This window comes from Sceloporus occidentalis, unplaced genomic scaffold, assembly GCF_023333645.1.
Source record: "Sceloporus occidentalis isolate IW3139 unplaced genomic scaffold, rSceOcc1.0.p SCAF_2, whole genome shotgun sequence".
NCBI classification, from domain to species: domain Eukaryota; kingdom Metazoa; phylum Chordata; class Lepidosauria; order Squamata; family Phrynosomatidae; genus Sceloporus; species Sceloporus occidentalis.
The window spans coordinates 10,761,197-10,872,257 of NW_028316982.1; the positions used below are offsets into that span (position 1 = coordinate 10,761,197).

At 41.5% G+C, this 111,061-nt stretch overlaps 4 protein-coding genes across 4 annotated transcripts; all 4 read left to right on the top strand.

The window, feature by feature from the left end:
- The first annotated feature begins 10,739 nt into the window (after positions 1 to 10,739).
- AHSG (alpha 2-HS glycoprotein) lies at positions 10,740 to 28,460 on the top strand. Its single transcript, XM_089508731.1, has 7 exons — positions 10,740 to 10,986; positions 13,282 to 13,392; positions 16,078 to 16,162; positions 19,244 to 19,410; positions 23,874 to 23,984; positions 25,769 to 25,876; positions 27,474 to 28,460. Exons 1-7 carry the CDS (start codon positions 10,771 to 10,773, stop codon positions 27,729 to 27,731), a joined length of 1,056 nt encoding a protein of 351 aa, XP_089364857.1. The 5' UTR covers positions 10,740 to 10,770; the 3' UTR covers positions 27,732 to 28,460.
- Positions 28,461 to 32,820: 4,360 nt separating this feature from the next.
- Positions 32,821 to 49,406, top strand: FETUB (fetuin B). The gene is made up of 7 exons (XM_089508732.1): positions 32,821 to 33,043; positions 36,826 to 36,936; positions 37,196 to 37,283; positions 41,038 to 41,204; positions 43,304 to 43,417; positions 44,878 to 44,967; positions 46,413 to 49,406. The coding sequence occupies exons 1-7, from the start codon at positions 32,825 to 32,827 to the stop codon at positions 47,061 to 47,063; spliced, it is 1,440 nt and encodes a 479-aa protein (XP_089364858.1). The 5' UTR covers positions 32,821 to 32,824; the 3' UTR covers positions 47,064 to 49,406.
- Positions 49,407 to 57,681: 8,275 nt separating this feature from the next.
- Positions 57,682 to 75,655, top strand: HRG (histidine rich glycoprotein). Its single transcript, XM_089508733.1, has 7 exons — positions 57,682 to 57,900; positions 60,101 to 60,211; positions 64,038 to 64,125; positions 66,924 to 67,090; positions 67,476 to 67,589; positions 71,757 to 71,846; positions 74,681 to 75,655. Exons 1-7 carry the CDS (start codon positions 57,697 to 57,699, stop codon positions 75,530 to 75,532), a joined length of 1,626 nt encoding a protein of 541 aa, XP_089364859.1. The 5' UTR covers positions 57,682 to 57,696; the 3' UTR covers positions 75,533 to 75,655.
- A 2,476-nt stretch (positions 75,656 to 78,131) lies between these two features.
- Positions 78,132 to 98,949, top strand: KNG1 (kininogen 1). The gene is made up of 10 exons (XM_089507532.1): positions 78,132 to 78,418; positions 81,179 to 81,289; positions 82,544 to 82,628; positions 84,736 to 84,908; positions 85,562 to 85,669; positions 88,361 to 88,442; positions 90,128 to 90,285; positions 92,711 to 92,818; positions 93,875 to 93,973; positions 97,661 to 98,949. The coding sequence occupies exons 1-10, from the start codon at positions 78,230 to 78,232 to the stop codon at positions 98,210 to 98,212; spliced, it is 1,665 nt and encodes a 554-aa protein (XP_089363658.1). The 5' UTR covers positions 78,132 to 78,229; the 3' UTR covers positions 98,213 to 98,949.
- The last annotated feature ends 12,112 nt before the right edge of the window (positions 98,950 to 111,061 follow it).

Here is a 111,061-nt window from a genome sequence, read left to right on the forward strand (position 1 = left end):
ACAAGCAAATAATTCCTGACAAGTTCCTGAAGAAAGAGGGCTACAAAACACTCAGCTGGTTTTTCTTCTCTAATTCTTGCAATCAGTGATGTGAAACATAAACCTCCATTGGCAGTGTCTAACAAGGAAAGATGGCCTATGCTTATCTTTACAATGGATTTCGCCTCCCCTCCCCTCCCCTAAATTGCTCCATTGCTTCTGGGTAGGACTGCTGGTGGGACTTCTGGTGGTGGGGTCACATGGGTGACACCACTGGTTGATGGTACCAAAAGCCACTGAGAGGGACACATTCCCCTGAGGTCTGAAGCCAAACTGAAATGGATCTAGATATTCCATTTCATCCAGGAACCCCTGGAGCTGAGAGGCTATCACATGTTCCAGAACTGTGTTCTGGATATTGGAGACAGGACAATAATTCTCTAGGATGGTAGGCTTCAGGGAGGATTTTTCAGTAAAAGCTTCAACGCAGCCTCGTTTATGACTTGTTGCAGAGAGGTACTGACCCTTACCCACCCAGGCGTTCCCTTTCTGGGTGCTTGTATAGGTACGGAAGGACACAGGTCCAGCATTCATGTGGAGGCCCTCATCTTTCCAAGAATCTTATCCACTTATCTGGTTGCACAAACTGGAATGTATCCAATAATAGGAACAATCAGGAGCCAAGATTACACCCACTGGACTTGTATTAACTACAGCATGCATGTGAGACTGGACCTGAGCAATTTTGCCTGCAGTTTTGTGCAAATTCTTCAGACTGTTGAGTGGTCTCCATTCTGTACTTGTAGGGCAGAATGTAGAAGGAGCCTAACTACTAACTAAATACATCTCTGCGAAACAACTCTGTGCAGATGCAAGGGTGGCTGAGAAGTAACCATTCATTGCTGCTGCTATCAACTTCCAAGTGTGTGTGTGTGTGTGTGTGTGTGTGTGTGTGTGTGTTCCATTCCAGCCTCCTGTCCAGGAGGGATTCCAAAACATGCTCCATTTGGTGCAGAATTAAGCAGTATGGATGTATATCTATGGCCCCATACAGACAGGCCAAAATAAAGTTGCTTTGGGTCACTTTGGAGGTATGCTGTTTAAATGATGCATGCATCCTAAGAGTCCGGAAGCCGTGCCAAAGCCACGATCCAGTCCTAGGGACTGGAGCGCAGCTTTGGTGCAGCTTCGGGACTCTTAGGATGCATGTATCATTTAAACAGCATACCTCCAAAGTGACCCGAAACAGCTTTATTTTGGCCTGTCTGTATGGGGCCATCATTAGTGTTTTTAGCTCAGGGTGACCAGACTTGATGCTCCTCTCTTTCAAGACTTATCCTCCATTTCAACCTCCAGTCCAGGAGGGATTCCAAAAGGTCCTCCATTTTGAGCAGGGCTGAGAAGGAAGGGTTTAATATTTATATGAGTGACTTTTGTTTTGTTTTTGTTTTGAGTTTTCATTTAGTCAGGTCCTCCATTTTTCCTTGCATGTTTTTCCCTTGGAATCCCCCCCTTCAGATGTCCTGCCCCCCAAAAATCCTGTTCACCCCCAGAGGTCCCCCCCAGCACTGGGTCACACCAATATGGGGACACCACTGAATGTGGGCACTCGGTCTCTAAAAAGTTTGACATCACTGTCCTATATCATTGCTGTTTTTCTGTTTACTGCCCTTACACTGAGGGTATACCTAACCTATAGAAATAATGAAGTTTGACACCACTTTAAGTGCTGTACCTCTATCCTTCAGAATTGTGGGATTTGTAGTTTTGTAAGGAACCAGCACTCTTTGGCAAAGAAAGTTCAATAGCTTGTAAAACTACAAATCCCTGGATTCCACAGAATGGAGCTACAGCATTTAAAGTGGGCCCAAACTGCTTTATTTCTGCACTGTAGATGCACCCTGAATGGCAGCATTTTCAGCCCAGTAGGGTCTGTTGCCTTGATTTACAGGCTATTAGGACACTTTGGGGATTAAGCATCATTCTGTGCCTCTCCTCTCTCTCATTGGATTATAACCCAGAATCATTCCAGAATTAATCTGTATCCAACAAAACACATACAGCAGAGGCAGACAACCTCCAGCTCTTAGTCCTTTACCTCATTTTTGTGGCTCTTGACCTAATTTCAAAAGTGCTCTGCAAATTATTATTTTAGGCCTCTGGCAAGAGTTGTCTGTCTCTTGGTAGAGGACAAAGTGTGGAGGAAGTGGAAGAAGCAAGAGGGAAAGAGAGAAGAGAGTTGCAAAAAGAAAAACAGAGCAAAAGAGGGCATCAGGGAGAGAAGGGGTGGAAGAGAAAGAGAGAGAAAGAGCAAAAAGGGATGATGGAAAGAGAAACGGTGGCAGAATGAAAGAAAGAGGTAGCAGAAAGAGAGAGAAAAGTGGAATGGGATCAAAAGAGGGGTGGCCAAATGAGAGTGAAAAGGATTAATGGGAAAATGAGAGGAGGGGTGCATCTACACATCAAAAGTAAAGCAGCTTGACACAACTTTAACTGCCATGTTGCCATCTTACAAAATCCTGGGGTTTGTAGTTTGGTCATGTACCAGCACTCTTTGGTAGAGAAGGCTAAAAGCCTTGCAAAATGACCAATCCAAGGATTCCGTTGGATGGAGCTACAGTTCTTAAACCTGTGTCAAACTACATTATTTCTACATCATAGATGTACCCAAAAAGAGTGAGACAGAAAGAAGTAGCATGGAAAGAGAAAAGGTTGCAAAAAGTGGGAGATGGGGGTGGAAGACAGAGGACTGGCAGAAAGAATAGGAGAAAAGTGCTGGCAGGAAGAAAGGTGGCAAAGAGAGAGAGAGAAGGGAAAGTCCTGCACGGTTTTGGTTCTGGCTTTATCCAAAGCTGTCTTTGGCTTTACCCTTTGATGGCACAGGCCCCAGACACTTTACTGGGGATGTTGAAATACAATATTTTCTTGACAAAAAAGACTGTTTAAGCACATTGAGACACCCCATCATGAGAAGTGTCAACTGCTATGAGATTTTTCAGTTTCAGGACTTCTGTGAACTCTTGACCCGTGTCAAAAAAACTCTCAGTTTTTCTTCAATGAAAGCCCCCTCTTTTTTTCCCTACAAAAATGAAAGAGTTTCTCACAAACTATGTTTTCTGAGAAATAATCCTGAAATACAATAAAAATATCAAAAAGTGTGCAAAAGCTCTTACAAGCTCACCCACTAGGGAGGAAACCTTTGCAATTATATAGTACTGTGTGGAAGGATGACAAAAGCAAATCCCTGCAGATTTTCTCCAGAGGGAATGCAGTCATCAACAGAATTTTAAAGGATTTTGCTGACAGAAAGAATTTGCTAACTGATGTAGCCGTTGAGGTGGACTGTGCATGATAGTGAAGGGAATGGCTTGTTCCATAGTTTTGTTCTCAGAAAATAAAGCTATTGACTATGCCATATCTATGGGTTAAATCACAGTCCATGGTCAATTGATGTAGATGCATCCCCCAGTGGAAAAATTTGAGCCCCTTTTCAGTCTTGTGCAGAACTATGTGAAATCCACCTACACTCTAAGTTAAACTGTCACCCAAAGTAATGAGATAAGATAACGACAGGGGGAAAAAACATCATTCATTTATTCACAGAAGTTCAGTGGGTTACTTCTAGGCCGGGCCTTCTATTGTGCAACTGTCATGGAATTTTACAGTGGGTGCAAACACTGTTGCCTTCTATGTTGTTGTTGTTGTTATCCCAAATTGGGACTCAAGGTGGCTTACAACATAAAAGAAAATGATGCAGCAAAAACATACAAAAACCTAACAGTAAAATGTGAGACTATATATTAAAATTTTTCAAAATTACACCGAGCCCATTCACACTATGGAAATAACCTGGTGAGAAACCGGGTTATTTCTGTGACGTTCACACAGGCCCTGAATGCACCCAGCATGGTTTGCAGGGGGAGGGGGATGAAAAACCCACTTGCACTGGGTAAATAACTACATCTTTTTTTTAGGGCTGGTGCAATCCCTGTCTTTAGTAGTGCGAATATGCTATGGAATCAGTCAGGATCTCTGGAATCGTTCCTGGCTATGAGGCACCACCATACTGATGCAAAGCAGTACCAGCATGAATGCCAAACCAAGTTAAAATGGCTTGGAGAGATTCGATCATGGTAAACGTAGCAGGAACATCAATTCGATATCGCATCACCACAGAGATCTGCATCTCCTCGGTTAAAAAAGTAAGTGTGAATGCCCCCTTAAAAAGAGAAAATAGCAATAACAAGTGCATTTCTATACCACTTATCAGTGCACTTAGTCTTAAGCACTCCCTAAGCAGTTTACAAAGTATAAGACAATTGCCCCCAACAATCTGGGTACTCATTTTGGCATTGGAAGGATGCAAGCCTGAGTCGAGCTCTAGCCCTTTTGCTGGTAATGAACTCACAACCTTATGGTTTTTGAGTGAATGGCTGCAGTACAGGCTTTTAACCACTGCACCATCAGGGTGCAGTGCAATTAAAAGACAAAAAGGTTTCTACTGCATTTAAAATTCTTCTCAGTGTTCCAACCACTTTTCCCCCCTCTTCTTTTACTTCAAAAAAATCCCCTGAGACAAAAATAGCTGCTCAGTTGTATGTGGGTTTTCTCCATCTGGAATCATCCATAATGGGGCCTCTTCATTAGACATGTGAAAATCTCTGCCATTCTTATTTTGGTTCCATTTCTCTGGACCCCTTAGAGGCGGTCTGTACAGCCCCTTAGTGCTGAGGATAAACCTGCCTTATACATCTAACCCAATACTGTCAACTCTGAATGGCAGCTGTGACTTTTCAGGATTTCCTTTTTTAGCAGGATTGTTTCCTAGTCCTACCTGGAGATCACTGGCATTTTCAGGTGATCTTCTTCCTAAATACTAATCTGGCCTGACCCAGTATAGCTTTCAAAATCAGACAAGACAAGACAAAGTGCATTCAGGGTGCTATAGTGGTAACATAGGAGGGCCTCTACAGTTGGGAAGGTAAACCTGCAAAACCTGCACAAGGGAGAAAAGATCTGCACCATGTATATATATATAATCTGCATCTGTCTGGCCATGAACTTGTAATGGATGACATACAGTGCCATTGGTTTTGGCCATTTTTCAAAGAACTGAGCTGGTTCTGTTGACTTAAACCTTGTTCATTAACCCTCATCTAACAATGAGCCTTTGATTTTGAGGTTGTTTGATGCCCTTGATGATTAGGGGAGCCCTCTCTTCTCTTGGTGTTACATAAAACATGGTCAATAATCTCATATTTTACTAGAGTTAATAACAAATGTCCTTGCTTAGTCATCAGAAAATAAGACAGCTCTATTTGAACAGGACAAAACACCACCAAGACCACTATATCCAAGAAGATGTTACTGTGAGTTAAATATATGGTAAAATTTCAAGACTGGCCATTCACATCCAAAACTGGTCCTTCTCTCCATATTTTAACCTTGGAAGTACCAAATGGGTACTGAAAGAGACTGAGTGAAGCTGCTGCCACACTGCAAAATTAATGTAGTTTGAAACCACTTTAATTGTAATGGCTCCATCGTATGGTATCCTGAGATCTGTAGTTTATTGTGGCACCAGAGCTCTCTGACAGTGAAGGCCAAATAGCTCAAAAACTACAAATCCCCAAATCCCTTAGCTTTGAGCCATGGCAGTTAAACTGACATCAAACTGCATTGTAGAATGCAGTGTAGAAGCAGCCAGAAACTCTGATTAAAATAAAAGTAAAGTAAAGTAAATAGATAATACTATACATTACTATAACATTGAAATGGACTGTCAGAGGGAGTATGCAATGAAGTGCTGAAATATATCTAAATACAATACAATGGCCAGAATAACTTTGGTGATTTAACCAGCATAATCCTGGTTAATGCCAGTGTAGGTACTTTTTTGGTCCTAGCACACAGAGATATTTACTATCTTGTCTGGGAAAGTGCTGATCATTCTTCTCCAGCTGCACAAAGATAGCCAGATGCCACCAAGACACATTCCTGGGAGTGTCTGGCAGTAGAACTGTGTAGTAGCCATCTGGCTGCTCTTGCACAACTGGGAAAGATGGAGGAAACTCCTCCCTTCTCAAAACCAGAAATACACTGGCAGGGAATTACACTAACCCAGTAGGACCTTGGCTAATGAAATCAATATGCCATCAGAGTACAGCTTACCAATGTCTCTCTTAAAATCTAACTAGTTTTGTATGATTCTATCCACTTCCTGCCAAATGTGTGATAGTGTAGTAGAGATGGTGCACAGAAAGCAGCCTGTTAAAGCAGAAATCTTAAAGCTGGCTAGCATGTGAGGTGAAGATGATGTTGCAAGAGCTTCTAATAAGGCCCACACCATTGTGAAAAACTAAAAGTTTTCAAAAAGACAAGGTTGATGCATTTAGATCCAGCATGGAGGATGATAAAATGGCAGGCTACAGGAAAAGAGGGAAGGAGAGAGCAGAGGAGCTTAATAGTACCAGAGAACAGTGAGACAGAAAAGGCTAAGGTTTGAGTAAAAGTCTGAGGAGGGAGGAAAAGGTGGTGTTATTGTTGTTATCGTTGTGTGCCTTCAAGTTGTTTCTGACTTATGGTAACCCTAAGATGAACAGTTGTGTTCCTTCAAGTCTTTTGTGACTTGCAGGGATCCTAAGGCAAACTTATCATGGAGGTTTCTTGGCAAGATTTGTTCAGAAGAGGATTTGTCTGAGGCTAAGAGATTGTGACTTGTCTAAGATCGGCCAGTGGGTTTCCATGGCTGAACAGGGATTCAAACCCTGGTCTCTAAAGTCATAATCCAATGCTCAAATCACCACACCCTATTGGTTTTGAACAGAGTTTAAGTCCCTGCTTGGGCATGGAAACCCATTGGGTGACCTCAAAGGAAGGCATGGGCAACCCCATTTGAACAAATCTTGCCCTGGCTGAGTGGGGATATATACCCTGATCTCCCAGAGTCCTAGTCCAAAATTCAAACCTCTACACCATGCTAGTTCTCACAAATGTATGGGAAAGGGGAAAGCTTTAAGTTGGAAGGAGGAACTATGGCTGAACCAAATGGAAACAAAAAGATGGAAGGGGCCAGAGGTCCACTTTAACTTAGAAAAATTGACTCCTTGACCCCCAATGAAACAGTGCAGCTGGGCACTACCCATCTAAAAGGTGAATTGGCATGCCTGGAGGTTTCATGTTCAGGGTTCATATTTAGCCTTTAAGATCTGTAGCTTGTACGCACTGATAGATTTTTCTCGCAGTGAATGAATCCAATTTCCCTTTAAAGCTACATTAAGTCTCTGGCTATCACTACATCTTGTGACCATGAACTCCATAAATTAATTACAAATTCTGTGAAAAGGATCTTCCATTTTCCAGTCCTAAGCTGACTACAGTTCAATATTATAGAATGACTCCAAGCCCAACTTGTTAGAGAGAGAAAAGCTTCTCTTTATTAATTTTTCTGTATCAGTATCAGACACTATTTTATATACCTCAGTTACAGCCTTCCTCAACCTGGTACCCTGCATATATGTAACCAGTTTTGGTTCTTTTATCCTAAAACAAGGACTAGAATCGGAAAGGGTTTTATTTTTGGACTACAACTCTTATGTTAGCTAGGGGAGCTGTACTCAACGAAGTAAATATTCAAGGTGGTGGGAAATATAATCCAAAAAAGGAAAATTCCAAGAAAAATATAATGAGGATGATTTATTCATTTATATCCCACATTTCCCCTTAAACTTGAAGAACTGTCCAAAAAAGGTAAATTTCCCAAAGTCTCCTGTTGTCATTCTTTATTATCCCACATTTTCCATGAAGCCTAGGAGAAACCACCATGTTCCCATCAGACATGTTTGTGAAGATGGTTGGACCAAAACAGAAAAGAACTCTCTTGAAGATTTGAGAACCTGAACAGTTTTTTGTTTTGACTTTGTTTCTTCCTATTTCTTCCAAAATTGCTCTAAATCTATCCATGTTGTCCCCACAAATCCCCACTACCACCCCTCAACACTCTTCTAGGGCCTTCCCTATGTTTTTTTCTGTAATGATGTCTCATTTGCCAAATCCATCTTTCTCTTTTAGTTCTATCAGAAATTGTCTGTCTTTCAAATGTTTTAAACTACAATAATCCCTGATAATTGGCCATGCAGCTGAGGATTCTGGAAGTTGAAAACCAAATCATCTGGAAATGCAATATTTCTCCCCTTTGCTGGGGTGGGGAGGGGCTGGTATAGTAATCAAAACTCCATTCCCCCCTTCAACATTTGTGGCAAAATAAAGCAGTGTTGGTTTTCCTTGAAATCTTTGTCAGTAATCTAATGTCCAAGTTTCATCATGCCATAAATCCAATTGCCAATCCTGCCAAGAGTGGACCTGTTGAATCAAAAGGAATTATGTAAGAGTTGATTTACCATTCAGCAATTGATTCAATGAGCTGAACCCATTGCTCTTGGATTTTGGACTCTTGGACCTGCTCTTGGATTTTGGACAATATGTGCAAACCAAATCTCTGCCACAGCACCCTTAGCATTCTAGATTATCTGCTACACCACCCCTAAATTCATTCAAAATTCTTTGGTGAGGGACTTTGTTAAAAGCAGGACCTGCACTACCATTAGACTTTGAAGCAGTTCCCTCAGAGACTGTAGGCATGGAGGTGGACAGTAGTAAAGGACTGCATGAACGTAGAAGCTTAAGGGCTGTGCACACCAGCCATAAAAGCCAGCCTGGGGACAGAGTCGGGACATGGCATCCACATGACGCATGCCCTGACTCTGCCCCCAGGGTGGTGTAATGCCATGCAGTGCTCCACATGGTGTGCAGCATCACAACGCTTCTCTGGTGCTGTGTTCACATGACACAGTGCCAAGGGAGCACCTTAAAGCCACAGTGTCATGGCTGTCACACCCTTTGCAAGGCGCAAAAAGGAGCCGCTTTTTGTGTCTCCTTTTTGCACCCTGGAAAGGCCGATTGGGACCACTGTGTGCAATTGCAGTAGCCCTGATCTGGCACAGCTGAATGTGGTCCGCACAGCCTCTTAGAATCATGAAGCTGGAAGAGACCCCAGGGGCCATGTAATCCAACCCCCTGCCATGCAAAAATACACAGCTAAAACACTCCTGAAAGAGGGTCTTCAACCCCATTTAAAGACCTCCAGAGTCCACCACCCTCTGAGGCAGTCCATTCCACTGTCAAAACAGCTATTGCAGTTCTTCCTAATGTTTAGGTGGAATCTCTTTTCTTGTCATTTGAATCCATTGATTTGTGTCCTAGTCTCTGGAGTAACAGAAAACAAGTTCACTCCCTCTTCTACATGAGGTCCCTTCAGATATTTAAAAATGGCTGTCATTCCGGAAGTCTTCTCTTCTGCAAGCTAAACATCTACAGCTCCTTAAAATATTCCCCATGGGCCTTAGTTCCCAGAACTTTTACCCTTTTGGTCACCCTCCTCTGGAGTTGCACATGCCAGCCAGGCTTTTCCTGTGGTCTTCAAAATGTCCTGCTGCCCCCAGTGCAGTGGAGGATGCCATCACACTACCAGTGTTGGCATACCCTCCAACATTTCACAGATGAAACCTGGGACACATGTGGCCAAGCAACATCAAAGTATGGCTAAGATGGCAAAAGTTATTAATGAGGCACAAGCTAGGGGAGGCTGCACCAGTTTGCTTTTGCCCAAGCCTACAGAGAAGGGCAAAATTTGAATCGAAGTCTTCCAAGTTTACAGCTCAAAATGTCTTTCTATAATGGAATGAAAGAATATTTTTCCCAGGTTGAAAAACAAGCAGGAAACCTCATCAGGAAGAGTAATAGACCAATGAGAATTTTTTGCAATTTTCTCTTAATATTCAAATGTCCCAAAGTATTGCAGAAAAAAATCCCACATATTTCTTAATGTAAAAAACCCTCTGAGTTTTTTGTACAGAAAATGGGGTTCATGCATAGAAAAATGTTTCATGCCTAGCAACCTCTTTTTTTGCACCAAAAACAAGGGTTTTTACACAAGGGACATTCTTTTTCCTGCAGAATAATTCCTGTGTAACACTTTAGGATGTTTAAATATAGAGAGAATATTGCGGCAGTATATTCATTTTCTCCAACAGCAGTGAGGAAATTACTGTAATAGTTCAACCTTACATGTAAATATGAAATAGTTGAGGATTAAGATCTCGACTTTGAATATAACCATTGAAGGACAGGACTAGGGAATAATTTTCCACAATTCCTTTTGGGGTTCAGCCATATACATCTGAGGGATTTTTTTTTATGGTGGTTGTTGGTTTCCTTACCAATGAAGTTGTCAACCTGTGGTTTAGCCTGAACTTTCAAGGACCATTTCAAGGTGCTGATACATATTGCCAAAAATGGGTTCAACACTTTGGATAACTATTTTAAAGTTCAAACTGAAACACAGAGTGGATTCATGCCATCCTTGACATAGAAGCCATTAGCTGACATGTAGTAATTTTCATGTAGAAACAGGACAGAAGGTTGGTGGGTTGTTGTCTTTTAAAGTATGGTTTTGTGTCTTTTGCTCTTGTCATCTTTATTTTAGCAGACTTGGCAGTTTCCCCCCTCTTATCTAGTAAAACTTTGACTCAGTGTGTCCACGTATTTACTTTTCTCTTTCTCTTGTTTGCCATCCTTCTTCAGACCCAGGACAAAGATTGCAAACTTTTGTGTTTGCACATGGTGGGGTTTGTGGTGGAATTGTCTATAAATGGGAGCCCTGCTCTGGCTCTTTCTAACTTTCCCTCCTCCCAAAAGAACATTTCTTTTCTAGATCTTCTGCACACGTGAGCCATGAAATCCCTGGTGGCTTTGGTCCTTCTGGGCCAAATCCTAGGATCCATCACAACCTCCCCTCCTTTTCCTCCATTGAACACCCGGCTTCCTGCTTGCGATGATCCAGAAGTGGAACATGCAGCGGCCATTGCTGTGCATCACATCAACACCCACACTCTTCATGGATATAAGACTGTCCTTAACAGAATTGAGAGTGTCAAGGTTTTGCCAAGGGTAAGTGCGGCATAAATAAAATGTCAGGGTAAACTGGGAACCAAGCAGACTTTTCAATCTCACTTTACTGGTCAGGTTTGGACCAGTTCTCTCCTTTTCTTTTTCTTTTTCTTTTTGGACCACAACCCCCAGAATCCCCACACCAGAACAGCCAGGCAACTTGTCCAAGCTCTTATTTTATTATACAGTTGGCCCATGATATCATCTGAGGTTTGGTCCCAGGATCTCCCATGGATACCAAAATCTATGGATGCTAAAGTCCCATTAAATATCATGGCATAGTAAAATGGTGTCCTTAAAGCTGGACAGTAAAGAAATCAGGTAGAAAGAAAATCAACCCATTTGAGATGTGCTGCTGGAGAAGAGTGCTGAGGATACTGTGGACAGCCCAAAAGACACGGAAATGGGTCTTAGAGCAGCTCAAGCTCAAACTCTCCCTGGAATCCAGGATGATTAAATTTAGATCACCATACTTTGGACACATCATGGGGAAAAACACTCATTAGAAAATGATGCTAGGCAAAGTGGAAGGCAGCTGAAAGAGAGGAAGATAGCATGCTAGATGGCTAGACTCAATTAGGGAGGTCATGAGCCTGAGCCTACAGGGCCTGAGAAGAGAGACAGAGGACTGGAGATCTTGGAAATGTCTCATCCTCAGGTTTGCCATGAGTCAAGGGCAGCTAACAGCAACAAAAACATCAAATATAAAATGGCAAAATCAAGGTTTTCTTTTTTGGAATTATTATTAGTTTTTCATATTTTCAAGCCATGGGTGATTGAATTGTGGGTGCAGAATCCATGGATATGGAAGGCCAAACGTTTAAGTAGATAGCAAAGAGCAGTGGTCACATTCAGTCATTTTTAGACTTAGGATCGCTTTAGATAGTGAAAATGCATTTCTTTACTTACTGCAAAATGGAGGGCCAACCCTATGATTAGGTAGAATGAAATAACCATTTCAAGCAGCTAATGTTCAAGGGCAGTGCCAGCCGCCTGTCCTCACATTCAATGGCAGCTGATACTTTACAACTCAATAGAGCAGTAAATCTGATCCAGGTTTTATTCACACAAGCTGTCCAAGGTACTGAATTTTTGGGGGGGCTGGAATTTAGAATCCTGGATGGATCTTTTACAGTTTGGATTAAAACCCAGAATGGATTCACTCCTCAGTTGACATGATAGCCATCAGCCACCATTATCTCTGGGCCATTTCTGTTCAACTCCTGGGCATTCCTTTCCCTTTGAGAGGCTAGGTTTGCAGCCCCCAAACTAGTCCACTGACCTCAGCTTTGCTAGACAATACTCCATCACCGGTTGTGAAAAGAGATTCAGCTGCCAATACTGTCAGTTTCTGTATGTGGGATTGAGATGGCACCGTTTTGTGCTTTTTTTCCCCAGTGACAAAATAACTTGGGTAGCCTCTACTACTCATATTGCTAGATGGGATTAGTTCCAATATCAGTGTCATACAGTTTCAGTCTGATAATCTCCTTTAGTAACAAAAATGTCGCTGTGAGATAGATGTTGCCACTCTTCCTATAAGAAAGCTATTCCATTGTATGTTAATATAGATGACAAGACATATAGAATTTGTTGTTCTGTGTTGAAGTTTTATTAACAAATCAGTTCTAGCAACACTCATCTTGGCCAAGGGTAGATCATTTGTACCATCAATGGGTCTTGATTGCACACTGAAGTCCAAACTATCCTCAAATACTTTGGCCAGAACTCTATAGATGTCTTACCCATGTTCAAATCATACTCAGACTTGGAAGAGATCACAAGAGCCATCCAGTCCAACCCCATTCTGCCATGCAGGAAGACACAATCAAAGCACTCCTGACAGATGACCATGCAGCCTCTGTTTAAAGACCTCCAAAGGAGGAGACTCAACCATCCTCCAAGGGAGTGTGTTCCACTGTCTAACAGCTCTTACTGTCAGACATTCCTCCTAATGTTGAGGTGGAATCTCTTTTCCTGTAGTTTACACCAATTATTCTGTGTCTTGATCTCTGAAGCAGCAGAAAACAAGCTTGCTCCAGCCTCCATATGACATCCCTTCAAATATGTAAACAGGGCTATCACCTCTTAACCTTCTCTTCTCCAAGCTAAACATACCCAGCTCCCTAAGTCTCTCCTCACAGGGCATGGTTTTATGTTGTATTTTAATACATGGGCTTTAAGTTGTATATTCATACATTCATTCCCTAAGCCATAACCAAATTGTATTCATGAGAGACAAAAAAACAACAACTACAATAGTTCTAATCATCTTCTCTCTCCTTTTCTTCCCAGCGGCCAATGGGAGAGATATACATCCTTGAGATGGACTTATTAGAGACCACATGCCATGTGTTGGACCCACTGCCTGCTGCCAATTGCACAGTAAGGTCAAAGATGGAGCATGTGAGTATCTGCACTCTTTGGCATACTGGGGCTAATGGGACAATGAGTGGGTCACTGCCTTAAAGCCAAGGAATTCTGAGATTCAGATCCAGCTACTTGTGATTTGCTAGACCATCTCTGCAAGATCTACAGTACATTCACTTTGTATCTCTGCTGGTTGGAAGGAGTGTTGAGAATTAATTTAGCCCACCCACATTACCCAATTATAGTGCTATTATTTCACTTTAATTGTTATGGTTGTGCCCTATGGAATGCTGGGTCTTTTAGTCTGACGAGGGACCAGACTACTCTGGCTGAGAATTCTGAATGTTACTCCCTGGTTCTGGAAACTCCAGGATTCGATAGGATGGAACCATGGCAGTTAAAGTGAGATAATAGTGCTGTAATCATGTAGTGTGAATGGGCTGTAAGTAAGTCTATCCCTGAACAAAAGCGGATAGCATGTGACCCTCCTGCTATGGGTCCAGCAAAGCTCCCCCCCCCCCCCCCATCCCAAGACTAGGACTGTAGCTTTGTGGAATATTTAGCCTTTTCTGTCAGAGAGATCTGGTGCTTCAACAAATTACAAATCACAGGATTCCATAGGATGGAGCCATAGCAACTAAAGCGGTGTCAAACTGCATTAATACTGCAGTGTGGGAGCAACATTGGCTTTCCCCCCATCACTGATGTTCTCCTGTGAATAACACACACATTCTTTTTAAGATAGGTATGCGCATATGTATAATTCCTGATGGGTGTTTTAGCCTGGGGGTGGGAATCATGCAGCTTTCCAGATATTGCTGGACAGCAGTAAAATGGTGTTCCATATATATATATGGCAAAAATCAAGTTTTGCTTTTTGGAATTTTTGTGTGTGTGTGAATATTTTCAGAGCATGGATAGTTGAATGTGTGGATACTGAGGGGCCAACTGTACTTGCTGGAGGAGAGCCACATACTTTCCTCATCCATTATCACTGAATGAAGACCCTTACAAGTGCAGTGTGTACGGAGCAATGCCCTCCATGTGTTCAGTGTAGTATCATAGGTTGGAAGGGACCACAAGGGTCATTTAGTCTAACCCCTGCTATGCAGGACAGAGGCATCAAAGTATCTTGAGAGACAGTCATTCAACCTCTGTTTAAAGACCTCCAAAGAAGGTGTAGCTTACTCTCAACTAAGAGTGCATAGGACAGATTGCAGTTCATCTTTGTTATTCCAAGAAAGGCTCAATTAGAACTTAATATTTCTGGGGGCTTAGTCATTTAGTACACTTCTGATTAATCGTTCTTGAGGATGGCTCAACCACAGAGGGGTGTTAGCAATCCAATTTTGCCATATCATTTTGGGAGAACTCAGACTTTCACCCTAGATTATATTGGCATTGTAGAAATAATGCAATTTGACTCTGCTTTGACTGCCATGGCTCAATGCTATGGAATCCTAGGATTTGTAATTTCTTGTGACATCAAGGTGTTATGATAGAGAAGGCTAATATCTCAGTGTTACCCAAAATGCCAGGGCTCCAAGGGAGCACCCAAAATCAATATTTAATAGGATAATTATTAGTTCAAGTAAACCTGCTGAGAGAGCTTTGGACAACTAAAAGCAGGGATCGAGCCTATGTATAGTGGTTTCAAGAAACAGAACTCCAGAGTGCAAAGTCCAAATGTAGTTTTATCCATAGATGAAAGGGAATCACGACTCATGCAAAGACATTCACTCTCACACAATACAAGAACAAATGATATAAAAGTGGTAGCAGATAGTGACTTTCAGGATTGCAGAGGGTGATCCTGGTTCCAGAAGCAGAGGTTCCAACTGAAGGGGAGGTTCTGTGATGGGAAAGTGGCTCAGCATGCTGCCTGTGGATCTGAGTTGGCCAACAGTTGCTGAGGTGTGTGGTGAGAGATTGACAGAGTGTGTCTGAATCTCCAGTGAGACCAAAGTGAAGGTGTCTTGGCAGGTATATGTATAGGGCAAAACATATCCTGGGGCAGATTTTGGGATTAAGTTGAAGTTTCCAGGAGGGAAGAACAGAACTGGAAGTCTGTAAATGGCTGGACAATCACTGTGAATGTCCCTGGACAAAGGAGTCTCACTCCCAGAGGGAGGTAATATTGGACTTGCTGTTCATGTATAAGCACTAGGTCTATCACCCACCACCACTCCTATCAGTGAAGGGATTATGCAGATTCCAGTCTTGATTGATCTATCCTTGACTAAGTGCCCCATGCTGAGCCAGTCAGATCTCCTCATATGGCCATGGAATTCCTTATATGATATGGCTAATTTCCCACACTTGAAGTGCCTTCTCAGCTACTTGCCTAAAACATTCCTTTTGATATCAATTTGATATCAGAAAAAAGGAGGTGTGCAGTGACCCAAATCTTGGAATAACATCATAAAACTACAAATCCCATAATTCCATAGCATTGAGCAACGGCAGTTAAAGAGGTATCAAACTGCATTAATCCTGCAGTGTAGATGCAGCCCAACGTTCTTTCAGTTTACAAAAACAACCCAAGCTTCTCATCAGGGACAATTTCACCATTATGGGTGAGCTTGTGTATGGTTGTCTGCTTCCCTGTGTGTGTGCAACTATGTGTCCCCACAAAAGTAGTTGTGGATGATTAGCGAAATGCTGCAGAATTACTTATTTCACCACTTTCTTCTCTATAACTTCTATATTTTGAACGTCTAGGCTGTTGAAGCAGACTGTGATGTCAAACTACTCAGTCTGGATGGGAACTTTAAAGTGCTCTCCACCAAATGTCACTCATCTCCAGGTAACCAATATTATTGCTCTGGGGCTCATAGCTGGGGCAAAAACTATAATTTTTTTGGTAGGAATGAATGTGGCCCTCCAAGGTCCCCTAGCCTTCCACAGTTCCCTACCCCTACTTTAGAGTCCCATTCCCTGTTTAAATTCTCTCTAACCAGCATACCTGAATGCCCAATTATACATTACATTAAATGCGTTTTTGTTATTGTTGGGTCCCTTCATGTCATTTTTGAATTATGGTGTCAGTGTAATAGTTTGAGTGTTTGACTACAACTCTGGAAAACAGATTTGGAATCCCAGCTCAGCCATGTAAAAACCCACAGGGTGAAACGCCACAATAGATTCATCTTTGTTGTTGTCATGTACTTTCAATTCCTGACTTCTGGAAACCCTAAGAGAACCTATTGTGGGATTTTCTTGGCAAGTTTCTTCAGAGGGGGCATGCTATTGCCTTCCTCTGGGCCTGAGAGAGTGTGACTTGCCCAAGGTCACCCAGTTGATTTTACATGTCTGAGCCAGGATTTGAACCCTAGTCTCCCGCATCCTAGTACAATGCTCAACCTACTACACCATGCTTGTTTTAACATCACCATAAGTCAGAAACAACTTGAAGGCACACAACAACATCACAGGGCTTTCGTGGCAAGATTTGTGCAGAGTGGTACCCTTGCCTTCCCCTGAGGCTGAGACAATATGATTTGCCCAAGATCACCTGGGCTTTGTTTCCATGGCTGGGTAGGGATTCAAAACCTGGTAATCCAACACTGAAGCCATGACACCATGCTGGTTCAGCCCATGAGCGGTGTAATCACATTACAATTGTGGTGTGAGTTTTTTTAACAACGGCTGCAAGGTAGGTGATCAGGATAGGGTAAAACAGATCCTGTCTGATCTGAAAAGCTAAATAGAGTAAGCCCTGGGTAGTACATGGATGAAAGACCACCAAACAAATACCAGGTGCAATTGGTGGCTCAGTGGTTAAATGCCAGTCCTGCAGCCACAGTGTTGTAAGTTCAATTCTAGAGGAAGGCTCCAAAGTCCACTCAGCCTTCCATCCTTTACTAGGTCAGTAAAATGAGTACCTAGCTTGTTGGAGACATTTGGCTTACATATTGTAAACCACTTTGGGAATGCTAATTCACTGATAAGTGGCATAAAATGTACTTGCTGTTCATATTGCTATAGGTTATATTTCAGAGGAAGGAACTGGCAAACCTGTGTATTCCTTGGCTAAGTAAACCTGATGAAATTCCTAGGGTTGCCATATGTCAACAGGCAACTTGAAGTCATAAACACACGTACAAGGTCATTGAAGTCCTGTTTGAATTTTGTAATATTTGTGTTTATTTGTTTATAAATATACAGGTCAGGCATGTATATATAATATAGAAGCCACCATGGCATAATGGTTTGAGCACCGGACTACGACTCTGGAGACCAGAGTTTGATTCCGAACTCAGCCATGAAACCCACAAGGTGACCGTGGACAAGTTACACTCTCTCAGCCTTGTGGAAGCCAATGGCAAACTCCTCTGAACAGGTTTTGCTAAGAAAACCTCATGATAGGGTCAATCTTACATTTGCCATAAGTCAGAGACATCTTGAAGGCACACAACAACATGTATATATAATACCCTAAGAAACCCTTTCCAAAAAACCAAGTCACTATTGCATGACTTGCAATTAGGCTTTTGCAATTTTTGATTAACTTCAGTAAGTTGTAGTGAAGAGAAAGCTGGACTTAGATGGAGAGGACTGCAGTTCATACCTCACACAGCCATAATAATAATAATAATAATAATAATAATAATAATAATAATAGCAACAACAACAACAACAACAATTTTATTTTTATCCTGCTTTTTGCCAAGCAATCAAAGAGGCATACAACAGCCTAAAATATATCCATATATACATAGTACCCCCCTTAAAACAGGATTAAACAGTATAAGACTAAAACTAACATTTTAAAATCCAAACAATAACCATGGGCAGAGTTCAATAAATGGGGAAGTTTTTTGTTGGTTTTTCGGGCTATGTGGCCATGTTCTAGGAGAGTTTCTTCCTGACATTTTACCAGCATTTGTGTCTGGCATGTTCAAAGAATGCTTGCCTGGAAAGGACTTGGGTATATATATTGTGTGACCTGGAAAGGCAGGAGTGATTTGCATGTGTATTGTTCTGTTGCTAATGGCAGGCCTAATGGGGAAGTCTTTTTCGTGGCCGAGTGTTTTATTCTGGGAGGGCCTGCCTAAAAAGAGATCCATCTTAATGTCTTTTTTGAAGCTCTTTAGATTGGTAATTTGACGGATCTTGTCCGGCAGGCCATTCCATAAATTGGGAAGCCACTAGTCAACCTTGAGTTACTTCATCCATCTTTGATCTCTTGCACACTATAAACTTATAATATTTTTAAACTGCATCTCATGGAATCTTGGGATTTGTAGCTTGGAGAGACACTAGGACTCTCTGGCAAGGAATTCTAAATACTTTATGAAGCTAGGATTCCCAAGATTACACTGGATAGAACTATGGCAATTACAAATGGTATCACTCCAGTTTATCTCACAGAGTTATCATGAAGATAACATTGCCTCATAACTATCTATAGCACTCTGAGTTCCTTGGAGGAAGGTTAGAATGAAAGTGTAATAAATAAAATACTCTGCTCTTTGTTTTCCCCACCACAGACAATAACTGAAAGTACAGTGAGCCCTTGGTATCCACTGGGGTTTGGTTCCAGGACCACCACCACCACCACCCCTGTGGATACCAAAATCCGCGGATGTTCAAGTCCCATTAAATATAGTGGCATAGGAAAATGGCATCCAATATATAAAATGGCAAAATCAAAGTTTGCGTTTTGTAAGTGATATATATATATATATATATATATATATATATATATATATATATTTCCAAGCTGTGGATGCATGAATCTGTGGATACAGAGAAAAGACTAACCAGCTATCATAAATGCTCCGGAGATGCTGGCTGCAAATGTTACCAGCTTTTTTAAAAAAATGAATAAAATACGGGTTGGTCTCTCTCTCTCTCTCTCTCTCTCTTTCTTTTTCTTTCTTAGACTCAGCGGAAGATCTTAGAAAGATTTGCCCTGACTGTACACCTATATCGATGCTGAATGATATTGGTGTGGTGAATGCAGTCGATGTTGCTCTCTCTGAGTTCAATGCTAGAAATGACACAAACCATTACTACAAGCTCCTTGAGATCTCAAGAGGGAAGCACACTGTGAGTATCAAAGACCCTTTCTAGACAAGAAAAAAGGTCTCTGACAGTCCCAGGTTTTGCTCCTGTACAACCAACTATATTTTAGAGATCTACATGGTATTTTCTTCATCCTGAAGTATTCCCAGGGAACTCACAGCATCATCAAGGACTTTTTATTCCTACTTCCCAAGTCAGTTTAAAATAACCCACTATTTTCTGAAATGAAATGTACCTCTCTAAGACAGGCTGTGTGTCTGTATTATCCTGGAACCAGCAAAGATGGCCTTAGCCCAGAAATAGCAGAGAACTCTACTTCTATTTCTTCTGTTTCTGAGGAGTAAGGTAATAGGACCTAACACTGTCAACACAAAAAGCTCCTGAACTCACTCTATTATTATTATTTTTATTAAACTTTATTTCTAAAGCGCTGTAATTATACACAGTGCTGTACAAAGTCGGTAAAATTAAATAGTATATAAAAGCCTGCCCAAGGCATACATTCTAAGATAGTAACAATTAAAAAGAGGAATAGATAAAATTACCATATAGAAAAGAAAAAACAAATTAAAAACATCAAATATAAAACAAATCACATCACATCAAATATTATCAGACAGCCAGATGACAATCACAAATTCCCTGAGAAAACTTCCCTAAACAATATGGTTTTCAGCTCAGCCTTAAAGCCGGTTAGGGAAGTGATGAGCCGTGCATGCAGAGGAAGAAGGTTCCAGGAATGAGAGGCAGCAAGAGAGAAGGGACAGATCCGGGATGGGGCAGAGGAGATCCTGGGTTGAGAGAGGAGACTTTGGCTACCAGAGCGGAGAGTGCGAGTAGGGATGTAGGGAGAGAGAAGATCAGTTAAATAAAGAGGGGCCAGCCCATGCAGGGCTTTAAAGGTGAGTAGCAAAAGTTTGTACCTGATGCGGAAAGGAAGAAGGAGCCAGTGAAGGGAGGACAACAGAGGGGAGACATGATCATAGCGGTGAGCGAGTGAAATAATGCGTGCAGCTGAATGCTGAACAGAAATTAATGGGTGGAGATGAGAGAGAGGAAGCCCTGCCAGGAGGAGGTTACAGTAGTCTAGTCGTGAGACCACTAGGGCATGGACCAGTGTTTTTGCGGTAGAAGCTGAGAGATATGGATGGATTTTGGCAATATTATAGAGAAAAAAATCTACAGACCTTGGCTGTAGTCTGGATCTGGGGGATAAATGACAAAGAGGAGTAAAAAATGAAACCAAGACTGCGGGCTTCCTGGACTGGCTGGACAGAGATGTTATTGACAGAAACAGAAAAGGAGTAGTGAACGGTGGGCTTAGGTGGGAAAACAAGAAGCTTGGTCTTGGACATATTGAGCTTCAGACGCCGATGGTGCATCCAGTGGGAGACAGCTGTTAAACAGGATGACACTTGCTGCTCTAGCTCTGGTGAAAGATTAGGGGTGGAAAGGTACAGCTGGGTATCATTGGTGTATAAATGGTAGGAGAAACCAAACGAACTAATAAGTTTGCCAAGGGAGAGTGTGTATAAAGAGAACAAAAAGGGACCCAAAACAGAGCCCTGAGGAACTCCAACAGATAAGGGGACAGAGGACGAGGTCTGACCACCCAATACCACTGTAAAAGATCTTTCTGACAGGTAAGATGTGAACCAGTCGAGAACAAGGCCCGAGAAACCAAGATCAGGGAATATGTCTATTAGGAGACAGTGGTCCACGGTGTCGAAGGCCGCAGACAGATTGAGAAGGACAAGGATAGAATAGAGGCCATTTGCCTTGGCCCGCAAAAGATCATTCAAGATCTTAGTGAGGGCCGTCTCTGTGGAGTGCCGTGGGCGAAAACCAGGGATCCAGAATGGAGTTGGTTTCAAGAAACTCAAGACAGCATGAATAGACAACTCGTTCCAACACCTTAGAAAGAAAAGGAAGAAGAGAGATTGGACAATAGCTAGCCAAGGAAGACGGGTCAAGAGAGGGTTTTTTCAGAATAGGGGAAACTAAGGCATGTTTGAAGACCAAGGGGAAGGAACCCGAAGAGAAGGAGAGATTAAAGATATAGAGGAGGGAGGGTAGCAAAGAAGGGGCTATAGAGATTAGAAGACGAGAAGGAATTGGATCAAGAGAACAGGTGGTAGGTTTGGATGAGTTCAGCAGCGAAGAGAGTTCTTCCAAAGAAACAGGAGGAAACACAGAGAGTTTATTAATAGGAGGGGGAAGGAGATTAACGGTTGGAGCCAAATCAGGGAGAGTTAACTCAGAATGAATAGTAGTGATCTTTGTAATGAAATAATTAGCGAAGTCGGAAGGAGAAAATAATGGAGAGACGGAGGGAGGAGAGGGTTTTAACAGCGTGTTGAAACAGGAGACAAACGCTGCGGGCGCCTCTCGTTGCACAGATCAATGATTTAAAGTAGTCTTGTTTTGCCATCGACAAGGCGCGTGAAAAAGATAAAAGAATAAATTTATAGTGAATAAAGTTGGCCCACTCCCTGGACTTTTTCCAGAGACGTTTGGCTGCTCGAGAGCAGGACCAGAGAAACCTAACAATAGGAGTGATCCAGGGCTGAGGCCTAGTTGTAGAGGAAGAGGAGGACACGCGCATAGATACTGGGGCAAGGCTGTCAAGAGTTGAGGAAAGGGTGGAATTCAATAAAGACATAGCTGAGTCAGGAGAGTCCCCAAGATTGAGAGAAGCGAAGGATGAGTCCAAAGACTGAGTGAGATGGTGAAGAGAATGAAGATTGCGGAACTGGCGGAGGACAGTACGACAGGGAGGTGGGATATAGGTAAGAGTAAAGGAGAGTAAGTGATGGTCAGATAGTGGAAAATCAGAAGCGATGATGAACCTCCCCTGAAGAAACTTGCCAGAAAAATCCTGTGTTCAGTTTATCTTAGGGTCACCATAAGTCCGAAATGATTAGAAGGCACACAACAACAACAATATTGCTAAATCCCTTTAATATTTTGACTGAATAATAATTTAGAAGACCTCAATGGAAATTGGAGAAAGTCAGTTTCTAAAATATTGCCTGAGGCTAGGGCTGCACCTACACTGCAAAATGAATGCAGATTGTCACCGCTTTAGCTGCCATGGTTCAATGCTATGGAATTCTGGGATTTGTAGCTTTGTGGGATAGTTTGCCTTTGCTGTCAGAGAGCTCTGATGCCTCAGCAAATTACAAATATCAGGATTCCATGGAATGGAGCCATGGCAGTTACTGGGATGCCAAACTGCATTAATCTTGCAGTGTGGAAGCAGCCTTCATGTAACATGTGAATAGTGGGAGGCAAGGGGAACAAAAAGGAGGGCAGAGTGAAGGCAACTGTTGTTGTTGTTGTTGTGTGCCTTCGAGTCATTTTCAACTTATAGCAATCCTAAGGTGAACCTATCATGGTTCTTGGCAGGATTTGTTGGCAAATCTTGTCAGGATTTGTCCAGAGGTTTGCCATTGCCTTCCCCTGAGGCTGACTTGCCCAAGGTTACCCAGTGGGTTTCATGGCCAAGCTGAGATTTGAACCCTGTTCTCCACTCATCGTCTGATGCCCAAACTACTACACAATGCCAGAGTGAGGGGAACCCAGGATATTTCAAGAAATCCCCTCTGAATAAATCTTGCCAAGAAAACTCTGTGATAAGTTCACCTTAGGGTCACCGTAAGTTGGAAATGACTTGAAGGCACACAACAACAACACCAATAGTTCATTTTCAGTCCTCTTCGTCTCTACTTAAAATAGGTTTTGGGGAGACTAATGGAAAAAAAAATCTCTGCCCAAAAAATCTCAGTCCAAAAAGTAGGTGATGCCTACAGTTGCCAGGTCAGGACTATCCCAGGCCCTGAGGTTTCATAGCCAAAAACTAAGGCCAGGGGACTTGTAATGTCACAGGAGCAGGGACGTAGCCAAGGGGGGGGGGTCCTTGGGGTCCGGACCCCCCCCCTTCCATTAGATAAAATGAATGGTGCGTGCTGCTGCGCCGCTGTACCCAAGCCCCATTATAATGGTGGCACTTAGTCTGGACCCCCCCTTCCCAAAATCCTGGCTATGTCCCTGACAGGAGACCGATGTTACAAAGAGCAGCATGATACATGAAGCATCAATCACAGTTGCTCAGAGTATGCCATTCAAATAAAAAACACCATGTATGACAAAATGAGAAAAATACATTCACACATGCTTTTTAACGCAGTTATCTTGCTCTGAGATTCCTCCCCCTTGCCTGAGGTCTGGCAAAGTGGGACCAGACCCTGAGATGTGGAAACCCAAGTAATACAAACTTGACAGACCCACATTCTGACTCAGTATAAGGCTGCCTCATAAGCAGATTGGGGATGCAGAGCGAACCAAAGTGCCAAAGCTATGTGTGGCCACTCCATTCTGCACACTGCTGTTCATATTATTCCATCATTTGACTGTTTCTCTGTTCAGTTTTGGACTGGCTCCTAATCCAGGGACAGCTAAAATATGATCTGCTCTCTTCTCCCCAGCATTTGCCTCCTGCTTCTCATGTGGAGTTTGCAATTGTTGCCACTAACTGCACAGCCCAAGAAGCTAAGGACCACATAGAAGACTGTCACCTGGGAACAGGCAAACATGTGGTAAGTGCAAATGATACAGTTTTGTTCCTATTAAACTGAATGCAGAATCATCTGGGGTCAAAAAACACTTGCTCTCTCTTTTTTTGACAAGCAAGCTTCCTGAGTCTTTTACTGGACTAGAGTACTGGGGTGCTAGACAGAGCTTAGAAAAATCACTGTGGACTACAGCTTGCAGAATCCCCATCTTGCATGGCTGGTGGCCATGTTGGTTAAGAGTACTGGGAACTGTAGTCCAAAAAAGTAACTTCCCCATTCCTTGGAAGCTCAAGGAACAGAGCATGTTGCTTTCTTCAATGAATCACCAAGGTAGACCAAGATTGGGATATGGTCAGTCTTGAAATGGCCAGTAGTCGCTTTTTTTTTGGTACTTTGTTTTGTTTTGTTTTAGTTTTTTAAAAAATCTTTATTAATGTTATAACCTACATACAATAATATAAGAAAAATTTTACATAATATTCCACATATATATGGTATATCACATATTTTTACGAACTTATCTAAATCTAATTCATATCAAACCATTTAATTTTAATTAGACCAGTAATTTAACAAAAACACATCAAACTGTTATTAATATCTTCATTCTTCTTGCTGTCTTATTTTCACCATATACTTTTCATAATTACACAAAGGTATAAAACTATTAATTATATCACTAATTCATTTTTTTTCTACCAGTGGTAGATTATAGTGATTTATAAACCACAATCCCTATGGTCCACTCACATGTTATAAATTTATGATGAAAAAGCATAAAGAGTTAAAATATAGCCTGACATCCATACAGTGATGTACTCAGGCTTGGGTTGCTGTAAGCACGCAAGGTGACTTTTTTGGTGGACAATGCACAGCAGTTTCATCAAGCTGATAATGGCATACGTTGAATTGTGCGAGTGGGACTGTTGTGCATGAAGCAGCACATTAAAGTACAGAGAGTAATATGTGAATGTGCACTGCTTCTATGCACTGCCTTTGGACATTGTGCTTTACAGTTGCATAATAATGGATTGTTAGCCATGCACACTGCGCATTGATCCACATATGCTGCTATGCAGTATAGGGGTTGCGTAACATACAGTACAGTAACTGTTTTGGTGGGCAGTTACCCTGCCTACACTGAAGCAATGTAGTATTTGGGCCATAATGAGTGTGTTGTCTATATGTAGAGAGACCTTGTAGCACCTTTGAGACTGAAAGAAAGAAATTGGCACTATGAGCTTTTGCAGACTAAAGTCTACAAAAGCTCATGCTGACAACTTCTTTCTTTCAATTAGTCTCAAAAGTGCTACAAGATCTCACTACATACTGATTCTACAGACTAACATGGCTATATCTTTTAATTCTATGTGTTATCTATAGAATGTGTAGCATTGCATTATTTGACATTTTTAATTTGTTGCCTGCTTTACTTTATTGTATCCTTTCCTGTATTGCTGTGAATTATTTATATGTATTATGCTATTATTTCTTAGATTGTACGCCATGGGCAGGTTTATTTTATCTATTTTATTGTTTGTATGTACAGCGCTGTGTAAATCTACAGCACTATATAAAGCGTAATAATAATAATAATTTGTTATTGGCAAAAGCCATTGTAGTCCCACAATGTGAAGATATAGATTTTGCCCAGATGATTTCCCTATTTGCTGTGTTTTTCTTTTTCTCTTTCTTTTTTTCCCCTATGGAGTGGATGGTAATGTGAGATTTCCCTAAACACTGTGGGATGGCTAAGAAACTGTATATTCATCCTAACATCTTAATTATACTATAACTTCTTCCTCTAGCACTTTGGGTTCTGCAAAGCCACCATTTTCGATAGGACTGTCGCTGGTCCTGCTGATGCCAAATTTCCGCCTGGAGATGCTGTGGACTGTACCATCTTTGACCATCAGGTACAAATTCTAAACATTATTTTCAGGAATTCTTCCACCTGTTTTTTTTTTAAAAAAAAACATAGGAAATTGCTGCCCTGTTGTAAATTGAGAAGGTCTGATGATATGTGGATCAAAAAAACCCTACTGCAGGCACCACATGGTTGGCAGTTTAATACATGAGGCAAAATTTCCAGTCCTCTTGCACTAGCTTGGGGTAGGGGAGGAACTACTAATCCCCAAATGCAACCATTACTAGTGCATTCTTGGAATTGTATTCCAAAATATATTTCTCCTTCCAAGTTCTGCACCAATTCCTATCGCTGTCAGGTTTCAGCAGTTTGTGATTATTTAATCATTCTACCTTGTTAGGACCCAACTTAATTTCTTTTACTTCTTTTCCCACCCATATTTCCACAGCAGTATCCCCTAGTTCAGAGCTTGGGGACATTTTTTATTATTATTATTACAACTCTCTGAATTTGCCTGCCAGTATACATGTGCTAAGGAAATTGTGGATGCTATAGAATGGGATCCAGTTGATGATAAGTCAGACTTCACCTTTACTTTTTTGGTCATTGCTGAGGTCAGAATTCTCTACCCGGTTACTAAAATTCCCTTCCTCACATAAATCCATTTTCTCTCAGGCTGCTTAATCTAAGGCCAGTCTGGAGCATTCTGCCCTGGACTTGACCCCAGACCAACCATGATGGTGACCACACGCCTGTGGTTGAATCCAATGTAACACCACATCATGGTGCACATGCGCCAACAGGGCCAACACTACATCAGCCCCACTGGCCTGTTCTTGGTGCCAGCACAATTGTTACAACTTTGCATGCCTTCCTGTGAGAGCAAGGCTGTAGCCATTGCTTCTGCTGAGAGTTCTGGTGCCACAACAAACTGCAAACCCCAGGAGTCCCTAGGATGGAGCCACAACAGTTAAAGTAGTGTCAGACTGCATTAATTCTGCAGTGTGGTGGCACTCTTAGAAAAGGTGGTTTTGAGGAGTTGGGTGGGAAACTGTCATAGCTGTATCTCACATTTATGTCTCCTCATGCTGGACTGTAACTTTTTTCAGTCTTTGAATTGAAGCAACAGGTATAAGCACTTGGCTACACAGGACATTTATGCCTCACTAAATGTTTAGAAACAAAAACCAAAAAGGATGTTGTATGGGGACATGATGCAGCCTTGCTGTGATACTGTCTCCCATCATCTGCCCCTACTGTCTCTTCGGATTTGTTTGGATGGGGGAGGTTGTGAAAGCCTTGATGTGCACCCCAAAATCCATCTTAAGCAATTCTTAAGTTTGTATGCAAACCCAGTCCTCTAAGCAGAAAAATCTGAATTAAGATTGCATTCTGGGGTCTCGCTCACATTACGCTATACTATAGTTTCATGCCACTTTTAACAGCTATGGCTCCATCCTATTGAATTCTGGAATTTGTAGTTTTCTGCAATAGATTGAAAGTCCCCCACCAAGCTACAGGTCCCATGATTCCTTAAGATGGAGCCATATCAGTTAAAGTGTCATTCAAGTGCTCTCATTGAACATTGCGAAAAAGATCCAAGTCAATGGTGCAGGCGGACTAGTCATGATGGTTTTCTTTTCCAGGCTGGACTTTCCCACACCCACCTGACTGAGCATCATTTAGGGAAGAAAATTCCTTCCCCTGGAGTTGGCCACACTGTGCTTGACCTCATACATTCTCATAATGACACACATGCATCACACGAGTCCCACTCTGCTGAAGTTGCTGTGGCTGAAGTTGCAAGTCCCGTGGTCAAAAGGGCAGTGGATCCTGTACCAGTGGCACCAATACTACCCGTTCTTCAACAGTGTCCAGGAAAATACCACCATTTTAAAATTTAATCATGGAAGAGCCTGTAAGATAGCCCACAGATGGGGGTATACAAAAGAAGTCATGGAACCATCTAGTTAATGAAATGTCTTTTATGTTCCTCTATGTCTGAACTCAAAAAAGACTTTACCTGATAGATCACAGCTATAATTGGCAAACATTTACTCCCTCTTCTTTGAAGGGCTGTATGCGTGATATGCCCATTTCCTTTCTACTTATGAATATTATGGTGCTTCACACAGATTTAGTATCTCCTGCCTGCGCTGTTGTTTTTATTTTATTTTTAAAGTTTCTAGTCCTTGTGATCACCAAGTGAAAAGCATGGAAATAGTATAAGTGATATCATATGAGCTGAAGAAGGAGATATAAACAAAAATTATGGTATTCCAGGGATGGAAATTCTATCTGGTGCATAGTTTGCTAACCCTTCCTTTCAGTAGCAGAAAAAGAAGAAAGTGTACAAATGATATAATATCATAATTTGTATACTTTACAGTTCAGGTAACAAACATATGAAACTTTGGTCCAGAATCTGTTGTGGTGGTTGGTGGGGATTGTTTGGAAGGAAGAATGTACACAGTGCTGGACAGAACTGGCCACAAAACCTTTACCAGGTTTCTTGTCTGTATGGGATTTTTTTATTATTTCCACTGTCCAAAAAAGCAAAGTTGAGAAATCTATATTCAGAGTGTAAGAAAACCAAACAATGGTGCTTCTAAAATAAAACATTAAATGCAAAAGCCTCCTTGCCTTTTTGCCTCCCCATTCACCTCTGGATGTGTGGAAGGATATCATAAACCCTAACCAGGGAACTGGGCAGAAATTGCATCCAACAGATTGGCAGATGAAGCAGAATGGAGGCACTGATAGAGAATCCTACAAGTTCCAGAGTGAATGAAAAAAGAAAGACAGCACAAGAGAATGAGCAGAAATGGAAGGAACATGGAAGCCATGCCCCATATAGAGCATCTTAGGGAGCTGGGTATGTTTAGCCTGGAGAAGAGAAGGTTAAGAGGTGACATGATAGCCATATTTAAATATTTGAAGGGATGGAACAAGCTTGTTTTCTGCTGCTCCAGAGCTGAGGACACGAAGCAATGGACACAAGCTACAGGAAAAGAGATTCCACCTCGACATTAGGAAGTACATCCTGATGGTAGCAGCTGTTCAATCATGCAACATGCTCCCTTGGAATGTAGTGGAGTCTCCTTCTTTGGAGATTTTTAAAGAGACTGGATGGCCTTCTGTCAGGATTTTTGATTGTGCATTTCTGCATGGCAGAGGGTTGGACTGGATGGCCCTTGAGATCTCTTCCAGTTCTATCATTCTATAATTCTATAAGCACCTCAGTCGCTAGCTGTGTATATAGTATAACATGGGCTGGACACAGGTACACTTCTCTCAGCCTCTGTTTTATCAGACAGAGGAGACCTGGCAAAACTAGAGAAGAGCTGTTCAAAAATAGGGTGGTCTTGTTAAAAAGAGAGAGAGAGAGAGAGAGGAAGCCTAACCATAATAATTTGCACAGTTTCACTCTCAAGAAGAGGCCAAAGATGCGAGAAACCATGTTGATCTATAGCTATACATGAGTGTGTCAATACAAACAGAGAGAGGAGAGAAGGAGGGAGAAATCAATACAAACTTATTTATTAGGATCAGCGGACAGTTGCAGAATAGTGAACTGGCAGATAGTATTCATTTCATTTATATGCTGCCTTTCTCTCAATATGGGGCCCACAGTGGTTTACAGGATAAACTGTAGTTTGTTGTTGGTGGTGGTGGTGGTGTGTGTGTCTTCAAGTCATTTCCAACGTATGTCATCCCTAAGGCGAACCTATATTGGGGTTTTCTTGGCAGCTTTCTTCAGAGAGGGCTTGCCATTGCCATCCTCTGAGGCTGAGAGAGTATGACTTGCCCAAGGTCACCCAGCAGGTTTACGTGGACGCGCTGAGACTCAAACCCTCTCCAGAGTTGTACTCCAATGCTCAAACCACTACACCACACTGGCTCTCTTATAAACTGCAGTAGTAAATACCAAAATTAGAAAAACAAGAAAACTATATACAGAGGTTGTATCCTCCATCTGTATCCAAATACATCCTCGCCGCCAGGTTTAGCTCTGATCTGGGGATTTTAAACTCTGGCTGCTTCCCTTTCTCCATCTTGCTTAAATTCTATATGTCCATTTCAGCAAAATTTCCTTTTGCCATACTACTTTGATCTACAGTGCCTAGAAGATCTAAATAAATAAACACCTGTGCATTTTATACATGTAGACTTTAAGGGGGACATATCTTTTAATGGAAGATGCAAGGAACTGTACCGGGGTGACTTCATTTTTAAAAAATGCATTCATACTTTTGCTTGGGAACCTCATGCACAGAAGAAGATGAGGACATACATATTTCTGAGTTGGTCTGGTTATTAAATTTTAGAAAAGCAGGATCAATCAACAGACTAGAGAACTTAAAGGAGATAATGCTTCCCCCCAAATGTTTTATACTTTTCCTAATAGCAGAGAGAAAAAGTGTCTGTTGCAGAGAAGTATAAATGTGAAGGGTACTTCACAGGAGGACACCAGACTAAGGACTTTATCGCACCGCCTCTGGTGCCCGACTTACCTCTTCCAAATTTCATACAAATTCAGAAGTTACACTGATTTTATCGCACACTTTCCCCTCAAAACGGCTTCCCGTTGCCTCCAGTGTTGAATTCAGGCCCCGTAAGTTGCTTTGGTGGCCATTTTTTCTAATTCCAGAACTTCCAATTGGAAAAAAAATGGCCACCAAAGCGACTTAGGGGGCCCAAATACAACACTGGAGGCTCAAATTCGGAAGAGGTAAGTTGTGCACCGGAGGCGGTGCAATTAAGTCCTTAGAGTGCACCTACACTGTAGAAATAATGCACTTTGACACCACTTTAAGTGCTATTACTTGGTGCTATGAAATGCTGGGATTTGTAGTTTTACAAGGTCATTAGCCTTCTCTGCCAAAGGGTACTGGTACTTCACAAAGCTACAAATCCCAGGAATCCCAGGTGTGGTAGATATATAGATAGATAGAACATGGCTAGCTGCTTGTTCACTTTCCCTTCTATTTGCTAGCTTCCAGCAAAGGGGAAATGTTGCAAATGGGCTAGACTTTTTTTCCTTTGCAAATCAATCCCACAATTCGAATGTTACATTTGTTGCTCTTGTCAATTAGGCAATTGGCAAAATGATACATGTTTTTGTTACTGTCTCTTCAGGGCTAGCCCTGAATTGCTTTTAAAAGCAAAAAAGAATGCATGACAATCGCATTCTTTTCTGGCATTTCCGAGGTGAGGAAATTATTATTATTGTTATTATTATTATTACATGTGGGGTGGCAAGGAGTGGGGGATACAGGATGCATTAATTTGCATTTTAGGGTTGAAAACAGGGCCAAGGGCAGATCATACCCTGCACTCACCCAAATGCCCCCCCCCCCCAAACACACACACACACACACAAAAGAGATTTTAAATTTTGACAAAATGTGTGCACTTTGGGGCATTATGTGCATGGCTCTTTAAAAAAAAGGAGGGGGAACCACACTTCCGATGCCCCTGCAAACGTCACCTATGATGATCGCTTGATTGACAGCAGGCGCCTTCAAGTTAAACCTGATAAGGCATTCGGGTTAAAATGCCCCTCAAATCTAGTGGGCACTTCCTAACAGAGAGATTTGAGGGAAGGGCATCTGGATCTACCCAATTCCACCCACATTAAATGGGCCAGTGGGAATGGGGCCAAGGACTACCAATATGTAGTCGATAATCCTCATCTTTAGGATAGTTGATTTAGGTAAGAAATCTTCCTGCTTTATTGTACTGAGAATATAGGAAAATGCTCTCTGGTTCCTCCAAGTGGCCAGTTTCAATAGTGCAGTAGGGTAAAGCCTGTTTCTTCTCTACATCGGTTCCCAGAAAATGAATGCAATAACATCCCAAATCCACAAAACAGTGATAACTATCGGACCAACTAAAATGCACAATTTACATCTTGCAAGCTTTTGAAGCTCCACTGGCTTCTTCAGCAGACAAAGGTGTTAAAAATCATATAGGAAGGAGGAAAAAATGAAGATATTAGTCGTGGGTCTGCATTTTGTCAAGATGTAGTTGTTGCTCTTCTCAGTTCAGATGGTATGGAGGGTTTTTCATGGACACAGGCCGCTCCTCCTTCTTGCCATATGGGTACTGGAAGATTCTCAAAGTCTAGGAAATAAACTTTAAATTCCATTTGCAAGACAAAAAGATACTTCCTTTGAAAATGAGTGGGAAGCATTCAACCATCACCTTCAGGTAGGGACGCAGAAGCAAAAACTCTCCTTAGGAAGAAGGGATATGAGAACCAGCTCTAAATCTTTAGAAGCCAATATCCTAAAGTCTGTTTTATGCAAGTCTATATGTGTGCCTTAACTGAAAACTCCTGAAAGATCAGGGAAAGATCAGGTAAGCACACATTAATTGCTTGAGAGTAAGCCCAATTTTGAATAAATATACAGAAGACTGAGATGTACGTACCTTCCACCCTCCATGTCCATGATGAAGGTTTATTAAAAAATTTCATGAGTGACTAGCAATAATTTCCCAAATTCACACACACTACAACAAACCATCTACACTACAGTGCAAATAGAGAAATGTACATTGGTTAACTAATATGTGTTCATTGCCATTTTGCAATCACACTTGCCCAAAGTGGTATTTAGAAGACATATTTCTCAATACATCTGCTAAGGATTTCACTGTCTACCTGGGTTGTTTTTTTCCTTTTTGTCCAGCATTAACAATAGGAGGTGATTTTTTAATATATAGTTATTATAAATGCTTATTAAAATGCCATTATTCCAAGCAGTGTTCCTCTGGTTTAAAACCAAGGGCATGGATTCATGGTCATGACACTAGTCTGTGTCAGTCTGTGAATATGTAATCTAATGGTTGAGTCATTGTTTGTGGTCTACATGTCCAGGTTTAAAGGTGAGGGCCAATGTGCAGCAGAAGAACAAATATTAGCGACCCATTTCCAAATATATAAAGAAACTGAAATCCATTTCTAAAGTACACTCTTCGCAGGAATTTCCAAATGGGCCTTCTAATTCCTTTTGTGCTTGCGTTACAGCTGTTTTATTCCTTGGCTGTTCCAGTGCAGCCACCACCCTTTATTCAGTTAAGTTCGCCGCCATGTAATTCTTCTGCAGTGAAAGCTGTTGCAGAAGCGGCCCTCAACAAGCTCAATGCACATCGAAGGACAGGCTACGTGTTTGGTCTCCAGAGGATCTTTGATGTCCGCGAACTTCCACAGGTAAGCTTTTGGTGCTAGCTTTTTTCTCTTTGCTCCACTCAGAGGCATCTCTCTTCAAAGATGCTGCATGAATGCTGGGAGAAAGGAAAGAGAGAAAGGGGGTCCATTGCTGTTCAACTGCCCTGAGCAGAAGCTTGTGCTCCTCAGAAGGTGGTGCCACAGAGAGCGCCAAGTCCTTCCCACGGATCACCCACAAGGTATTATGGGTGCTTCCCAAGTGAAGACTCCTAGCTCTGTCCACTGGAAAGCGCTCTGTAGCTATTCTGTCTTTCCCTTTAGGATGCACACTTCTATAAAGTCTATGAGCTTCTCTACATGAACAAATTACCCTGAATTCCCCTTGGGCTCACTGTGTCCATGATGCAGGAACAAACCCCCAAATTGGGTGTGGATTGAATTGGGTGTGGACTTCACAACACTCACACCCATTTGGGAGTTTTCTCCCCCTAACCTGCGTTTAAATAACTCCACTTTTGCTGCAGGTTTTTGGCTTTCTTTACAGTGACAAGGGCAGCTGCCTTCACACACAGGCCCATGTGAGGTGACCAATTACTCTGAAGTATAAATGAGGCGTTCAGTCCTGGGCGCCTCGTTCTGAGCTCAGTAGTGGCTTTGGATGATGAACAGGGGAAAACCCAGAAGAAAGAGAGAAAGTGGGGGGAATCTGAGGCCAGAATACTCCAGGGACAGCATAGGCTCTCTCCATTTCATATCTGGTTCTTGTCAACTTCGGAGTTTTCGAGGTTTACACATTACTCACACACATTTCCCTTCACTGACTAAAGTGCATTTATGCTGTGTTTTTTGCAAAGTGCTTTTTTTCTCTCTGCCTGCTTTTTCAAATGTGCATAGCTCACATGACACACTCACAGCCACCTGACAACATGCAGAGTCAGAAACATGAAGGGCATCCCCACATTAAAGGTCAAGTTGATCAAATTCCTCACACATCCCTACTTCCTTTTTTAGTGATTTTTGGCAGTGGCAGCTGGTGGCTTCCAATTCAGTAAGAGAATCTGCTTTGGGCCGGAGTCTGAATGTTAAAGGAGCTATCCAAGGCGCTGAACTATTGTGCAGCTAGCAGTTGGCATCTTGGATATTTTAGTAAAGTTTTAACTAAAAGCCAGAACAGATACACTATAGCCCAGGGGAAGTAGACTTAAGCCCACGAAAGCTCATGCTGCCAATTTCTTTATTTCAGTTTAGTCTCAAAAGTGCGACAAGATCTCTCTACCCCAGAAAGATTCATCAGCCAGCATTGATTATTTTAGAGAAAGCAAAAAGACAAAACAAGACAAAAATCAGAAGTTTTAGAAAAGGAAGATAAATTTATCTCTTCCACCATTAAAATTCTGTAGATGGGGCAGGGCAATTGCACCACCAAAATTCTTGTCTGGAAGTAATCTCTGTATGTTATCATAGCAGTAAGGGCAACAGCCATAAAATTTCAGGCAATCATAGTCAAGATAACAGAGGTGAGAAAGTTTACTCTTTTGGTCTACAGCTCTCAGACGCCTCCAGCTGGAATGCTTGCCATGCTGTTTGAGGAATTCTAGGAGTTATCATCAAGAAAGTAACTTTTCCTAGTCTGGCCAAATATGAGCATGAATGAAAACATCTTAAGTCTTCAAGCAATTTTGTACTGGAGTAAGGTCCAAAACGCACTGCAGAAATCATCCAGTTTGAGGCCACTTTAACTAATCTGGCTCAATGCTAGAGAATTCTGGGAACCATAGTTTTGTGAGACATTAGTCAAGGTCTGCTGTCTCAGCCCAGGGTTTCCTCTGCCCCATCCCAGATTCGCCCCTTTTCACTTGCTGCCCCTCACTCCTGGAACCTTCTTCCCCCACAAGCAAGAGCCATCACTTCTTTAACCAGCTTCAAAACGGAGTTGAAAACCATCCTGTTCAGAGAAGCCTTCCCAGGCATTGCATAATTGTTGATTACTATTTGATGTTCTTTTGGTGCCTGTTTATCAAACCATTTCCTGTATTGCTATGTACTGTATATGCATTATCCTACTTGAGAGTATGTATTTTCCCTGGAAGAAGATTAACTATCCATTATGAAGCCAAGCCCTCCCTCCAGTCCATCTGCCTTGGTCCAGGCCTCGGAGGTAGAGAGGAACTGCTGGACCTCTTACTCTTTCCCTCCACCACTCTCTTCTCCTTTTGTGTCATGTCATTTTAGATTGTAAGCCCGAGGGCAGGGAACCGTCTAATTAAAAAGATTGTTTGTACATCGCTGTGTAAATCTACAGCGCTTCATAAATAAAGGATAATGATGATGATAATAATAATAATAATAATAATAATAATAATAATTAGCCTTCTCTAGTCAGAGAGAGATCTGATGCCACAAGAAAGTACATTTCCCAGGATTCCCTACCAGTGAGCCAGGGCAGTTAAAGTTGTGTCAAACTGGATGATTTCTGCAGTGTGTTTTGGAGCAAAGTCTTTTGGGGCAGTCTTGGAATTCCCCTCTAATAGGTTTTGAAGAAACAGTTATCAAAGCATCTATTGGGATCATTTAGGGTACAGATTCATTCTAGGATTCTGTAATTCTAAAGTTATGATGAAAATGTACATAAATGAATGTTGGTGGGCATCAGCGCAAACTGACTTGTGTCCACATTTCAAGGAAATAAACAAAAGGCCAGGTGTAGACTTTTTTGTCTTTCTCTAAAAGGACATTGGCACATTTATCAAGTCCACATCCCCATAATTTGTCCTTACCCCACTGCCACATCTAATCCCTGCTAGGGTTTTCAGGTCTTTGGCTCTGAGCCTCCAACTTTTATGGGTCATCTCTAGGCAGGTGTTGGTGTTGGGTGCCTTCAAGTCATTTCTAACTTATGATGACAGAAAGGTGAATCTATCACAGGGCTTTCCTGGCAAGATTTGTTCAGAGGAGTTTGCCTTTGCCTTCCTCTGGGGCTAAGAGAAAGCATGACTTGCCCAAGGTCAGTTAGTGGAGTTTGATGGCTCAGTGCAGATTCAGATTCTGGTTTTGTGGAATCCTAGACCAACACTCAAACCACTACACTATGCTGGTTTTCTGTCAGGCAGGAGACAAAGGTGCATATTCTCCAGCAACTCCAACCAAGAGGAAAGGGTTGTGTGCAAATCTCCAGCTCAGCTAGTAAAGCATCTGCTTCCCACAAAATGCAAGGCAGAACTGATTTGTTGCTCCAGCTTGAAAAGACTCTCCAAGAGGGTCCTATGAATTTACTTGGTTAGCTTCTCCCTTTGCTCCCAGTGATGCCAGGGCTCACCAGCCACTCTGCTCTGAATAGTCTGGCTAGTAGGCTAAATTAAAGATTCCTTATCTCATTTCCCTATGTCACTTAGAAGGAACAATCTATTTATTTTACTTTGATCTAGGAAGAACTACTTTTCAGTTTCAGATTTAATTTCCAAACCTGAAAATATTTACTCTGTTTCTCTGTGTGTGTTTGAATGGCAAGCTGTGACCAACTGTAGTTGGTACACAATGTTTAACACTTAACGATATCACTGGAGCTGTCCCTAGGAACCTTATCACATGGGAGGCATGAAGTCCAATGTCTCAGCTTTTGGCCCAGAAACCATAGCCCTTGGGATGATCCTGAACAGGCAATCCTAATCCATGACCCTTTCCAGGTTTTCAAGAAGTACACTTCACTTGCATGCACTCCTTTCCTCCTATGGCTAAAATATGCTGGTATTCTGGGGTTTTTTACTTTGGCTTTTCAAGCTCTCCTAAATTATGCGCTGTAAAGTATTTTGTATTTCCATCTGTAGGGACCTAGTGACTCTCTCTTCTATCTCACTTTGGATGTTCTGGAAACTAACTGCCATGTCCTGAGCAGGAGATTGTGGAAAAATTGCACCTTCCGGCCTCCACATGAGACCGTAAGTATTTGATCTGGCTGAGAAAATAACTGTGCAGCTTTATTAATGTCCTAAGACAGTGATGGCAAATCTTTTTGGGGCCATGTGCCCGAAATAATTTTTTTTCTAGCACCGGGTGGTACTGGTAGTACCTGGTGCTGGGAGCAGGGCTTCTGGGTCAGGACTACCTCCCGCCCATTCCCTGGCCTCCAGTTGTCTCTGAGAAAATGAAGAAAATTACATTGTGCTATAAATATCATTTACCATTCCATTTTTCTAGGTCTATGGGCAGTGTAAAACTACAGTTCAAGTCGACAAGAATAAAGAATTCAGCTTTCTCTACAACTATGACTGTGTTTTACGCCCACGTATGTATTTCTATATATTTGCTTGACTAGAACACTCCATACTTCCATTTCCACTGCAGTTTACAAAATGTTAACTGTGTTAATCTGTGGCAGGAAAAAAAATCCCCAAGTGTCCTATGGCATCTTAAACACAAACACATTTATAAATGTTTTATAAATACAGTGGACCCTTGTTATACGCTGGGGTTTGATTCCAAGATCCCCCGTGTATAACAAATTCCGTGTAGGCTCAAGTCCCATTAAATATAATGACATAGCAAAATGGTATCCCTTATAAAAAATGAGGAAATCAAGGTTTGATATTTGAAATTTATACTTTTTTGGAACATTTTCAAACCGTGTATAAAAAATCCGTGTACACTCTTACCTCGGGTTACGAAATTAATCCGTTCCGCCGCCATTTTCGTAACCCGGAAGTCTTCGTAAGCCGAGAAAGCCATAGGCGCTAATGGAGAGAAGCCGCGATTTGGTGCGAAATAGCGCCGAAAAGCACCAAAAGGTTATTCGTAACCCGGAATAACCTTCGTAACCCGGAAATATTTTTTATTTTATTTTTTTTCGTAACCCGAAAATTTCGTATCCCGGCGCATTCGTATCCCGAGGTAAGAGTGTATAAGAAGAGCCGACTGTACAATAAATGTATATTAAAAGGTAGAATAACACATTTGTAAATTTATTTTAAAATATTCCCAGTACAGTTCTACCATGGCAATGTAAGTGTAGCTGCATTATGGACTGCTGGACAACAAGCTTCACTTTCATATGCCAAAAAAATAAAAACAAAAATCCATCTTGTTCTGATTCTTGAACTATAGCCAAGTAGCTGGTATCAATGTTTCATGTGAATCAAGCAGTTTGAGAACCAACATATATTGTGGTTTCAATCCTGGAGTAGGATGCCAGAAGACTAGGTTGCAAATTCTGTTCAACGATTTATTTATTCATTTACTGCAGGAGAGGACTTTCTCTTGGTTTCACACTTTCACAGGTACAGTTGGTCAGTACACAGGAAGGAGCCCTTCCTATAATTGCTCCCAACTGGTGGAACCTCCATGTAGGGTTGCCATAAGTCAGGGCCTCCAAACTGGGACAAATGTAGGACAACATTTTCAAATGTAGGACACATTTTAGTAAAATGGAGGACACGTGAAAAAATTGGATGATTTTTTTAAAATGTTAATATAAATGCATGTTTCTGAGGCATCATCAAAATGGAGGACATTTTGGCATTATTTCTAGACAGATGGCAGAAATGTACTTCCCTTTCTGGCCAAACCACCCCAAACCTCCATTCCAAAACACACACAACAGCACATTTGGGCATTGAACATGGCTTTATTTAACATGGCCTCTTGCATATTTCAGAAGCTTATTGCATAACCAAACTCTTTGGGTTTAACATTTAACATGGTTATATATTTAACATAGCTTCTTACATATTTCAGTTGCTTATTCCATAGCCAAACCCTTTGGGCTTAACACTTAACATGGTTTAACATGGCTATGCATATTTAACATATCAAGGTGGTTTCACAAGTAGTGGAAGTGGACTGGCTCTCAGTTTCAGGTTTAGCAAAAAAGAAGGAAAGGCCTCTGCCTACATGGCTATCCCTCTGTCTCTACCATCTACACTAAGAACAACTAACAATATCTTCACATAGTATAGGCCTATGATTCCAACACCATCATTTCTTTCTTTCTCCTGTTGGATTTTTAACACTTTTGCCTGATGAAGAAGTCAGTGGAGCTTTGAAAGCTTGCATCATATGTTTTGTGCATTTTGGTTGGTGCTATAAAGGTATCACTGTTTAAAGCAACATTCCCTGCCCCTGGCAAACTCCATTTCCCACATCCCAGCAACCATGAGCATTTAAAGCAACAGTCCCTGCCCCTGGCAAACTCCATTTCCCACATTGCCACAGCTTGATTTAGTCTGAGCAGAGGCTTAGAAAGCCTAAAATGGTGGTGTTCCTCAGCTGAATGGGCCCCTCCCTCACCCTCAACAGAGGCTGACAAGTGGCAGCAAGACCCAGGGCCAACCACCCCTCAGCCCAGGCCACCTTCTTCTGCCTCCTCTGCTCTGGGCTCTCCTTCTTCCTTCTCTGTCTCCTCCTCTCTCTGGTCCTTCTTCCTTCTGTCTCCTCTCTGCTCTCCATCTTTTTTTTTTCTTCTGACCTCTCCGCTCTCCTTCTTATCTTCTCCAAGACTCCACTCCTTCTTTCCTCTCTCCTCCGACTGCGTTTGGGCCCTTCTTTCTTCTGCCTGCTCTTCTCTTGCCTCCACTCCGCTCCTTCTGTCTCCTCTGCTGCTGCTCTGCTCGTCTCTCCTTCCTTCTTCTGTGTCTCTCACTCCCCGCTCCTCCTCTCTCTTCAGTTTAAATCATGCGCGCCTGCTGCATGGGGCTGAATAGAGTGCTGCAGGCTGCAGCTCCTCCCCCTTATTGTGAATCTGGCCAATGGGGACAGAGGAGCTGAACAGTCCACCCCCTCCCAGCACTCAAGAGAGGAAGGTGGGGCCTGAGGGGAGCCCAAATCGGGACCTTGAATGGGGGCGGGGCTAGGCAGGACGGAACCGTGCAGAAGCCTCAAAAACCGGGTTTGTCCCGCCTACACCCATGAAATGGCAACCCTACCTCAATGGGAAGTCTGGTTAATCCCTTCCTTCCTTTCTCTCCACCAGCAGGTGAAAAACTTTTGTTCAAGCAGCCCTTTGAAAATTGAAATTGAAATTTAATAATGCAGCAGTTCAGATATCTGAAATTCCAAATCCCAAAATATTCCAAAAACCAAAAAAAAAAAAATGTTCATGGGTGCTGAGATAAGGACACCTTTTATTTCTGATGGTTCAAAGTTACACAAATTTTAGGGTTTTTGTGGGATTTTCAGGCTATGTAGCCATGTTCTAGAAGAGTTTGTGCCTGACATTTCACCAGCATCTGTGGCTGGCATCTTCAGAGATGCCAGCCAAAGATGCTGGTGAAACATCTTCACATAATATAGGCCTATGATTCCAACACCATCATTTCTTTCTTGAAAAACCCACACAAAACTATGGATGCCAGCCATGAAAGCCTTCGACTTTACACAAACTTTGTTTCATGCACAAATGTATTTTAAAATATTGTATAAAATTACCTTCAGGCTATGCGTATAAAGTGCACATGAAACATAAACTAATTTTGCATTTAGACTTGGCTCCCATCTCCAAGATATCTCATAATGTGAGGTTGAAGGCTTTCACAGCCAGCATCCATAATTTTTGTGGGTTTTTCAGGACATGTGGCTGTGTTCTAGAAGAGTTTATTCCTGATGTTTCGCCAGCATCTTTGGCTGGCATTTTCTCTGATGCTGGTGAAACATCAGGAATAAACTTTTCTAGAACACAGACACATAGCCTGAAAAAATTACAAAAAAACTATATCTCATTATGTATGTATATGTAAATGCAGGCATTCCAAAATCCAAAACAGTTCTGGTTCCAAGCATTTTGGATAAAGGAGACTCAACCTGTAATATGTTGTGAAGTGATGTGCTGTATTTGTAACTGTTCTTAACCATGTTTTTTTTAAATGATGTTGGCCAGAGTCCTGTTGTAAATGGCTTTGTAAATGGATTAACATCTGCAGGAATTAGATTTGTGCAATTCAGTAATGCCCATATCCAGTAAACGACTGCAGCAGGAAGAAAATTGCTGAAATCACTCATTGCACAGTGAAGAATTGCATTCCTGGTTTGCTTTTTTTCCCCCTAAATAGTTCCCGCTGCAACTATTGTAAAACTATGCCCCGACTGCCCATTAGCTGGTGACCCAACAGAAGCCAAGTTTCAAGAAGCAGCTGCTGAGAGCCTTGCCAAATTCAATACAGAAAGTAATCAAATTCATTACTTTGCCCTCCTCAATGTAACCAGAGCCACTTCACAGGTAAGACTGGGATTAGATATTATTTTAAAAATGTATTTGATATAATATTTGTATTACTTTTCTGCAGGCGTGGGTAAACTACAGCCCTTCAGATATTAAAGTATCCATTAGCACCTTTGAGAATAACTAAGAAGACATTTCTAGCATATGCTTTCATGGACTTGGTGTCCTTCATCAGAGGCTTGGAGTATGTTTGCGCCTTTCTGCGAGAAAGTGAAAACTCCCTGTTATGTCAGGCTTTGGGGAACTGATTGTGCAATGCTGTGCTGCTTTGTCAATTTTTATAGCCTATCTTTTAATTAATTTTGAATGGTTTCATAGCATCATACATTTGGAAGAGAACACAAGGGCCATCTAATCCAACCTCCTGCCATGCAGGAACACAGAATCAAAGCACCCTATATAGTTTCAACACTATTTGTTGTTAACTGCCCTCAGGTTGATCTCGACTCATGGTGACCCTATGGATGAGACATCTCCAAAAAAAACCTCTGTCCTCCACTGTTTTGCTTAATTCCTGCAACCCCATACCCGTGACCTCCTTAATAGAGTCCATCCATCTAGCATGTGGCCCTCCTCTCTTCCTACTTTCCTCCACCTTTCCCAGCATTACTGTCTTTTCCAATGAGATGTGTCCAATTTTACAGCCTCAGTTTGGTCCTCTTGGCTTCCAGGGAGGTTTCTGGCTTGATCTGCTCTAGGACCCATTTGTTTGTCTTTTTGGATGTCCATGATATCCTCCACACTCTTCTCCAGCACCACATCTCAAATGAATTAATTTTCTTCCTATCATCTTTCTTAACTGTCCAGCTCTCACATCCATACATGGTAATAGGGAATACAATGGCTTGGATGATTCTGTGTTCAGCTGTATATCTTTACACTTTAGAATTTTTGTCTTGTTCTGTCCAATAGCTGTCCATTGCAATGACAAAATACAGTGGACGCTTGTTATCTGCTGGGGTTTGGTTCCAAGATCCCTCGTGAATAACAAAATCCATGTATGCTCAATTCCCATTAAATACAATGGCATAGCAAAATGGTGTCCCTTATATAAAATGGATACTTGAAATGTATTTTTTTTAATATTTCATTATTATTATTATTATTAACCTTTATTTATATAGCGCTGTAAATTTACACAGCGCTGTACATACAATCTTTTAGTTGGACGGTTCCCTGCCCTCAGGCTTACAATCTAAGAAGACACAACACAAAAGGAGAAGGGAGTGGTGGTGGAGAATGCCATGGATGCTTGAATCTGTGTATAAAAAATCTGTGGATAAGGAGGACCAACTTTGTGTGTGTGTGTGTATACACACATATACATATATATGTCTTCAACTTGTTTCTGACTTATGTTCACATGAAGGCAAACACATGTCATGCAGTTTTCTTGGCAAGATTTGTTCAGAGGAGGTTTACCATTTTCTTCCCCTGAGACTGAGAGCATGTGACTTGTGAAGACTTCCAGAGGACTCTGGGGAATCTCATGGAGGAGGCAATCACTTCACATCTGGCTATTGGGGACATAGGAGCCCTGGTGGCGCAGTGGTTAAATGCCTGTACTGCAGCCATTCACTCAAAACCACAAGGCTGCGAGTTCAAGACCAGCAAAAGGGCCCAAGCTCGACTCAGGCTTGCATCCTTCTGAGGTCGCTAAAATGAGTACTCAGACTGTTGGGGGCAAATTAGCTTACTTGCTGTTCACCACTATGATCTTTGGAATAGTGGTATATAAATAAAACAAATTATTATTATTATTATTATTATTATTATTATTATTATTATTATTATTGCCAGACATTTGTATGACCCACACCCTCCTCCAGGTACAAATGACTATGACTCTCTACAGTAGATCCAATCAGCATAGTGAAGAACTCCTACACTACACTGAGCCATGTAGGATTGCAACTACTGACATCCAGTTGGATTAAAATCTGTTCTTTTGCTTTCTGAAAATGCCTCCCTGCCTTCAATGCATAGGTCAGACTGTTTTCTATCTGATACCAGGAATTAGGATATTGAGTTGCATGCGTGGTAGGTTTTCCAGACAATGCAAACTCTCTAACACATTGTGTGTGAACTTTTCACAGTGGGTTGTTGGTCCTTCAAACTTTGTGGAATTCGTCATCCAGGAGACATCCTGCCCCAAAAGTGGACCTGTACCTGATCTCTCCAAGTGCCCCCTCCTCCCTGCTGAAACTGCAGTAAGTACTGATTCTCCAGGCATTGCCTCACATTGAAATTTCCCTTTGCAGAAACTTGCCATTTTCGGAACCATTTTCATTATATTCTTCAAGGATGTATTCTTCTGGCTGATATGATACACTAAAGCTGCCCTTGGCTACTCCCTGATCCCCATTCATGTCCTGGTTTTCATGTCCAGGTCTTCCATCAGAATGGCTACAGCAGAGGTAATCTTGTACAAAGGGTTGCCAGAGCAAGAATATCTTTCAAGTCTTAGGGGCTGTACAGACAGCCCTTCAGCTAACCCTTTTACAGCCAGATTGGGGCCATGGCAACTCAACACCACAGCCCCGATCTGGCCTTTCCAGGCTGCAAAAAGGAACTGCTCTGGAAAGGGCGTGATAGCTGCAGCACCATGGTTTTATGGTGTTCCTTTGGCGCTGCATCATGCAAATGCAGCATCAGAGGAGCACCATGACACCATGCACTGTGTGGTGCAGCACATAGCATCATGCCACCCTGGGGGCTGAGGCAGGGCATGAATCAGGTAGACGCTACACCCCAGGTTCCCCCCCCCCCCAACCCAGCCCAAACTGCCAGTCTGCACAGCCCCTTAGTTTCTCTCCTTCTCTGCCTCTGGAGAAAAAAATAAGTGAGAGATAGACAATAGGATTCCTGTATCTACAGAAGATATGTTCCCAGACTTACAATAGAAATTCAAAACTGCAAATAATAGCAAACCCTATTGAAATGAATGAATTCCAATGGATGTTGACCATAAAGCCATACTGGAGGGCCTAGAGATTTATGGAAAGAACACCTTTCTGGGCATTTCTAGATCTTCCAGCACAACTTTATGGTCAACCTGCCAGAATTCCATAGTGCTGAGCCCTGGCAATTAAAGCTGTGTCAAACGGCATCATTTCTGCAGTGCAGATGCAACCCAAGGGATCAGAAAGAAAGCAAGGGCAAAGGTCCTCAAGGTGGTTCACAACAGAGCTGCTGTGGGGGATGAAGTCACTGACAGCAATATTCAGGAGCAGAGATGGAAGACAAATCAAAAGATTTATGCTACAAAAAAGACAGGAGAAATATTCTAGGTCACAACCTCATATACGCAAACCTATGCATAGAAACATATCTACATTTCAAAAATATTTTGATTGTACAATATTCCAATTCAAGTATGTTGCTTTCTCCAAAGAATCCCAGAGATGGTGAAAAGGTATTTGGCCTTGGTTTCTACAGAACTACACTCCCCAGAGTTACTAGGGGACAGCAAACATGTTGAACTAGTTTAAGTCACTTGTAGTGTGGATGAGCCCGGAGATGTTACATCAGCATTGCTGCAGCATCAAGCTCCTTTATATAAATCCTATTTTGTTGAAGCATGGTTGTAGCTATTAAAAATCAAAATCTGATATGAAGTTGTTTCTGGTTCAAATGATATGCTGACAAAAGATATATTTTGCTCCCCTAGGAGACAGGTCTATGCAAAGGCTCTGTGGTAAACAGCCAGATCGAACATCGGAAATTTATTACTATAAAGTGTGACTTCTTCCCACCACAGGTATGTGGCTCAATTACACATCATTTGCAAAAAAATAATAATAATACATCATATATAAATATGAGCAGGAAGAATTCCCCCTTCCTGAACTATAACTGCCAGTCCTCTAACTAGCAAGCATGCTAGCTGAAGGTTTCTGAGAATTCTTGTCCCAAAAAGATAACTTTGACAAGGTGCAAGCATGATTTATTTTTTATTATTACAGTCAGCTCCCCACATTCACAGGGGTTGGGACTTGGGACACTACTATCTCCCTGCAAAAGTGAAGAGAACATTAATATGAATAAATATAGATAATAATCACAAATGCTTTTTTTTAACCTGAGAGAACACTTCTCTTCTAGTGGAAGTTCTGGTGGAAGCTGACCATAGAGTCACTTTGGAGGACCTAGAAATTCCTAAAGAGAATGTATTAATCAAATCCATGAAAGGGAAACCTGTGAATGTGGGGGGCTGACATCATCATCATTATTGTCATTATTATTATTATTATTATTATTATTATTATTATTACTACTACTACTATTAACCCCCTTCACACTCTCTTTCCACTGGCAAGTGAAGATATTTTATTTAAGGCGGAATTTGGTGAGAGCAGATATAGCTTTAAGTGGTGAGAGGGTGTTTATGTTCTTTATTTCATCATGTTTTAAATGTCTTTTAATGTTGTTTTAACTTGTGTTTTTAACTTTTTTAAAATTAGTTAGTTTAATTGTATTTTAACTTTTATCTTAAGAGATTTTAATTGCATTGTGGTTTTAAAATATTGTGCGCCACCTTGGATCTCACAATGGGAGAAAGGTGGGATATAAATTAAACAAATAAAACATCAGGGGCACCATAAGTTGGAAAGAACTTGAAGACACACAACAACAACAATGTATGAACAGAAATAGAAATTCAAAACCCATAGTTACAGAGAAGAACTGACAAGCTCAGTTTTAACTATGGTTATTGGGAGATACATCAGGAGTAATAGGCAATATCACTATGGTCATGGCAAAAAGCAAGCCATATATGGTCCTATAAATTTCAGTCAACCCTACTATCTGGGAGAACTGATAGGAAACACAAAAAGACTAAATCCATGGGCTACATTAAGTGCAACCAAATTATACAGAAATGGTCTCTCTTGCTTGTTTGCCTATCAGTTAACCATGTTCTTGGCATGTATTTATTATTAAGTCTGGTCTCTTTGTGAATGAACAGATGTTTTGAAAGTTTAAAAGTTATTATTTCTGAGCCATTAGAAGCAAGTTGTCATGGTACAAGCAGCACACAGTTTCTACAAGCCTTGGGTAGACTTCCACATAAACAAAGATGCCTGCCTTTGTCCCACTCCATCCCATCTTTCACCAGACAGAGAACAGTCGAGTACCTTCATCCTTGCACATCCTACTGGTAACACCCACTAAGCAGATCTTCCTTGTATTTCATGCTCTTAGGCACAAGAAGGTGGTGAACCACAATCTGGAGCACAACCTGGGAGAGATGAACACCATGCTGATCATGAAAGCCATGAAGATGACCATCATCATCACCAAGAAGGGAAAGGACATGGTCACCACCATCACAATGGTGGCCACTCTCACCGCCGTCGTGGTGGCCACTCCCGCCACCATGATGATGGTCCTCCCAAACATAAAAAACATCATAGAGATCACTCACGAGAGGACCAAGAGCCACAGCATCAACATCCCTCTTCTGACAGGGACCAAGTAAAAACAGTAGGGCAGGTGATAATACTTCCCCCTTCAAACGAACACGTGTCTCTCCACACCTTGCCAGAAATTGGAGCAGAACCACTGGATGGGAAACCTGTCCCTCCACAACTGCAGGAGCCAGAACCAATCCCCAAGTCCAAACTTCTTGGTAGTCCCAGTGATCCTGAGAAAAGCAGTCATCCAATGCAGATACCAACAGGGCAGCCAGGCTTGACCAAGCCTTCTAGCTCAAACATTCCTCCCTACCCTGCTGGGTTTTCAGAATCGGATACATGTCCAGGAGAGAGCACAGTAAACATGCTTGGCTTTCAGTTGCCTCAAAGGCCCATAATAAAAACACCCCCAGGAGGTACACAATCCCAAACTGAGTGATGTAGAACACTAAGGGGCTTGGCACCATGAGACACAATATCCTCTCTGCGTGTGAGAAGCAATTAGAAGAAGGAAGTACAGAATAGTTTGCTGGATTTCTCAATGCAAAAAGCAATACTCTCCCATTTGATTTTGAATTGTATGAACTCATGCAAGGGTACCAGATAAACCCCTGATGTACAAATGTTAACAACAATTTGCACAAGTGACAGCATTTTAGTAAGACTGCTGCCACCCTGCACAATTAATGCAGTTTGACACCACTTTAATGATCATGGCTCCATCCTATGGAATCCTGGGATTTGCAATTTGTTGTGGCCCCTGAGCTCTCTGACAGAGAAGGCTATATTTCTCACCAAACTACAAATTCAAGAATTTTATAGCATTGAGCCTGGCAGATAAGTGTCAAACTGCATCAATTCTGCAGTGTAGATGCAACCCAAGTTAGGTGTTTCTTGCACTTTTTGTCTCCTATTTAGCTCAACCTATACACGAGTCAGCCAACTATCATCATCATCAGAGGTGGTGCATAGTCCAAACTATAAAGGAGCTATCCAAGGTGCTAAATGTGTCTTGGGCACAGAATTCAAGCCCTTGGATAGCTCCTTTATAGTTTGAACTACAACCCAGAGCATAATCATCATCCCACTGACATGGAAACAACCGCCGACTGCTGGTTTTTATCCATTTGTCAGCTTTCTTAGTGTATAAAGCTTGGAGTCGAGTCATAAGGAGTTTTGCTTTTAAGTAATACCTGGATTGGGAGAAAAGTGTCTAATACTACAGAGCATGGGACAGTAGGGTGGAAAGACCATCCTGCTCCCCTCATGATTGAATATTTTTGACTGTAAAGACGACTTCCCACCCTATGCTTTATCTAAGAGGAGAGAAGATATCTGAACAAGCAAATGTACCTGTCCCAAATTCCCTCTAGTGTGCTTACTTCAAACCCTGAGAGTCCTCTCCATTAGATTTCACTTTCTAATTTTCATGTAAATTAAAGAATGGAAGAGATCTCAAAATGAGTGTTCCCCTGCTTTTGTCAGCCCCAGAAGACTACCCCAGAGACCAACATAAATGGGCCTAATGCTCTGCTCCCTCTGTTACCCTGCCCTGGTTTCCCCACATTTTCTCACTGCAAACCCCATGCAAGACATCTCTGCATTATTTGCACCATTATTACCCAAAGAGAACATGTCCAAGGATTTCATCTGATGATGGCTTCCTCTCCCCAAAAGTAAGGCTTTGTTGAAGTGGTTGGGGAAGAGGAGAATGGCAGTGGGGATGAGCAGTGAAGATGGACAGACAAGTCTATCAATTTCATCTTCTTCCATGGTGATAGAGTTCAAAGATGTAGGACCTTATCACACTAGACGAATCCCAGGAAGAAACAAGATTTAAAAGTAGAAAAAACCTGCAAATGAGGGATGTTTTTCAGACGACATTTCTTACAAAGAGCAATAGAGCGAAAATGAAGCAAAAAGAAAGTTGAAAAAAATGACACCTTTTTACTTTCAGGAACTTCCAAAAGTAAAAAAGGGTGTCATTTTTGTCAACTTTCCATTTGCTTTATTTTCACATTATTGCTCTTTGGTGCAAACGCGTCTGAAAAACATCCTGCATTTGTGGGTTTTTCTACTTTTAAAATCCTGTTTCTATGTGGGATTCGTCTAGTGTGATAAGGTCCATAGCCCTGTTAGTCTGAAAAATCAGTATGCAAAAGGATCTTGTAGCACCTTTGAGACTAACTGAAAGAAAGAAGTTGGCAGCATGAGCTTTTGTAGACTTGAGCCTACTTTCTCAGATGCTTGTTTTGGAGTGGCGAGTCTATAGACAAACCTATACAAGTCGTTTGTTTGTAAGAATATCAATTCACATTCAAAACTTAGTGGGTATGGAGATGTGGTCCCCCAACAACCTCAAGTTAAAACTGTTTTAACTTGATAATAATCTAGTTTGACACCACTTTAACTGCAATGTCTCAATGCTATGGAATTCTGGGAATTGCAGTTTGATGTGGCACCAGAGCTTTGCTTTACAACAAATTGCAATTCCCAGAATCCCATAGCATTGAGCCATGGTTAAAGTTAAAGTGCTGTCAAACTGGATTATTTCTGTAGTGTGGATGCAGCCTATGTGTGACATAAGATCCATGGGAGGGAGGATTGAGAGAAATCAGGTTATTTCAAGAAAGAATTTGGATGCAAAACCATGGTTATATCGGTGAAATCTAAACAAAAAGAACTGAAAGCTGTTGCCTCTTCCAGGGACTGTCTCCCTGTCTGGAGAAACTTTCCTAACTTTAATGGAATCCTTGCAATAAAGCTTTACTTTATTTCTTTAGCCATGGGTATCTTTGCTCCTTAGTCAGAATTGCCGGCCACTGTACATGTTCATTCTCCGTCAATAATCTCAATACATTGGCTGTACATAGTTGAACACGAAGAAAAGGACCTTCAAATCAAACCTCACCAGTGGGAAGGGATGTTGGATAGCCAGTACAGGACTGAGCATGGTAAGACTGTTGCTTTTTTTGCCATCTTGCTCATACAAATCTATCTGAAGATGAAAGGCCCCAGATCCTCATGTTGGGAAAAACTGCAAAAATGCCAAAAAGAAAAGCATGATGTTTTATGTTCATAGTACCTGCAGCAGGAAAAATTTAGCTTCTGTTCAAATTAGGGGGCTAAACTACACATTGCATTAAGTACATGATTCAGGAGCTCTTTTTAATGAGCCCAATACAGGTTTGAGACCACCACATATGGGCAGTAGAAGGTTAAACCTCATACATTGGGGGCCCCACTTTTGCAGCAGTTCTCCCAAAATTTATCTCCCTAGCTGAGGGCTGATGAGTTGCCAGCATCCTGTTCCCTGAGATTACCATTTCAAAGGCTGAGATATAGGGCAGGGTCTTTGGAACTAAACTGACGCAGGCCCTTATAAAGTCCTCATGGGAGTTTATCAAACGGGATGGGAGGCTCTCAATTTTGAAAGAGAAGATAGCAAGGTCAATTAGAAAATACACACAATTATGTGATTACTTATCACACCTTAAATTTGCTGTAATGGCCTCTCCAAATGCGACCCAGATTCTGTGTGAAGTAAGCCATCACATTGGTGGGTTCTTAATTGCGAATTGGCACCCTTGCACATGCTCAGTGAGACTCCAGATGACTGGAGCATAACATATTTAGGCGAGTGAGAGAAAGGAACCAAGGAACCCCACAATTTACAAAAGAGGTTGGAGGGGGGGCAGGAAGAATGGTTGAAAGAACATGCGCTATTCACGTTAAAATGAGCATATATTCACTCTTGTCATGTTAACACGTGAATAGAATGGTTATCCAATAGCTCCAGGTCCATGCCTCTTAATTAGCAGGCAGCAGCCCCCCCCCCCCCCCGCCTCAGCAATGCTGAAGGACAAGCAGAAGCAAAATTGAATCAGAATTGCAGCATGGCTTCATGGGAAACCCCCCTTCCAGATTGGGGAGGGGGAACTAGGACCAAAGGAGACATGTACATCACACCAATCAACAGCGCACTGAGTGCGAAGTTGCCTAGGAACAGGGTTTGTGACTTCACTAGTTCACCAAATTTACTTAAATGTGGATTGATGCATGATTGCGTTCGGAGTGCAGCAATCGCATGTGGTAACCTTTCACACAATAATGTGAATACACATGATTCCGTTCACGATGACTCTAGATTACACTTCCAATTTCAGTCGTGTGATATCATCCTTGGTGTTGCCGAGGCAAGGCACACCAGAAAATGCAGATCCACATATAAGAGGAGCTCAGGACTGCTTCTGGGCCATCTGATAGAGGAAAGTAGCATGAGGGAAATCTTGGCAAATGGGACTGGAATCAAAGTAAAACTTGGCTAAGGTAAACCAAAGTGAAAGGGAAATTTGATGACCAGAAATGTGTCAAAATTCATGCCTGTCTCCTATAAGTGAGCATCCAGGAGGATAGCTCTCTGCATACCCCCACACATGGGAATCAGCTTTAAGGATACCTCTACTAAGTACAGATATTTTTTTCTATGGACTATTTACTCTCCTATATATTAGATGGAGCCAGCATGGTGTTGAGTATTGGACTAGGACTGTGGGTTCGAATCCCAGCTTGGCCATGGAAGTCACACTCTCTCAGCCTTAGAGGATGGCAATGGCAAACCCCTCTCTGAAGAAACTTGCCATGAAAACCCCATGATAGGAAGTAGAAGTACTTCCTAAAGTAGGGAGTACACAGGGATCATAAATATGAACCAGTCCCAAATGAGTAACAAGTGAACCAGTCGTGAATGGGCTACGCATTTTTAATTGCCCTAGTGAATTCCAGCCCAAATCTTCTGGGGTCTACAGATTCCAAGCATGCATTATATGGGGGGAATTTTTCTAGGCCAGCTGCCACAGGTGGCCCACAGAGGTTTTTCCCCTAACACCTACACCGCTTCCATCAGAGCCTGTACAACAAGACTCAGAAGTTACAACACTGGCAGTCCCCTCCCTGCCTTGCTCCGAATTCCACAATGAGGCCATGTGCATGCATATATCAGATCTCTGCTTTCCCCTCACTCCAGTTTTTTTGTTGTTCTGAAGTTGTTGTTATTGTTGTTGTTTATATCCCACCTCAAAGGACTCAAGGCAGCTAACAAAATTTAAAACAATCCAAGTTAAAACAGTACAAAGTATTAAAAATACAAAGTTAAAAAAACAAACAGTTTCAAACAAGTTAAAAACATTACATATTCAAATTTAAAATTTAAAAACTCTTCATAAAACCCTTGCAAAACTTACCAAAAAACACGCAGAGGTAGCTGTGTTGGCCATTTAGTAAATTCAGATAAAAATCCCACAAACAAACACCAAACACTGACACCTTTACTGGGCCAACAGAAATGTGCAATATACTTGTTGCAAGCTTTTGAAGCACCACTGGCTTCTTCATCAGTCAAGATGTTACAGACCAAACAGGAGAAAAATTGGAGGTGTTAGTAAGATGCCTGCATTTTGTTGTTTTCTGTATTTAGTTAAGATGACATGAGGAGGGTATCTTTAGCAGGCTGGCTAAAACTCTAACAAGTTGTGCAAATCAGAAATTGTGGAAAGAAGTTGTGCAAATACAATGCACATACAAAAAAAACCCCACCTCCTCTTTGTATTAATGCCACCTCAGACACAAAAAATCAATTTTTCTTTTCCTCTTCCAGCACTGCTCACCTCAGATTTGTCCCCTCAAACTGGAGACTTGGGGAATCACAGCCAAGAGTCTTGAGATTCAGCAACCCTACTCTCCCCCAAATGGAAGCTAAAGGCAAGGAAAGAGTCTTTTTACAGTTACCTGTGCCTCCTTCAGCCCAGTCTGCTCCTATTTGCTATCTGGCTCATGAAATTCTAAGAGATTATCTGAAGAGAAGCCATGGATAGAACAACTTTCTTTTGCGGGCCAAGGCGAATGGCCTTTATTCTATCCTTGTCCTTCTCGATCTGCCTGCGGCCTTCGACACCGTGGACCACTGTCTCCTAATAGATGTACTCTCTGACCTTGGTTTCTCGGGCCTTGTTCTCGACTGGTTCACATCTTACTTGTCAGATCAATCTTTTTCAGTGGTCTCGGGTGGTCAGACCTGTCTTCTGTCCCCTTATCTGTTGGAGTTCCTCAGGGCTCTGTTTTGGGTCCCTTTTTGTTCTCTTTATACACACTCTCCCTTGGCAAACTTATCAGTTCTTTTGGTTTCTCCTACCATCTGTACGGCGATGATACCCAACTGTACCTTTCCACCCCTAATCTTTCGCCAGAGCTAGAGCAGCAAGTGTCATCCTGTTTAACAGCTGTCTCCCACTGGATGCACCATCGGCGTCTGAAGCTCAATATGTCCAAGACCGAGCTTCTTGTTTTCCCTCCTAAGCCCACCCTTCACTACTCCTTTTCTATTTCTGTCAATAACGTCTCTATCCAGCCGGTTCAGGAAGCCCGCAGTCTTGGTTTCATTTTTTACTCCTCTTTGTCATTTATCCCCCAGATCCAGACTACAGCCAAGGTCTGTAGATTTTTTTCTCTATAATATTGCCAAAATCCATCCATATCTCTCAGCTTCTACCGCAAAAACACTGGTCCATGCCCTAGTGGTCTCACGACTAGACTACTGTAACCTCCTCCTGGCAGGGCTTCCTCTCTCTCATCTCCACCCATTAATTTCTGTTCAGCATTCAGCTGCACGCATTATTTCACTCGCTCACCGCTATGATCATGCCTCCCCTCTGTTGTCTTCCCTTCACTGGCTCCCTCTTCCTTTCCGCATCAGGTACAAACTTTTGCTACTCACCTTTAAAGCCCTGCATGGGCTGGCCCCTCTTTATTTAACTGATCTTCTCTCTCCCTACATCCCTACTCGCACTCTCCGCTCTGGTAGCCAAAGTCTCCTCTCTCAACCCAGGATCTCCTCTGCCCCATCCCGGATCTGTCCCTTCTCTCTTGCTGCCTCTCATTCCTGGAACCTTCTTCCTCTGCATGCATGGCTCATCACTTCCCTAACCGGCTTTAAGGCTGAGCTGAAAACCATATTGTTTAGGGAAGTTTTCTCAGGGAATTTGTGATTGTCATCTGGCTGTCTGATAATATTTGATGTGATGTGATTTGTTTTTATATTTGATGTTTTTAATTTGTTTTTTCTTTTCTATATGGTAATTTTATCTATTCCTCTTTTAATTGTTATTATCTTAGAATGTACGCCTTGGGCAGGCTTTTATATACTCTTTAATTTTACCGACTTTGTACAGCGCTGTGTATAATTACAGCGCTTTAGAAATAAAGTCTAATAATAATAATAATAATAATAATAATAATAGAGTGAGTTCAGGAGCTTTTTGTGTTGACAGTGTTAGGTCCTATTACCTTACTCCTCAGAAACAGAAGAAATAGAAGTAGAGTTCTCTGGCAGGAGACCAAGTTCTCCTCCAGCTGAGGATCTTCTCATCTTTTTTTTTCTCTTGAAGTTGCCTCAGAAGAATCAAGTTTTTCTCCCTGAGCTAAGAAACTACTGCTATCCTCTCCCAGGCTTTGAAGAGCCAAGGAAGATATTCCAGTGGCAAGAGAAAAAGAGACAGTTTTTCTAAATTTTCACAGCTTGAAAATAAGGAAAATTGAGAAACATTGTACAGTCGGCCCTCTGTATTCATGGACTCTGCTTCTACAAATTCAACCATCTGTGGCTTGACAATATGTGTTTTGTTTTGTTTTTAATTCCAAAAAGCAAACCTTGATTTTGCTATTTTTATAAGGGATATCATTTTACTACACCACTGTATATAATGAGGCTTGTGCATCCACTGATTTTGGTATCCATGTGGATACACCTTGGATACCACAGCGAATACCAAGGGCCCACTATACTGGAGAAAATTATGAATTTAGCACAGATTTGTGAGATATTCATTGAGGGATACAAGTCCTTGTAAATGAATACCTCATAAATACCCTTTCCCCACCACCAATAAATATCTCATGAATCCATGAGAAGTTTCCCCTGCTGTTACTTGCTGCCACTGCAAGTCCAAGCAGGGAAAAGAAATCAAGGAGAGAGGGCAGTGCCAAGGGCTTCTCAAGAGCCTTTTCTCAGCACTCATCAACAGAAGAAATCCAGTGGGTACATGTCACACCACGTCATGTGAGATGCTCCTGGCCCATGGTGGAAAGGTACTGCCAATGGCACTGAGTGCAGTGCCCGTTCTCATCCTTGTACAGGGCTAAAAGCATTGCTTATTTTGGAGTACTTCCCATGCTTAGGGCTTTACCCATGCCAAATTAACCAACATTTTGCAACTCCTCTTTCCCCTGTAATATTTTCTCAGTTCTCAGTCTGAATACATGTGTAGCACAGCATGTAGCAGTCCTGGAGAGGCTGAAGGCACCTGTTGCCCATCTGGAGAGGTTACTACAGGAATGGATGAGCCAGCAATGGCCTTCTTCAGGGGCCATTTGAAATGTAACTTCAGAAATTTCTGGAGCTGAAACTCACACACCATTTACTGAATAAAAAAATAGCAGTAACACAAGGACTGTTCTCAAGCATACAAGGCAATACTGTCTTATGCTGAGCAGTGTTCATCTTCAGAATTTATTCTCTTTACTTTGTTCTTCTTCTGAACAGCTTTTCTTGTCAAATTGATTTCTGTAACTACGATTTTATCAATTCCACCTTCAGTGTTGGTCCTTTTGTACCCAGCTGTGAAAGACTCACTGGCCTCAAAGGTTTGATAGAAGAAGTGGTCTTCAAATATTGGAGAGGCTATGGGGGAGAAGTCTTCTTCTTTATTGCTGCAGAGGATCATAGAATCATAGAGTTGGAAGAAACCAGAAGGGCTTTCCGGTCCAACCCCCTGCCATGCAGGAAAACACAATCAAAGCACTCCTGAGAGATGGCCATCCATCCTCTGTTTAAAAACCTAAAATGAAGGAGACTCCACCACTCTCCGAGGCAGCATATTCCACTGTCAAGCTGCTCTAACTTGCAGTTGTACATAATGTTTAGTCCTGGTGCTATTACTTCCGACAGTCTGCATACTATACTCCTATTAATGCAGCCTAGAATTGCATTGGCGTTCTTAACTGCTGTATCACACTGCAGACCCGTGTTCAGCCTGTGGCCCACCAAGACTCCTACATCCCTTTCATATGTACTGATGACAAGCCAGGTATTAGCCATCCTACATTTGGACATTACTTTTTACTGCTCAAGTGTAGTATCCTACATGACTTACAGATGAAATTCAGTTTTGTTAGTTTTGGCCCAGCTTTCTGATATTTTATGGTCATTTTGAATTCTGATCCTGTCCTCTGAGGTATTAGCAACTTTCCTAATATAGTGTCATCTGCAAATTTGATAAGCATGCCTCTATTCCATCATCCAAGTCATGGATAAAGATGTTGAATAGCACTGGACCCAGGACAGAAGCCAGTGGCATCCCACCAGTCATTTCTCTTCAGGATGAGAAGGAGCCATTGGGTTTGGCCAGTCAACCAATTACAAATCCACTAATTGACTAATAAGAAGGGAGAACTTCCTGGTGGTTACAGCCATTCAACATTAGGATGGGCTGCCCTGGAGAATAGTCAGAATTGTATGGCCATAGATCAGGCTGTGTTAGCTGTGGATTTTGTGTTAGCGATAAGTTGGGCTAGATAAACTTTGAATACCCCTCCCCAACTCTACAATTCTGTGATTCTGTAAAATGGACTGCTCATGCTATAGACACATACCTTCCAACTTTCCCAATTCAGATTAATCCTCAGTGTCACAATTTTTCAGCTGCTGCTTTTAAAATATGCCAGTATCTTGCTCCTCCTTCATTTTCCCCCTTTATCCCCAACTCATTTCAGTTGCTGCAGATCCATTTCAAAGTGCAGAAGTAGTTTACACCCAATTAACTAAGCAGGGAAGAGAAGGAAGGTGGGGTGGAAGCTTGCCTTTCCCAGTAGACACAGGCAAATACAAACTGCCACCACCTCTCCTAGCTTGTGTGCCTTTCCTCATTAATAATGTTTGCCATCTTGACCACATTCTGATGATGTTTGACCACCAGTGTTCCAGTTTTCATCTGTGAAATGCAGAGATGATTCAGAAATGGAAATGCCACTTACTTTCCTAGTTTGTTTGCCTTTGGGACCTTAGCTTTGAGCAGGCCTGGCATGCTAGACCAAGGGTGGCCAAAATGCAGTGACTGCTCAACATGTGGCCTCTTGGGGACCTGCACATCCTCTCCTCAACACTGGTCCTCACACAGAATGGAATATCATGCTTACCATGTTCTTCTAGTTAGGATCCGCACAAAACTAGACCTTAAAGGGTCCTACATTTTTGTAAGCTCTAATCTCACCATGGTAAAAAGAACTGCTACAGATATATACCCTGGGTAAATTACTGATTGGATGTGCCTCTGAACATGTGTGATGGAAAGCATGGGAAATTTTCATTTTTAAACCAAAATTACCAGACTCCCCCTTGTCAGTGACCTTGCTGATTGCAGGATTCTAGGAGTTATGGTCCCAAAAAGGAAATTTTCCATGTTTTTTGTTACTTAGGTTGAATCGCCTCTATTTTCAGAGCCTGGGTTGGTATGATCTGCTTTGCCCACACATCTGCAGTTTTCCTCACAAAAATGAGGACTAGAAAATGATATATATATATGAGAATTTTGATGGAATTATTACTTTGTGCAGTGCAACCTAGCTAATTACATTATTTCTGTGCAGAACAGCAAAGTACACCAAAGCCCACATCTCTCTCTCTTTTTTTCCAGTGGACCTATGCACCAACATGTCTACCTTTTCTAACACTTGGGCCACCCCCGTTATTTCAGCCTGTTGGATGTTGTTCCATTTCTTTCTTTTTTGAACTCCTTTGGGCTCCCAGTCTCCACTGCTTGCTTCATAAATCATTCATTTTTTGTTTGCTATTCTCAACCAAAGATCAAGGCAAAGAGCTTTAATTTCATTGATGCTATTCTCTGTTTAAAAAACCATTGCCCTCTGGAGCATCAGCCTGTGCCTTTCTGGATGGGCTTTTCTTACATTGACTCAGCAGAGAGGAGAGAAGGTCAGGAAGCCAGTCTACGGTGGAGAGTCCAATGGAGCTGCTAGCAGTGGCTGTGTTTATTACGGGGCTGCTCTGCTCTAAAGCTGAAAGCCCACATGCCTTAGCTCCTGCTGACTGTAATGATGCCCAAATACAAAAAGATGCAGGGGTGGCTCTTGACTTGATCAACAAACATCGCAGAGATGGCTATATTTTAAGTCTGTTGCGGGTTGCTGATGCCTATGCACAACATTCGGTAAGTAGTATTGCTGTGACTGGCTTACTGGATGAGTGTATCTTCAGATTTCAGAAACTGAACCACTGGCTTAAATAAGGTCCAAAACACACTGCAGAAATAATGTCGTTTGAGACCACTTTAACTGCTCTGGCCCAATCCTAGGGAATTGTGGGAGCTGTAGTTTTGTGAGACATTTAGCCTTCTCTGTCAGAGAGTTCTTGTGCCACAATAAACTACAATCCCCAGGATTCCCTAGCACTGAGCCAGGGCAGTTAAAGGGGTCTCAAACTGAATTATTTCTGCAGTGTGTTTTGGACCAAACACTCCTCATTGGACCATTTCCATAGAGTTTATCTTGTTTATTCTACACAAGGATTTCCTCTAAATTGCCAAAACTTTTACATAATATTTATATCATATATCATTTATATTCTACATCAAGAGATCATGCAACTCCCTTGTTATAACCTACAAAGCCTTCTATGATTCAGGGTCAAGTTATCTGAACAACTGTATTCTCCCATATGAATCTGCCCCTGTCCTGAGCTTTTATGAAAGCCCTTCTCTTGGTCCCACCACCCTCACAAGCACCTCTGGTGGAAACATGGTGGCTGCTCCCAAGCTCCAGAGCTCCCTTCCTAGAAAGGTTAAGCTGCCCTCCTCCTTCCTATCCTTTCATAGGCAGGTGAAGATCTTTTTGTTTCAGCAGGCCTTTGATGGTTGATTTGAAGTTGAAGGCTTTCATGGCCAGCATCCATAGATTCTTGTGTTTTTTTCAGGCTATATGGCCATGTTCTAGAAGAGTTTATTCCTGACATTTCACCAGCATCTGTGGCTGCAGGTGCCATCCATAGATGCTAATGAAACATCAGGCATAAGCTCTTCCAGAACACGGCCACATAGTTTGAAAAATCTATGCCTTTCATATGCCATATTGCTCATATTTGTTGTTCTTTTAAATTGTTTGTTTTTAACTTTTTAATTTTATCAATAGTTTAATTCTATTTTTAACTTTTGTATGATGTACAAATATCCATGGGACATCCATTCCTGGATTTTCCATTTATACATGAAGTTATAGATAATAGTGAACTGCCATAGAATACCACAAAATTGCACTGAGGACCTAGAAACTGCCTAGAAAGCACAACTCTATGGTCAACTTCCACAAGACATTGACCATGGAGTCAGGCTGGAGGACCTCCAGATACCTAGAAAGAGACTCCCCCAATGCCTAGAGACACATTTCCACCTCACCAACCATGGTTAAATGAAACTGCCCCATGGATATGGGAGGCAAACTGTACATTTTTTAAACTGTATCCTTTTAAACATTTGTAAGCCTTCCTTCCCAGACTGGGGAAAAGGTGGACTGTAAATAGTCATTTATAAAATAAATAAAATAAAATAATTATCATCATCATATAAGGCAAAGGTGGTGAACCTGTAGTGTTCTAGATGTTGTTAGATTACATAAAGTCTGCCATAAAGTCTGACAATGTCACATGCTGTTCAGGACTGATGGTTACTGAAGTCCAACAGCATTTGAAAGCTCGCAGATTCACCACTCTTGACAGAGGAGTCTTACCTTGACGAAAACTAATACGTTTGCTTAAAACAAATAGCCAATTGCTAGGCCATAGGCTTCCTTTGCAATTTACTGTGTTTAGAGTACCCTTTGAGATTTCATATTAAGATGACTTGCGAAGGAATAATGTTAATCATTGGCTTGCTAAGCTTGTGATTTCAGGGCCTATGATGATCCTGTCCTGACAATCTTCATTGGTGTGGATATTTTCATGTGCTCATTTTGTCCCACGAATACATAAAGGAAACTCTACCTTCACAAATGTCTATGAGCTCCTCCAGATGGGTTTCTTTTGAATTTCAAAACTTATCAGAACTAGATAATATCCTTCTCTTCTCCCTTCCTCCTTTTCTTTAGTTACAGTGCATCACTGCATCACTGCAATTGCACCTTTGCACCACAGATTATAACTCTAGGGAAGATTAAATGCCCTAAAAGTGCCAGATCCCGTCTGATTTTTATTTATTATTTTTTAATTTGTTTCATTTTTATGCCAAAATGGGACCCAAGGCAGCTCACAAGATAAAAACACTTTAAAAACAATTTTTACAAAACAAATAACCTAGTTAAAACAATATAAAATTAAGATTAAAAACTTGTATTTTGTTTTCTTCTCTTCATCTCTTTCAGGAAAATACATCTGTTGTGTACTTAACTCTTGATGTGGTGGATACAGAATGTCATATATTATCTGCAAAACACTGGTCATCTTGTGGAGACAGGCCGTTCTACCGCAACACGGCAAGTAACAGCATCTCTGAGGCTAACCAGTCACAGAAATGATTGACATTCTCTTAATGGCTTTCACAGCTAAGGGGCGGGTTATACTGGGATGCCAAAAGATCCTTTGCACCAGTGGTGCCCAAAAGAAATGCCCATTTTAAAAATGGGATCTTTCTCAGGCTGCTACTTAAAAGAGGCTAGTAAAATACTAAGTTAAACTATATTAAAGTATCACACTGGGTTGTGTAAAGGATATACAGTGCACCCACGCATACAAAGTGTTTATGCTGAAGTTGTGGCTGGAAGAAAATAATGGTGTGCACACCATGCTGTGCCACATGCACGAACCCCATTGTTTTTACCCAGCATACATGTTTTTTTCCATTACACAGTGGGGTCCAGAATGGATCCCCGCGTAAGGAAAAGGCCCACTGTACTGTGATAAATATCTGAAAGCAATCATTATATATATGAAGATAAACTATAAATGTATGATATTCAACAAAGTAAGCACAGGTATATCTGATTGTTAATTACAGTGGGACTTCAGTATCAACTGGAGTTTGGTTCCAGGACCCATTCACCCCATGAATACCAAAATCCATTGATGCTCAAGTCCCATTATATACAATAGCATAGTAATATGGTGTCCCTTATATGAAACAGGAAAATCATGGTTTGCTTTTATTGGGGTGGGGGGGGGGTTGTGTGTGAATATTTTAGACCACAGTTGGTTGAATCTGTGGATGCAGAATCCATGAATATGGAGGGCAGACTGTATAAACAAGCTGTATTCCAGCATGCTTTAAACAAAAATAGAAATGGATAAATAGAAATGCCATACAAGTACATGAACGATCAGCTGATCCACAAGCAGTAGAGATGCAATGGAAATGTTTTATATCTATAGTGGGCCTCCCACATTCGCTGGAGTTGAGGAAGCAGGACCCCATAAAATGGGTTGGAAAATGGGGAAAAAACACAAATTAAAGAAGGCTTTTTTTAATGAGGGAAAATACCTCTCTAGGAATCTCTAGGTCCTTAAACACAACTCTGTGATTAACCAGAAGCTGACCATAGAATTGTACTGGAGGACCTACAAATGCCTAGAGAAGTGTTTTCTCTAGAAATCTAGGTCCTCCAGCATGACTTTATGGTCAAATTCCAGCAGAGTCATGCTGGAGGATCTAGAGAGAGCGTATTAATCAAATTCATGAATAATCAAAACTGCAAAAGTTAAAGCCTCAAATGTGGATGGTTGATTGTACATCACAATCCAAATTTTCATGAATCAATTTAACCAAATTTGAATTTTTCAGAAAAAAATGCTGTAAAGAATCACCACAAAATATGACTTCCAATAATTTTTTAATAGAAGAAAGTCCCATAAGAAGTCATCACAATATATATCATGATACAGCAGAGAAGAAAGGCTTAGATTTCTCCCTCCACAACTCCATGGATCCCATTAACTCTAAGGGGCTTGACAGACCACCCTTAAAGGGTGGCCTGTAGCCACCCCTTTTGGTACCAGATCGGGGCTGCAGCAACTACAATGTTGTGGCTCCAATCTCTTCTTTCTGCTTTGCAAAAAGGAGTCACAAAAAGCAGCTCCTTTTGGGGATTCAACAGACTGGCCATTAAGGCTGGCCAGGGGGCAGAGTCGGGACATGGTGTCCACATGACACACTTGCCCCAACTCTGCCCCCAGGCCGGTGTGACGCCACGCACCGCTCCACATGGTGCGTGACATCATGGTGCTTTTCTGGCACTGCATCTACATGATGTAGTGGCAAAAAAGGTCTGTAAAACCATGCATTGTGCCATACAACAACAGAGATCTGTTGATGTAGCTATACGTATCTGCCAATACAGGATCTTAGCCATATTGTACTAGCAGTAGGGATCGCTAGTGATAGAAGGACAATTTTCTATCCCAGAGATTCTCTGGGATCTGCATGGATTACCAAATATGCTGAAAAAGAAAAGAAAAGCCTGGGCACCAATCCCCTCAAATTGGCCAGATGTCTATTTCTGGTTTAGAAAGAGAGGTATTATTCAATAACTAACAACCTTTTGGCACAGTGGTGCCAGACTAAGAGCAAAGTCCCAGCTATTCTGTAATCTGAGATCAGTGAAAGCCAGCCTCATAGTGGAGGAATGATTTGTTAATTTGATGAGAGGGTGAGCATTGTTCAATAAGGAAATTACCTTCACTTTTACTGTTGATCACATAAACAAAAAATCAGAAAATTACTTAGCAGCTTGGACCATCTTTGCTATGATTTCAAACTTGTATGCAAACGTACTAGATAATTCTAACTAAGTGGGCTGTTTTCGAAAAGAGCTTAAGCTCCACTTGTATAAAACTCATTGTAGAGTGTGGAGTTGGGGTTCCCCCCCCCCCCCCAGATAACTGGCAGGCTTCTAAATTATCAGATCCCCTGGGGGGCACTATTGAGCTAAGTCAGAATACAGTCCTTTCTCACACCTTTGCAACTTGCCAAAGAACTGAAGGCATAAAAGGAGCCTCAACTGCTTTCATTTCACACAATCCAAATGCAGAGGGTGACTTACATGTGTGCTGCCAATGAAGTTCTCAGTTCACCTGCTGCTTAGTGAATCACGCCTACCTTTTAGAAATTCCATGAGCACACCATGGGGGGAATGAGGAAAAATGAATTCAGATGTACGAGATTGAATTTCAAAGTCCTGAAATATTTTGGACTAATCAAATGTTGGTTGGCAAACTGTTGGGAAGTTACATTGTCATAAACCAACATATGATCATGTTAAGTTGAATTAAGCCATTCTACAACATTCATATTCTCATGAGAGCAAACAGAAACATAGGAGCTGATCGCACGGGGCTTGGGGAACACAAATGGAATGGAACGGAAGGGAGCAGGAAAGGAATGGAACAGGGAAATCACCCATATTACCACACAGGGGAATGCTGCTGATGCCGTCGGAAGTCCCAATCCATTCCTCATCCATCCCACAGGAGGCGATTTTCAAGAACTGTCGCCCTTGAAAATTTTACACTGTGCCCTGCTATCCATCATTCCAATTCATTAGCATCAATGTATATTGTGTCAACAGTGTAGCTCCACGCTAAACTATAAATAATAACAACAACAATTTTTTAATATACAGTAACCACATTTTAATAATTCTGAAAAGCAATAAATACACATCCAAAGTGCTAAAGAGAACAGTGTATCCCAAACTAAGTCCAAGTATTTCCTAACAACCTCTGCTGCAGTGAAAATGTTTCTATAAAGAATTCCTTTAGATTTGATATTTATTTTTTTCCCCTCCAAATCAAGGGAGTAGCTATGGGCAGCTGAGCTGCCCCTAGTATAGCCAATTTATATATGGTTTATTTAGAGTCCACTTACAAACCGCATTAATTCTGCAGTGCAGAAGTAACATTTGATCCATGGAGTGCGGGGAGAACACAAGTGGTGGGATAAGGAACCTGGATATTTCAGGAAAGAGTTTGGATGCTAACTGGGAAATATGCAGGTAAAATCAAAACAAAAAGAACTGGAAAGTCTCAATACTTTCAGAGACATTTTTCCTTTCTAGTAAAGCCCTGAACAAACTGTTTCCAAACTCTGGGTAAAGTGTTTCCACTCTGAGAATTCTCACCAGTTGGAGAACTGGGATGTGAGTACATAATAGCATCTTACTTTGAACAAATAAATCTCTGGAGGGATTGTAAATCATGTGCTAAATATTTAAAAAAAAAAAAAAAAAACCAAAACCACTTCCCTGACTTTGTATAGTTTTTGAAGTACAGATTTTAACAGGCAGGTTCGTCCTCTTTTGTCTTCTGCAGGAGTTTGGACGATGTAAAGCTGTCGTGTATATAAACCAATTTTCCAAGCAAGAAAAACTGTATGGATACAACTGCACCATGAGCCCAGGTACAGGCATTGCGTAAATGCCCTGGCACTCAGGAGGAGTACAAACATACTTTAGAATCATTACCCTCTAGAAAAGAAGTGGGAATCACATGTCCCTCCAGATGCCATTAGACTGGAGTTCCCAGCATCCTCCATCATTGCCTGGGCTGAGCTAGAATGCTGGGAATTGTAACCCAACAGCCTCTGAAGGAGAGTATGATTCCCATCTTTGTTCTAAAAGCTCAGCCCTCATTGTCAGCATATGTACAACCTTCTCCTCTTGGCTGATCTCAAGGGCATCCAGTTCAGCCATATACAGTGGACCCTTGTTATACACTGGGGTTTCGTTCCAAGATCCCCCATATATAACAAAATCCGTGTATGCTCAAGTCCCATTAAATATAATGACATAGCAAAATAGTTTCCCTTATAAAAAATGGAAAAAAATCAAGGTTTGATATTTGAAATTTATACTTTTCTGAACATTTTCAAACTGTGTATGCTTAAATCCATGTATAAAAAATCCATGTATAAGAAGGGCCGGCTGTATATTTTTTCAAATGTAGATGCTGGTTGTAAACAAATCTTCCAAAACCTGGTGGTTTTCAGATGCTTTGGACTACACATCTCACTGTCCCCAGATAGCAGGACACATCTCACTATTCCCATCTGCATTATCACAAGCCAACAACCTAGAGCTATCAGTCAATTACTTCAATCTTTTTAGACCCATTCTTTAAACTCATCACCTTTGCAGAAATGCTTGGTGAAGACTTGAGACAGAGCCTTCTCAGTGGTTGCTCCCAGATTGTAAAATGTCCCCTTACAGAAGGTTCAGTTGGCTCCCACTCTACTTTCCTTTCACTAACAGGCAAAGACATTTTAATTCAGGCAAGACTTTGACTTATAATTAATGAATCAGATAGGGCTTTTCAAGCCATTGCGTCATGTTCTACATTGTGTTTTGTGTTGTTTTAACATTGTTTAATTTTTTAAAAATTGTGCAAATAATATTTTAGCTGTACCCAGTTTTCAATTGCTTCTAAGGATCCTTGGATCCTGCACAAGAGGAAAGGCAGGATATAAATTAAATAGGTAGATGATAGATAGATAGATAGATAGATAGATAGATAGATGATAGATAGATAGATAGAACCCCAGCCTGTAGATTGGGATCCAGCTTTCAGTTCTATGCCCACATTATTTATCTAGCTAATTTTCTTCTCTCTGCCCTTCTTTTCCAAAGAAGGTCCTATCACTGCAAGTGGTGTCATTAGGGTTGACGTCACCCAGTGCAATAACTCATAGTGTTACTTTTTCCATTGACCTCCTCCCATACCATACCATTACAGAATCCTCAGTAGAGTTTCTCATCCTAATGTTACTCCTAAATCATACATCCCATACATGCAGTGGTAATAGTTGTGACATGAACAATTGGCAAAATTCCAAATTCTACCTTTAAATTACAATATCATGCACACAGCCTAAATGTATTTACATATGCATTATTTCATGTGGTTAAAGTTAAATTTGGTAAGATGTGGTTTTTTAAAGGAAATTTTTAAAGAATTTTAAATTGTATTTTTTAAAAAATAATAATAATAAAGGGCCTCTCCTTTCTCTTCCTGCTGAGCTTTATCCCACTCACCCCATCTATTCAGCATTTTAAAGGGATCCAGATGAATCCCACAACTCATTCCTGACAAAAGACAGGTGTTTGGGAAGCACTGGTGTCACCTCCATTAGGGTGTCACCTGATGTGTCCGGCACCCCGACACAGCCCTATTGATGCCCCTGATCATTGCTGTTATAATCAACACTGGGCGAGGTTATTTATATATTTATATAGTACTATTGGTATGTATGGCACTTGGGTCCAGTGTCAGAAATCTGCACATCTGGATACCTTTCAGGAACCTGACTCCTCAGCTGGACCAACGATCTACCTTTCAGCACAATATTCCACACAGTGTTCACAGTTAAGAGGAAGGTAGAGAGGGAAAGTGAACAACCATAGTGACATGGATGGGTTTGGTGGTATAAATCTTTCCCATGTAGACAGTGGGGGCTTCTGTGTCAGCTCTGAGTTTTGTTCCAAATGTGAAAAGGAGTTCTCCATAGTGTTGAGACTATTTTGAACCAAGTGGATCAACCACATCCCTGACATGGAAGCCATGGCATAATTGGTACCTATTCCATAAGAAGAGAAGGCAGCCTAACTGCAGACAGTTTCATTTGCACATCATATTAAGCCATGCAGGGATAGGTAACTTCCATAAGGCTGGGGGCTACAACCCTCAGGACTTCAAATGGCCACCTCTCTCTCTCTCTCTCTCTCTCTCTCTCTCTCTCACACACACACACACACACACACACACACACACACCATTTTGACTCCAAAAATGGTACATGACAACCCCAGATTCCTCCAAGGGCCATTTGATGTTCCAGCCAAATTGGGAGGGTGGGAATGGATCTGTTTCAGGAAGTGACCCATGGAGCCTTTCTTTTAAAGACTGAAAGGGATCCTAAAGCCCAGTGGCCATTTTCACAGTCCCCGGTTCCCAATGGGACTTGGGAACCGGGAGCTTAAAAAATGACCTTGGGGCCTACATGTGACACCCCTTTGTTTGGGCGCAACATGGGAAAAAGGGGCCTCACTCTGCTTGGGAGAGCCAAATGGAGACTCCTGACAGCTTGAGCTTTCACTTTTATTAAAACTAATTTCATCCAATTCTGGGGAACGTAAACAGTAAGCTTTTGTACCTAAGGAAGTCAGTAGTGTTAAAATATTCATAACTGTACACTTTCCACAGTTCCACCACAATTATATGAATGCAAAGACTGTCCAGTGAGAATGGCAGTCTTGGAAGATGTGGAAAAATACAAGGAAGAAGCCAAAAAGATATTGCAGAAATACAATCAGGAGAGCAATCAAACACGCTATTTCAAGCTGGAGAAAGTCCAGAAGATTTTTACTGCAGTAAGTATCAATGCACCATCCAACTTAACCTGTGGGATACTCACTGCAATTTTATACATGGATTCAGAGGCCAGAACATCATTCCACTGTTGCTCAGTGATGGAAGGCTTCAGTATGTTATTCTATTAATTAATATTACATGGAACCTTCTACACTCTACAAAAGAACATACCCTTCCCACCATCACCGCCATCTATTCATCAAATAGATGTTAGAGGCGCAGCATAATTAACAAGTACGTTCCTATATGTTGTCAGTAGCCATGCCAATGGAGCTGCTTACATTTGCCACTTAGCCATAGTCTGGTACAATTAACAAGATGACTCTTGGTATTTCAGTTAGTTTTGCTAATGCTCTATATCTGCCTGTTATCTGTCTTATGCAGATAGCTAGTCGTACAGCATATGTCGTTGAATTTACCATAAAAGAAACCAGCTGCCTTCGAACCACAGTTGCAACAGATGTATCGGAATGTGAATCTCTACATGGCCAAGATGCGGTAAGTAGAGAGCTAAAGAAGTCTAATGAATATAGAATAAAGGGGACAAAAAATCCCATGCAGATGAACTGCAGAGAGCATGCAGCCACGTAACAGAAGCATGGCATCTAACTGAATCAGGCATCCAGTTACAAATGGACTGAAAAGGAGGTATGTGTGTCCTAGGGCCAGAAAAAGAGCCGTGGTTTTCCATCCTCTCAAAGTGGTTAGAATTGTTGTATAGTACTTGGATGAGAGATCACCAAAAAATATCAGGTGCTGTAGGCTATATTTAAGAGGAAGGAACTGGAAAAACCACCTCTGAGGTACCTTGCCTAAGAAAACCTGATGAAATTAATATAGTCAACCTCAGTTGACATACATAGAAAGAATTCCCTAGACAATGCATAATCACTAGTTCAGGATGCTACTGAGCAGTTCTGACAGATAGCCAATCAACCTCTTCTTAAATACCAGAAGCACAAGGAACTCCTGATCTACCTAAAAATAACTAAACAAAAGTACAGGTATGAACTTAATGAGAAAGATTTTATAATACAAATATATCTAATTTGAATAATATAATATAAAATACTGTAATATGTCCAGCATGGTGTAGTGGTTTGAGCATTAGCTTGGCCATGGAAACCCATTGGTGACCATAAGCAAGTCACACACTCTCAGCCTCAGAGGTGGCTATGGCAAGCCCCTTCTGAACAAATCTTGCACACACACACAAAAAAAAATCCTGTGATGGGCTTGCCTTTATTTTTGTTGTGTGCCATCAAGTCTTTTCCGAATTTTGGTGACCCTAAGGTGAACCTATCATGGACATGCCTTAGGCTTGCCATAAGTTGGAAATGACTTGAAGGCACACAACAACAACAACAACAACAATAAATAATAATAACAACAACAACAACAACAACAACAACACAAGACGTGTAGATAATCAATAAGAAATATTTCAATCACAGTAGTATTGCAGAAGACTGATAATTCATACTGAGGTCCTTGAGTCCTTCCAAAATTGCTGCAGCCTTGATCTAAATCTTGTCATAAATCGTAAACAACTTGAAGGCACACAACCGCAATCATAGGCTATAGCTTTAAATTATAGTGAGCTGCTGTAAATGGTGCATGGGCCACAGATGGATGGAACAGAAATCTCTACATGAATTTTAAAAATAAAGTAAAAACATAGAATCGTAGAATCGTAGAGTTGGAAGAGACCACAAGGGCAATCCAGTCCAACCTCCTGCCATGCAGGAATTCTCAATCAAAGCATACCCGACAGATGGCCATCCAGCCTCCGTTTGAAGACCTCCGAGGAGGGAGACTCCACCACAATCTCCGAGGAAGGAGTGTGTTCTACTGTCAAACAGCCCTTACTGTTAGGAAGTTCCTCCTAATGTTAAGATGGATTCTCTTTTCCTGGAGCTTGCATCTATTGTTCTGGGTGCTGTTCTCTGGAGCAGCAGAAAACAAGCTTGCTCCCGCCTCAGTATGACATCCCTTCAAGTATTTAAACAGGGCTATCATGTCACCTCTTAACCTTCTCTCCTCCAGGCTAAACATCCCCAGCTCCCTAAGTCATTCTTTGGAAAAGCGGTATATAAATAAATTTTTATCATTATTATTATTATTATTATTATTATTGGGCATGGTTTCCAGACCCTTCACCATTTTATTCGCCCTCCTTTGGACATGCTCCAGTTTATCCACATCCTTTTTGAATTGTGGTGCCCAGAACTGGACACAAGATTCCAGGTGGGGTCTGACCAAAGCAGAATAGAGTGGCACTATTACTTCCCTTGATCTAGACACTATGCTTCTATTGATGGAGCCTAAAATTGCATTGGCCTTTTTAGCTGCCGCATCGCACTATTGACTCATGTTCAATTTGTGGTCTACTTGGACCCCTAGATCCCTTTCACATATAGTCTCCTTAAGCCAGGTGCCCCCCATCCTATATCTGTGCATTTCATTTTTCTGCCCTAAGTGCAGTACCTTACACTTCTCCATGAGTTCTTCTGAGTTGAATATAATTTTGTTAGCTTTGGCCCAACTTTCCAGTTTATTCAGGTCATTTTGAACTTTGTTACTGTCCTTTGGCATATTAGGTACTCCTAACATGTTTCAGGTTGTGCTTCTCAGACCCCAACCTGAAATAGATTGAACCTCTCAGAGTCAGCACCGTATTTCAGTGGGGCCACTAAAATAGCCTGGTCATTGAGTCTCCCAACATCACCAACCTTCTGGTCCACTCAGTCAGCACTAGATCTCTGCCCCCTCTTCGCTTGCATAGCTGAGCAAAGCTGGTAACCACTATTCTCTGACCTCACTTCAACCAACTGGACTTCTTATCTTATGAGGACAGCAGTGACACTTCTCAATGTGTACTGAGGTGGAGTTTGGCTTAGTGACAGCTGATGGCTTCCATGTCAATGTGGCAATGCATCTCATCCTTGGATCAGTCTGAACTTTAAAGGAGCTATCCAAAAGTAAGGATCAGTACCATGGATGGTTCCTTTAAAGCAAAAGTAGACAACTGAAAAGCACTTTAGCCCTCAGGGAATCTTTCAGGGCTGCATCCTACATATACCACACAGCCTGAAAAAATGAATTATTGTTGTTTTGTTGATATTGTTGTTATTTTCCCAGTGTGAGATTCAAGAGAACTTACAGCAATTAAAGTAAACATAGTTAAAAATTAACACCATGCAAAAGTTAAAAAGCAATTGAATTACAGTACAGTTTGAGTATCCCTTTGGCATATTTGCATCTAATAATGAGAAATCTTACAGACTGGATTCAAGTCTCAACACAAAATTCATTGATGTTTCAAATACAACTTATACACATAGTCAGATGGTGGTTTTATACATAATATTTGTAATAATTTTGTGCATGAAACAAGGTTTGTGTACACTGAACCATCAGGAAGCAAAGGTGTCACTATCTTAGCCAACCATATGGACAGTTTTGAATCTGGGGGTATTTCAGATTTTGGAATTCTGGATAAGGGAGACTCAACCTGTATCAAAAAAATAAAAGCCAGTTTAAAAAATAAACCATTAAAATAGCAACAAGAAGAAATAAAAGTCCATTACATTATACAGGCCTGTTTCCTCCGAAAAAAATTAATTCTCAAAGGCCTGCCTGAACACTTCACAGATGAAAACTGGGACAAATGTGGCTGAGCAACATCAGAGTGTGCTCATTGTGGCAAAAATTATTTATAAGGAAGGAACCAGATGCTAGGAAAGGCTACAGCAATTGGCTGTTGCCTCAGCCTGCTGGAAAGGGCAAGATTCTGCACCCACCCATCCTGCTTCAACTATGAGCATTAGACTCCGGAGACCACGGTTTTGAATCCCAGCTCAGCCATGTAAACCCACTGGGTCACTTTAGGCAAGTCACACTCTCTCAGCCTCAGAAGATGGCAATGGCAAACCCCCTCTGAAGAAAATCCCAGGATAAGATCACCTTTGAGTCACCATCAGTCAAAAATTACTTCAAAGTACACAACAACAACAGCAATAACAACAAACTACTTTTGCAATTTGAACTCTGTTTGCAACAACTGAAGTAAGCTGATGGCAAAGGGGGAAAGTGGGAGAAAAAGAGAGAAAGTGGGACATTTTAAAAGCAGCTGAAAAAGTGGGATGAGAGAGAATTAATCATGACTGCCCCTGCCAAATTCAGACACCTGGAGGGTATGACCACAGTTTTTATTCAAAAAAGCAGAATCAACCATTAAGAGTTGGCAGGGCCAGGGATGGGATCCTCTGAGTCCTTTGGCCCTCAACACTTGCCCAAAGGTGCCAGCTTCTGATTTGTAGCATTGCTCACTACAGAAGAGAGTCCCAGGAGTAGGAGGTTTAGGAAAGAGCATCGAGAAAGCACCAATCACCAGGAGAGGAAGAATGAGACCTTCAGGGATGAAAACCTTTTAATGATTAAACTTCCTGCAATTTGAACAGTTTATCTTCCCCTGGGACATGATGCACATAAACAACCTAAAACCATAATACAAATATTTGTCTAAGCTTTGTTAATGACATTTAGGAATAAGGGATCTGTCTTCCCCCTCCCCCCCCTCCCCGGGGAAAGTATATTCGGCATCACATCTAGTCTTACCTATTGCTAGTGCACAAATATATGTTGTTTCTCTTTTCTCTGCAGCATATGGGATTCTGCAGAGGAAGATTAATTAAAGATACAAAAGACCCCAATGAAGTTGACCTGAACTTCTGTGAAATCTACAACATTCCTGTAAGTGGCAATCCCTATTTACCCCATCCTGCCATTGTTGTAAAGCTTGGGGATATCAGCAGGCAGCATAGATGCAAATTACTGCCCCGAATATATTCCTTCTCATTTCAAAAGCCCTTTCTGATGTGGCATACAAAAAGTAATGTTCAAGGAAAAACAAATAAAACTCACACACTCACACAGCATTAGGCAGGGTGAGGCCATACGTATTCCATACTGTAGAAATAATGCACTTTGGCACCACTTTGAGTGCTCTAGCACCATCCTATGAAGTCCTGGGATTTGTAGTTTTCATTAATGTATGGTTTGAAAATGCCTCCTTTGCCAAAGAGTGGTGGTACCTCCCAAAACTACAGATTCCAGGATTGTGTAGGATGAAGCCATGGCACTTAAAGTGGTGCCAAACATCATTCTACAGTGTAGATGCACCCTGCCAAAGACAAGATGGTGCATGAAAACCATATGGCACAGCTGTTCCCCTACCCAAGAAAGCACCTGACAGCCACCTTGCCTCCCTCCTTTTCCCATTACCTTTACCTCATTGTCTTGCCTCCCTCCCTTGTTTTTTCCTCACCTGCACACCTGGGTACCTTGCCAGATTGCAGCGTGGACAAAGGGAAATGGCACCTAAGAACTTGTGTGTGGACAGAGTCATTGAAGGGGAAGGAGACTAGAGGAGAAAGAGCAGAGGAGACAAGGAAAAAAGCAACCGAGTTTGGAAAAGTTGCATTTTGGACTTCAGCTCCCAAAATTCCCCAAACAGCTTTGCCAATGGCCAAAAAAGTCACTTTTCCAAGCTATGTCCAGAGGCATTATTAGTACTGATGATAAATGGGTGTCAAACTACAAAGTACAATCAATACGTAAAGAGATCTTGAAGCACCTTTGAGACTAACTGAAAGAGAAGCCAGGTGGAGTCAGATACACATTCTAGACTTTAGGAGAGCGGATTTCAGTAAACTTAGGCCTGTTACAGACTGCCAGAATAAAGCTGCTTCGGGTCTCTTTGGAGGTATGCTATTTAAATGATGCATGGGTCCTAAGAGTCCAGAGGTCGCGCCAAAGCCACACTCCATTCCTAAGCACCGGAGTGCAGCTTTTGGTGCAGCTTCCGGATTCTTAGGACGCATGCATCATTTAAACAGCATGCCTCCAAAGAGACCCAAAGCAGCTTTATTTTGGCAGTCTGTAACAGGCCTTTGAGAAGTATTGAGGGTGATCCTGTGGTCAGGAATACTAAAAGAGAAGGGAGTCCAGGACGGATGGGAGTTTCTCAAAAGGGAGATACTGAAGGCACAATTTCAAACAGTTCCAGTGAGAAAGAAAAACGGGAGGTGTCTCAAGAAACCAGGATGGATGACTAAGGAACTTTCAACTGAGCTAAGTTTTAAATGGAACATGTATAAGAAATGGAAAAGGGGGGGAAATCATGAAAAAGGAATTCAAAGGTACTAGGGTGCCTGTGCGGAACGGGCCATAGACAACTATAAATAGAGCGACCCCTTCTTCTTTTTTTCTTTCTCTTTCTCTGCCCACCACTGTTAGCATTTGCCACCACTGTTGCACCTTGTGTGAGCAACAAAAATGTACAGTCACTGGTGTAACCAGGGGCTGTGTGAGCAAAGTGTCCTTTTGGGATGGAGCCCACTGAATGCATATTCTCAGTACCTGAAATGTTCAAATGACTGATAGTATATACATAATGCTCAGCAGTGGAAGTTGAATTGCAACTGCAATCCTACAGTGTTTCCTCCATACCGCTATTTTAACATGTGCTTCATAGGAACATAAGAGGTAAAACAGATTGGACCAAAGGTGTATCTATTCCAGCAGTCTATTCACATAATGGTAAACTAGTTGCCTCTGGGAAATCAGAAAGCAAGATGGGAGGACAACAATGTTCTTCCCATGTTCTCCAGCGAAAGATATAGAAATACAATGGAAGAAATGTATATGTCCATTATGATTAGTAGCTTCCCTCTTTGAATTAATCTGATATGTGTTGTGTGTAGAGTTTATGAATCCAGGGGTCTACACATCATTTTGGATGGTCAGATACAGAATTCTGAAACAGGCCTAATTCCCAGCACTTGCCACAATCCCATTTTATCCCTGAAATCCTATAAATTATGAAATAAATGCTTCTATTTTTGTTCAGAAAATAATTTTTTCTACATTTTGAAGTGACACCTTGGCACACACATGGGTTTTTAAAAAAATACCCCATAAAAAACACTTTTTGCTACTTCTGTTTTAGATAATATCCAGCCTAAAGAACTGTCAGACAAAATGTCTTGGTAGATTTTGTAGCTTTTGGGATCGATCCCAATAAAGCCGTTACCCTGTCAGTATTCTGATTTTGTTCTTGCTGTTATTCTAATGGACCAACACAGCAATGAATGTGTTATAAATTGAGCAATTTAGTTCAAAGCTGTTTTCTTCTGGGCATTTTTCATTGCAAAATTACAGATTATATCACCTTGTAGGTAGACAAGGGAAGGTGGGTGCCTTTACTCAGATATTTTGGTGTTTTATTTCAAAGTGGAATTGTAGCACTTTAAGAGTATAGTGTGATAAACATCAAAGGACATTCCAGAAATTCTGTGTAAAGTCAACTCCATTCAAAACAGTAGACCACAGTTCAAAGGCTGGGAGATGCAGCAGCTGTGTTCGATAGTGGAACTAGTTAGATATACTGTACAGATGGATGAAGTAAAGATGGATCGTCTGTGATGGACTTCTAACTAATTCAGTTTTTCTTTGTTTCTAATTCTCATGTCCATTGCCTGCACCCTTCAATGGCGGCTGTGTTCCTTTGAATTGCTTATGGATAGTATGGCAGGCCTCTTTTCCATTACCACCATCACCACTTCCACAATGATTCAGGAGAATATCATCACTGCAATGTATCTAAGCATGAATGCAGACCTCCTGGTCCATTACATAGGCATCATCATCCTCACCACCACCACCACTCTCCTCACCATCCTCACCACCACCATCATGACTTTGGCCATCGTGATGGGCATAGACATAGACATGGGCGTAGATGTCCACCACCTCCTCACCATGATCACCATGTCCATACAGGGCCCAAAGACCACCACAATTCTTCAGAATTGAGCCAAGAAATCCCTGTGTTCCATCCACCTCCTGGACCTCAATTCCCTCCTCCACCTGCTGGAGGTCCACACCATCTTCCTCCTAGTAAATATCCCTCACCTCCTCTTGGGCCTCCTCCTCCTCGACCTCCTTGCCCTCCTGATACCATCTGTGAACATCAACCACAACCACCTCACTGGTTTCACAAACATGTGCACCGGCACCATCATGGTCACAAGTGCAATGACACCTCAGGTGAACAAGGAGGAGCCTCCTCAGAAGAGCATGATACATTCAGACACCATCATCCTTTACATCATCACCCCAGTGATCCCATCTATTACATTCCAGTTTTGAGTCAACATGATGTTCTCCAAGCTCCTGGTGCAAATTTCCTTAACCGTCCACATAGTCCATATGGAAGGCCCAAGAAACCCCACATCCATGGCAAACATGTATATGACAAACCAATTATTCAGCCTTTTCCAGATATTCTTTCAGAATCAAAATCCTGCCCAGGGGAGCCCAAATTTAATCCACCGGCAGGCTTGTTATCATTATACCCACCACAATCCACACAATAAAATGCATTTCTTTAAATGAAAATGACTGTAATCCCATAAAGACATAGCTCCATTGACACCAGTCATATGCTACCATTCCCGTGACTTGGAATGCAGAAAAATAAAGTCTCTGTGTAAACAAAATACTATGAGTTTATTTGGGGGAGGGGGAGAAAATATTCCTCAAAGCATGTCTGAGTTGAAAATCCTCTTTTGGGTTTAGTACGACCTGTTTGGTCTCTAACAGGGCTAGTCTACTCTGGGGATGATAGTACCCAGAACTAATACCAGGTTCCTGGCCAATAGTTGGAAGGTGAGATTGTTAGAGGAACCTAAAGTGCAGCAGGTAGGTACTGTTCTACTGATGAGGTTAATACAGAAGGACTTGCTCTAATCAGGCCAAAAAGCTTGGAAAAATTACTCTTTTGGGCTACAGCTCCCAGAATTCTCCAACCAGCATAGTCAACTCTACGAGTTATAGCCCAAATAAGGAATTTTTCTAAAGCTTGTATAATCCTAAAGTATGAAAAGCTCAAGGGCCAATGTTAGTTCCACAGAAGTGGGAACAGTGAGCTGGCCCATCGGTCTATCTAGTTTAAGACTGATGCTACAATGGCTGCCAGCTGCTTTCCACTGTCTAAGGCAGAGGTGGAGTCTTCCCAGATTTAGATGGAGATGTGGGGAACTGAACCTGGGACCTTTTCCATGCAAAGCAGATGACCTTCCACTGAGCTACAGCTAAATGGTCCCCATCCTTTGAGTCTGAATGCTCCAAGTTTGAGCACAAAATGGATTACTAGGCTACTTTCTAGCCTTGGACCATAAGTTTCCTATTTCTTCTCCTACATTTACACAAAGCATACAGAGTAATAACATACAATCATTGTTGAAAATACCTCACTGGTTTTTGACGCTTCTGTCTCTAAAGGAGAGGTGGTGCTATCTGACCCTAATAGCTGACCTGTATTTGTGTATTACATTTTTATCTTCCAGGGACCTTAGAACAGTATATACAGATCCTTATCCATGCTTCCATTTTATCTTCCCAATAACCCAGTAAAGTGGTTTAGCCTGCCTCTCTTCCTGATCTAGAATTTTATACTGTACTAAGATGATGAAGTTGAGGCTTTCATACTTTGGCCATATCATGAGAAGGCATGACTCATTGGAAAAGATAATAATGCTAGGAAAGGTGGGGGATATAGAAAGAGAGGAAGACCTCACACTAGATGGATGTACTCTATTAGGGAGGTCACGGGTATGAATTTACAGGACCTGAGCAGAGTAGTCGAGGACAGGGGGTCTTGGAGATGTCTCATCCACAGGTTCGCCATGAATTGGGATCAACTCAGAGGTGTTTAACAACAATAAATCCATCTCATTTGGGTGTTTCCTGGATATGGGAAGATTTGTACATGTTTCTCTTCCTGGTCTAAAACCTAATGCAGAATCTACCACATCAAAGAGTTTTTCTTGTAGGTCTTAGCAGGTTCTATGTAACCCAAGGCATCTTTGGAATGCATCCCCACTAGACTGTTCCCTGGGTTCCACTGCCATTCGTGAATACACTTCCTTCAAAGATGGCAAGGGCAGAATGCAGTGGGTCCCTTATGGGTATCAGAACAGATCCTTACATTCTAGTTTTTCTCTCTGTAATACAACATTTTGGTTCCTTATAAATATGAACATGGCTGAACTTCTACACAAGAGTTGGGTAGTGTCAACTAGGCAGTCCTGTATTGAATGGCAATGTTACACAACAGAACACACACTCAAAAGTGTGACCAAAATGCACATGTGCATTGCCTGCACATCATGTTCACATCACATGTGCATCAGAGGCACATCTGCACGCCCAGTGACACCACATGTACAACTCAGCCTCCACAGTCTTGAACTGAATGTGGACATTCTACAAAAGACAAAATGTCCAGCTGCTTCTCTAGGGGGAATGTACCCATGCATAAGACACAAACATAATTCCAACCCTTAGATATGTTTATATCTGTTGAGATTATATATTTATACATACAATGTGGTTTTCATGTATAAGGAGTAGGCAACATGTGGGCCTTCTAGATGTCGTTAGACTGCAGTTCCTATCAACCACAGCAGGTTTGTTATGGAAGATGAAGGGGAACTACAGTCCAGCCATGTCTTCCCTGTGCCTGGAGCTCAGAAAAGTTACTTTGGGGATGATAAGTTCCTGAAACTACTCTGCTGTCAAGACTTTCTGAGATTTGCAGCCCAGAAAGTAACTTTCTCAAACTCTGCCACAGACAGAGATACAAGCAGCTGAAGATCCAGGCTGTAATTCCTTTGTATTCATACACATGACAAATTTTAAATCACCTTATCATGTACAAGTCTGCAAAAAGTTTGACAATTCCCAAAATCTGACCCTGAGTTGGCAGGCTACGTTCTGACCGTGACATGCTGAGGTTCGTCCTGTAACTTGAACAGCAGGTGGACAAACTTGGTGTCATAACAGCGTAGGTTTAAAAAGAGAGATGTTTGGATAAAGCCCAAAGGTTATTTACACTGTGCACAGGATATGAGAAGAGTCCATCAAGCGCTACTGATCACTTTCAGTTTTTCCTCCGTTGCAAAGGAACAAGAACGTCTCTGCCAGCAAGAGACTGCCCCTTAGTCTTTTGAGGAATCCCTTCTCCCCCTTCCTCAGTCCCTAGGTTGCTGAGAAACCTTCTTTGCCCAGCTATGAAATTCTTCATTCTACTAGTCCTCACCTTTTGCTATTGCCAGGCTATTCCTCCTGAAGGCGAAGATGCTGACTGTGATGACCCTGATGTCTTCAATGCTGTGGACCTAGCAGTGAAGGCGCATAATGATGACCAAAAAGATGGCAACCTATTTGCACTGAGAATGATCCTTGCAGCCCGCAGAACAGTAAGTATACTTTGCAATGACGGCAACAAAAAGATAAGTCAGGTTCATGTCAAATTTTTAGACCCTTTAGAACTAGCAACTTGCCAGACAAGAATTTCATAGCAATTACAGGCACGATGTGTAGAACATGGCATTTCTCATGATGATGGTCACTTTAATTTGCTGACGCTCAAGTTCTAGCACCATGACAGGGAGACGAATCTTCTTTCCCAATCCTACCCTTCCAAAAAAAAAAAAAGAGTGATGCAATTGTGCTGCTGCTTCCAATGTAACTAGATAGTATATCTTTTTAAGCTGGTGTGCACTTTGATCTATTGCTGTACCCACCTCAATCCATAGGGATTATACTGTATTATTATAACTTTGCCTTTCCAAAGTTTACAGTGAGCTTGGACAGTTGCTTTTAAAAAGTAATGAACTCTGAAACTTGTTGCAAAAACACAATTCATTATTGTTGGCATTAAACTCTTAGAATTATTCATGGCTTTGTCATTATTTTTTATTTTATTTTATTTTGCTATCTAGTCGGGAGGGAACACTTTAGTATTGATAAGGCAATGGCATTCAGTTTTGGAAACTCCACTGCGAACTCATCTAAAAATGCCCTTTAAAAGTTAACATTAAAAGTAATTAGTGTTGTTTGTTGCACCAAAAAGGTAATATCATTCACGCTTGCTACATTACATTTTAAATGTGACTTAATTACAGCCATTACCAAAAAATGGCAAAGAGGTTTGAGTGTTGGATTATGTCTCTGGAGATCAGGGTTTGATTCCTGCCTAAGCATAAAAACCCACTGGGTGACATTGGGCAAGTCACACTCTCTCAGACTCAGAGGATGACAATGGCAAATCCCTCTGAAGAAACTTGTCAAGAAAACCCTATGATAAGTTCACCTTAGGGTTGTCATAAATCAAAAATGGCTTGGAGGCACACAACACATAACTACATTAACTGTATCTCACTGATAACAGGAAAGCATCCTCCATGTATCTGAAAAAACAGGCCGGTTTAGACACCTCAGGGAGATTATGGGGTATGTACAACTCTGGAACAGCTCAAAAATTCATGAGGAATAGCCAAGAAGCTACCATCACTTTCCCCCAGTATCTTGAGGCTGGTTGCCTTATTCTGCCTAAAAGCTGGGCTGGAGAAATATGCTTTGAATTAACTGAATATGGGGAGGCCCTCTCAACTGTGTGCTCTTTTGAAATCAAAATCAAATTTCAAACCCCACTTTATATATGACCATGGGAGATGCATAAACAAGCAGATGTTCCCATCTTGTTTCATTTGGACTTCATTCTTCATAATGTGTAAAACAGTTTTGAAACTTCAAATAGGAGTCCAGCAACATCCTTACACTCCAACTGTCCTGTTTTAGCAGGGACAATCCAAATTAATCCTCTCTCATTCCACTTTTTCAGCTGCTTTCAATATGTCCCAGTTTCTCTCTCCTGCTCCCACATCCTTCCTTTGCCCTCAGCTCACTTCGATTGCTGCAAACTGAGTTCAACACGAAAAGTAGGTTGCACTCGATTAAGTCTGCAGTGGGGAGAAGAAGGAAAAAGCAAACTGCTGTGGCCAGTGATGTCACCAGGGTTGGTGTCATCCGGTGCAATAACTCTTGGTGTCACCCCCAATACACACACACATTGATCTCCTCCCATACCACACTGTGCAGAATCCTTAGTAATGTTTTTTGTACTCATAAATTTCCCAATTTGGGGGTTTGGGGGGAGATATAAATTGTTGTTGTTGTTCTTGTTGTTGCTATTCATGTTATTCCTGTTATACCACTATGGTGTGACACAAACAACTAGCAAAATTAAAATTATACCTTTGAATTGAAATCTCTATTTATGTATACATAGTTCCATGTGGTTAAAGTGAAAAAGTGGTAAGGTGTGGTTTTTTAAAAAAAATTAAATTAAAAATTTGTAAATTTTAATATTTTGTAAAAAAAAATTAAATTAATTTTTTTAAGACCTGGGACCTCTCCTTTCTCCTCCCACTGAGCCTCAGCCCACTCACATCGTCTCTTCAGTGATTTAAAGGGTGAACGCCACAGCCTGTTTCTTCCAAATGGCCTGGCTGCGTCCTCTCCTAGCTTGTATGTTCTTCCTTATTTACAGTGGGCCCTTGCTTTATGCGGGGGATCCATTCTGAACCCCCCCTCCCCGCGTAAAGCAAAAAACATGTAAGCTTGAGCCCCATTATATCCAATGGGGCTCATGCCCACTGCACGGCCACGCACATGCCTCGCATCAGCACATGCCATTCGCAAGCCCCATTTGATATAATGGGTCTCATGCTCGCTGCACAGCCATGCGCATGCATGGGGCACTTGCCCATTTCCAGGCGGTTTCAGCGTATGCTGAAAGCCGCCTATAAGGAACTACATATGTCCCAGTTTTCATCTGTGAAATGTGAGCAGGTATAAACATGCTGTACATGCAGCTTTTCAAAATGGCAATCCAGATTGTTTGACTAAGACAGCTGTCAAAATGTTATCTCCCAAAAGCTTCTGGGAAATTTGACAGCATTCTGTAAGCACATTTAAAAGAATATTTTACCAGTATCAAAAGAATCCAAGTTTTGCTCATTTGTGACCATGAATCTTCCTTTGATGCAGTTATATGTGCTCTGCAGTAACACCATTAAGAAGTCCCTTTGAAAGATTTTCTCTTCCAACAATTTGTTGCTTAATCTCTCATTATGAAAATGACGACTCCTTATCTCGGTGTTTCTTTTTTTCAGGCAGGCCCTGGCAAAAATTTCCACATCAAGTATCAAATAGCAGAAACCTCTTGTCCTCTCAGAGGAAGTGATCACTGGCAAAACTGTGAGTTCCTACCAACCCCCATAGCAGTAAGTATTTCACCTTCTGACTGTATGTGTATGCGTAGATGTGACACCTGTGGCAAAGTGCGCTGACAGGATAGCTGTGTGCAACACAGCATCATATATAATTAGAAAAAGTTCATGGCAAAAGACTGTGTCCATTGGTATCATCTTGACACCCATACAAAGGGTGTTATAGAAGAAGAATAGAATCATAGAATCACAGAGTTGGAAGACACCACAAGGGCCATCCAGTCCAACCCTGTGTCATGCAGGAATACACAATCAAAGCACTCCCGACAAATGGCAATCCAGCCTCTACATCTGAGGAAGTAGACTCAAAACTACAAAAGCTCAAGCTACCAGCTTCTTTCTTTCAGTTAGAAGATTATGGCACTGCCAATTTACCCATGGGACAGATGTGGGATTTAACACTCCATGATGGATTTCATTGCACTGCCCCGTAGCTGGGCAGTATGCATGCCATATGCAATCCACACTTTTGGGGGCTTCTCATGCACCTTTTCAAAAACTGGATTTTCTTGTTCTTGAAAATCTGTGCGAGAAGCCCAAAAAAATGTGGATTGCATACAGGATGCATACTGTCCAGCTACAGGGCGGTGCAATAAAATCTATCTTTAAGTTTTAAATTCCAAGTCTATCCCGTGGGCAAATTGGCGGTGCCATAATCTTCTTAGTCTCAAAGGTGCTACAAGATCCCTTTGCACAATGTAAAACTATATACATGTATATTCTGAAATATAGTAGTCCCCGGAGATTTTAATAAGAAGATACATTTGGGCTTGGCACCAGAAAGAAAGCAGAGTTGTCACCAGTCAGACCTTCAAGGGGAGACCCTCTCCTGTGTTCTCTCACTTTGTATCACCGCTTTGCAACTCTTTCCCTTTTTTAGTCCCAGGAGAGGCCTTTGTTTTAATAGAAGGTGGTCTGGGAATGTACTGTAGACATTTTCAAGACCCTTTGAAGTCCCTTGGTAGATCTCCAACACTTGCCCAGTCCTAGTATAAAGAAATCAGAGAATCTCAGGAAATGTATTTGTGTAAGGATGCCATGCCTGGATGTCCTTCTTCTTAATAAGAAAATCCCTTAAGGAGAGTGGAGGGGAAATATTAGTTGTGAGCAAAATGCCTTGTAAAATACTAATTAGTAATTACTGTTAGTTGGATAAGCATGCTGAAACATTGTTAAGAAAGTTACAGCTTGATTCCTCCTGTGGAGAAATGGAAAGTAGACCACCCTTTTGCTTGTTTCTCCTTATAGGATACAGGCGAGTGTTCAGCCGAAATTCACACTGATGATAGTCAAATCTATTCCAGTGTTTTCCAGAAATGCAAAATTACCACAGGTATGCACACTGTAAATTAAATTAATGTTCAGTAGATAGTCTTCTAAATCATAAGGCAGGCATTAGGAATGCTTGAAAGTTAATACAGATAGGGTCTCCCTTATTCAAAATGCCTGGGATTTCACGTATTTATTTTATTTTATTTTTATAGTTTTTGGAATACCTGTATTTGCATATATATACAAAAAGAGATATCTTGGAGGTGTTTCATATACACCTTATGCACATAGCCTGAAGGTAGTTTTGTACATTTTAAAAATAATAATAATTCTGTGCATGAAACAAAGTTTGTGTACACTGAACCATCAAAAAGCCAAAGATGTTATCTCAGCCACCCATGGTTTGATTTTTGGAATATTTTGGATTTCAGAATTCAGGATAAGGGAGACTCAACCTGTACTAATAAAAAACAAGGCAGACTTCCCCAAACTGGTGCCCTTCAGTTGGATTGACTATATCTCCCACCACCTTCAGACAGCAAGGCCAATTTGGAAATACTGGGAAATGTAATTCATCTCATCTGCAGGATACCAGGTTGGGAAAGATTGGAACATCTTGACCACACACACTCATGATACAAATGTCACCTTATGCCAAAGGTATCAATAACCCATCTCCCAACCAAATCTTATCCTTTTTGTACTATTGATGGAGTAGTACAATCCCATCAATCTAATGGGAGTGCCCCTTTTGAATGAACAATATAGATCAAGCAAGGATCTAAAATATCTTTTGTTGACTTTCTTATGCACTCTTCTCAGAGCTGCCAGTGGAAATGCATAAATGCACTCTAATATGCTAATGCTATAGCAAGTTAAATTATTGTTTGAAATACTTCCCAGATTACCGAGAACGTGGCACTACTCAAAAGCACCTCAGTGCTTCTTTCCATAAGAACCCAGTTTTATCTCTCCCAGCAAATCTTCCTAGCTGGATTTCAGACATACATACTGTATAAGGCTAGACGTCACTGTCTTAACATTCAATGGCCAGGGTACATTTTCCACAGGAATCCTTTCTAGGCTTGTTTCTGCAGTCTAAAATTAGCTGTGCGCCACTGAGAAAAGCAGCTCTGATTCCAAAGCCTGGGAAAATCTTTGTGGCATTTGGAAAAGTGTAAACCATGAGCAACCTTTCCCTACCCTCCAGTTCTATTGAATAGGATTTACTGCATGAGAGACACGGTGTCAATATTTGCATTCATTGACATGGTCAATGTGTGTCTTACAGCTGTTTCATGAATTCTACAGAATCACACAGTGGAAATCTTTAGTACAATAGCCAACTTCAAACCCAGCAATAGTGCATTCATACATGAACTTCGCATATGAGTAATATGTATCCTTCTAGATGTCAGTGCTACAAATCCCATATCCTCTCACCTTTGGTTATGCTGGCTAAGGCTTATAAGAGTTGCCATTCAACACCTGCTGAGCCACATACTGGCGACCCATTATTCATTCTTCTTCAACATACATATAGCCCATTAAGACAGTAATGGCCAAAGTGCACCAGATGTCTAACTCTGGCTGCAAAAGAGTGAACTATGGCTTTCCAGATGTTTTTGGAACTCATATCCCACTAGCCCTACCAAGCATAACCAATGATGAAGGACTATGGCAGCCAAAACACCTGATCTTCTTTGAAGGTCTAAGATCAGCTATGTATGGAGAATTGTGTGTTGCTATCCGTATTGGGATTATAGCATTTGAGGAAATTTTAACATATTTCCCAGCATTATTTTGCCAATTCATTCCCAGCTGCTTATTCCCCCTATCCCAGTGATGGCGAACCTATGGCACACGTGCCAGAGGTGGCACTCAGAGCCCTCTCTGTGGGCACACATGCTGTCACCCTAGCACAGAGTTTGCCAAAGTTTCTTACTAGAAAGCCAGAGGGACGTGGCAATTTGCAATAAATAAGTGGGGTCTGGGTTGCAGTTTGGGCACTCGGTCTGTAAAAGGTTCTCCATCACTGCCCCATCCCAACCCCTCCTTCAAATATTATTCTTATTAATAATCTTACTTGTTTGTATATTGAACAGTGAAGCCGAATCTGTGTCTTTTGTCAACCCTGGCATAGTGTTTTATATTTGCTTATTTTTCAGGACCAGAAAAGGTGACCCGGTCCCACGCTAGATGCCTGGGTTGCTGGCACAACATAAACCGCAAGAGTGAGGAGTTAATCCCCATTATGAAGCGTGCTATACAACTGTTTAATAATGAAAGTCGTCAACTCTACCTTTTTGATTCTATAGGAGTAGAAGTCGCTGCACGTCAGGTTTGTAGATCTCTTGTTATTATTAACCCTATTCATGTTGCAGAGTAGGTTCGTTGGGGTACATTTATGGCCTGATCTGCAAAACCTGGGTGTCCTGGAACCTCTACAGAGAAAGAGAATAAATTCCCCCCTCTCATTGCTTCACATAATTTACTTTTCAGATCTGCAGCATTAATAAAGCCTACTCTTGCTGGTGATGGTAATGATGCAATCTGTTCTACATGCAAATCATTTTCTGTTCTATAGCAGAGGTGTAACTACAGGGGAACAAAATGAGGCCTTTATACTCCCAGATATGAATTCTGTTCCTGCAATGAAATTTTCCTTCAGTCCACATATTTCTAGCACTGCAGAGAGTGAGACACTAGAACTCATATATTTTCTGTGGTTGCATTCCCTTGGTTAAGGTCACCAGTCTTTTCTTTGGATGCCTTCACTCTGTTTCTGAATGGGCAACTTAAGTTTGAAGTTACTGCAATGCAAGAAATTTGGGGACAGAAGGAAATTTTATTGAGGGGGGTAGAATTCTTGTTGAGAGAGACATGATTTTGTTTCCTTCTCCCTTCCATATCTTTTCTACATATGTACACACTCCCCAGAAAAACAGGTATTTTAATAACTCACTCGCATCCTCTTCTAAATATTTCTTCTAGCTGGTTGCTGGATGGAAATACAAATTTGACTACTGGATAAAAGAAACAAATTGTTCCAAAGCTGAATTTTCAGATCTAACTCCTGATTGTGCAATATCTCCACCAGGTGTAAGTGATCTTCTTTATATATATTGATACATGGATTTATATCACATCTCAACGGTGAAATGTTTTGAGAGTTCAAATGCATACCCCCAGGATATTGTATCTTAAGAGGTCAATGGAAATGTATATTATGGCCCGGTACATACCTTCTTTTGGGTCTGGGCTGGCAGTGGCCTTTTTTCAGCCAGAGGGAAGTCACACCTGCCAAGTTGCACGGTTTCCCACCGGCAGAAAAAGAACCCACAAAAAGCAGGTTCTTTGTGCGCTGCCATTGTGATTCCCAAGTGCGCCAATGGCGCACTTGTCACGTCACAAGTGCGGCACGACGTGCGGATGCAATGCATCCATCACGTAACAATGGCAGCCTCCATATACATGGGGCACCGCCATTGTTACGTGCGGTTGCTGCGTGGTCCCTTAACCCTAGTACTCTGCCAGCACAGCGCATTTGGCACGTCTGTACCACGCCTATATCTGTAATATAAGGTTTGTGTGTGTGTGTGTGTGTGTGCGCGCGCGCATGTGTACAGAAAGAGAGAATAGGAATGAGGATACCTGTCATTCCTCCTATGTTTACTCTTCCTTCTTCTGAGTCTAAACCTGCTCTTTGTATGATATTTTCTGCATACAAATTGAACAAGGTGATAGCATGCAGCCTTGCCTGACCCCTTTGCCAACTGGGAACCATTCTGTTTCTCCATATTCTGATCTAACAGTTGCCTCTTGTCCTAAGTATATGTTTCTCATCAGGACTGTAGTGGCATTCCCACATCTTTAAGAGCATTCCATAGCTTTTTGTGATCCATGTGGCCAAGTGCTTTGCTATAGTCTATAAAGCACATCCTGTTTTTCTTTCGGAATTCCTTGGTGTGCTCCATTAGGCATCATGTGTTTGCTATGTGGTCCCTAGTGCCTCTGCCTTTCCTAAACCGTGCTTGTACCTCTGGGATTTTTCTCTTCATATATGATTAGAGTTATGTTGCCACTCTCATTCCCATTTCTTCACTTGGGAAAACTGATGAGGAGAAATTCAGGAGAGCAGGGAGAGATTTGACCAAGGCTCCAAAAACATCTGACCAAAGATAACAGCAGAACTCCTGTCTAACTACTGGACTACATCAATTTCCACTCAGGACTGTTTGATGTGCAGCCAAAAGCAATTCAGGAAACAGCTGTCTAATAAGTTCTGCTTTTCCTCTTAAGAGAAGAGATGCATTGGCATGGTTGCCAACAAAAATAAAAAGACAGCAAGCAATTTAAGTTTAAATAGAGATTTCCATAAAAAGGAACATGTTCAGTAATCCTCTGCAGTACATATCTGTGATGGAGTCAGTGAGAGGGAAGCTTCAAGTGGAAATGTCACACACATGACACAGGCAAATAAACAGACAGATATATATCCAAGCAAGGCTTACCTGGAATTTACCAGCTAATTCACTATGAGAAAGATCTTTGTGTTAAGAAAATAGCAGATTTTCTTGTTCTTCCTTTGCACACCTTAACTTATCCCTTTTCCTATTAGTCGTTAGGGCCAAGATTATTTTTTCTTACACAAAGGAATACCTTTTAAAGATTTCAAGGAAGTAAGTGTGTTAGTATTTTGCAGCAAAAACAAAAACAAAAAACAGGTTCTAGTATCTACCCTTAAAGACTAACAAGTTTTATTTGCCAAAAGCTTTTGCGGAGTGTACCCTGCTACATCAGATCCATGGAGAGTTACCTCAGCTGGCAAATATTTATGCACATGCTTATAATGGGAGGATGTAATGAATGATGTGAGTGGGAATGGAAATATAAAAAGCATAAACATTTATCATTTCCTTAACTGGGATTAAGAGATAACAGTGGAGTGGGAGCTCAGACGTCCTGGCACAGATGAGTTGCTCAGCAGGTACATTGTAGTGGAAAGTCAAATAGCTGAAAATTAGTTTAAAATCTGGTCATTTTCTACTTACAATAAAATATTTATTCTAAGTTTCTGAAAGAAATCAGACCATGCCTTTTCCTCTTCAGTTACTGCTATTTGCCATGCTGACTGGGAGATTCTAGAAGTTGCAAGATAGATAGATAGATAGACAGACAGACAGACAGACATTGTTGTTGTGTGATGTTAAGTCATTTCCAACCTATGGTGATCCTAAGGAGAACCTATCACAGAGTTTTCTTGGCAAGATTTGCTCAGAGGAGGTTTGCCATTGCTTTTCCTGAGGATGAGAGAATGGGACTTGCCCAAGGTCACCCCGTGGGCTTCATGGCTGAGCTAGGAATTGAACCTTTGTTTTCAGAGTCGTAGTCCAGAACTCAAACCACTATGCCATGCTGACCCTTAGATATATAAAAATAAAACCAAACCTTTTCCTAATTCTGAAAGGTACTGTTCATGCTACACAGTGATAACACTTTTGGTCACTTTAAATGCCATGGCTGTATCCTGTAGAATCCTGGAATTTGTCGTTTATTGAGGCACTAGAGCTCTCTGACACAAAATTATAAATGCCCCATATGTAAACCGCATAGCCCTATAAGGTTGAGTCATGACAGTTAAATGGCTTTAAAGCACAGTACTGTGATAATATACTGTACCATGAAAGAGACCACTCAGAGTTTGAGACCTAGACATCAAGAGGCCAGGTTTGCTTTTGTGTTCAACACTCTTCTCATCTTTACTTTTCCTGCTTTTTTGTCCTCCTCCAGCACATGGGCAGCTGTCATGTTGAAAGCTATGTGGACTATAGAAACAAGATTATAAATCTTGAACAAAAGTGCCAGATTGAAGGTTTGTGACTGCCACTTCCTTGACTCATAAACACAGGGATTGCCCTGGCGAATTCACATTTATGTAATTTGGGGCCCTTCTAAAGTATGGTGGGGTCTCCCCCCCCCCCCAATAGCTTATAAAGTCTTTGAACAGGGCTGGGACTCACCAGACATCAGGAAACAACCATGATCATCACAACCACTAAAAATGGTGGTGGGGGATGATGGGAATTGAAGTTGAACAAAATCTGATTAACCACTATTGCCTTGGCACATCTTTGTCCAGACTAGCACCCTCTAAATGTATTGACTATCCCATCATTTCCAAACAGGAGAGATGTAAACTCAAGTCAATTCACCTGGACTTAAGCTGGACTCAAGTCACTTCAATGATTTGACTCAAACTTGATTTGGCAAAAATGACATTGTGACTCAACTTGACTTAGATTTATATTGTTTTAGTAACTATGGTCCAAAACACACTACAGAAATAATCCAGTTTGAGGCCACTTTAACTGCCCTGGTTCAATGCTGGGGAATTCTGGGAATTACAGTTTTGTGAGACATTTAGCTTTCTGTCTCAGAGAGCTCCGGTGCCACAACAAACTACAGTTCCCAGATTTCCCTAGCACTTAAAATGGTCTCAAACTGGATTATTTCTGCAGTGTGTTTTGGGCCTGGCTTGCTTGCGCCATTCACTTTGAGAAACAGGCAAAACCCATCCCCAGAGCACAGGACAGATTCCTTGGAAGGAGCCAGTAAATGTGTTAGGCAATGGACCTGAGGCAGAAGGATCCTGCTAAAAGCTTTTGACAAACTTTAAAAGTATCAATTCTTGTGCAGCAGAGACAGGCTGCCAAGCAGACCTCAGGCACCATCTCAAGCCCATTGTCTAATGCAGTTGCTGTTCCCTCCAAGTAATGCACTTCACCTCCTTTTTTTCTGTTAAAGTTGGCTCCCAGACTTTAGACGCAACTTGAGACTTGACTTGAAAGTATCTTGCAAGAACTTGAGACGAGACATGAACTAAAAGGTATGAATACATAATTGCCAAACGGCACATCTATTGATCATGGTGTTTGGCAGTGATGGCATTTATAGTGCTCAAGAACTTAGAAATGTTGCTTTTTGACTACAGCTCTCAGAATTCCCCAGATAACACAGCTGCTGGGTGCAGAATTCTGGGAGCTAAAGTCCAAGAACAAATTCAGTAGTAAAAGTTCTTGTTCCAACACATCTGGAGAATGTTAGAAAGACTGTATGAGTCCTCTTCTAACTCTATGGAGGCAAAGTGCCCAAATCCCATGCAGATAAGGGATTTAAATCCTGGGAAAATCCCGCAGAAGAGGGATCGTTTTCAGACACACAGGGGACACTGAGCATTAACGCAACATTAACCCACATAGAAAGTGGGGAAAAGAGTTGTCCCCAGTCCAGATAGGTTAGTGCTTCAAGAATGATCTGTGGTAAGACACAATAAATCATCCTAGCACTAGGAACATTACATGCACACAACAGTACAACACAAAACTGCACTCCAAATAGCATAGAACAAGTCTTCAATAAGATGGGTTTCAACACAACTGAAAATTTGCCCGAGGAAGACTATCCAAGTGTTGAAAATTACATAAGATTCAAGACAGGCACTCCTTGGGCTTTGATGAAATCTATAATTTCTGTTTTTGTTTTGTTTTGTTTTAACAGTAGAAAACGGTGAATATTGTGCTGGCTGTCCCAAGTCAATTCCAACTGATAGTCCACAGCTGAAGGAACCACTGTACCTTTCTCTGGAGAAGTATAACAATGAAAGCAACCATAAATACTTTTTTAGAATTACCAATGTAACAAAAGCTACAGTCCAGGTCTGAACTCTGCTGCTACTGTTCTCTTTCAATTTAGTTAAGAAAATCAGGTTCGGATTAGGGCACTGTTCAGTATGAATGTTTTTATCTTATTTATCTTATTTATTAAAATATGCCACCCTATGTCATGGCAGGTTGGGGGGGGGGCACATGTGTAAAATCAATGTTAACAGTTTAAAACAATTTGCAAAAACAGACTAAAAATATATTAAACAATTTAACACAACTTAAAAGCTCAAAAGTGTTTAAAGCCATATACATATGTATATGTTGGAAGGTTCTCTTAAGATTCAAAGGCTTTATTAAAAAGCCTTTGTTTTAACTGCGTAGCAGAATAGAACCAACATTGACACCATTTCAGAAATCGGGTGCCACAGCAGAAAAGGTCCTTTGTCCTGTCTTCCCACAGTGCGTTGGTCCAACTGTTGGGAGACAGAACCTGCTGCCACACTGCAGAATTAAAGTCGTTTGACACCACTTTAACTATCATGGTTCCATCCTATGGAATCCTGGGATTTGTAGTTTGCTGTAGCACCAGAGCTCTCTGACAGGAGGAGACTAAACGTTTCACAAAACTACAAATCCCAGAATTCCATAGCATTGCTCCATGACAGTTAAAATGCTATCAAACTGCATTAATTCTGCAGTGTTGATGCAGCCAGAGGCAGGCCATTCCAGTAGACTATTGTTCTTGTTGTTGTGGTGGTTACTGCCCCGCTTCTTCCCCAAAATTGGGACTCAAAGCATCTTACAATCGAAAAACACAGTACAATTAAAATCCTTCAAAAGTGGCAATTAAAAAGGAATTAAACTATTGATAAAAAGCACTTAAAAACCATACATTTTAAAACAATATAATGCCCTTCAGTCTTTGGGCAGGTGTCTATCAGAAAAGGCAGTCTGTCAAATACTGGGGTCCCAAACTGTGTAGGGAATGTGATTTTTTTTGCCAAATCCATTTGGTTTTTGCAGAAGTGATGCCCAAGGACCAAAGGACATCTATATTGTTCATTCATGCCATACTGTTACCAGGGTTGAATTCCAAATCTGTATTTGCAGTAAACCTAAGGTTTCCTTTCTAGCTTGAAATGGGCACCTTCCACTAATCCAGCCACTGTTTTTGAATAGGTTTGTAAAACAAAGGATGAGCAAAACACATGTTGCAAGTGACAGGTGTCACTCCAACTCCAACATTCAGAAACAGAACACTGTGGAAAATGTTTTACTATTCTTGGGATATTGCCACATTACAAAATTATACTACTTTGATATCACCTTAATTGCCCCAGTTCTATACTGTAAGACCCTGGGATTTATAGTTTAGTGAGGAAGTAAAACTATCTGGAAGAAAATTCCAAATATCTCACAGAACTACAGATCCCTATATTCTACAATATGGAGTGAGAGCAATTGAAATGGAACCAAAGTGCTATAATTGAGTAGTGTAAAAGAGACCCTAGCAGATAGAGACTGGAGATAATGGTTTTAGGGTTGTGGGTTGTTAAGTTTTGACCCTGTGTTTTTGTGCATGATGATACACAATTCAATGGTAAACCTGTTTGGTTTTGACCACATTAGAAATGCAAAAGAAAAGAAGTAGAAACAGATGTATGGTATGTTAAATGCTTAATTGTTTTGGGGAGACATCTCTCAAAATTTTTGAGACACATTTTGGGCCGTGCTTACCTTTCTCCCTCTGCTTCAGGAATGAAGAAACATTTGGTTCTCCAGATGCTGTTGAACGCCAATTCCTACCAGCCATTACCAGGATACACAACAGTGATAGATAATGGGAGTTGTAGTTCAACACCATCTGAAGCTCCACTTCCCTTTAGTTGATGAGTGGTCCAGTTCAAGTTTAAGGATAAAGAAACCTAGGAGGGGACTACTGGGGCCTGGAAGCTGCCTTTCAAACCATAAGTGGTTGAGGCTGTAAATAGGCTAAATACAGCCCTCCAGATGTTACTGCACTCCTGCTCATGCAAATAGTCATGTGAAGTTGATTATAGTCCTGCATATGTGTAAGCCAGAGCTTGAAAAGTTGTACTTTTTGGAGTACAGCTCCAGTAGTGGCTGTGGGTGATAGTTCTCATAGTCCAGAGCTTGGGGTTTTTATTTTATTTTTGCTAAACTCTCAGGATGCTATGCTGTCTGGGAGATTTTGGAAGTTGTCATCCAGACCTTTCCAAGCTCTAGGGCAAAGCAGCACACAGTGGAGAGATGGCACAGCAAGGTTGATAAAACAAATGGCCTTAAAGCAAAGCATATGCCTCTGTAAGTTTACACACACAAAAGACATCCCTTCCCCATTCTTCCCAGGGTCATGGTACAGGACATATTTTGTTTTCCATGGTTGAAGTTACTCTGACTCTGTTATAATAAAAATGTACAGCAATGGCTAGTGATCTTTCTGCTTGGGTTTCAGATTGTGGCTGGAGTAATGTATCGGATGGAGTTCAGAATTAAGGAGACAAATTGCTCCAAGGCAGAGGTTCATAAACTGAGTGACAACTGTACAGTAAAAAACACAAGTGTAAGCTACTGGAAGTAGTTCCAATATTCTATTTCAAAGAGCTGAAACTAATCTTAAATGCACAATCTTGAATGCAACAGTGAAATGTGTGTTCTTGCTTTTTCAGAAATTTCATCTTGATCCATGTAGCTTTTCAGCTTTGATTTAAACTTTTTTTGCATCGCAATCCTACACTTGTCTATTCATTGAGTCAACAGGACTCACTCCCAAGTCAATGGGTATAGGACTGCAGTCTTAGACTCTTGGTTAAGTCACAGCGCTATCTTTTGCAGTAATATTTCTAAATAATACAGAGCCAACATTTGCTACCACAATATGTTCCTGTTGAATTAAATTTACTTTCTCTTCACACACACACACACCCATTACAACTGGTCATAAAACAAATGAACATTTTGGAATGATAAATAAAGTAATACCTCATTTCCTTTATCACACTCTTTCACTGTCTAAAGGTTTTAATATCTAAGGTCTCACCATAAAATGTTTGATAAGTATCTGACTTTTTAAGTTGTAATAAGCTTTAGTGCTTACAACTTGCAAGGTTTTAATGTTTGTAATTATTTGTTTCATAAGGTAAATATTTTTGACTTTACATTCATCCCTCCTTTTCCACAGATTCTTTATCAACAGATTCAAGCATCCACGGCTTGAAAATATTACACACACACACACACACACACACACACACACACACAAACATTTTACTACCTATTATATTTAATGGGACTTGACAGGAAGTCCTGGAACCAAACCTGAGCAGATACCAAGGGCCCACTGTCTTTATGTTAAGCTAATAATGTTGCTAATATTAAGCTACTGAGATCAGAGTTTAACTACTATTGTGGAGTGCAAGTCAAATGATATTATGTAGAATTTATGTCCTAAGATTATTAAAGAAGTTGGGTTGCTGTTTTTTAAGTAATGTTCTGAAGAAAGAAAGAAAAATCAATAGTTCCACAAAAAATTGCTCAAGTTTTCAGGACAGAGCTTCAGTGATTATATGGCCCGTTTTATTTCATCTCGCATTTGTGCTCAATTTTGTTTTGGTGACAGGCATCGGCCGACTGTCAAAGCTCTGTGTGGGAGCAACGCTGGCAAAAAAAAGTTGTCGTTGCAATCACAGTTTCATGTTCGGTGGAGGCACCTACAATGGTATGGAAATACATCTCTCCACTCCGCAGACTACCAGTACCCCCTGATTCACATAATTAGCAATGTGTAATTGGAGAAAGATCAGTGCAGTTCCCAAAGAGTTAGTAATGAAACTCATTCATATCCTACAATGAAGAACTAAGGTAAAGTAGAGATTTTATAACAGTATATGGTGAAGATATCTTGGCAGGACACAAGCTCAGATACAGACATTAACCTGACAATCCAATGAATCCTCTAAGAGTTTTTGGCTGCATTGTGAGTTTACTGTTTTCATCAGAGCTCACAAAGTAATGAGTTGCAAATAACAAATCAATCAATAGGACTGTAACATAATAAGAGAGGTCTTCACTCATTTTTCTGGTGTAACTGTCTTTCTTGCTGGCATAATTACATGGAATATGTGGGCCTCACTACTTAGGTATGTTTCGTATCATAAGCCAGCAGGTTTTAGCATTCAGATATCACTTTTAAGTAGTAACATCCCCTTACTTGTTAAATAATGAAATAATAACTACTTTTGCGGTTTCTTTACCATTGTCACTCTGGCCTGTTACAGACTGCCAAAATAAAGCTGCTTCAGGTCTCTTTGGAGGTATGCTGTTTAAATGATGCATGCATCCTAAGAATTTGGAAGCTGCACCAAAGCTGCACTCCAGTGCTTAGGAATGGAGTGTGGCTTTGGCGCGACCTCCAGACTCTTAGGACCCATGCAACATTTAAATAGCACACCTCCAAAGGGACCCGAAGCAGCTTTATTTTGGCAGTCTGTAATAGGCCTCTAACACTTTTAGGGATCTTGGAACCATGACAATAATTAACTACTTTTAAAGGGGGCTTTCCCAGCTTTCAACCAGAAATTATTTTGCACAGCTATATAGGGTTGGAAATCAGTGCCAATGCTACTGGAAACTGCGTTTGTCATTATCATAGTTGTTGTTGTGTCCAAGTAATTTCCTGCTTATGGTGACCATTAGGGGAACCTATCACAAGGTTGTCTCTGCAAGATTTATTCAGAAGGGGGTTGTCTTTGCCTGCCTCTGAGGCTAAGAGAGTGTCTATAATTAATTATTTATAAATGTGCATCAAATACAAAATAGCAAAAAGGATGAGCTGGGACTAAAATGCCTGGAATCTCCTAGCCACTATGGCCAGGGAATATGTGGCTGCAGGATTCAGGAAGTTTTAGTTGGAAAAAACAAAATGTATTGCAGCCATTTGTTTCCCCCAAAGCTCTGGGAAGAAAAAAAAGCCCTGTACCTACTGACTGGAGCTTTGTGGAGTTCTATAACCAAAAGCTCTGAAGGACCAAAGGCTGAAAATCACTGATCAAAAGGCAACATGACACTGTTGATCTGATCCAGATCTATTAGTTTCACCTGGTAATAATTATTGCTTATGGATGAAGATGAATGGTGGTTGGCTCAGCTGAAACCACATTCAAACAAGACCATATGTTGACTGGCTGGTCTTGTGGTAGACACCAAGCAACTGGCAACTTCTTTTTTTCAAGTATGTATGAAAATGATTAAATAAATGATGATAATGACAGTCATAACTCATCTTTTTTTGGTCACTAGACAAGCCTTAACATGTTCTTGCTAGTCAAGGAACTCCAAATTTTAAACAGGGAAGAACTTTTCCCCCCACTGATCCAATTTACAGATTAGGCTGTGATGATCAGAAACACTGACTGCCAATTAATGTAGACCAAATTTAAGGACTTCATTTAGGTGACAAAGCACTTGCAAGTAGCAGGGAGAAACATCAAGGTAAAACTCTCATTAGTCAGACCAGAACTAGGAAAAATTAATTTTTTTAAGACCACAGCTCCCAGAAACCCATGGTCAGCAAGGTTTTACCTCTGCAAGGTAAATGTGTGAATTGAAAAAGGTACTGTCTCATGACACTGCAAGGCACTACTGGACATTTCAGTTTAGAGAGGTGGTCTCCCATGTTGGTTGAGGTATTTGGAGAGCTGCAGTCCATAAAAGTAACTTTCCTAACTACAGTATTTCAGATCCACAAAGCAGTTTTCAACTCCATGGTGGCACAGAAACAAAATTCCTGCCTGACATTCTTTACTTCACGAACATCCCATGAGCTTGCAATACACCTTCAAGACACCTAGGGAGTAGCAGTCATCCCCTTTCTGAAGTAGTTCTTGCAGCCTTCAGAACTAAAATCAAGGTGTATTTTTCTTATGAAGCCCTGTCATATCCTAAGCCCAGTCCCAACACATCTGAGAGACCTTTTCTTCTGATCTGCCAGAGATTACTGAACACGGCAAAAGGCCATAGGTATAAAGAACAAACACAGCGCAAGGGAGGAAGAGGAGATCATTTGTGGACCATGGGACCATCTTTCTGTTGACACTATAGAATCATACAATCATAGAATCGTAGAGTTGGAAGAGACCACAAGGGCCATCCAGTCCAACCCCCTGCCATGCAGGAAATCCAAATCAAAGCATCCCCGACAGATGGCCATCCAGCCTCTGCTTGAAGACCTCCAAGGAAGGAGACTCCACTACACTCCGAGGAAGTTTGTTCCACTGTCAAACAGCCCTTACTGCCAGGAAGTTCCTCCTAATGTTGAGGTGGAATCTCTTTTCCTGCAGTTTGCATCCATTGCTCCGAGTCCTAGTCTCTGGAGCAGCAGAAAACAAGCTTACTCCCTCCTCAATATGACATCCCTTCAATTATTTAAACAGGGCTATCATATCACCTCATAACCTTCTCTTCTCCAGGCTAAACATCCCCAGCTCCCTAAGTCGTTCCTCATAGGGCATGGCTTCCAGACCTTTCACCATTTTAGTTACTCTCCTTTGGACACGCTCCAGTTTCTCAGTGTCCTATGGGCACACACCTGCACTATAAACATATATACTCTTTAAAACTATGATTTAAATAATCCTGTGAACTGAAGATAGGTTAATATTAGAATTCAGTTAGATATGTGAAACTGCTCTCACAAAGCTACCATTCACTAGATTTTTGATTTCCACTGTATTGATATTGCTTATTGTTATGTGGCTGGGGGGCTGGGAAGGGATTAGTTTGTTGTTTATTGTATTTTTATTGTTCTTCCACTGTTGTTAGCTACCCGGATTCCTTGTTGGGATACAATTTATTTATTTATTTATTTATTTATTTATTTATTTATTTATTTTTGCTTAAGAAGACCAAGCCACATTTAAACCAGTTTTATGTTTATTGCATAGACGTACTCTCAAAAAGCTGAGCAAAGTTTTAAAGTGTCCTTATTTTAGAAGGAACATGGGGAAGGAACATTTTCTGGATTCATGGTGCATCTGCACCGCAAAAATAAAGAAAAGAATCAACACCATTTTAACTGCCGTGGCTCCATACTAAAGAATCCTGGGATTTGTCGTTTTGTGAGGCACCAGTACTCTTTGGCAGAGAAGGCCAAAAACTTTGTAAAACCATAAATCCCAGGATTCCATAGGATGGCACAATAGCACTTAAAGTGATGTCAAATCACATTATTTCTACAGTGTACATTTACCCTCAGTCTGATCAGAGAGTCAGTAATTGATATACATTTCATTCTATATTGGTAGTTACTATAAGTGTAATGTTTGCATGCTATTACACATTCTTGACTTTCAGGATGGTTTGGGCAATTTCAAGTCAATAAATTAAGCATATTATTGTGGTTTTCCAGATGTATTTTAGGAGGCCTCCAGGTTTCACCCCTTTCCGAAAAGCTGCGATCATTGCACAGGTATCCTCTACTGGAGCTGCACACACAGCTGAAGAAAAGTTAAGTGATACTGAAAAGCCTGGACGTGGACATGGACGTGGCCACAAACATGGACATAAAAAGCCAAAAACTAAGTCTTCTGAGGAATTACAGGAAGATGCAGAAAAGCAAGATGAAATCCTGCCCACAGCTTCAGACCCCCAAGAGCAAGAGGAAATTATAACAACAAATCTAGATGAAAGTTTTATTGGGCACCCATTGAAACATAGCACTGTGCCTCCATTTTCTCTTTTTGACCGACTGCCAGATCTGCCAGAACCCCCTGCTCCAAAATGCCCAGGAAAACCATGGAACCCTATTATACTTCCCACAACACCTCTTCCAGACCCTAGGGACTTTGTGCTTGAAGATCTTCTGCCTGGGGAAGGCGATGCAGCTGAACCCCAGGAAACAGCTTCAGCCACCATCCAGACACACAATGGAGATTTTGATCTTGGAGATGCTCTGTCCTAAATCAAAATCCAGTTTATTTCTTCAGGAACTCCTAAAAGCTTGAAAGAGTTAAGGTGAAGAAATTCTTGGAACTTTAAGGCTGCATACAAGCTTAACATTAACATGAGAAGTATAGGCATGGTGAGATTGGTTTCCTCCTAGGTTTGCAACAGAAATGGCAGGTGCACAAAGCAAGTGTTTAAATGTTAATTCAGATAGCAATCATATCTCTTTCCACAGCACGTTTAAGGGGAATTGTTTTTTTATTTTTATCTATTTAAACATTCGTTACTTTTCATTTTATAAAAAATAGAGGGGGAATTGTTAAAGTGGATTTTATAAGTTGCCAAGCTGTTCCAGAGAAGGGCAGGGTGAAGAATCACAATGTCACTGGTGCCTCCCAATCAGAAGTGGCTTCTATATCAAATGTGCAGAACCACTCATCCCTGTGGTTAAACCTGTGTTTATTTGAACAGAAGGTGATCATTGTACTTTATCAGCCACACTGGTCAAATAATGTTAAGTTTTGCCTGCAGCCTTTGTTAGCCAGTCATTTTCTGAGATAATTCAACTGTGACCTTAGTTTGCTTCTGGCATCTGATTGCTATTTCATTCCTGATATATTGCAAATAATTTTATTATGCCAGTAGAGCTATACTAGAACTGAAATGGCAAATATGAAATGCATAATGTAATCCACTCTTTCTGTTATGCAGTAAATCTGTCTGTACTCTCTTCCTTGGATCTAGCAAATAAAAATCAAGCATCAAACATTATTGTACTGAAGATCAGTTAACTGGAAAAGTGACAAGACTTGGCCAAAAACAATTCTGTTTATGAGGCCGGTGTTTGTATCTTATACAAGTTCCACCTTCACTTTCTGTGTCACACAATTAGAAATATAGCACTCTTGACATTTGAAAGAAAATATTACTGGATGTCCATTCTCCTATTCAAACGTTTCATGGTTGGAAGCTTCTCTATTACATGCCATCCAGACATTCAGATTGTGTTAAAGGTGACTTTTTCCTTCAAAAATTTAGGAAGTCAACACAGAGCTGCAAATTTGGTTACATAAATCACAATGCTAGCTGTCTTTATTATCCTGCTGCCACCTGAAAATATCCAAATTAAAAAGGAGAAACATCCCCCAAACTTTTATAAAAGCTCGGGAAAATGGTTTGAAAGCACAACCGATTGGGAACTGCAAAAGAGATATATTTGGCGGGGGAGGGGGTCGAAAAATTAATTTGCATTAACTTTCAGAAGGAAAGGGAAACATGCACTTCACTAATGAAATTATATGAGTTCAACTGCAGTGGAGGTCCAGATGTCAGGACTGGGTTCTATTTCGAGACATCAGCACTACTTAAAAATGCTGTGAGAGAAGTGTTAGGACACAGGAATGTTACCCCTATACGGGCAAAAAATTAATTGGGAAGAAATTCTGCAGGCATTTGAGTGATTGGTTTTTCCTCACTTGATTGATGCACTGCCAAGGACAACTTCATCCTTCTGCTTGAAACAAGCCAGCATTTCTATAGTTTGGCCATTAGATGGCAGCTTATTCTGGGCTCATTCTAGAATCTCTCTCTCTTCTCTCTCAGCTGTGTTTGTGTGTGTTTTCTTCTTGGGTTGCCATTTCCATTCAGCCCTCTTGGTTGTGCCAGCTTGCAGAAAAGCGTTTATGCAAATAACCATGTAGCAGACCTCTTCTGTGCCAAAATATTATGCTAGTCTGGCCTACTAAGTGAGGCTGTCCTCTTTTATCAGTGCCTGAAACTGACTATCAACATCTCATGTGCAGCACATAGTGGAGACTTCAACTCATTTTTATTTTAAATGATGCAGATACAGAAGATTATGTACAGGACAAAGGTGCCCTGCCTGAAGCTCTTCCTGGCAAGGCAACCCTGCCAGGTTTTGGCAAAGCCTCACATTCTAGACCGTCAAGATATTTTATGAAATTATATGATTCCTCCACTAGCAAAATTACTTTAAGTACTGTATATATTCATGTGTAAGTCTAGAAATTTAGATTTAAAAAACTGACCCAAAAAACCTGAGTCAACTTATCCACAGGCCAATGCAGGTACTGTACTTTAACTCTCATTTAAAAAAGAAACCATGCCCTGGTGAAAGGCAAGAGTGTCATCTGCTCTGGAAACACTGAACCCTCTCTATTTTGTCATCCAGCCAGCCAGCCTTTAGTATGAGCACAAACAATTATGCCTTCTGGAATTTTGTAAGTTCTTTGACATTATTTTCTTTTGCTTCTTCCTTGACATCCTTTGTTAGATGCCCCTAAATTTTACCCTCGACTTATCCATGCGTCATATCAAAATCTATGATTTTGGTCCCAAAACCTGCCCTTGACTTATACATGAGGTCGACTTATACAGTGGGCCCTTGGTATCCACTGGGGTTTGGTTCCAGGACCCCCTATGGATAACGAAATCCGTGGATGCTCAAGTACCATTAAATATAATGGCATAGTAAAACAGAGTCCCTTATATAAAAGGGAAAAATCAAGGCTTGCCTATGGGAATTTGTATATTTTAAAAGTATTTTCAAGACGTAGATGCTTGAATCCGTGGGTAAAAAAATCCGTGGATAAGGAGGGCTGACTGTAGTCAAGTATATACGGTAATTAAAGGGAGGAGAGACAGTGTGATGTAGTGTTTTGAGCAGTGGACTATGACTCTGAAGAACAGGGTTCAAATCATCCCTCAGCCATGGAAACCCTCTGGGTGACGTTGGGCTGACCACTCTCTAAGCCTCAGAGGAAAGCAAATGCAAGCCCTCTCTGTGAAGGTCTTGTCAAGAAAACTCAATTATAAGGTCACCTTCAGTTGTACTGAAAGAGAATGACTATGTCTCAGCATCATAGAAGTTAGGGGTGCTCTGTTCTCAAAGTGCATAACCCACTAGCTTTACATGCCACAATATACCCAATCAGGAAAATGCCACCATAAACACTCAAAGAATTCCACCATGGCAAAGGGATCAAAAGGTGGCTCGGTCAGTTGTAAGAACACCATAGATAAAAGGCTATAAATTGTGCGAGGATTTAAATTCTGAACACTGCAAAGAAAATGCTTAACATCTAGCTAAGAAAAAGAATGCTGAAGATGGAACAGATCGGAAGTGTAACAACTGCTGCCAAATACATTTTAACCAAAGAAAAACATACTTGCCCTTAATTACAAAACATGAATCACAGAACACTGAAGTGGATCAAGCTCATGTTTTTCTGCACCGATACTGTAGAAAACACAGTCTACTCAAAATAAGAATGTCTTATAGAAGGGCCTTCATTGCCCCTGCCTAGATGTATTCTGTTTATTACACTTTCAGAGATGCCAGATCCTTGGGAAACTTGGGAAAGCCTATCTGAAATTTGTGTATCGTTTATTATAGACTTTGGCCATGGTCCTTAATGCAAGCTTCTTGATAATATTGCTATGAACTGTAGCAAAAAGTGAGGCCTACATAGGATTGTAGGAAAAGAAAATCATGACAGGAGTCCAATCCACATAAAACACAGTTTTTCCTCTAATCAGAAGTCCTATTTGAGCAGTCATAGAATCATACAACACAGAGTTGGAAAGGGCCTCATAGGCCATCAAATCCAACTTGCCACTCAATGGAGGAAGTCCAGGTAGAGCAGCGGTCGGCAACCTCCGGCCCGCGGGCCTAATGCGGCCCGCGGACGCGGCAGTAGCGGCCCGCGCTCGCTACTGCCACCGATTGCGCCGCCGAATGCTGCTGCTCCGGGCACCATTTTGTTATTTAAAGTGGCGGCGAAGTCTCACGCGACGGGAAAAGTCGCGCGAGACTTCGCCGCCATTTTGATGAACAAAATGGCGGCGCCCATCTAAGAGGCCCGGTGTGCTCTCTGAAGCCCTGTTTGAGGGCTTCAGGGCCGCACCGGGCCTCCAAATGGGTGCCGCCCTCTTCCCTCCTCCTCCTCCGCCCTCTCCCTCCTGTCTCCACCCTCTTCCCTCCGCCCTCCTCCCTCCTGGCTCCGCCCTCCGCCCACCTCCCTTCTTCCTCCTGGCTCTGCCCTCCGCCCTCTGCCCTCCTCCCTTCTCCCTCCTGGCTCCGCCCTCCACCCACCTCCCTTCTCCTTCCTGGCTCTGCCCTCCTCCCTCCTGGCTCCGCCCTATAACCCTCCTCCTCTCTATGGAAGAACGGAGGGGAAGGAGGAGGAGGCAGAGAGCCAGAGCCAGAGCCAGAGCCAGAGCGACAGCGAGACCCAGACCCACAGCCACGGCCAAACCCACAGCCACGAGAGAAGTTGGTTCATTGGGGGAGGGGGGTTATCGGAAGTTACACCTACTACCTGTGCCTTTCTGGGTTGAGAGTGAGCATGTATTTCCCCCTTGTTTTGTGGCCAGCAGGTAACTTCCATGCTGCAAAACCTTTTCTTATTATGTTTATGTGCCTTGGTATCTGTTTGCAAAATCCCCCCACAATGGGATGCTTGCACCTTTCTGAGTTGGGGCAAGGTGTGCTCCACCCAGCATGTCGCCCCGCCTCAGAGGCTGGAAGCTCCGCCCTGGTGTGCGGCTCCGCCCCCGGGGTGGAAGCTCCGCCCTGGCGTGCAGCTCCGCCCCCGGAGGGTGAAAGCTCCGCCCCGGCATGCAGCTCCGCCCCCGGAGGGTGGAAGCCCCACCCCCAGCTTTGGCCCCCCAGTTGTCTGAGGGACAGCAACCCGGCCCCCGGCTCAAAAAGGTTGCCTACCCCTGAGGTAGAGCATCCCCAACAGGTAACTGTCCAGCCTCTATTTGAAGACCTCCAGAGAAAGGGACACTACCACCTCCCTAAGTAATTGGTTCCATTGCTGAATCACTCTGCATCAACCACTCTTTATCCATCAAGATGTTCCTTCTAATGGTCAATCAAAATGAAATTTACCCTCCTATAATTTAAAACATTAGATCTGTTTTATCCTTTGGAGCAGCAGAGAGCAAACCTGCCCACTCCTCCACAACAGCCCTTGAGAATCATATTGCCCCTCAACCTTCTTTTCAATGTGCCTAACTCCTTCAAACTTTCCTTATATGTTTTAATCTCTGTATTGTTAACTGTTATCTAGTCAACTTCGACCTCTGTAATTTGAAGCAGCAAGGTTCGTATGCCATCTGGTTCTGGTGATTTATTTCTTTCAAGTGTTCTGAGTGCTGTTTCCACTTCACTTTCTAAAATTGTAGGTTCGACGTCAAATGGTTGTTCCTTCAATGGAACTGTCATCCTTTCATCTCTTTCATACAATTCTTCAGTGGATTGTTTTCATCAGCTTTTTAATTGTAATTGGTCGTGTAATATGTTCCTCCACTAGTCATATAACAAGCCTACTCATTTTAAATTTCCCTTTGATTTCTAAAAATCTTGTGGAAGAGGTTCCTTGTTCTTCTTTCTTTTTTCCCTTTCTGTCACCTTCTGTTTCTCTGCATTGATTATTATAGTAGTTCACTTTGTCCCTGCACACACATCGCTGAACAGTTGCATTCAGGGTTCTGACTCGGTGGGGATTGTCAGACAAGGGATGTCTCATCCCTGTCCCGTCATGTTCCCATGCAATCATGGTAAAGACTTTCAGACTGCATTCATGCTTATCCCATTCTTGAAGCACAAATGATGGCGATCACATGAAAGGCTTTCAGATGAAGCTATACAGATCCCATCATTATCCCACCATTAACCTGTCAATAAAGCAACAATGGCTGGCATTTTGCATTAACAGAAGTTCATGTGAATGCAATGCCATTTTAATGACAGGTTAATGGTAGGATTGGCGCTATTATCTGAAAGCCTTTCACACCAACGGCATCACAGATGGGTTAAGGACGGGGGAGCGATCCCATCTCTATCCCATGCAAAAGTTTCCTATTTCTGTCCCCTGTCTGTCCTTAACTACTTGAAGAGTTCCGTCTGTCACCCATCGAGGCTTCTCTTTCTTTTTGGTGCAGATAACTGTCTTTTTGCATTCCTCCCTGACAATGTCCCTGGCTTCAATCCATATTCTGGTTCCCACTCTTTTAGACTTAATAGTGCAAATCTATTTTTGTATTTACATTTTATGGGAATGTTCTTCAGGATGTATTTTGGCATAACAGTTTTAGTGACTTACAAGTTTAGCTTCACTCTTAATTTTTGATATGAGCACTTTGTGGTCTGTTCCACAATTTGCTCCTGGTCTTGCTTGTGCTATTTCAGCCTCCAATTATGTAGTTATTTGATTTCTCTATTGGCCACCAGGTGACATCCATGTATACAGTTGCCTCTTTGGTAGTTTGAAGAATGTGTTGTGATGAACAAACTGTTGGACTTGTAGAAGTCAGTTGCTTTCCTGTTTCATTTCTTGAAACTAGGCCAAATTTTCCTACAATTTTGATTCTGCTCCATTTCCTACCTTTGTATTCTAATCACCTATGATTAACAAGAAGCCCAGCTTTGGTGTATGATCACTTTCCTCCTGGACTCAAGCATAGACTCTAAATTTCTTCTTCTGCCTTTGTAGCTAGAGCATAAACATGGATTATCGATGAGTTTTCCCAGAAGTCTTATTGGTATTATTTAGTCAGACTTTGCACTATAACTTTTGCTACAACTCCCCTCACTATTAATGTAACCCCATTTTTTCTTAGATTTTCATCTCCTGAGTAAAAAAGAAACAAGCTATGTCATTATCTGACTCAAAATGTCACATTCCTGCTGACTTTAGCTCACTCACCGCAAGCATTGCAATGTTTATCCATTTCACTTCTAGTTTTACTATGTCTTGTTTCTCTTGACTCATGCTTCTCACATTCCTTGTTCCTGTAATGTGTGTTGTGCTGTTTCAAACTTTCCTTTCACCAGTGAGCATGTCAACAGATGTAATGTAATGTAATATAGTTTATTCGGTCTTTGACCAGTATAAAAAATAAAAAGAAAAGAAAAACAGCATCAGTATAATTTAAAATATACATTGTACATACCTGGGCATGAATAGTACTTAGCAATTACAGTTACAATAATGCCGGGTCAAATCATCTATGCAGCAGTAAAATTTTCATTTACCAATGTATTTCCTTTCAGCTTGACTCATTAATCACAGTGCTACTCACAGTTGTTCTGTGCTGTACCCAGTAGCTCATTGAGTACCTTCTGATCTGGGAGTCTCATTTTCAGACACTATCTCTTACTTCATTTCAGATTGTCTCATCATAGGGTTTTCATGGTAAAAGACATTCAAAAAGGATTTACTATGCCTCCTTCTGCATGGTACTAACAAGTGTTAGTTATGGTATCATTGTCGTGGTCTCTGAGAGATCCTCCTCCTCTTCCTCCTCCTCCACCGCCGCCGCTAGCCAGCTACTATTTGGCACATTTCATCTGGATCCTCAGCAAAAGTCTATCTCACATGGGAGACCCTACCAGCAGCATAACATCTTGCCTCACAGAAATACACAATTTGGAAATGATGGTTCTATTAATGCAGGCTAAAATATTATTTGCCTTCATTGCTGCAGCATCACACTGCTGGGCCATCTTCACCTTACGATCAACAGAATTCTGAAGATCCTTTTCACATGCACTGCTGCCAAACCAGGTATTTCCCAGCCTATACCTTTGCATATGACCTTTCTGACCTGAATGTAGAATTTTGTATTTGCCTTTGTTGAATTTCATTCTTAGTTTAAGTCCAATTTTCTAGTTTATTAAGGGCCTTTTTTATATTTACACATTTTAATGTTGTACTGTTTTAAATTTCATTATTTTTAAATTTGCTGTTAGCCGCTTTGAGTCCTTATGTTGGGATATAAGAAAATGAAAATAATAATCCTTTTTGAATTCTTATGTTCAAATGTGTAAGCTACTCTTCCCAGTTTTGAATCATCAGCATACATAAGGATAATTTTCAACCTATTATTGATTTTTAAAGAAATATTGAAGAGTTTCAGCTCCAGAACAGAACTCTGCAGCACTCCCCTTGACCCTTCTGTCCATTAATGACAACATTTAAACATGGTTTAACAACCAATTATGAATCCATCTGATGGTGTTTCCAATTGTTCCACATTTAATCAGTTGAATAATCAAAATTTAATGGAGGAATCAAGATAAACAATGTCTACAGCACTGCCACTATCTACTGTAGTAGTGACTCATTAAAAAAAAAATTAGTTTGGTATGATTTATTCTTGACAAACCCATGCTGGCTCGTACTTATCACTGCATTATCATCCAATTACTAGTGAACAGATTCCTTTATAATGTGTTCTAATATATTCCCTGGTATTGGGATCAGACTGACTGACTTGTAGCTTCCTGGATTTTCTTTCCTGCCCTTTGGGAGGAGACGAATAGTCATGAAAAGACCGACATAGAAGCAGGCTATATAAAAAAATGACCCTCCAAACTGCACCTTGTGGACTAGAAGGATGTGAGAAACACCCAAATCTCAAATTCTTAAGATTTCAAGAGAACTGCCAGATTCTTTTTGGGATGCTCTTTTGGAGGCTTTGCTGCTTTTGGCCACAATGTGCAGGCTTCTGGATATGCTGCTAACAATAAAGCTTGAGAAATGGTTGATGTCATCTAAGAGTCAAAATCTCTCATTATTTGTGTGCACTAGTTTTTTTAACTATATGCAGAGGATTTTGGAGTTTTACTGCAATTTTTCAGTTAGAATATCAGTAAAGGTTCCTGGAAATCATAGGCTGAACAACCCTAATAATTTTTATTTGCAATAAGCTGTCATGGAGACCCATGCTGGCTGTGTTTGGTGTGCTCTAAGCTCACTTGAGGGAACAGCAAAATTCAATAGTCCAGTCCAGGGAAACACTCCTGTGAATAGAGCACATCGCCTAGATAGAGCAGACTCCAGAACTCTCTGGAAGGCACACGGATGCCATAGCAGTTATCCTGATGTGGAAACAATTGCTGTGAAATTAGAAAGTTAGAAAAACTACCGTTTTATTGTTTCAGTCAAGCCTGCCAGTATTTCACTGGCAGAGAGCAGCAGATGCAAAACTGATCCACTGCCAAAGACACTGCAAGGGAAGTGACAGAATAAGAGAACTGCAGAGTGCTGCAGAAAAAAAGAACAAACAGCTATGAATGGTTCAGCAACCACAATAAAAAGCACCAGGAGTTTCCCTATATCTGTGGGCAGAGTTGGAGGAAAATCTTTCTGCTACAAGTCAAAATATGACCAACACAAGTACACGGGATACCAACCAAAAATATGCCAGATTTACTGTATTATATCTTCCCTTCTTAGCTGCATTCTGGCCATTTTCTATTTAAATTTTCTACAAAAGTTCACTCCAGTGTTGGGTTATTGCAGAAAGTACTGAGGGTGGCAGTCCTCCCATATGTTTAATGGCATACAGAAATGGCTGTGTCATTTCCTATAGCTGTGACTCATGTTTCACAGGTTATGCCCCTCTTTTGGCCGCGGGCTTCGCAAAAGTATTTGGATGACCACCATAGGGGGGGAAGTGTGCTGGAATAGATGAAACTTTGGTCTTATCCAGCAAAGCTTTTCCTTTCTTCATAAGCATATGCCTGTACCAGGAGGCACAAAAGACAAGTACTGGCAAAGACTGACAAATTCTCCCTACGAAGTGTAAGTGCTCATGTTGCCTGATGAAGTCCATGTATATTTAGCATTACTTTCTCATTTTCCTCATCATCAGCCAGCCATGCTGCAATGAATAGCTTTCAAGTTTCAATTGCCCTCCGAACAGCAGGGCTTCTGTTACAGCAGTGCCAGCAAGACAGCTCCTGCAGCAGGGAAGAGCTTCTAGAAAATGATCACAAAAAGCAGCTCATTCGTTCATTATAACGTTTCCTCTGCAGAGCTGAGTGACTCCAAACTTGCTCATAATTCTCTGCAACCCTGTGTAGCTAAACAACAACAACAAGAATGCTAGTCATTGGTATTTGTCCTATTTGATCTCTTTCATCCATACACACAATCTTCCTTTTTAAGAAAGCATCAAGGTCACAGATTTTGTTTCTCTTCAACTTCTCATTTGTGAGTCTGCATTTGCCGCCATAATAATAATAATATAATAATAAAGATTTATTTATAGCCCGCCCAATCACGAAGAATCTGGGCAGGTTACAACAATAAAATGCATCAATTACAATGAAGTTAAAAATCAAACCCTAGACCTACCACCCGCCCCATACCCAGGACTAAAACAGAATTAAACCATAATAGTATAAAAAACATTAAAAGCATTTAGAGGCAGAAACATAGGCGGGGAAGAATAGACAAATGAGAGGACAATATCTCTATATCTGGGGAGGGTAACTAAGTTGGAAAGGCCTGCCGGAAGAGATCCGTCTTGAGTGCTTTCTTAAAAGCTGTCAGAGTGGAAATGTGATGGATCTCCTCCGGCAGGTCGTTCCATAGTTTAGGAGCAGCAGTAGAGAAGGCCCTCTGGGAGACAGATGTTAGCCTAGATTTTTTTGGTAGTGGTAGATTTCTTCCAGAGGACCTTAGTGTGCAGGATGGACAATAGGGAAGGCGTTCCCGCAAGTACTCTGGGCCCAAGCCATGTAGGGCTTTAAAGGTGATCACCACCACCTTATACTTTGCCCGGAATCTAATAGGCAGCCACTGCAGGGACTTCAAGACCGGTGTTATATGGTCATTCCTAGAAGCTCCCATGATCAATCTGGCTGCCATATTTTGTACCAACTGAAGTTTCCGAACTTGGCACAAGGGTAGCCCCAAGTAGAGCGCATTACAGAAGTCCAATCGAGAGGTTACCAGTGCATGTACTACTGTTTCCAGGTCCCTCAGCTCCAGGAAGGGATGCAGTTGGCGTATAAGACAGAGCTGATAGCAGGCGCTCTTGACTGTTGCATCCACCTGAGCTGTCAGTTGGAGCGACGAGTCAAGAAGCACCCCCAAGCTGTGAACAGAATCCTTCAGGGGAAGTGTGACCCTATCCAGAACTGGCTGACACAACTCCATTCCTGGATTTGGGGTTCCTATAGTGAGTACCTCCGTCTTACCTGGATTCAGCTTGAGTCGGTTTTCCCTCATCCAGTCCATTACTGCCCCAAGACAGGCATTCAGAGGAGAGATGCCATCCTTAGTCACTGCTTCAGTCCAAGACATAGAGAAATATATTTGGGTGTCATCAGCGTACTGATAACACCCCGCCCCATGTCTCTAGATGATCTCACCCAGCGGCTTCATGTAAATGTTAAACAGCATTGGGGACAGAATCACGCCTTGAGGGATGCCCAATTTGAGTTCCCTCTTGGCCGAACAACTGTCCCCAAGCAACACCATCTGGAACCTCCCCGAGAGGTAGGACCGGAACCAGTACAATGCAGTGCCTCCAATACCCAACTCCCTCTGGCATTCCAGAAGGATACTGTGGTCAATGGTATCAAAGGCTGCTGAGAGGTCCAAGAGCACCAGCAGGGTCACACTTCGCCCAGTCGATGCCCTGACGGAGATCATCGACTAAGGCGACCATGGCAGTCTCAACTCCATATCCCGTCCTGAATCCGGTTTGAAATGGATCCAGAAAATCCATTTCCTCTAAGACTGCTTGTAGTTGATTGGCGACTGCTCTCTCGATCACCTTGCTCAAAAATGGTAGTAGTGAGACTGGTCTGTAGTTATTTCTATCCAGGGGGGCCAGGGAGAGCTTTTTTAAGAGTGGTCTAACTACTGCCTCCTTGAGACAGGGAGGCAGGGAGCCTTCCCTGAGGGCTGCATTAATTATGTTTTTCAGCATCACTATGATTTTTTCTCCACCCTGGATAGCCAGCCAGGTTGGGCAAGGGTCAAGAGGGCAAGTCGTCTTTTTCAAACTACTAAGAAGCTTGCCCACATCCTCAGTACTTACCAATTCAAATTGATCCAGTCTAACAGTAATGGCGGAGGCACTGGATGCCTCTCTAGTTGTCTCTGTGCTCAAAATGGCATCCAAATCAGCTCTTATCCGAGAGATTTTATCTGCAAAATGATCATTAAAAGCATCACAGCAGGCTTCAGAAGAATCTAATAAAGGGTTCTGGGTAGGAGGTAGTTGGGTTAGGTTCCTCACTAACCTGAACAGCTCAGCAGGACGAGATTTTGCAGATGCAATAGATGCAGAATTGAAGGACTTCTTAGCTGCATCTATCGCCACTTGATAGGACCTAAGAAAGGTCGAATGAAGTGTCTTATCGGATATGAGTTGAGTTCTCTGCCACTGGCACTCTAGTCATTGTCCAGCCCGCTTCATTTGTCTAAGATCTTCCGTATACCAAAGGTTACGATTTTGAGCGGGTTGGAAAGGATGCTTGGGAGCGATCATGTCAATCGCTCTGGTAAAGTTGTTATTCCACATATTAACCAGAGTTTCGACAGAATCGCCAGCACTGCCAACCATAATACCCTCTAGAGCTTCTTGGAACCTAGTGGGTTCCATCAGCCTTCGAGGGCGGACCATTCTAATTGGTCCTCCACCCCCGGAGAGAGGGATAGTGGCCTTGAGTCCACCCTTAACCAGGAAATGATCCGTCCATGACAAAGCGGAGATACAAATTATCTCCACCCACGGATATGCCTGTTCCGTGCAGAAGACCACATTGAGGGCATGACCTGCACAGTGTGTAGGCTCAGAAACTATCTGGGAGAGGCCCATGTTTGTCATGGAAAGCATGAACTCCCGAGCTGCGCCAGTAAGGTTGGTCAACCCAGTCTCGAGGGGGATGTTGAGGTCACCCAGGACCAGCAGCCTAGGCAACTCCAATACCAGCTCCAACTAGTTTCATCAGCTCAGCTAGGGAGTCTGTTAGGTTACAGGGTGGATGATAAACCAACAGAATCCCCAGACTATCCCTGGTCTTCAAGCTAAG

Excerpts from the sequence above, each read along its gene's own strand:
- FETUB (XM_089508732.1), top strand. The coding sequence starts at position 32,825 with ATGGGCCTTCTAATTCCTTTTGTGCTTGCGTTACAGCTGTTTTATTCC. Across the intron at positions 33,044-36,825 it reads ATGTCCGCGAACTTCCACAG|GGACCTAGTGACTCTCTCTT; the intron begins GTAAGCTTTTGG and ends TTCCATCTGTAG. Across the intron at positions 41,205-43,303 it reads TAACCAGAGCCACTTCACAG|TGGGTTGTTGGTCCTTCAAA; the intron begins GTAAGACTGGGA and ends AACTTTTCACAG.
- KNG1 (XM_089507532.1), top strand. The coding sequence starts at position 78,230 with ATGAAATTCTTCATTCTACTAGTCCTCACCTTTTGCTATTGCCAGGCT. Across the intron at positions 84,909-85,561 it reads TAGAAGTCGCTGCACGTCAG|CTGGTTGCTGGATGGAAATA; the intron begins GTTTGTAGATCT and ends TATTTCTTCTAG. Across the intron at positions 93,974-97,660 it reads CGGTGGAGGCACCTACAATG|ATGTATTTTAGGAGGCCTCC; the intron begins GTATGGAAATAC and ends GTGGTTTTCCAG.
- HRG (XM_089508733.1), top strand. The coding sequence starts at position 57,697 with ATGGAGCTGCTAGCAGTGGCTGTGTTTATTACGGGGCTGCTCTGCTCT. Across the intron at positions 57,901-60,100 it reads ATGCCTATGCACAACATTCG|GAAAATACATCTGTTGTGTA; the intron begins GTAAGTAGTATT and ends CATCTCTTTCAG. Across the intron at positions 64,126-66,923 it reads CAACTGCACCATGAGCCCAG|TTCCACCACAATTATATGAA; the intron begins GTACAGGCATTG and ends CACTTTCCACAG.
- AHSG (XM_089508731.1), top strand. The coding sequence starts at position 10,771 with ATGAAATCCCTGGTGGCTTTGGTCCTTCTGGGCCAAATCCTAGGATCC. Across the intron at positions 13,393-16,077 it reads TAAGGTCAAAGATGGAGCAT|GCTGTTGAAGCAGACTGTGA; the intron begins GTGAGTATCTGC and ends TTGAACGTCTAG. Across the intron at positions 25,877-27,473 it reads GTACCATCTTTGACCATCAG|GCTGGACTTTCCCACACCCA; the intron begins GTACAAATTCTA and ends TTTCTTTTCCAG.